We start from the raw sequence: 135,062 nt of genomic DNA, 5'->3' as shown, positions 1-135,062 counted from the left end.
TTATGGTCCTAGAAGGTCGTCTACAGGGGTTTCTGATAGTCGTACTCACTGAGTGTCCCAGTATTACAGATGACCTTCCCTTGAACTATTTTTGGGCATGCGCTGTTGCTTCTTGTTACATAACTGCCAAAAAATCCCACTATATTCCTCATTATCTATTTATCCACTGGTTCCTGCCACATTTATCATCCTGTGCATACCTTTATATTTTTTTATCTTTTTTTTTCTTTTCTTTTTTCCTAGTTAGCCTTTAAGCTTTATGTCATACATGAAATCCCTATTTGTGCTTGGTCTTTGCATATTAAGTGCTTTAAGTAATTAATTTTGAGTTAATTATTTTTAAATTGAATGTTACAATTAACCCATCAGCCCAGGTACAAAAATCCAGTTCCATTATCAGTGTTTCCATTTGTTTAAAGTTTATTAATAGAGTTTCACCCTTCCCAGTTAAAATTTTCCCAGTTAAAAATCACAAACTTGCCCCTTTTCAAGCTACAAACCACTGGTACACCATAAGAGTTACCTTTCCTGTGTTTACTGTATACTTTTACAAGTGTTTTGAGGTGTGTTGGATGTATTTTAATACTTTTTGTAGGTGTTTCACTTGCATTTTGATTCCAAGGCCAAACCCCCCACCCAGTCTTAATAGCCAGCAGCTATTTTTAGCTACAGAGCCATTACTCTGCAGGCAAGTTCCATGGCAACCTGAATACCTGAATTTTAATGAAGGCATTGTATTCCCTTATCTCTAACTGATACCACCCCCCCTTGACAACGATGAGCCATTGGTGAACGGAGCTGATCCATCAAAGGGAAAGCACCAATTGCCTTGGACCGAAGGGGCGGGCTGTGGGCGGACTGGGGGCGGAGCAAAAACTATAAAAAGGACAAAGCCGAGAGGCGGGCCCTCTTCTCTCTTCCCCTCTTGCTCTCTCCAGACTAGCTGTGGGAGACGTCGGTGCTGGGCATTAAAAGCCTTACCCCTTTTAAGGGGCTTTTAGTAATTTTTTTAAGTCAACCCAGCACTGCAAGTTTTTTTTCTCTACCTGAGGTCTAGTGCTGTCTCAGCCAGAAGATCTCATATCCCTGCGCTCCTGGGGCATACCATCTACCAAGCCATAGGATCCCAAATTTTTATATATTTTTTAATTTCTGTAATTTTTCAATTTTTCTGTTTTCAATAAATTAATCTTTTTAAGAGTTGTCTCATTTCTCACACTTTATCTAGGAACTTCAGGAGAACTGAAAATGTCTATTCTCTGTGTTATCTCTCAGAGGCGAATCGCCCTCTCTGCCTTCTGTCTGCTGCTGTGCTGGCAAGCTAGAGCTGCCATCTAGACAAGGGCATACATAGCTGTTGCTATTCCCTGACACAGACACCCCCCTAGTTTTTAAAACGGGAGCATACTAGTTCAGCTCACTCAGACAGCATTTTGTTGGAACATAATACTCATGGCAAGAGATCAAACTTTTCATCCAAGCATTTGTAAAGACTTTTAAAGTTTAATATTTAGCATTGCTTGTCATAGCTGCCTGCATTTACCACTTACACTACATCTTTCTATAGTGAGTGAGCTAGGGGAAAAAGACTTTATAGAATTACAGAATAGTTTGGCTTAAAAGGGACCTTACAGATCATGTAGTTCCAAGGCCCCTGCCATGGGCAGGGACACCTGCTGCTAGACCAGGTTGTTTATGTTTTTCAGGAGATGCTTTCAATCACTTAGAGGCACAGAAGTTAAAGTAGTAACTGCTTACTGTGTTTTGCCACTCTATTACTGTTTGAGGTATGTAGCAATCATTCAGTATTTAGCAGACAGGACAGATGGTTGCACACAGTGTGTATTAGTTTGTGATTTTTTTCTATTCAGCTTATGGTGTTGGACTTTATTCACTGAATGCTGCTTACACTTCTAGTCTACCTGAAAATTACTCCAGCTTGCAATTTATCCAGTTGCTTTTTCACTGCTGTCTTCCTTGTAGTTTGTACATATTCCTCAGGGTGTCTCAGTTTTGGAGACAAAACTTCACGAGGAAACACTCCGGAATGAGTGTTTCTGCCAAAGGGAAAAGGGCCTCCCCTTTTCCTCCACCAATAAGACAAGTGGGTCAGAGCTAGTGAAAGTGAAAAAAACCAAACTGTTTATTAGCATACAAACAAAACAGGGTAGAACAAGGGGGAAAAAACCCCCTCAAAATACAACAAATTCCCAGAGAGGGAACAGACACTCGGGCTCGGACCAGCTGGGGCCACCCCACGGGCCCGCCAGGGCCACCCACAGGCTCCCTGCACTGGCGAGGAGGGAAGGGAAGCAGTGAGGCAAGGGAAGGGAAAAAGAACAAGAGAAAAAAAACCCCAACAGAACCTTTCTCCTGCTAGCCGGAACACAAAAGAAACCCAAAGAGCAGCACAGCGCTCCCGGCGCACTCCCTCCCGAGCCCTGCCAAGCCCCACAGCCCCCGAGCCGTTGGGCTGAGCCATTGAACCGACCCGCACCCCACGTCCCATGGCCCCACCCCCCGGGTCCATCTTAAAGGCACAGCGTCCTTGGGCATTGAGCAGACGGTTAAGGAATAAAGCGGCCTCACAATGTCACCCCAGGACATTCCACCCCTTATTCCATACCGTCTGCTCAATGCCCAAATGAATGCATTTCAACTATAAACACACACGTTTACACATAGATACATAGTTATATACAAACAGTGGCAGCAACATTCAACAAACATATACAGACATTCAAACATTACAAGCAGTTCTCGCCCAACATCAAATCTCCCTGTGGTACATAACGTGTTTCTCCATTCTTCTACATTATCCACCATGTGCAACCTGGCCCCTGAGCAAAAACAATCCCATGGATGGGTTTGTCTTTACTCGATGCAGGAGTAATCCAAACAGATTTTCCAAAGAGACCCCTGACATGCACTGCTGGGGCTTTGTCTCCATCTACTGTATGCAGGGGTTCGGATTGGACAGGCCCTGCTCGGTTGGTGGAGCCTTGGGCATTCACCAACCATGTGACCTTAGCTAAATGCAGCTCCCAGGTTTTAAAAGTTCCCCCACCCAGTGCCTTCAAGGTGGTTTTGAGCAGGCCATTGCACTGCTCCACTTTCCCAGCCACTGGTGCATGATAAGGGATGTGGTACACCCACTCAATGCCATGTTCTCTAGCCCAGGTGTTTATAAGGCTGTTCTTGAAATTAGTCCCATTGCCAGACTCAATTCTCTCAGGGGTACCATGCCTCCAAAGGATCTGCTTTTCTAGGCCCAGGATGGTGTTCCAGGCAGTAGCATGAGGCACAGGGTAGGTCTCCAGCCATCCTGTGGTGGCCTCTACCATTGTGAGCACATAGCGCTTGCCTTGGTGGGTTTGAGGCAGTGTGATGTAATCAATCTGCCAGGCCTCCCCATACTTGTATTTGGACCATCGCCCACCATACCATAGAAGTTTCACCCGCTTGGCCTGCTTGATTGCAGCGCATGTCTCACAGTCATGGATAACCTGGGAGATGCTGTCCACGGTTAGATCCACCCCTTGGTCTCGTGCCCACTTATAGGTGGCATCTCTGCCTTGATGGCCTGAGGCATCATGGGCCCATCAAGCTAGGAACAACTCTCCCTTGTGCTGCCAATCCAAATTTATCTTTGACACCTCTATCTTCACAGCCTGATCTACCTGTTCGTTGTTTCAGTGTTCCTCATCAGCCCGACTCTTGGGGACATGGGCATCTACGTGGTGGACTCTCATGGGTAGCTTCTCTACCCAAGTGGCAATATCTTTCCACTCCTCAGCAGCCCAGATTGGTTTTCCCCTACACTGCCAACTGGCCTTTTTCCAGCTTTCCAGCCACCCCCACAGAGCATTGGCTACCATCCACAAATCAGTGTAAAAGTAGAGCTTTGGCCACTTCTCTCTCAGCTATGTCTAGAGCCAACTGGATGGCTTAGAGTTCAGCAAGTTGGCTTGATCCACCTTCTCCCTCAGTGGCTTCTGCAACCTGTCATGTGGGGCTCCATATGGCTGCTTTCCAATTCCAGTTCATCCCTATGATGCAATAAGAACCGTCAGTGAAAAGAGTGTAGCGTGTGTCTTCTGATGGCAATTGGTTGTATGGTGGAGCTTCCTCAGCACGTGTCACTTGTTCCTCTTCATCAGTGAGACCAAAGCTTTCACCTTCAGGCCAATTCATGATTATTTCTAAGATCCCAGGGCGATTCAGGTTTCCAATATGGGCGTGCTGCGTGATGAGGGCAATCCACTTGCTCCATGTAGCATCGGTGGCATGGTGGGTAGAGGGAACCTTTCCTTTAAACATCCACCCCAGCACCGGTAGTCAGGGTGCCAGGAGGAGTTGTGCTTCAGTGCCAATGACCTCTGAGGCAGCTTGAATTCCTTCATAGGCTGCCAGGATTTCCTTCTCTGTGGAAGTGTAGTTGGCTTCAGACCCTCTGTAGCTTCAGCTCCAGAATCCCAGTGGCCAACCCCAAGTCTCACCAGGCACCTTCTGCCAAAGGCTCCAGGACAGACCATTGTTCCCGGCTGCAGAGTAGAGCACATTCTTCACCTCTGGTCCTGTCCTGACTGGGCCAAGGGCCACAGCATGAGCAATTTCCTGCTTGATCTGGGTGAAGGCTTGTTGCTCTTCAGGGTCCCAATGGAAATCGTTCTTCTTGCGGATAACCAGGTAGAGAGGGCTCACGATCTGGCTGTACTTGGGAATGTGCATTCTCCAAAAGCCTATGGCGCCTAGGAAAGCTTGTGTTTCTTTTTTGTTGGTCAGTAGAGATATTGCTGTGATTTTATTGATGACCTCAGTGGGAATCTGACGTCGTCCATCTTGCCACTTTACTCCCAGGAACTGGATCTCTCGGGCAGGTCCCTTGACTTCGTTCTTTTTGATGGCAAAGCCAGCTTCCAGGAGAATCTGGATGATTTTCTCTCCTTTCCCAAATACCTCCGTTGATGTGTTCCCCCACACAATGATGTCATCAATGTACTGGAGATGTTCTGGAGCCTCACCCTCTTCCAGTGCAATCTGGATTAGTCCATGACAAATGGTGGGACTGTGCTTCCATCCCTGGGACAGTCAGTTCCAGATGTACTGCATGCCCCTCCAGGTGAAAGCAAACTGAGGCCTGCACTCTGGTGCCAGAGGAATGGAGAAAAACACATTTGCGATGTCAATGGTGGTGTACCACTTTGCTGCTTTGGACTCCAGCTCATATTGGAGCTCCAACATGTCTGGCACAGCAGTGCTTAGCAGTGGAGTTACTTCATTCAAGCCACAGTAGTCCACTGTCAATCTCCATTCCCCTTCTGACTTGCGTACAGGCCAAATGGGGCTGTTGAAGGGTGAGTGGGTCTTGCTGACTTGGCTCTCTAGCTCACGAATCATTGTGTGGATGGGAATCACAGCATCTCTATTTGTCTGCTACTGCCAGCGATGCACTGTCGAGGTGGCAATTGGCACTCGCTGCTCTCCTACCTTCAGAAGCCCAACTGCAGAAGGATTTTTGGTCAGCCCAGGCAAGGTGTTCAATTGCCGAATGCCCTCTGCCTCCATAGCAGCTATTCCAGAGGCCCACCTGAGTCCCTTTGGGTCTTTGAAATACGTGCTCCGGAGGAAGTCTATGCCCAGAATACACAGGGCCTCTGGGCTAGTCACAATAGGATGTTTCTTCCACTGTTTTCCAGTTAGGCTCACATCAGCTTCAAGCAGTGTCAACTGCTGCGATCCCCCTGTTACTCCAGAAATAGAAAACAGTTCTGCCCCCACGTGTCTCGAGGGAATCAAGCTGCACTGTGCGCCCGTGTCAACCAAGGCTTCATATTTCTGTGGTTCTGATGTGCCAGGCCATCGGAACCACACTGTCCAAAAGACACAATTTTCCCTGGCCTCTCCCTGGCTAGAGGCAGGGCCCCTCTAGTCCTGGTTATCATTCAAAACTCGAGCTACTTCCCTTCTGGTGGAACTCCCTCTCTCAGCATTACCATCCTTCAATTCACGCACCCGTGCTGCCAAGACAGAAGTTGGTTTTCCATCCCACCTCCTCATGTCTTCCCCACTGTCACACAGGAAGACCCACAGTTCAGCTCTTGGGGTGTACCCTCTCTCCCTAGCTGGGGGACATCTGCTTCTAATAACAGAGCGTCTGGTCTGTACTGACGAGATTTGGAGGAGGCCCTCTTTCAGCTCCTTCCTGAGTTTCTGATGAGTCTTGTCCATCCTATCTTCCATCCATACAGAAGTATGGTCTCCGACAGACTCTTTTCCACAGCTGCAATTCTTGCTTGTGTTGGGCTGTGCACAGTGTCTGCATACTCCCGGAGCCTCCTCCCCATAGTACACTGTCTCATCCCCGTCATTCCATGTCATCACTGCTAAAGCAGGGGCATATTCTGGTGGTGTGTGTCATGCAAGTTTCAGCCACATCACTGGTGTACATTTTACCATGTCAGGGCTCCTAATTGCTTGGTCATCTGAGAATATGATCTCTATCACTGCCAGTTCTCTCAGGCATTGAATCCCTTGTTCCATGGTTTTCCAGGGGTTTAGCTGCAGTTGGAGATCTTCCCAGCACAGGTATCTTTCCTTCACGCTTCTTAAGAGCCGTGTCGAGAGACTGAGAGATTCAGGGTCCCTTGTCATCCCTTGGTCAATACTTAAATCATGTAACAGGGATCCCAAATGCCTTGCTTCAGTGCCATCCAGAATTGTACCATCACCTGCAGCATCCCAGATTCAGACCATCCAACTTAATATAGTTTCATCAGGCCGTCGGGTGTAATCTTTCCTCAGGGAACAAAGGCTTTCTATGGACAGGGACTCAGTAACGATTTCAGGTTCCAATTCCTCTGCTGGCTGTGAAGGTCCTGGCTGCCCATCATCATCCACTGAGCGAATGGATTTGGCTTTGTGTTTCTCTCTCTGGACAGGGGCAATTGTTATTGGTTTAGGCTCCCCATCTCCTTTAGCTGCAGCTGGAGTATTGGGGTGTATGCTGGTTTATTCTCCTGCTCCTCTGGCTGTATCTTCTGCCATACAGTATCCAGCAGCATGTGGTAAGCGTTAGCCAGGACCCAGCACATGGCAATGAGCTTTTTCTTTTCATCAGCATTGTTATTGCAGTTTTCCTTCAGATACTTCCCCACCTCAGCTGGATTCTGAATTTATTCAGGGGCAAAGTTCCAGGCTACTGGGTCACAAAACTGCTTCAGGGTCTGGCCTATGTCCTCCCATACCCCACACCACTTAGGATATTCCACAACTGGGGCAGGTGTCTGGGCAACCCCTTTGGAAATCTCAGCCCTTATTTTAGACAAGCTGGAGACTACATAGAGGAACCCTGCTAGATAACATAACAAGAAGGTATCTTTGACATCCAGGGAAAACTGGACACTTTCAAAAGGTGATGTGCCAGATCTGAAGGGGAAGAAGGAGATGAAGGGCTGGGAATTATCATCCCCTGCTTTTCCCCTAACAAACTGGGTGTCATTACTAATACATTCCAAAAGAAAACTACCAAGGCTAGAATGGAAAAACAGCATAACATACACATTCTCAACGGTTTCCATTACTTAGCCAAACTTCGATAAATCACTAATACCAGGCATATCAAAATGGCAGTCCTGATTCTTATTCCTGACTTATAAAAAGTGTAAGCCAGGGATCCGACTGCCTATAGCTGTGGACGTGTACTTATGGCTAGGTTCCACAGAAGAATTATTAAATCAAATAGCATGGTCTTATTGCTGTAGTTCAATACAAAGTGATTCAAAGCAAAATGTTGGTTTGGTTTTTTTTTCCACTTTCACGTGTCACACAAGTTGGGCACCAAATTTATGTCTCGGTTTTGGAGACAAAACTTCACGAGGAAACACTCCGGAATGAGTGTCTCCGCCAAAGGGAAAAGGGCCTCCCCTTTTCCTCCACCAATAAGACAAGTGGGTCAGAGCTAGTGAAAGTGAAAAAAACCAAACTGTTTATTAGCACACAAACAAAACAGGGTAGAACAGGGGGGAAAAAAACCCTCAAAATACAACAAATTCCCAGAGAGGGAACAGACACTCGGGCTCGGACCAGCCAGGGCCACCCACGGGCCCGCCAGGGCCACCAGCAGGCTCCACGGACCGGCGAGGAGGGAAGGGAGGCAGTGAGGCAAGGGAAGGGAAAAAGAACAAGAGAAAAAAAACCCCAACAGAACCTTTCTCCTGCTAGCCGGAACACAAAAGAAACCCAAAGAGCAGCACAGCACTCCCGGCGCACTCCCTCCCAAGCCCTGCCAAGCCCCACAGCCCCCGAGCCGTTGGGCTGAGCCATTGAACTGACCCGCACTCCGCGTCCCACGGCCCCACCCCCCGGGTCCATCTTAAAGGCACAGCATCCTTGGGCATTATTGGGGTTTTAGGAGATCTCCTGGGTTTTTTTCTGTTAAAGGAATTTCCCCTATACGTGTTGCTAGGGGGACAAATTGCTGGGTATTAAAGAAAAACAAAAGACCTAGCCATTGGGGGTGGGGTGCACCTGGCTACTCTTTTGTTTCACCTGGGTGTGTGGACAGTCAGTTTCCGGTGTTTGGACGGAGAGGGAGGCTGCTTCTTCAGCTGCTTTTCCTTCTGCCAGAGAAACTCTGGGATCTCAAACCTGCCTTCCCTGCCCCGCTGGGAGCCGGGCTGTGGCTGCCCTGCCCCCACCGTTGCTTTAAGCCTTCGCTGCGTTGTAGCTAAGTTCACTCTGCCTGCCCAGACCTCCAGGGGGTTCCCACCACAGCTCCGCAGTTTGGATACATCTCGTCTGCCATCGGGATTTGTGCTCGTCCCTGCCATTCCAGCCTGCTGTTCCAGCCTGCCGCTCCAGCCTGCTGTTCCTGAGGGTCTGGCCGGACACCGGGATTGGCTGCCCAGGGGGTCTGTGAAGCCTTTGTCCCATCCCTTCCCCAGGATCCCAGGCCACCAGTGCCACGTTCTCCCCGAGCTCGCTCCGGAGCGCCCCCTGCAGCCGCGGGGGAACCATCGCACCTGCCCTGCTCACTGGGAGCCGCCAGCGCCCCTGCCGGCTGCGAGCAGAACTGCACCCGAGGGGAAAGGGTCTGACTGTCAAGAAGGCTGGGACTGGGTTTGTGATTGTTTGCTGTTACTGCCATAGTTATTGTTGTTTGTTTGACTTGTTATACACATATAGATATATAATAGTAAAGAACTGTTATTCCTATTTTCCACATCTTTGCCTAAAAGCCCCTTGATTTCAAAATTATAATAACTCAGAGGGAAGGGGGGTCGCATCTGCCATTCCAAGGGAGGCTCCTGCCTTCCTTAGCAGACACCTGTCTTTCAAACCAAGAGAGGCATTAAGCAGACGGTTAAGGAATAAAGCAGCCTCATAACATCACCCCAGGACACAGGGGAATCAATATTCATTTCTAATTCTGCAGACCATATTAAATCTTCCTTCTGATGAACAATAATGGCTACAGCTGCATGGTTACCTGGAGCTTGATGAAGACATTTGTCAGAGGCTGAAAATAGTTTCATGACTCAAACATAAAGTTTTGCTCATTATAAAGAAGCTCCAACTAAAGAAGCCTCTCTGAAGACTGGGACTTTGAACTGAAAGTCAAACTGCTGACTAGATAAAGGGAAACCCATTGTTCAATCATCCCCAACTGAGTTTGGGGTGGGGGGACAGCACAGCTCACAGAAGCCAGGTTTACACAGACACCCCCCCCCCCCCCAGCTGAGGTGGGGGGAGGGAGGAGGTTTCAAGTACGTGGCATAACCTCTGGTTAGAGGCACTGAACACCCATCCTCTGTTACACAAACCAGCCCAGCTGTGGAACCCCCAACCCCACAGGCCACATTCATGGGACTTTCACGTGAGAGGCTTTGCACCACAGGACTGCATGTGATGCAACAGATCCAGAGTCTGTTGTGAGAGACTGCCCCCCCTCCCCCAGAGGGACATGCCTAGACATTGCTACCCGGCTCAAGGGTATATAAACCCATCGGATTCTATGCTTTTTGGGGGAACCTTCACCACCAAGAAGACCGGCTGGAGAGGATCAATGGAAGATCGTTGGGATCCATGGAGTGGTGATATTTTCCTTATTCTGTCCCTGTCACTCTTTCTGTCCCTCCCCCACTTATTTTCTACTTCTTTCTTTCTTTCTCTCTCTCTCTCTCTCTCTCTTTTATATTTATCATCAAATAAAACCCTTACTGTTGTCACTGGCATATGGTCTAGTTTGCACCTCTAATTTGGGCAGAGGCATTTCTAAGAGCCTTAAAACTGAATCCTAACAACATTGAAACTTGTAACTCCTGTGTAAGTGCTCTGATGAAACACAGTATTTCAGGCTTTCTCAATCTTTCTACATTGAGAGCCTTACAACAGTATAATAAAATACCCTTTAGAATAGCAGTAGAGTTTAAGTGTCAGTGTCACTGGAATGAATTTACCCTCTGTGTTTAGTAAGTTTCCCGTGTGAAGTGTCCTTCTGAGGGAATGGACCTGAGTACTACCCGTTTTAGATTTGAGAATTTGGGGTTGTAGTCAGGTCAGGTAACAAGGCACTATATTAGGTGAGTTACTTAAGGACAAGGTTCTGCAAAAAGAAACCACGCTGTATCGGAAAGAAATTAATAGATAAGATTAATTAATTAATAGATAAGATGTTTTCAGAAGAATTCAATGTTTCTTGTAACTATTCATGCTTAAAGTGAAAATGTTACCAAAATTTTGTTTTAACGTTAAAGATGTCCGAATTTTCTAGTTGTTTAGGCTTCAAAGAATCATAGAATCATTTAAGTTGGAAAAGACCTCCAAGATCATCAAGTCCAATTTTTACTGATCTCCACCTTGTCAACTAAGCCATGGCATTAAGTGCCACTTCCAGTCATTTCTTGAACACCTCCAAGGACAGTGACACTACTGTCTCCCTGGGCAGCCCATTCTAATCCTTAACAACTGTTTCCATGAAGAAATTCTTCCTATGTCAAATCTAATCCTCCCCTGGCACAGCTTGAGACTTTGTCCTCTTGTCCTGTCGCTAGTTGCCTAGAAAAGAGGCTGACCCCCACCTTGCTACAACCTCCTTTCAGGCAGTTGTACAGAGCAATAAAGGTCCCCCTGACCCTTTCTCCAGGCTAAACAACCCAGCTCCCTCAGCTGCTCCTCCATGGACTAGTGCTCTAAACCCTTCACCATCTTTGTTGCTCTTCTCTGACACACTCCAACACCTCAATGTCTTTCTTGAATTGAGGTGCTCAGAACTGGACACAGTACACAAGGTACAGCCTCACCAGTGCCAAGTTCAGGATCGCGATCACTTCTCTAGTCCTGCTGTTCACACTATTGCTGATGCAGGTCAGAATGCCATTGGTCTTCTTCTTGACCACCTGGTCACACTGATGAATGCATGTTCAGCTACCTGCTGACCAGCATCTCCCCATCCTTTTCTCCTAGGCAGGTTTCCAGCCACTCTTCCCCCAGCCTGTAGAGCTCCATGGGGTTGCTGTGACCCAAGTGCAGGACCTGGTACTTTGCCTTGCTGAACCTCATACAGTCGGCCTTGGCCCATTAATCCAGCCTGTCCACATCTCTCTGCGGAGCCTTTCTACTCTCCAGCAGATCATACACTCCTGTCCAACTTAGTGTTGTCCATAAACTTACTGAGGGTGCACTTTATTCACTCATCAATAAAGATACTAAACAGGGCTGGGCCCAATACTAAGCCTCAGGGAAGCCCACTAGTGACCAGCCACCAACTGGATGTAGCACCACTCACCACATCTCTCTTGGCCCAGCCATCCAGCCAGTTCTTAACCCAGCAAAGAGTGCACCTGTCCAAGTTGTGGGCTGCCAGCTTCTCCAGGAGAATGCTGAGGGAAACAGTGTCAAAGACTTTGCTGAAGTCCAGGTAGACACATCCACAGCCTTTCCCCCATCCACTAGGTGAGCTACCTGGTCATAAAAAGATATGAGTTTGGTCAAGCATGACCTGCCTTTCCTAAACTCATACTGGCTGGGCCTGAGCCCTTGGTTGTCCTGTATGTGCCATGTGATTGTACTGAAGATGATCTGTTCCATAACCTTCCTGGACACCAAGGTCAGGCTGACAGGCCTGTAGTTTCCTGGATCCTCCTGACACTTCTCGTGGATGGGCCATTGGCCAGCCTCCAGTCATCTGGGACCTCCCTGGTTAATCAGGTCCAAGTATAAATGATGGAGAGCAGCTTTGCAAGCTTTTTTGCCAGCTCCATCAGAACCCTTTCATGAATTCCATCCAAACTCATAGACTTGTGAGTGTGTACATGGCTCAGCAGATCACTAACTGCTTCCTCCTGGATTATGTGACATATAGGTAAAACCTTAGAAAATGAAGGCCTTGTTGCCCTTGTAAAATCATGGCTCAGGCCTGTTACTTCGGCTAGAGAAGGATCGTGGGAAAGAGGCATAGCTGAAGTAGAGGTAGAAAAACATGCTGCGTGACTATCATGTGTTAAATAGTCGTGTATGGTGATTGGTTGAATCAAGTTTGTTGTGCTTTAAAACTATGTAAACAGCTAAGAAACTGTATAACGGAGGCAACATTGTATTAAAGATAAGCTTTTGCCCAGAGCAGTTGGTGTGTCTGTATGTGTCATGACTGCCTCAACAGCAACAGATTACAGGGGGGCTATTCTGCTCCCCGTTCCTGTCTACCACCTCAGGGGGCTGGTTGCCTTGAGGCTAACTGGTCTTACTGTTAAAGACTGAAGCAAAGAAGGCCTTAAGTACCTCAGCCTTTACCTCGTTCTTGGTTACAATGTTCGCCCCCATGTTCAATGAAAGATAGAGATCTTCCTTGGCCTTCCTTTTGTTTTTGATGTATTCATAAAAAACATTTTTTATTATCTTTCACAGCAGTGGCCAGACTGAATTCTAGCTGAACTTTCACCTTTCTAATTTTCTCTCTACATAATCTAATTACATCTTTTTACTCTTCCTGAGTTGCCTGCCCTTTCTTCCAAAGGTCATAAACTTTTTTTTCCCTGAGTTCCTGTGAAAACTGTGTTCAGCCAGGCCCTTTTTTTTTTCCTGTCAGCTTGTCTTTTGGCATATAAGGACAGCTTGCTCCTGGTCCTTTAAGATTTCCTTCTTAAAATACATCCAGCCTCCCTGGACCCCTTTGTTGTTAAGGATTGTTTCCCACGTGGCTCTCTGAACCAGTGTCCTGAACAGGCCAAAGTCCACCCTGTGGAATTCTAAGGTAGAGGTTTTGCTTACCCACTTCCTTACTTCACCAAGAATTTAAAAATCATATAATTTTGTGGTCACTGTGCCCAAGACAGCCTCCAACCACCACATTTCCCACCAGCCCTTCTCTGTTTGTAAACAGCGGGCCTAGAGGGGCACCAGCCCTGACAGGATTGCTTACCAGCTGTGTCAGGAATTTTTCTTTCACACACCCCAGGAAACTCCTAGAAAGCCTTCTCTCTGCTGTGTTGAGTTTCCAACAGATATTTGGCAAGTTAAAGTCTCTCACAAGAACAAGGTCTAGGGATCATGAAACATCAGCAAGCCTTTTATAGAACACTTCATCCACCTCTTCATCCTGGTTGGGTAGTCTGTAACAGACTTCCATCAGGATGTCTGCCTTGTTGGCCTTCTGCCTGATTCTTACCCCTATGTGTCACTGTCGGGGTGGTCACAACACACACAGACAGTGCCTCTTTCAAGGGCCAAAAAGCCGTTTATTAAACAAAGCAGCCTCTTTTATACACCTTTTGTATATTGTCATTTGTGTTACAGATTCATTGGCTGCTAAACTACACGATAGACTCATTGGCTATTATTAAGTTCAATATACTACCATTGGCTACCTATAGCATAAGCATTCAAGCATTCAGAAAAATAACAGGTGCAGATATGTTGCTGGTTTTCTCCTTCTACTGTTTAACTTTCTTGCTTCTGTTGATACTACATTGTCATGGGTAAAAACGAATTGTTTTTCTTCTCACGGACTTTTCTCACAGTCCTTCTCTATCTGAAGTACCTGGCCTGAGCCATAATTGTACAAAGGCAACAAGGCCTTAATTTTATAAGCTTTTACTTAAATGCCACATCTCCCCCTTTTTTGTTTTTAAGCAAAGGGCTCATGTATTCTAATGTTAAAACAGTCTGCCCCTATAAATCCACCACCCCACTAAGACCACCACTGGACAACTGCCGGCCACAGGACAAAACACATGGAATACAGATAACAACTAACAAAAACCACCAAGAACAAACATGCCACCGACAAAGAGATTTATAACATAGGAAAATAAAAAGATGATAGTGTGCAATGTTCCCAGAGAGAGAACTGCTTCTTCTCCTGCACTTGGCAGTAAATGGATACTGTTCCAAAGCTCATATGGCTGGAGCTCACAGGCTGTGCTGTTTAGGCAGGAGAGAGTCCATTAGCTGGAAGTGCTGACTTTGACATTACTCAATGTCTCTCTGGAGGCATGGAACAGGGAACAACTGAAGAAGGTCAGCAGGAACACAACAACATGATGGTAGATGCAGTAGGACACAAGGCAGTTAGCAGGTTGCCTCAGCAAGCCCTCACAGCCATGTTCCTGGCAGTCCTACTCCTGCTCCTGCCTTGGCCATGAGGGCTGGATGGTGGTTGGGTCATTTTTCCTCTCGCTGGGCTTCATTTTCTCAGAGGCGATTGATGTTTGTCAGGTCAGGCAGGCAACCACTTTAGACCTGTTGGCAATAAAACACAAACGTACCTTCTCCTCTAGGTTAGTAGATCAGCTAGGCCTTGCCATTGCACATACAATTGTGGATCCTTACATAAAACCTTATAGAAATTGGTTACCCACATGCAAATCTTCAGACCAGTATCATTCTGCTCAGATTCTGCCTGCAAAAACTTTAGTGTAAATATTGCATTATCTAGATATTACTGAGAGGTCATTGTAGGGTATGCCCAGCCACTGCCCTGGAGGGATGTCTGCTGAGATAAGGAGATTGCTCAATCTCCCAGCAGGACCCCCTCTGGGAAGGCAGCTACTCTTCAGTCATGTCGAGAAGAAGACAGACCCAGAATCCTCTGGGAGACCCTATGCAGATCTTTTGTAAGCCATTGGCCTTTACCTTCTGACATCCACCCCCTGTATCCGCCTGCGAGGGAGAGCGCTTGTCCCTAGCCTCCCCTTTGCCGCAGTACGGACCAACAATAAAGCGACTTCATGTGGAACCAGCTACACGAGCCTCTCGTCTCTCCGTGGTCTGGCCTGGAGACTGCCCTGCAGAGCTGAGCTGAAATCACGAGCTGATAATCACTAAAGAGCTGACAGCTTCTGCACGGGCCCTCCTGCCAGCAGCTGAAGGAAGACACCAGGCCTCGGGAAGGCGATTCCTTTTGGGACCATCTCTCCGGACTGGTCACCTCTTCCTCGGTCAGAGCTACTGACCCCTCACCAGCTGTCATAGGTCATATTCCCCCTTTTTTTTTTTTATGATAACATGTGTGTTTGTCACTATGAACGTGAAGGCAACATAAAAGCAAGGAAATACATGTAATGAAACAATAAACCTACACCCTGCAAAAAAGCAAAGTAAGACGTGTAATCAGTATCACATGACAAAAGGATAGTGCCTTAGAACAATACACTTCCAATTGCCTAAACACTGGACCATCACCCAGAGTCTGCCGTAGCTGGTGAACCCTGTTTCACAACGAGGACCTGGAGGACCTTTCCAGACAAGGCCTCCAAGTGTACCTCAAAAGGGGGTCCAGCTTCTATACATCTAAATGAGCAAGTCAAAGTGACTCAAATACATTTTTAGTGCAGGAGATTATAGGGTATGGAATTACAGATTCTGCTTCATTATATCTCAAGTGATGAGCACCTCAGAGTTCAGAGAAGATGCACGGGGATGCATGGGTGTCTCGGTTTTGAAAGACAGGTGTCTGCTAAGGAAGGCAGAAGCCCCCCTTGAAGTGGCAGATATAACCCCTTTTCCCTCCAAGTTATTATATTTTGAAATCAAGGGCCTTTAGGCAAAGATGTGGGAAATAGGAATAACAGTTCTTTACTATGTATATGTATATGTATATGTATATGTATATGTATATGTATATGTATATGACCAGTCAAACAAAACAACAACAACTATGGCAGTAACAGCAATCACAAACCCAGTCCCAGCCTTCTCGGCTGTCAGGCCCTTTCCCTCGGGTGCAGTTCTGCTTGCAGCCGGCAGGGGCGCTGGCGGCTCCCGGTGATCAGGGCAGGTGCGATGGTTCCCCCGCGGCTGCAGGGGGCGCTCCGGAGCGAGCTCGGGAAACACGCGGCACCCGTGCCCTGGGATCCCGGGAAGGGAAGGAACAAAGGCTTCACAAACCCCTGGGCAGCCGATCCCGGACTCTCAGGAACAGCAGGCTGGAGCGGCAGGCGCGAACAGCAGGCTGGAACGGCAGGCTAGAGCAGCAGGGATGAACGCAAATCCCGGGTGGCAGGCGAGATGTATCCAGAGGGGAGAACCCCCACGGATGCCCAGGCAGGCAGAGCGAGCAGGGCTACAGCGTAGCGAAAACTCGAAGCAGCAGCAGCGGGGCAGGGGCAGGGCAGCCACAGCTCGGCCTCCAGCAGGGCAGGAAAAGCGGCTTTTGGGGTCCCGGCGTTGTTTCCAGCAGGAAGAGAAGAACGGCCAAAAAGAAAGAAACAGCAGCTCCTTTCTCTGCAGCTTCTCTCTCCGGACGCTCAGAGCGAACTGACCCCACACCCAGGTGTAGACAAAGGAGTAGCCAGGCCCGCCCCACTCCCTTTTTTGTCTTTCGTAAGTACAGCTATTTGTCCCCTAGCAACATGCATATGGGAGAAAATTCCTTTAACAGAAAAAAAAACTAAGACTAAACTAAAACCCCAACAATGGGAAAGGGCAAACATGACCTAAAAGAGGAGGGTTATAAATCTGGAATTTAAAAAGTCTTGTGAGTTTGACTTATACAGGGCTAAGATGTGTGTGGCATGAAGTCCAAGTCACAGAGACTTTGGTCTCTTGTTGATGATAAAACAGAAAATTAGCCACTTCTTTAGCTGTCAATCTCCTCATTACTGAATGGGGCCATTTAAAAAGAATGAAATTATGCTTGCAGTGTTATTGTGTTTATTTAGCAGAACTGAAATAGCCAGCAGCACGTAAACATGGTTTCTTTACTGTTCCTTATAGAGACAACATAAAATGTCCTTCCTGGTTTTCATGAATGGTAAACAGAAAGGTGTTGATGTTCCCAAAGAATTTCTGCACAAAATAAGACTCAGGTGGTCATTCATAGCATTCAAAAGTGTCATAATTTCACCACCAGTAACTGAAGGCAGTATTGGTGATAGGTGAAATTAGAGAGACTGAAGACAAAATGAAGATGCCTAACCATCTTCACAGCTTGTCAACATGACAGCATCATGGTCTTTGGCACTCTCAGCTTTATAGCAGAAAAGTTTATTAACTATAGTAAGTATGAAAGAAATCTAGCACGTTTAGATTAGGTATTAGTTCACCAGAAAAGGGTTGTCGAGCATTGGAACAGGATGCCCAGGGAAGTTTTTGAGTCACCATTCCTGGAGGTATTTAAAGGCCATGTGGATCTGCCACTTACGGATATGGTTTAGTGGGGGAACTTGGAAGTGATAAGTTAACAGTTGAACATGATTATCCTGATAGGGAAGATGTAATAGCGTCTTTACAAATAATTCGATGGGTGAAGGTATGGGTGTTAACGTCTTTGAAATGGGTCTTAATGTCTCTACTGACTTTGAGCAGCAGGTTTATTACAGAGCCCAGACAGCTTGGCTCCTGAAACAGACAAGTGGGTCTGCACAAGCTTGAGTTTCTGTACAGGTTCAAGGGGGGAATATGTGGTAGGCGGTTCAGGAAGGCTGTACCTTCCTAGTACCTCAGCCAATGGGGAAAGGAAGAGGGCAACATGTGGCCAGGAGTTCAGGATAAAAGGGGGCTGTGCCCTCCAAAACCAAGACAGAGAAAACCCTGTGGGCATGTGCTCCAGTGGACTCTCTCCCTTTATTCAAATAAAGTTGCAGGACTTTTGTGTCTCCTTTATGGACACTGGCTTTTCATAGCATGATTTTCCATACAGTACTAAAGGTCTTTTTCAACCTAAATGATTCTATAATTCTATTATTTCAATATTACTTCATGAAGATGTGCCACTTCCACCTATCTCAGCTGTAATTATATGCAGAGTGACTTCCTATGCAAAACTTCTATGCAGTCTTTCAGCGGAATCTCTTGTTTTAGCAGCTCTTGCCGACTTCAGATTCTTGTCAATTCTCTTGACAGTCTAATGTACAAGATCTCTGAAATACTTTACACCTCTAGCATGGAAACACAGACATATAGAATCCCCCTCTTTTCCCTAAAAGGACAACAGATCAGGATGGAATTACAAGCTTCACTTTTTCTTATTTCCTATCCATAGTACTCTGGGATGCAATAATGGTAAGGAAGCAACTCATTTAAGATAGACTTGAAGCAGCTATTTTATTTAGACAAGCATAGTAGCAGACAAGCATATTATAATTTTGGTATTTTAAATATTACAGCACCATAGGAAAAAAAGTAGCAAGGGACCTGTGAACGTCCATAGTCCGACCTGCTCAAAGTGAATTTAACTACAAGTTAGATAAGGTTGCACAAGGATCTGTCCAGGTGATTTTTTTACATCTTCAAGGGTGTAGATCCTACCATCTCTCTGGCTGTCTTAAGACAATTTAAAGGGCAGACACTCCAAAGTGAGGTATCTCTCTTTTTAGTTTTAACTACTCCCCTTTTCACCGATAGGAGAGACAAATGTAAGAAGATATAAGTGAAAAAATAAATTTAAAAAATGAAGCAGCAACAGGCAAAAATAACCGTGATAATCACTAGATACAAAGTTGCTGAATCCCATGGACTCCCCAGGGACAAAGAAAAAGGCAGAGAAACCTCTGCCCCCCCGATGGCGCCCTCCAAAAACAACCTTGTGGTCTGAGAGACAAAGGTAGAAATGGTGGACAAACCCTCCCCCCAAGATGGTGCTCTCTGCAGACAACCATGCACTCTGAGAGACAAACATGATGTACAAACCCTACTCAGGTAAACCTTCCCCCGGAACAAAAAACGGGAAGGTAGGAGCTTATGAAGCAGTTCTAGTGGCAGATGAGGTGTGCTGGCATTGCCTGCAGCCTCCGGCCCTATGGTGTCAGCTCCCCTGCTTCCTTTCGGTGACTGTGGCACTGTGTGTGAGGTCAGTGCAGCTGCTCGCTGCCTCCTCCTGCCACCTGCTGCACTCAACCAGTGTCAGTGCTGCTGTCACGGGTTGCTGTCCCAAAGGGGAGGAGGGGGAAGGAGCAGACCCGTCAAGCACCAAAGAATGGCGGCCCAGTTGCTACTCGCAGACCTGCCTGAAGCAACCTGTTATAAATGACTCAGATCCTGAGTGGAAATTAATTATAAAAATTTTATTGATAACTATAAAAATCAGCAAAGCAAAAGGGGACAGTGCTGGGAGCGTGGCCAAATGCCAGAGGCTCGCCCACAAAATGGTGGTTCTGCCTTTTATACCCCTGAAATTGCATCAGCCTTATGCATATTTACTTTCAGTTTTACATAGTCTCACCCCATGACACTCCTTTTGGCACCAGTGCAGTTCCATCGCTGTGGTTGTCGGGGTCTTCATTGGATGAAATCATTCTCCTTTTATGGTCACATCTTAGAAGTTTGTCTAGCAACAGCTCATCCAATGCAAACTCACAAAACTAACATTACAGCACACGAATCACACAACCCTTGTGAAAGCCAACCTCACAACCATGCTACTGCAACAACATTAATCAATTTTAACACATGCTATTATCTTAACATTTCCCAAAGCCGACATTATAATATTTAATATCAATCCACATAATACTCTGCGAAAGCCAATTCCCACTAACTTGCTTTTCACAAACCTCCTCAGGAGCCCAGAGAGAGACAAAAATGGCTTCTGCCTTGCACCATTCCAGCTTCCCTGCAAGAATGAAAGAGGAAGGCCATAGAGCTTCTGCCTGAGTGCCCCTGACCTTAAGAAGACCTTGACATCTGCTGACCTCTTGTCTTGGGGTGATTTATGATGATAGTCTATTCCCTGATCCTCTGCTTTATGCCCAAAAATGGTTTCTGTAACTTTAAGGTCCAGGAGACGGGGGGAGCCTTAGGCTTGTTGGCGGGCTTTTTCAAAGCCTCACTACTCAGGTGTCTGGGGGTGTGGTGTGGTCTGGATTTTTTGGGGCTTTTTGCTTGGCTAGCTTGGTTTTTGTTAGCCCAGGCAAGAAGTTTTTTTCCTTCCTAGCCCTCAGAGAAGCTGCAGCAACAATCCTTCAGCAGCTTTTCAAAGTCAACTGGACAGCTTGTTTAGTACGAGACCAGAGAAAACGGGACCTGCAGGAGAGGGGTTGGTTGGGATCGGTGGGAGAGAGGGGCTGCTCCATTTTTGGCCCCAGACCTTGGGAAAGCCAAGCCGGGGAGAGAATGCACACTGAGAGGCTCTAGCCCACCTGCTTCATCTGCTGTGGAGAGTGGATCAATGCCAGAGAGTCATCTGTTTGCCCGAACTACAGCATGAAGCTCCAAACAGGCTTCTTCTCCTGAGAGAGAATCCAGTGCACTCTTTTACCATGTGGCGTGAGCCACTATTTTTTCCCTGGCATTTTGGGTTTTTGTTCTAGTGTGTATGAGGGGTGTGGAGGGAAGTAGGGGTAAGGTCTGACAGTTTAATACCTAGCATTTATTTACTTTATTTTCCATGCCTTCTGGGCATTGTTTGTTAATAAACTGTTTGGTTTTTTGTTTTTTCACTTTCATCCACCAGTATTCATTCCCAATTTGTCAGGAAAATTAATCCACAATGTCAGAGGTTTATGTCCAAAAAGGAGACAGAGGAGTCCTGTAACTTTATTTGAATAAAGGAAGAGGCCAGGGGGCATTTCCCATGGGGTCTCTCAAATTGCTAGAAGATGCAGCCTCCTTTTTATCCTAATTCCCCAGCTGCATTTCCCTCTCTCTTTCCCCATTGGCTGAGGCACTTGAGAGGTACAGACTTCCTGAATTGCCTAATACAGATCCCCTCCTAGTGTGCATCCACCCTGTTCTTTTTCTTTGTGTCTCTGTTCTTTTTCTCTAATTCCTGGAATTTAGCACGGCCTTGGGTGAGCAACAGTCTGTGTCAATTAGTGGAATTCCTATGGAATTTATGGCTCCTCCCATTGCTTCTTTCACCTGTCAGTATCCGGCTTTATCAACCAGCAGGCCCACAGTTTGTTTGTAAAGACACCTCTGTCGCATTCCTTTAATACTGGTGGAAAGGGATTCTTTGAACTCTTTTAGAGGAGATGACTCATTCCAGAGTGTGTTCTCCTAAATTTGTCTCTAAACTAAGACACCACTGTGGTTCTGTTTCTGGACACCAGCTCTTACAGAGACAGTAACAATTTTGGACAGATGACACAGCACAGATAGATATAGAATATAGTAACATTTTGGGTTATGCAGGACACTGGCCAACCTGCTTAACTGTTCTAAGAGTGAAGAATCTTTTATTGTCTCCAGTCAGAATTTCTGTTGTTTCAGTTTGAGTCTGTTGCTTCTCGTGCATCTCAGAGAATGGCTTGGCTCATTCTTCTCTATAAACCAACTTAGATAGTTGATGACAGCAATCAGATTTAGTCTTCTCTTCTCTTGGCTGGATAAATGCAGTTAGATCAGCCTCTCCCTGTATATATTATAAGGCCCCTAGTGGACCATTCCTCCTGCTTTCCAAGGTCAATTTGAATGACAGGCATGCCTTTGCATATCATGCGCTCCCTGCGGTTTCGTGTCATATGTCAACTTGCTCAGGGTCCTTCTGTCCCCTTTTCCAGGTCATTGGTGATGATGTTAAACAGAGCCAGCCTCAGTGTTGACCCTTAAGAAATCCTGTTTAACTGGGCTGCCAGCTGTCACTTGCAGTTAGTCATAGTGGAGTCATTTAACTTTGGCTATCTGATATAACCAAACATTTTCCTATTTTACTTCTCTCTCTCTCTTACTCCCTCCCTCTTTATACAGATACACACATACACACACGCACACACACTCTGCAGTATTATGAGTTTCTGTTACATAAATTGACAGTAAAGGAATTTGACACAGAATATGCTAATTTTTGCTTTTCTGTTCAATTTTCACCTGCTCTTTTGGATTTTTCCTTTAGTATAAGACAAACCCAGACACACCATTTGAACTCATCTACTGGGTTATCACTGCATAGTATTCAGAGTGCTGAAAAGAAATAAATAGGAGTTTTTCCACACAAGTGTACTACAGGACACAAAAAGCTTCTGTTTCATATAGTCGCATGGACATTGTGTAGAAATCTGGGTGAGTCAACACCTAGTTCAGGGTAAAAATGAGATGTCGTATTTTTATCTCCCTTCTCAAACTTTATCCTTCTTTACCATATTTTCTGAGTGTTCTGTGCATATTTCTTCAATTCTGCAATACCACTTTTTTAGGTCTTCTTTTCTTTTTCTCTCTGATATGTCAGATATTGGAAAGCAGCACTGTTGCCACCCATCTTTGCTAATTTAGAGGTACATTTTCTTTTGATTATGAAAATAACTCTGAGAGGGGCTTTGGTTCTTCATTCTGTTACCATGACATCCAAGATTTTTTAATGTGTAATTCCTGAAGTATCATTCTTAGTGCCTCTTCTCAGTATTGCGAGAACATCCAAGTGGTAAATTATCTGGCATGGTCCTCCTGTATAGTTTTACTGCATGCAGTAAATTCTTTTACTTGGTTTACATGATAAAGGAAGTAGAGAGTACTGGTTACAACTATCTATTTAAAATCCTTCATTATTAAACTTTTAAGATCTTTCTTGAAAAGAAGTTCAAACATTGTAGTAAATTCTGTGACACAACATTGGCAGAATCCTCTTGTATTTTTTACCTTGAAATTACATAAAGTAGGAAAAGTTGACTAGAAATCACAGGGATGTGACTACTCTTTGCTAGATCCACTACCTGTCAGCTGTACATGTGACAGATGCAATGGACCAAGTGCCTTGTGTGCTGGTTAGAAGTGTAGTTCTGAAAAAAATATACATGGTACACCCAATATGTTGGATTTTGCATGGACACTGGAGATACTTTGTGTTCATACTGGGGATCTCAGCAGCACATAATACTACTCATCTAGATTTTCCAGGCAGAACTACAGATGCTCAGAAACTTTGAGGCTTTATAGTTTATAGCTAAATTTTCCACCCAATTTGCTGCAAGCAAATCAGAAGTTGTGACAGACTGAAATGTTATGGTTAATGGCTTAAACGTTGTTATGAAGGACTTTTTGTCCATTATGGCAAAACTGTATAAAGGAGCTGCCACCACCGAAGCCCACCCCTCCCTGAATATTCTTCTTGACTGGAACTTTGGGCTGTGAATTAAGCCATCTAAAGGGAACGCAAGATAAGATAAAGGTGACACTATTATCCAATTATCTCACGTCTAGGCAGAAGTGAACAAAGCTGAGGGAGAAGAATGTATCTACAAAGAAAGACAAACCCAGCATCTGTCCTGAAAATCAGCTCTGGCTGGGTTTTGGATGGGGAGGCCATAGCCCACAGACTCATTTCCTGAGGCCAGGTTTGCATACGCTCCACCCCAACCAAGGGGAGAGGAGGAGAGTTCTGGGTGTGTGGCATAACCTCTAGCCAGAGAGTTAACATCCATCCTCCCTTACACAAACTGGCTTATTTGTAAACTCCCCCACACCTTGGGAAGGCCACACCCACATGGGACATTCATATGGGAGGGAGCTGAGGAGGTGTCATAAACCATTAGACCCCGAAAGTGGCCCCCAGACTCATTCATGAGGCCTTGCACCAGAGGACTGCACGTTACGCAAACTGACGCAACAGATACAGAGTCTGTTGCAGGAGACAGTGTCAAACTTGCCCCCCATTCCCAGGGGAGGTACCTGGGCATTCCCACCTGGCCCAAAGGTATATTAATCCATTGAACTCAGTTTTGCAGGACCCTCGCCACCAAGAAGACCATAAGAAGAGGATCAATGGGACACCATTGGGATCCATGGAGTGGTGATATTTTCTACTTAATCTGCCTTCTCTGTCACTCTCTTTCTCTCCCCCACCCTTTTCCTATTTCTTTCTCTCTCTCTCTCTCTCTCTCTCCCCCTCACATTCACTGTCAAATAAAATCCATACTATTGACTTCAGCATATGGTCTCGTTTGCACCTTAATTCAAGCAGAGGCATCTCTCTAATAATTTTAGTAACTGGATCGTAACAGAAGTCAGTTGCCAGGAGTCCTTTAGATGCCATGCACATCTCCCTTTCCTTATCTCCCTATGGATGCCACACTAAAATGATACTCTGTACCTGCAGACTGGTGATCTATGCTAAGTTCCTGGTAACACAACGTGCTGTCTCTGGGTGCTGCACATTTCTACCTCATTTGCTGCTTTCCAAACTGTTGAGGAATACATCTGGTCCAGGTAGCCCAGCTTGCAAGCTGCAAATTGAGATGCAGATTGAGCTCTGGGCAGGAGCCTGAGACAAGAGGCTGTGAAATGCTAAGCTTTTGGATAACACATTTCTGTATTACTGTGCCTTGAATAAATTGCTTTTTGGGACTCGACATCTGAGACTTGGTTATGGAAAACCTGGGGTCGAACTGGGAAGGAAACCTGGTCTGACAGCATGTGAGTGGGTTCTGTCATGTGGGGCCACCTTCAGCTCACTGGAGCCACTTGCTGTGAAGGGGCTTCAGTCCTAGGAGTTAAGGTCTCTGGCACTGGGAGTGTGACTGCCAGAGAATCTCATAAATGAGAAGACTGGGGAGTTTTCTTAACACAAACCAGACAGCTTTCATCACCTACTGAGGCCTGTGGGGGGACCTGCTTATTTCTTTCTCCTCGCACAGCAGAGGTGGTGCTTGCTGAAGGCTTCAAACCAAGGTGGAAGCTCTTGGGAGCCATGTGGGACTGGTCTGGTATCTCAGCAATGTGTAGAAAGGAACAGTTGCTGTAGGCCACCTATTTTTGTCTGGGTAAAAGGGCTATGTGGGGACTTCAGCACTTGTCTTCCATAAGCAGGAAAAATGCAGTTAGAACCTAGGACACCAGGACCAAAGGCAGGATCAGCTTGCGCTATGCACCTCAGAAATCAGAAGTGGGCACAGAATTTCAACATCTGAAAAGCCATGTCTGAGACTCCCATCTAGACTACTGCCTTTTTACTGACACTCAGATTTCTCAAACCAGACTGGCCATTCTGTCACTAGTACCACATTATTAGTACCCTACCATTACGGTTTTCAGCTTCAAACTTGTTTGGTAGTTTAAGCACAGTTCAACTTCTTTTATTTTTACATTTTACTCCCTGCCACTGCTTCCTGGCCAGGACTCTAAATGATCTTTAATTCCATGTCACCTCTCAAAGTCCTTTCTCCATTCCTTTGTCCTCTGAGAATGAGGACCCAGGTTTGTGTATAATATTTATCAATTTATACACTGTCTTGGTGTTATCTCTACTTATTCTTTACTCCTTTCTTAGCAAAGTTTAATAATTTTGCTTTTTTTCACACTACTGAGCATAGATAAGACATTTTCATACAACTACCTGTCTTGTAACAGCTCAGGGCTCTTCCTTTTAAATATGAAGGTAGGATGGTTTCTTCCCACATGCCCTGCTTTACACTGAGCTTCCCTAAATCCCATCTTTATGCTCATGTACCCAGTATTCAAAGACTCTTCTGCTTACAGTTCTTCTCAGTCTGCTATTGCCTATATTTCCCTAAATAACACTGTACTGTCAGCAGACTCTGACACTGCCATTTCCAGATCCTTGAGAAATATGTTACACAGATCAGGTTCCAAAACACTTCCTTGTGAGACTCTGTTGATGACCGCCTTTTCCTGTGAAAAAGGACTATTGACTGTCTTATTTCCTTTTATTCAGTTATTTATCCCTGCAATTATTTATTTCCTGGCAGTGTAAATTTTAAGATCTTTTCATGACTGACCTCTCCAAATTCCTTCCAGAAATCCATGGTCAGTATTCCAGGATATATCTCCCTTAGCCATAAGGGATTAATAAATATTTCAGTAGGATTGTGAGGCAGTTCTTCCCTTTACAGAAGTCCTTATGACTCATCCCTATTACAACATCTTTATGCATATGCTCACCAATTTTAATCTATTTTACAGTTTCCACTAAATTGCCTGCTATGGACATCAGGACTGTACTTTTCAAGATATCTTATGGCATTCTTTTAAAATCAGCTTTCATGAGTCAGCTGTAGCTGATACAACCCCGTCTTCTGCTACCAAATCAGTTTTATACTAGAGGTTTCTCAGGACAGTTTGTAGTTCACTCTTGAATTCTTTTAGAATTGCTGTTTATATACTGTCTGGTACTTGTGCTTTGTTATTAATAATTTTGCCTACATGTTCCATAACCTATATGTTACATATGGAATCTTTCAAGACATAACCCCTAGTGAGTCCCCTCATAAAAAAAGAAGAGCTGGCTTGGGAATCTCATCCATCTCTGCTGTAGTGAACACAGATGTAAAGAATTAATTTAGATTTTCTGTTATTTTCTTTGTATGCTCTTTTAAATTTCTTTCAATTTTCCTGGTGCTGCAGTCTGTCGGGCAGACAGCCAGTCTGAGCCCCTTCAGAGCCTGAAGTGTTTGAAAGGCGATTTATTATTAGATTTTATTCTTTAAGCAAGTTGTTCCTCAAATCCTTTTAAACTGTCTCATGGTACGGTTTACTTTTTATCTGTCACAAGTTTGGATTCTACTTTCAATTTTATGCCCAAATTTAGCTTTTGGAAGGATGCTTCTAAAAAGCTGACCCCAGCAACAGGCATTTTTTTTAAATGAAAGCACATATTGGTGGATGACTTTTTTGTTTTTTTCCCCTTGTCCATAAGGGCTTTATGTAAGGAAGGAAAGAACAAAAGAGTGAGAGCATCACTGTGTGCTGCAATTGACTGTGCCTACAGCACCTTATAACCCCTCGCTTGCCTTCTGGAAGTGTACACAGTATTGTATTAAACTACTGCTCCTGGCTGCAGGGATTGTAAGCCCAATGGCATTTGGAAATACCTAGGACCAGCTTGTTTAAAAATCAGGAAGTCCAGGAAATACTTTGCACAAAAGGGTATTGTGTGTATGCAGGAGACTCATGCTGAACACCTAGACTTGCAGTTTATTGGCTGTAGTCCATTTCATCTTCCTCACCAGAATCTCCACATCATGACAACCTTGCTGTCTTCATGTCAAGGCATGTCCTGAGCAGTGACTGACCCCACCATGGGCTGACTGGTTCTTAGAAATGACTATACCATGATGCCAGTTCAGGAGTGAATGTGTTTCTATTAGAGATTTGTCCTCCTTGGCATGCATGCTGAAACAGACCTAGTCTAGGATTTCCCTTCCTTCTGCTTCCCTGCCTCATCTCCCCCTCTCCCTTGGAAGGCAAGGCTATTTACTGTCATCCCTGCTGCATATAGGAGAGACAACTGTAAGAGCCCTGAGTACATCTCTCCCATGTCCCTTCCCCCCACACCCTGGGTGTTTGTCTGGATGAGCTCACACCAACTTCAAAGGGTGCCTGCCCCTTGTTCTTTCCCCCACTGCTTTAGAACACCTGCTCTTTTTCTTTCTGCCTGAACTATGTTGCACGTATGCTTGTGCTCTCTGATTTTTACCCACTGACTTTACTTTTGTCTTGAGCTGCACTGTCACTACAGGCTTGTATGGCAACCTGGCCTGCTGCCTGGACTGTTGGTGAACCTGCTTTGCTCTTCTTGCTCAAGCATTATAGAATTTGCTGACTCTTAGCTCCCAGCTCTACCTTCCACATGGAGCAGTCTGTCCCTGCTACATCCTGACAGTCATATTGTTCAGATGAAAAGAAGCAGCCACTGAGCAAAGAAATGAGTCATAAATAGCAAAAGGATGGGAAGATAAATATCCAAGCGTGACAAAGTAGAAACAAAATAGATGTTTTACGAGATGGTGTAGGATACAGTGGGGAGATCCCTTCCACTATCCCTGAACAGAAAAGAAGAAATTATGAGAAAAGATAAAAAGGCTGTTTCGGCCAAAATAAAGAAGAAAAATAAAGTCACATGCCTGTAGAGAAATGCTGGGCAATTAAGTTAGGTTATCGGGAGTGGTTGGAATTGACCCAATGCAAATTTAAGACAGGAAAGGGAAAAAAAAAAAAAGCAGAACTGTTCAGATAAAAAGGGAAAAGGGAGAACAAAGGAAAACCTGTAGAGACCTGATCATTAGCAATTATGCCACAGAACATACATGAAAATCTCCTTAGTGCTTTCCAGGCAGTGACTGGTTTCTTGGTGATAACAAAAAAAGAGTGTGGATACTGAAGTGGTAGTGGTGTGGTATTCATGAAAAGTGGTGTTGAAATTTTGTAGTAATCCTATGTGAATATTATGGTCACATCTTTACAGTAGTGACAGAGAAGTCTGTGGGAACTAGAGAACTAAAGCAAGTTTCTTCACAGCAGCAGGAAAACCATACATCATCTCTGAAAGGATGCCACTGACACATACCTTTCTTTGCAACCTTAGACAATCACCATGTTCATATACAGCAAAGCACTTCAAACACACTCAAAATGCATGGCAAAACATGTACCATCTTCATAAGGCTGTTGCCATGCTGGTTTGCAAGCTTCCTTCGCAGCAATGGCAGGAGTCTGGGAGGCATTTCAGTAGCTGGTGTTTCTGCTATAAACCCACTTCTTCAAGGACTTTAAAGCCATGAACTTTGCCCACTATGAACAGTAGCACTATGAAGCAAGTGGAAATTTCACTAGGAGGGTGGGGTGTGGAGGTCAAAATGCAGACAGGCTGTGTGCAGCGGTGCTCCTGAGGTGCCATTCTTCAGAGTTGCTGATGTTACAGAATTATGAACTTTCTCTGCAGTCTCTGTAAAGATCACCAGCTCTGTAAGGCCTCTGAGCTGTTCAGCAGATGTACCGTAACCATGGCACTACAAACCTCTGCCGGAAGGTGTGAATCATAAAATGGTTAAACACTGGTGCTGAAACCCGCAGTATGACGAATCATGCAGTTCTAAGGAGTATTTGTAGCTGGAGCATAAGATTTTTCTGCAGTACCAGCTGTAGTATGGAATTCTTGTGTGGGCTTTTTGTATGTCTCTGCCACCTCCTTCAAGCAGTGCTTGCAGGATGCAATAGATAGCCTGATGACACAACCCTGCTTTCTATCCTGTGCCTAGAGAAAGCACCTCTTTTATACATTGAGCCAGAGGGACGAGCTGTCCTGTACCCACCCTCTTCCTGCTCTTGGCCCGCTCAGCCTGGCTCTGAAATACTGGAGGCAAGCCGATTACCAAAAAGGTCAATTTATTGGCATTTCTTTCTCGCTGTTAGCTTTTCTTTCTTCCAACTTTACAGCATCAAACAAGGCTCCCGATGTCCAGCTCCTTCCGGCGGCTGGAGAAGCAGCGCTACTAGAGACGCAGCGCTACACAACCCAACACTCCGGCTGTGCTCAGGAACCCGCGCCCTTGCTCTCCCCCGCCCCCGGCTCCGCCCCTCCCGCCTCCTGTTGGGTTGCGCTCTCCCGCTTGCGGCTGCGGTGCGGCTGCGTGCGGAGAGACAGGCTCAATTGGTGGCGCGTGCGCGAGTCTTGCGCGTGCGTGGCAGCTGGGACGCCGGACAGCGGAGTGTGGCTGGTGCTGGCATGGCGGAGGCGCGGCCCGGCGCAGGTGAGCGTGGCTGCCGCGCTGGGGGAGGGAGACTGAGGACGGGGAGCTGCAGGATGGGGTGGGCGCAGTGAAGGGGAGGCGCAGTCATCACTCCCCAGCGATACTAGGAGGCAGAAAGTCGCACCGTGGCGGTCGCCGCCGAACGCTGGCTCGTCGTTGCGCGGGCTGCGGCACACCTGTTGCGGCTGCCCGGCCCCCGCCCGCCGCGACGTGGCGGCGCCTATGGCGCTCAAAATGGCTGGGCTCGCCTCTGCCGCAGGGCCCGCTAGGAAGAACTTTGCCCGAGGAGGAACGTGCGAGCTCCTGGTATGTGACAAACGAATGGTAACGCCAGAGAAAATAAATAGTATCTTGGTTTCTGGAAAATCTGACCGCTCTCTGCCCACCCATGCCCTTAAAACCCAGGTTTCAGGCTGCCTGCACAGAGCAGTGACAATGACAACGTCTCAGGCCCACGAGCTGCTGTAAAACCGTGGCTTTTTGAGGGGTCTCAGAGGGATCTCTGACTAGAAGTCTTGGACATGCAGGAGGTTACTGCTTAGAGCAGGTACTACCTGCAGAGGGATCTAGGCAGGGGCTCACGGATGGAGAGCATCTTAGGTATACGACCTGGACAGGGATTGAGAGCAACATGCAAGAAAACACTTTTTCTTTTGTTTGTTTTGCCCTGCTTACTTGTATGATGCCGGTTCAGGTTAACTTTAGTGTTATTGGTTGTTGTTGCTGAGGAGTGGGGAGGAAACCTTTCAAGATAGGTATTTCAGCCTTGCGTTTAATGATTTGTCCTGTATTCCGGGTACTTAACAATAGAAGAACACTTACGTAATTATGGCATGAGTATGTGTCTAGAAATAACAGTGTTGCTGAGAGTAATTAATGACACTTAGTTTTTTCATCAGGCCTCTTAATTGTATTGTAGTATAGGTAGACCTTCTCTGGTAATCAATGTCTTCATATTATTGAGGTCAACTGATGAGCTAACTAATTTCATTGTTCATAGAGTTGTTGGATTTCTGTCAGGGAGAATCCTGGACTTTTGTGTTTTGGGTAAAGAAGAAGGGATCATTGTCTACTTTTGCAGCATCCTGATGTTAATTCAGATTAAGAATATCAGCAGCCAATGTCCTTACTAGCATCCCCTGTTCTTGGCAGCCTGGCTATCATGATGGAAAAGTTATTTGACTTCATTTTTTGGTGGTATGAGAATGGGTCCACAAACTGCCTTGTCAGAAGTGAAATGGCCTGAGACATAGCTTCAGTAAAGCTGGTGCAGTCAAATTTCTTCTTGTCTGTTTATCTTTCATGCTGTCAGGCTGCAGGTCAACTCTGATTGTGAAATCTTTTATATAGTACATGTGTATTGGAATAAAGAGTCTTAGGTGTACTGGGCTAAAAATTGCTTTACTGTAAAGCAGAAGATTAGTCTGGATGGGCAGCATTTCTACACTTGCCTTACAATACTTAACACAGATATTGTTACTTGGCATTAAATTCTGGAGTTCATTCATTTCTGTGGTAACACTTACTGTTCTTTCAAGAAGAATCTCATAGGTAAGTTTTGAATTGTACCTGTGCAGTATTAGAATAGAAGCTGGGTTTTGCTCTGCAACTTCATGGACAGAGCAAGTGTCTGATTTTGAAAGCTTAAAATTGAAAGATGTTTCTGCTCTCAGAGTAGAACAGGGGGTCAAAGAGTGGCAGTTTTGGGTCACCGCAAATGTGCTGCCCATCCAGGATATTTTGTCAATAGTGAACAATTATTGTGACCCAGGAAATGATTATAAAAGGGGAAAACTATAAGCAGCAAGACAATTGTATAATAATTGTTCACATTGATGTATCTTTCTACTTTCTATCCCTGTGCACCTAGAAGGGACACGTGTATTATATTTAATAGCTCTTAATGGATTTTTTCCCATCTGTTGCTGTAATTGCTGTTGAATGTAGTTTTGGTTTTTTGCCATCACAATGACAGCTGCGTGTTATACATGGTGCAATGTATCATTAAGCTGAAGATAATCAGGGAATTGCTATAAAGTATTGAGTAGCCCACTGTAAGGGGGAAGAGGAAAGTGAAAACTTAAAATATATTTGTTTTTCTTATGCAAAATCCATTCTGTAGTAGGTCCTTTTGTTAGGATGATGTAACTATCTATGACAAAATCCTACTTCCAGAATCTCTCCCATGTTGTCTTGAAATGGGATGATTAAAACTTCATGTTCCATTTAAAGTAGGGATGCACTGAATTGGACATAAAACTGGATAATAGCATAAAAAGACAATAACATAGCACTGTGCACCAATATATACAGAGGACTAATTAGCTGGAAAATAGCTTTGCAGAAAAGGTGAGATGAGGCCACCCCTGGAGCACTGTGTCCAGTTCTGGGCTCCATGCATACAAGAAAGACATGTACATACTGGACCGAGTCCAGGAAAGGGCCACAAAGACAATAAAGGAGTTGGAGCATCCCTCACATGAGGAGAGGTAGAGAGAGCTGGAACTGTTTAGTCGTAAGAGGTCTCAGAGTGATTTTAGTGCTGTGTACAAATACGAAAGGGTGGGAATAAAAAATACTGAACCAGATTCTTCTTAGTGGTATTAAATTAAAGGACAAGTGGCTACAGGTATGTTCCAGCTGAACACAAGGAAAAGCCTTCTTACTGTGAGAATGGTAATATACCAGAACAGGTTGCTCAGAGAGGTCATGGCCTCTTTGTCCTTGGAGATACTCAAAACGCAGCTGGACACAGTTATGGGCAACTGACCTTTTTTGGGAAGGATTTTTGAACTAGATGATCTCTAGAAGCCTCAAAATGAGCCATTCTGTGATTCTATGGTAATGCTGATTTTGCGTGTTATTCTCTAATTTAAATTTCTGGCAAGAGTTGTAGGAAGGGCGCATATCTTTTATTAGGTGAGCTAATACAGTTGAAATTAACAATGAGTTTTGGGTATGCAGATTGTTTCACCTGGAAATGGGTTGCACTGCTTGAGTTTTTAAGCCTGAAACAATGTAACTCCTGTTTAGGAAGAAATTCCAACATTTTGTAAATCTGTGTCATTTTGAAAATGATAAAATGCTGTAGGTGATGTATAAAGTGATCAGAGAAGACAAAAAATACAAACTTGGTAGTCTGGTTTAAAGCTTCCAGTGCTTTGCAGAAAGCCTCAGATTTCCATAATGCACCATTCCTTTTTGGTTTGTTTTTGTTTCTTTGTGGGTTTTTTCTTCTGGTTTTTTGGGTTGTTCTTCTTGTTGTACTGTTTAATACAGGCATTTTAAGACCTGCAAGGAGTGTCTTCCATGTAATTGCACTTTGTGTACAGCTGACTGAATCATCTCTTGTCTCGATATATGTAATGCTGACACAAGGAGATGGGTGTGTGCACATTCTACTGTCATCTATCTTTAGGTGAAGTAACAGGTTATTTGAATTGCTTTAAAACTGAAGATATCCATCCTGAAATTAGCTTTGTCTTATAGTGAGAGACAGTATATAAATAGAACATCTATTCATAGGCTATTCTGAGTTGAAAGGGACTCACAAGAGTCATTGAGTCAAATGCTTGACATCACACAGGGGAATCTAAAAGTTAAATCAGATATATAAGCACATTATTAAAACACTTCTTGAATACTGAAAAGCTTGGGGTCATGACCACTTCCCTTTAAAGCTGTTTCCAGTACTTGACCACCCTTTAATTGAAGGTTTTCCTGGTACAATCCAATCTGACTTCTCTGTGACCAAGCTGTAAGCCATTCCATCGTGTCCTATCACTGGCCACTCCGGGGAAGAAATCAGCAACTCCCTCTCCACTTCCTCTCATGAGAAAACTGTAGGCAGCAAGAAGGTCACCCTTCATTCTCCTCCAAGCTCAACAAAGCTTGTATTTTCAGCTGCTCCTCATTATCCTTCAGTCCTTTCACCATCTTTGTTGCTCTCCTCTGGACACCTGATATTTTTATATCCTTCTTTCATTGTGGAGCCAAATACACAGTATTCAAGACACTGCTTTTGCACACAGTCCAAGCAGTACTCAAGACACTATTTTTGCCTGGATATATGGATATCTCATTAAAAGCAGTCAGTTAAAAGATATCTGAAGTCCATTCAGAAAGGTTGGTAATAATCAGTGTTGTTTGTTTCATTCCAGTTTTTTATTGATATGAAACTTCAGAAGGAAATCAGTTCTTCCTGTCTGGGAGATAAAGCTGAATTAATTTAAGAATAAAGAAGTACTAACTCTGATACCTAAGGGGCTATTCTATGGACTGTGTTATATTTTTTCTGATTGACTTTGTAAAGATATTTTTTTCTCTCTTATATTTAATTACGAACTTCACTCTAATTAAAGTACATTATTTAATCTAATAAAAATCTAATTGAATGTAGCTTCCTGAAACTGTGAAACTGTTCTAAAATAAGTCACTTAGGCATAATGTCTTTAAGTGGCACCTTCAAATGTCATCCCTAAATGTATTCATAAAAAAAGTCACAGTTAGGTCACTTTGGAGTCTCTGCTCCAGGTTGAACAAATCCAAATCTCTTAGCCTTTCCTCACAGGTGATATGCTCCATCCTTCCATCCATCTTGGTGGCCTCTTCCAGACTCGCTTCAACAGGTCAGTGTCCTTCATGTGCTGGGGACCTCATAGCTGGATGCAGCACTCCAGGTGTGGAGTACTCAGAGCAGAGTAGAGGGGATGAATCAACTCATTTGACCTGCTGGCCTTACTACTTTTAATGCAGCCCAGGATACAGTTGGGCTGTGAACACATGTTGGCAGGTCATGTCCAGCCTCTCATTCACCAGCACCCCCAAGTCCTTCTCAGCAGGGCTGCTCTTGATCTGTTCATTCCCCAGCCTTTACTGATAACTGGGGATTGCCCTGACCCAGGTGCAGCACTTTGCGCTTTTGTCTTGTTGAACCTCACGAGATTCCTGTGGGCCCACTTCTCAAGCTTGTCCAGGTCGCTTGGGATGTGTCCTGGGTTGCAGTGTATTCTATTACCATCCTCATGAGCTGTTGAAATCAGGTGGGGCAGTGTTTCCTTGCCTCCTCCCCCCAGACTATCTTGCTGTTAATGGCCCAGCATTGTCCTGCCGCATGACTCAGGGATAACTCCCTCCGGACTATCTTCTGTTAATGAGCCTAATCAACACTTGGCCTCATGACTCATCACCCCGTTGTGAGATGCTCCACCCAGAGGGAGGAACCAAGCATCCCACTGTGGATATAATCTGAAACTCTGAACACCAGAGACAACTCCTTTTCCACTGGCTTTCCAGAGGACAGGAGCTACACAGCCACCAGTGGACCTTCGGAGGAAGAGCAGACCCTTTTTCTACAGGATCACTGCTTCAGAGGACTGCAGCCACCATTCTACCAGACTGCTACCACCACCCTGCCTAACAGGGACTCAGGTTGTATCTTGACTCTGTCAGTTTGAACCAGTGTTTTCTTTTAGTTTGGGTTTTTTTTTTCCTTTTCTTTAATTTCCCCATTAAATTGTTATTCCAACTTGGTGCCTCCCACTGGTTTGTTTTTCAAACTAGTACATATTTTGGCATCCTGTCCTTCAGGGGTGTAAATTGCGTCACTCACCTTGGTGGCATTTGCAAATTTGCTGAGGGTACAATGTATCCCTTTGACTGTATAATTAATGAAGGTATTAAATAACAGTGGTTGCAATACAGACCCCCTGAGGGACACCACTTGTCACTGATGTCCATCAGGACTCTGAGCCTTTGGCCACTACTTTTTGGATATGACTTTTCAACCAATTTCTTATCTGCCTAACAGTACACCCAGCTCTCTGATTTAGAGAGCAGGATGTTGAGGGTGACCATGTCAAAGTCTTTACCGAAGTCCAGGTAAATAATATCTGCAGCCTTTCCCTTGTCCACTTATGTAGTCACTCCATCATAGAAAGCCACTAGGTTGGTCAGGTGGGACTTGTCCTTGGTGAAGCTGTGCTGGCTGTCCCACATCACCTCCTTGTCCTCCATGTGCCTTAGCATAACTTCTAGAAGGGTCCGTTTCATGATGTTCTCAGACACAGAGGTGGGACAATATAGAAGTTGTTTCTAAAGGTACTATGGTTTTCTATGTTTTTTTAATAGAAATACAGGCTGGAATTTAGCTTTGGAGGATCCCTTTTACTTTGAATTTTTGTATATGATTGTGTAAGCATGTCAGAGAAAATTTCAGCCGATGTTAGCTCCTTATTATTACACTTGGACTTTTATTTTGCGGTTTCTTGTCTTGGGAGACAGATCAGTTAGTAAAATTTACCACTCTGGAATTTTCTTCGTCATGTAGAAGCTGACAGCAAGAATAGGAATCTTATTGATGTAAGAAGTCCTGTTGAATTATTCATATTTTGGAGGTGCTCTTAAATATCCAAGTTCTGTTTTTTCTTTTTTTTCTTCAGACTTAATAGATTATTTGGAAAATGCTTTCAAAATATTACTTCCACAGTTACATCTCAAATCCTGGTTACACTTCTTGGAGGCCATATTCAAAGGGCAATCTGACTGTAATTCATCCATTCATTTTATGTACCACATCTTATAACCAAAGAAACAGTGGTCTTTAAAAATAGACTATACTTTTTAGAGGCAAGCTGTGTGAGTTTTGCAAAACCTGTTTTTACTAAATTTTAACTGTTCATCTGACTTCAAGTTTTAGAATATACAAAAGAAAACTTAAAACAGCTAATAAAATGGGTTGTTTCAAATAAGGTTTACGTGTAATTATAGGATTGCATTCTGTTTTCTAATCAAAATGTGTGAAACTTAAGTAGTCTATATTGAATGACTGCTGTTTATGTTATTGTGTAAAATTATGGTTTATGATTGTACTGCTCTTTATTAGTGATAGAAAATAAACTGGCAAAATGCTGGGAAAACTGAAAGTGTTGTAGAAAGTAAAATGGACAACTTTACATTTGCAGTTCTTTGCACAGGGATACATATGCTGAAAAAAATAGAATGTTTGCAGTCCAGATTCTTTCATATGGATAAGTCTAATGTTGGTACTTACTAGGGTCTGCACTCCTAATGATAGAATAGTTCAACTGGAAGGGACCTACAATGGTCATTGAATCCAGACCTGACCACTTCAAGGCTGACCACAAATTGAAGCATATTAAGAGTGTTGTCCAATTGCCTCTTGGACACTGGCAGACATGGGGTATTGACCACCTGTCTGAAAAGCCTGTTCCAGGTTTTGACCACACTCTCAGCAAAGAAATACCTCCTTCACCTTGTGTCTGAACACCTCCCCACCCCCCCTGTGCCCCCCCTCCTTGGGGGACACAGCTTTGAGCCATTCCCACATGTCCTGGTACTGGGAGGAAGAGATCAGCACCTGCCTCTCTACTTCTTTTCCTCCTGAGTTAAGATTGATTCTTAACTCAGTCTTGCGCTGTTTTGAAGAGCAGACTTCTGTCTGGTCTTCTCATTCTGTTGTCTCAAAATCAGGTTAGTATTTCAGTTTAAAAAAACAAACTATTTGTATTTGCCATTTGTATCTAGTTTATTTATAGCATATAATACTGTATAGAGTAGCACATAATATATAATATACTGTATTAATATATATGATCTTGTAATGTAACATTGTAATAATATATATGATATAGCAAATATAGATAATAGTAAATTATATACTATATAGATAATAGTAAATTATGTATATTGTATAGATAATATATAATATAGTTTTTGCAAAGACAAAAAACCCCAAAGTGATTTCAACTGCTCTTTAAAAGCTGAAGTATGAATTAGGTTATGTGGTTAAAACATCCTTAAATGTAATTTTAAATTCTTAATTTTTATTAAGGTTCAAGCTTCACTTCCACAAAGTCATGTATTTTTTTCTTTGGCCAGCAACTTTCACATAGCAGCTGTGACCATTCCTAGAGGTTTAAAAAACACATCTTTCATTTGAAAGCAAATTTAATTCGCTGGGGAAAAAAGTATGTTAATGCCTTGAAATGTTCTGGTTTCTTCTTCCCTTGAAAATGTTAATTTCCAATCTTTATTGAAAAAATAGTTGGTAGTTTGGGGACCTAGATAACATTAGTCTTTTGAGAGTCTCTTGGCCTATGTACTAGTTTGAAAACAAACCAGTGGGAGGCACCAAGTCAGAATAACAATTTAATGGAAATTAAAGAAAAGGGAAAAAAAAGTAAAAGAAAACACTGGTTCAAACTGACAGAGTCAAGATACAACCTGAGTCCCTGTTAGGCAGGGTGGTGGTAGCAGTCTGGTAGAATGGTGGCTGCAGTCTTCTGAAGCAGTGATCCTGTAGAAAAAGGGTCTGCTCTTCCTCCGAAGGTCCACTGGTGGCTGTGTAGCTCCTGTCCTCTGGAAAGCCAGTGGAAAAGGAGTTGTCTCTGGTGTTCAGAGTCTCGAATTATATCCACAATGGGATGCTTGGTTCCTCCCTCTGGGTGGAGCATCTCACAATGGGGTAATGAGTCATGAGGCCAAGTGTTGATTGGGCTCATTAACAGAAGATAGTCCGGAGGGAGTTATTTCTGAGTCATGCGGCAGGACAATGCTGGGCCATTAACAGCAAGATAGTCTGGGGGGAGGAGGCAAGGAAACACTGCCCCACCTGATTTCAACAGCTCATGAGGATGGTAATAGAATACACTGCAACCCAGGACAGCCTATGTCACGGCCTAAGTGCTTGATTATTGTTTTAAATTGTTGTGAACCAGGAATAAACTGCACTCGGCCCTACCATGTGAGGTAACCTACCCAACCAGTAAAATGGGAACTACTTAAATGAGATTTTAGAAACTACTTTTTTACATTATTGCGTAAGACTTCACCAATCTGCCACTGCCAATTAAACTATTCCTGATATTCACATAATAATTTCTGTTGCAGGCAGGCACTACTGGCACAATTTTACAGGAAACTGAGCAACACAGGATTTCTCTTTCTTTTGTCTGGAGACATAGAAATTACAGAAGACCTCTGATGTAGAAGCATGGTTCATGTTGATGGCCTCAGAAAAATAATTCTGCACCGCTGCCCTGGGCAGTCCCTGTATCATTTAATATGTCTATATGTAGAACAGTGTAATCAGAGTTGAGGCGAGTATTTACTACTGCTACTTTTAATTTATATTCAAAGTTTTGTATAATACTAAAATCTCAGATATAGACGTATTTAAAGGACCCCTTTTATTCAGGTTCTTGTATGTGTGTAAACATGCTAGGAAAAACTTCAGATATTAAACACGGATTATCACACTTCTGTCTCTTGTACTGCTTCAAAAGTTTTTCTTCTCCTTTTATTTTTGTATTCTTAGCTGTGGGTCATCACAGTCCTTCCGTAAAGATGACTTCTACAAAGCACTGTATGATTCAGTTCTAGTTTCTGGACACTTGTTTGCAGTTGTTCTGTCAAGTGTGGGATTGATTGAACTTCTGGACCTTTGCATGCATGGTAATTTGGTCGAAAAGAAATATTTACTATTTTAAGTTTTATGAATTTTTTTGTTTTTTAGGTACACTGAATTTCAGTCCTGATGCTGCTGATTCCATTCCTGGAGAAAGACAACTTACAGATGTAAACTGGGTAAATAAAGATAGGAAAGACCTTAGCAGTAATCAGAATAGAAGTAATATACCAATTCCTAGTCTGTCTTCTGAAAGAGGTACAGATTATGAACGCTCTTCCACAAAGCATCATGGCTTTTGTAATCCAGAAAGTCAGTATGGGAATTCTGAAGACTTCCATCAATATTTTGGTATGAGTAAAAGTTTGAAGAATCGCAGCTTGCAAAGCCAGAGGTTGCACAGAATGAGAAATGATAGCACATGTGCTAGAAATAAGATAAGGCAAAGTACTACTGATGCTGCTGCAGGTCCAGGAATTTCAGATGCTGCAGTAGTACCTGGTAGAAGAGCACCTGCTAGAGGATATAGTGATTTTCTCTCCTCAGAGAGTGACAGGGAGGTACCTAATGCAGATAGCAGAGGGGCAAAGCCAAAGAAAACACATCTGATGCATACGTCTGGGAGAGGTTTCAGGGAAAAGGGAAAGCAGGCACATGACCGTGAAAAGAGAGTGAGTTCTAAACAGAAAGTAGAGCTGTTTGAAAATGTTCCGTCTTTGGATTTGACACAGTCTGACTCTTCAGAATCATCTGTTGGAAAGGCATTCTGTGATGCACCTTTTGGAAGTGGGGATGAGCAAAAAGGCTACAATAATGTAAACAAAAGATATGCCCGGAAGCCTGTGTGGAATAAACCTCCAGTAGAAAAGGAGTGTCAGAAAAGACATGATTCTCACCGTAGTAAAAATACAAAAGTAGGTAAGAAGTCTTCTGTTGCATATACTCCAAAAGATAAAAATGAAAGGAAGAAAGAACTCGCTGCTCACAAAAATGATGAAAACTTGACCAGTGAAATCAGACATCAGTTGTCTGAGTCTCTCAGGTTCAATGGAAGAAAGTTCCTGCTAAAGGGGGATCAAGTACCTTCACTTCATTTCAGCTGGACCCAGTACTGGAAAAAGCAAAGTGATGTACCAAAAAACAAAGAAACTCATACAGGTAAGTTTTGTAGACTTGTCCTGGACTCCTATATTAAAGATACGATCTCGAATAATTTAAACAGTCTTCATTTCAGCTACTGCCTTGAGTAGCTGAAGAGGCTTATTATTTCCTATTAAATTGGTACTGGTTTCAGAGGGTAGAATTAAATGTAAATGCATGATTTCTCAGTGGGAACATATTCTGTAAGTTTACTAGGGGAGGACAGATTTTGTTTAAAAGTTTTTCTGTTTCACTACCAAACTACAAATGATGACGTAGTCGGGTACCATGTTAAAACATGTATGTTGTGGGAGTAAAATTCTGAGCATTCTGAACAATGCGACTTGAGAAGGACAGTGCTAAAACTGATTTTTGCAGAATAAGTCTTCTCATGTTTTATGTAGAAATAGGAAAATGCCAGACAGGGAAACAGTATTCTACTCATAACTGAATTTTATGTGCTTTTTTCTGCACCTTTGATACTTTAAAGAACCTTTGAATGAAACAACACACATTTTCAAGATAATATTAGGAGGTAATATAAAAGCTGGTCTTTATTGGAGGCCTCCATGGGCAAATATGGAAAATGTCCACAAAAGCCCCTCCCCCCCCCCCCCCCCCGGGGTGCATACAGTTTTATAAGTTTAGTAAACTAGCATAATTGACAAAAATCACCAATTAGGAGCACAAGTGGTGATACAATTCCTCCCCCCAGTTCAAGCCCCTGCTAAATTATCCCACTTCAGATGGGACTGAACCTTGGTGAAAATGTGGCTACATTCAGCTCTCTACAGAGCTCCAAATATGTGTATAAAGAATACAGAGAATTATATAAAAGAAAAAAGACAAAAATCATCAGGCATCACCTTCTCAGCAGGTAATTAGAAATAGAGGCAATATCTGGATACTGGTTTTGGACGTTTAAGAATAGAAATGTGTACTGTTGGCAATGTAAATCAGACCCATGGTTTTTGGCTGAGTGAATTTTCTGCTGACTCATACCATTAGTGACTGAAAATATTAAATGGAAATCAGCTGAATCTCTTCAGTGCTATGATACTGGTTTTTGTTTCAACAACTTAGGTAGCTTATTCTTCCTGTTTTGCATAGGCTTAAGCACTTAAGTGTTAAGAGGCTTAAGTGTTCAGAAGCAATAAGGAGAAACACCAAGAATTATATTTATTTGGTTTTTTACAAAGCATCTGAACCTTATCTTCTGCAGCACAGTGATAGAGATGGGTAGACTAGTTCCAGTTTTCTTAACTGTGATATCAAATCTGTTGAAGACTTTGTTTCTCAGCATCTCCTCTTTCACAGCTGAGAAAGTAATAGCGTAATCATGAATCACAAGATGCCTCTAGTTGGAAACCTTCTTTTCTTAGGAGGATCAAGATCTTCCTTGATCCTCTCTAACCTAAATAAATAAACTGTCATGCTCCTGGGTTCTATTTGAATCATGAAATTGAAGATACCTCAGTCTTTTTCCCAGCATTATTTTTAAATGCAAAACATCACATGGAATAAGCAGGAAGATACGTAACAGTCTTTCACAGGGAACTTAGGGAACTTCCCCCTCCAAAATGGTAGTCTTTGCATGCCTTATTTGGAAGCTCTTTTGACAACACTGTCTGCCACTGTTTCCAGGGAACTGGGATTGTGGGTTTTTAACTACTTCTGGGACAGCTACAGTTTCTGAGTATGGTATAGCTTTAATCTTCTGGAGAAAATAATTATATTTTGCATGAGAATCTTCCTTTACAACAGATAATAATTATGGGATAACAAGTAGAAATTACTGTTAATTCTAAATGTTGTGAGGCTTGATGCAGGAGGTCTAGAAAACAAACCTGAAAATCATATTGAGGAGGGCAAACAATGTTAACACTTGTAAGTTTCCAGGCAGCCATGGGCTTGCTTGCAGTCACATGTGGTACAAGCACATTTTGAATTGACAGTAATTTTTTTCTATAATTTTCATTTTGTATTTCCTTCATTATGAATTTGAACTTTCCCTGTTGTTGCGATCCAGTCTAATCACAGAGGAGCAAAGAGAACTCTCTGGGAATAAAGCCAAATGGACTTGGGTTCAAATGTTCCCAAAAACGAGATTAAAACATGAACAAGGTTAGATGTTGATACCAAAAAATTGATATATTTTATTGAATAGTAAAAGAGGCAAAGAGAAAGGAAAAGAAAGAAAGAAATAGAACAAGGTGGGGGGAGGGCTGGGGGAGTGATAGAGACAGATTAAGTAGAAACATATCACCCCTCCATGGGTCCCAATGATGTCTTCTTGTTCCCCTCCCTCTGGTCTTCTTGGTGGTCAGGGTCCCCTGCTGAAAAGTATAGAACCCAATGGATTAATAATGGGCCAGGTGGGAACACCCAGGTGCCTCCCCTGAGGGGGGCAGGTTTAGCATTGTCCCCTGCAAAACTGAATCTGTTGCATCATGTTGCATCACGTGCAGTGCTCTCTGGTGCAGGGTCTGGGGACCCCTTGATGGGGGGCCTTTCATGGGTCATGACGTCCCCTCTGCTGTGTCTCACATGGGTGTCCTGTAGAAGTGGCTTTCCTGGGGTACTGGGCCCCGCAGCTGGGCAAGTCTGCGCAGCAGAGGATGGGTGTTCACTGCTTCTGACTAGAGGCTATGCCACACATCCAAAACCTCTCCTCCTCTCCCCTTTGGTGTAGGGTCTGTGCAAGCCTGGCAGCAGATAAACCCGGGACTATAACCTCCACCCTGAAGCTTCTGGACATCCCTGCTATGGATGCATGCTCTTCCAGTCTTATCCGTCATTTCCCAGATGTTTTGAACAGTAGTGCACTTTTCTTATCTCTATCCGTTAGGTGGTTTAACTCACAGTTGAGGGCCTCAGCCCAGGGGCCCCATTCAGGGTACAATGGTCTTCCATGCAGTTTTTGTTATACAATTTTACTATAATAGGCAAAAGTCCTTCATAAAAATGTTTGAGCCATAAACCATAACATTTCAGTCTCTGGCATTTGTATTGATATTTGTATTGTAATCTTAAAATGGTACATTTTTACACTTCACACTTGTAGTTAATATATTTTAAAATCTGTGAACATTTTTAAGGTGTATTTGGTAGCCTTACCTTGGTGGATGAGAGTTAATCTGACAGAAATGAAGCTATGTGGTGCCTTTCTTATGGCTGCACATCTGTTTTCAGGCTGTTCTGACTTTAATGTGGGGTTCTTGCTTTATTTTCGAAGTACTTTTTTGGGTTCTTTCATATGGCTCAAAAGACCCTGTACTTTTGACTGTCATTCCCAGTAATCCTGCTCCTAAAATACTCACTTTATAAAGGGCTTATTCCCATAATCCAGGTCCTTTGCTGTTAATACTTGTGTCATCTCCTTGGAATACTTAAGGATAGGAATTAAATGTAATCTTGGGAGAGATTTCTCTATTTAAGAGCTTTCATCTTTTTTGATTAAAGTGTATGCAAAGATAAATTTCCCATATAAAGTGGTGAGTAAAATCTCAAACTTCTGCCAATCTTAAAACTATTTAATTTAACTAACTAATTAATTCATAAGATCAGAATAGTTGCTATTTGTCAAAGTGGAGTTTACATTGCCACGTTAATAGGAATCTCATACTCCTTCCTGCTCTGAAGCTAAAGAAATGCCTAGCAAGTATCAAACTGGAATCTTCCAGGAGCAAACTAACAACTTATTTATAGCCACTGAGGTAAAGTAAGGTCCGTTATAATTTAAATAAAATCTTGGAATTTAATTTGAGTTTTGTTTCTCGGCTAGCTGTTCTTTTATGCACAGGTAATATATTTTATTTGCAGGGTCATTGATTGAACAGCTGACCACAGAGAAGTATGAGTGCATGGTTTGCTGTGAGGTGGTCCGAATAGTAGCCCCAGTGTGGAGCTGTCAGAATTGTTACCATGTATTCCACCTGAATTGCATTAAGAAGTGGGCGCGATCACCAGCTTCACAAGCTGAAGGTTGGTATTGTCTCAAATTTTATTTTATATATATATTCTATATTATGTATATGTATTGTATATATAATGTATATTATATATTCTTAAATATATATAATATCCAAATTCATGTGTTTCTTATGCAGTGAAAACTATTTAGAAGTCTTGTTTAAGATAACAATGTGATCCACTTCTGAGGCAAGGCAACAAAGTGTGTTGTTAAAGGGACCCCTGGGGGTGGATTAAAGCAAAACAACCCTAAATAACTGATACAACAGCAAATTTTGTTGGAGCTGCTTTGAAACCTTACATGGAAAAACACTTAATGGTTCGAGAAGGGGTATTGTAGCCATTCTGAAGTGTGTGATCACCCTAAGAGAGGAAAATTGAAAAGACAAAAACACAGAAGAAAAGAGAGATCTGTCACCACTCATGGTCATGAGGAGGGGTCAGGGTCCATCAGAGATGGGGGTGTGCATATGCATCAAAAATTGGGGGGTTTATAACCCTGATTCTTCTAGTAAACACCCCAGTACCTGCTCCAGGAGGAGTTCTGGGTATGCACAGTCTTCTTTCTGGAAGGTTCTAGAAGTCAGGCAATGTCCAACAGGGGGCTTGAGCGTATGTGTCTGGGCGTGCCTGGAAAAATTTTCTGCAATAAGGTTCTGAGTTCAGAGTTTTGTGGCTGCATGGTGATGGCTTGTGGTGCAGGAGGGAAATAGGCATTAAAAACCCCACTACTCTGCATCTGTAGTATCTGTTGCTTAACAGCGATTTCTCCTTTAGTTCAAAGTTTCTCTTTTAGTTAAACAAGCTTGTTTAAGACAGAATTTAGCCATAAGGTGCAAATGGTTCACTACAAGCAGTAAGCTGTAAACAAGTTTTAAATCAATTTTTTTGGGGGGTTCTGTGTATGCCTTATATAATCCTCATAACTCAATCCTTTCCAGTGTTCTAGCTGAAACTAATTTCCAGATTTGGATACATAAGATCATTCAATGAAATCAGTGCCTCAAGATGCAAAGCTCTGTGGCTGTGTTTTTACACACCAAGAAATGTCTCATCTCTCATCTGTGCTTTGCTGAGCAGTCAAGCAGAAGACATACTTTATGTGTTAGTTGTCTGCTTTTACTCAACCACTTCTTAGTTTGTTTCTCAGATAAAGTACTCCTGGAATCCATCCCTAATGCCATGCAATGAAAGGAAGTTTGGAGAAGATAGAAAGCTTCAGCCTTTGTCATCAGCTTAAACTGTTTCAGATTCCTTGTATTATACCACTTTTTAAAATTCTTAAACCAGTACATTATGCCCTTTGAGTGCTCTGATGTAAGCTAAGGCTGAATTGCAGCCACTGCTCAGTTCAGTTGTGTGGTGTAGACACACTCTGAAGACGATTATCCTGAAGTAGACTTTATTTTTTTCTGTACCCTGCTTGTTCAGCATTTGCCATTCTCAGTCTCTGGGCAGACTGAGGAAATACAATGTCACCTACTTCCAAATGTTTGACAGAAGCTCGTACAGACTGTAAATCTCCCGCAGAAAGGTTTGGTTGCAAAGTTCTTTTTGCAGAAGATGCATAGTCTTCTATTCTGGGTAGGGCTGGTGGTGAGCCCCAGTTCTCACTTGGCGAGTTTATTTCAAAGGGGCTTGAGGTACTACTTTACCATGAGGTGGGCACATGGGAGAAGTGCAACAACATTCTCAGGAGGTTAAAAACCGAACTTTTTTGGAAAACTTTATAAGATCGTAAAATTGGCAAGATTTAAAGCAACTCATTCAATCAAAATAAAGCAGTTTACTGAGCATCAACTTAGCAAATTACCCATCTGTCACGATCCGCTAATACAAGCAAGGGTCGTGATGGTTCGTTTATGGATCTGAGAGTGCAAAAGGACACAAGGGATTTCAATGTTAATCAGAACCGTGCACCTTTATTAAGTGCCCACAACACAGTAATGCGATGGAGGAGAGAAAGAGAGGGAGAGATAAAGAAAACAAAGCAAAAGAGTAGAGAGGAAGAAGGGGGGTGGGAATAGCTACTAACAGATGAGACAAAGTCCTTGTGGTCTTCTGCCAATAGATTCACCTTCTTTCTGTGGGGAGATCTCATCTCAGTTATTTTAGGAAGTCCCTTTGTAGTCCTTTTCAGAAGCGAGGGGCAACTGGCCAAGAGGTGGGGCAAATCTACAGCTGTTGTTCTGGGGCCCGTTGCTTTGGGAAATAGGTACAGGACAAGTGTACAGGACAGGTCATTCCTTTCCGCTTGAGCGCAGTCCTTCCCGCCTGGGCAGCAAGGATGGCACAGTCCACCGTGACCTGCACTAATTTCCTCAGGAATGCGTACCAGTTCCCAGTGGGCACACCTGCAGGCAACACTTGGCAGACATCCCACCTCAGCCAGGCCAAGACTCCTGTGTTCAGTCTCTGTCCTTGGCGATGATCGTGAGGCAGATGAGGGATCTTCGAACCATCTCTTACACCACCCCATGACTCACGATTGTCATCAAGAGAGCTCCATCAGCACAATTTCGTAGTGTTGTTGCGAAGTCTTCAGGACTCACCAATGTTGGTAGCATATGCCGGAAAAGGGTAGAAAAAAATAAGAAAAGAAGGAAAAGAAAAGGAAAAAGAAGGAAAAAGAAGGAAAAAGCTATTTTTAATTAAAATACACATGTAATTTTTTAATCAAAATACACGTCTAACTTCTTACCACATCTTATCTTGTTTTGATACTCGTGTAGTTCGTCTCGTGTCAATAACCTTAGGGGTGTTCACAGTGGATGGGATATTGACCAAATCGTGTACATCTATTATAGATGTCAATTGTGTTAACCCTTTCATCATTCTACAATTCATGATGTATAAGATTACTGATAAAACCAATCAAAACTGAAATCAAGAGAACAATGATGGGATGACACAATTTGTTCGGGACACCTGTAGCAGTAGGTGACCACCCAAAAAGAGTATCCTACCACCCATGTTCAGCATCTTATCTTTACTCTTTCTAGAGCATGATGTATTTCTTTCACATTGTGATGATGAACAGTTACCAAGATTTTCTGTCTGTTTTTCTTGATGTTTTCCAAAATTTCAATTAAATCTTGGTGAAGCAACAATTGCTTTACCAAAGTAAGGTTCATCCCAATGGGGGTAGGCAATAATTAGTGGATCAGTGTGTAATTGGACTGTAAAAGGTGATAAGAAGTAAGTGGGGCTAAATATGAAAAATCACATCCTATGATTTTAGTAAAGTTACAAACACAAAAATTTGAATGATTTTTAGTATCTACTACTAAATTTTCTCTAACTACCTTATCACATGCAGTTCTTAAGCATGCACATCCACTGCCTATATACACAAGCATTGTTTCAGGAATCTTGTTAGGATGAATTTCAAAAGGACAGATTATTTTGTTCTGTATCCAAACAAATGTCTTGAGCTCTAACTGCATTACTTTCACAGATGAATGCTTGTTGTTCTCGGACAATACAAGTTTCCAAATTAGCAGTTTGCCACTTCTTACCAATTTGACGGGCCCATTCTCTATGCTGGAAAGGGTAGAGAATAGCTGCATCATGGTTCAGCCCTAATGCAATGATAGGGAATATCAAATGCACTGAAGCATTACGTATGGTTAGTACAAAGGCTGTGGCTGTGTTTGTGATGGGATTGTAGGTAAAATTCACTAAATTCCATCAGGATTGGAATTCTCTTTCAAAATCAGTGGCACCGTCCCAGATTATTTTCCGAATTTCAGTAGGAAGAGTGCCTTCTTCGCCTTCTCTTATAATTGAGGCAGCAACTGACTGCATCTACAACTGAGCCTGGATGCAGCTGAGAGCCAAAGAAACGTCGTTTTGTGTAGCATCGAGCGTGTCAATTATCAATTTGTGGTCATTCACATTTATCTTTTCCCAATTTGATAATATGTTTGATAACAACCACTGATGAGTTCCCAAGGCTAATAAGGATGACTGCAGTGGTTGTAATTTAGTCAGATCTCTAGTTGTAGCAGCCAATTTATTCATTAGTACTTCTGAATCACTACTATTTAAAATTCCCAGTCCTGTTCCCACAACACTGGTTATGTCTCTTTGCGTTCATTTCTTAGAAGGGTTCCACTTTCGCAACCAGGTTGTCCACCCCTTGAAGGAAGTTTGCAGAAAAGGTGAACAAGCTGGCTGAATTTCTGAGACATTGTTTTGCATCAGCAATTCGGCTTGTTTAAGGGACCATGCTGGATTAAACAATATTTGTTGTTGGCCTGATTTCCTAATTATATATGGTCCAATTTCAAAAATTCTTGGGTTTAGCATAACCGGTGGTTGGGTGGTATGTATTGCAACATCGACTTTGAGTTCCCCCCAGTATTTTGTGTTGTTTTTACCACACATGACTTTATGGGAAAATTGTACAGCACTTAAGTTTAGCCAACAATCTTGATTTTGAATTTCACAAAACAAAACACGGCCGTGAGGTCCAATGCTATAACTGTGTATAGGTTCGGAAAAAAATCAGCAATTAATCTACATCGTATTGTAACATCATCACCTCGGGTTACCATAAAGGGAGGGAAAACATTATTCTTCTCATCTAACACAAGGGGGGTATTTATAACATGGTATGTGACTACTACACTCAGTATGGGCTTTGCTACTGCGTTTATTTTGAATTTATAAGTCAAACCTTTCAGACTTGGTGATCTGCTGGGTTATTTCGCCAATTGCATGTTACATAGGTTGGTTTGGTTAAAGTAAAGTTGTACCAGCAGTCAGTTAGTTCGTTTTTGCAAAGCTTCGTGCTTTCAGCATTGTTGGTACTGGGGTCTAAGGTGTAGTTACCAACATTCTTCTGACAACAACATAGGGTGAAGGGGGTTTGCTTGTCACACATCCACTGTCGCTGTTATCCCCCCCAGAGAACGGCGAACTCACGACATAGGCAGGTCAGATGATATGGCCAAAGCAGAGCTAAGACCTCATTTAATGAATTTCTCCTCTTTTATAGTGTAGTTCGCAATAAAGAAATTACATGATTGCCTTATTCACTCACCACCTCTCAAGGTGATAGGCTGAGCAGTAAGACACCCATTTCCAAATATTATTCTCACAAGACTGAAAACAATTCTACAGTTTCCACAACAACTTGCAAGTGCAAAAACGGTTTACATTCTTACAAACGGTTATCCATCCCGTTCTCATGAGAACGAAAGCTTCTCACAGAGAAGCTGTGAGATGCTGGATTTCTCTGTTTCTCAGCTAAAGCATGAGAAAGGAAAAACTTCACAAACTACAGAGCTGGAAAGTTTCTCTGCTCCTGCCTTTTAGCATCCACACATCTGCTCTGTTGTAGGGCAGAGTTTGTCCATAGTGTTGGGGTGCAAATCGCTTTTCCCATCTGGTTTTAGAAAATTTCTGCCGATTGCAGTGGTGGAAGCTTTCTCGTAAAGAGATCCTTCTACTTTTCTGCATCCTACCTTAATTTCTTTACCAATTGTTCCTTTTAGGATTCTAGTCCAATCCTTCAAGTCCCATCCCCATTCACTTGGATGGTATACCTCAGAGTCGTGCAGTACTACAGTGGCTAGGTTCAGGCAATGATCTCTGGGACAGGATCCTAGAGCACTAGTGTACCTAATGGTAGCTTCAGACCATGGCCACTCAGCTGGTTTTTGGCCATGGTGTTGTGGTCAGATGCAGAAAATTATTACTAGTTTTATCATGGTTTTTGTGGTCTTCATATCCCTTGGAGTTCTTCTGTGAGAAGTAAACACAAGAGTCTGCCACCAAAAGGCAGAAAATTAGATTGATGGAATTATCCAGCATATATGTATCCGATGCTCTCTCCCTAGGGCATCAGAGGCTACCCATGCATATTTATTCAAAGGGTTTTTTAGCACTAGTGGTACTTCTCCTACAGTAGGGAGGTCTACCAAAACAGATTGTCCAGGGTAGTGTGCAGGATTCTTAGGATCATTTGGTCCCTGTAGTGAGGGAATTATGCTTGGAGCTGTTGGGCAAAAGGCAGTGATTTTGGGACACCTGTTTACCCCCCATCTATCATTCACACCTTTCACAGCTTCCCATAGCCAAACATCCCAGTTTCCTTCCTGTGGTTTTAAAAGTCATTTCAAAAGACCATTGGTCCTTTCTACAATCCTGTTAGCTTGAGGGTAATAAGGGGTGTGAAAAGTCCACTTAATCCCCTCACTTTTTGCCCAATCCTGTACAACTTTGGCAGTAAAGTGAGACCCATTATCAGATTGAATTTCTTGTGGTTTTGGGAAAGTTCCAAACCATCCCTGCAATGTTTTAACAGTATTATCTCTTGTAGCTCTTTTAAAGGCATCGGCCTGGACTAACCCAGCTATTATCTCTACTCTTACCAGTGCAAAGTGTTTACCTCCTGACTTTTTAAAGGGGCTGATATAATCTACCTGCCAAGCATCCCATAAGCCTTTACCCTTTCTTAAATGCAGAGGGTCATCTTCCAAAGGGTGTCTTTCTAGCCATCTGCGGCATTGTTCACAGGCTGATATGCATGTTTTACACATTTCTCTGGTAACAGACCAACCGCGAGCAAGGGCTTCTTTGTACAAATCTTTTGCACCTGTGTGTTGTCTTTTTACATGCAGCCATTCTAATAAGTGCTCCTAGTCCTCTGTAATTTGATCTTTTTTCACAGGACTTAGTCTTGCTAATTCATCAGTGTTATTGTTCCACTCTCCTGCTGGATTTCCATCTGTCTGGTGAGAGGCTACCCACCCCACAGCAAAATTCCCTTGATTTGCAGTATTTAGAATTTCTTGCCACTTTTGCCATACTGGGATTCTGTTAACTTCCCAGTCATTTTGCTGCCAAAAAGGAAGCCACTCAGTGCATCCCTTAAACACAGCATAGGAATCAGTGTAGATACAGACAAGAGGAGTATTCTGTGCCTCACGTTGGAAAACACTCCAAACAGCTATCAGCTCACCAACTTCGGCACTGCCTTCCCTCCTCTGTGATAATTCGTTCACCTGAGGAAGTGTGGAGGGCTACAGCCTTCTATTTCCACACCTTTCCTTGTCACTTGGCAAAAGCATCTGTAAACCAAGAATTTGCTGACTGTTTGGGGGAAAAAGGAGGGGCTACTTTAATGGCTGAGGCAGGTTTGTCTTGGCTGCTACCCAAATTTTCAGTTTCTTGGATTGCCAGATTTTTTGCAGCTCCTTCAGTTACTGAGAAGATGCTACAATAATGTTCAATCTGAGCATACCACTTTCTTACTGAGGCCCTCTGGGCCACCCCGTCAGGTGGCGGGATCCCAGTAGAGATTAATAACTTTGAAAGGGCCTCTCAAAACAATTGGTTGTTGTCATGCAATCTTCTCCACTTCTAGGAGAGCTAAGCTAACCACAAACAATCCTTTTTCCCAGGTAGTGTATCTTTTTCCAGCATCTTTGAAGCCACGGGAGTAAAAACCAACAGGTCTCATCGGACCCTCAGGACCCCGCTGCCATATGTGTACTTGTTGCAGTGGGGATTCTTGCAACACGTGTATCAGACAATGAGGCCCGTGGAAAAAAATACATGGACCGATTCTTGGTAGATATTTTCAGAGATGTTTATTTTTCCATCCGCCTGGTCAGCAACCCTCCCAAGAACTGTAGCAATCATGGGACCAGAGGGTCCTTCCCGGGCAGGGGAACACAAAACAACCAATGGAGAACGAGGTTGACCAGGGAGTAGGGAAACCCCATAGGCCCTGCCTCTACCCCAGGGCCCCTCTCCCAGGACCACATGGCAGGGGGGAGGAACCCCAACACTTCATCTGTTTATTTTTAACAAAAAGAGATTTAAAACTTAACACTGAAAACAACTGGATAAACATCAGATAACAAGAACAGTTTCAAAACAAAACAAGCCATCCTCCTGAGTCTTTAAATGTCCAAATGGATATTTTTCTGGAATATCTTAAGGCTGACAGAAGGGAGACAGGACTCTCTGAGCATGCTTTGTGGGGAAACTGAGGCAGGAGGAGGTTTCTTCCATAAGTACCTGTTGGAATGCTTAACAACAATAGTTAAATTCTTTCCCCACCCTCGTCATCCTCCACTCGGCATTGGAAAGGGATTTTTGGGGAAACAATTGGCAAAGGCATGGTCTTCTGAGGGAAACCATGGGTGAAAAAATGGATTGGGAATACACTGGGGATAATAGGATATAGGATAAAGGGGAAGGGTAGGATTAGGAAAGGGCAGCTGTATGGACTGCTTATAATGGGAATATAGTCTAACATGACTACAATTTTTAGGATGTATACTGCCTTTCACAGAAATACCACAAGGCCCAGTGACATCTGCTGCTTGTAAACCTTTCCTTCCTTGGACAATCTTAAACTCTACTACTTCTCTATCTCCTAAGATTGGGATATGGTTTTTGGGGTTATTTTTTGTAATGGCAGTATGACACACGAATATGTCTTCCTGGTTGTCATATCTCATTATAAAACCATAATTTTGTTTAACATTATACCATTTTATTATTCCTAAACCTTAGCTACGGTGATTTTTTCCCTTTTCCGAGTGGCTGCTGTTTTCTGTCTCGCTGTGTTTTTACTTTCGCTTGCTCCTGTGTTGGAACTGCCAGGGCTGCCGGGGCCATCAGGGCTGCTCGTGCCTGCGTGCTCTCACTGCGGGGTTTCGGCTTCCCGGGGTTGCATTCGAGGCAGTGCGAGCTGGGCTGGGCTGCACCGCTCAGCCCCCCGCGCGCCACCGCTGCTGCCGCCTCTGTTTGCAGCTGTGCTGCCACTGCCTGGTGCTGTGCCCACGTCTTGGCCGGGCCTCTGAGCAATGGCCCCCCCACGCCTTGCAAACGGCTCCATCCTGGCGCGTGCCTGGGCTTCACGCAGCTCCGCTCCGCTGCCATCGCCACCGGCTGCCACCCATGCACTGCCCCTCTCGTTCAGGCATTCACGGGGCTCGCTCCACCACACACTGCGCGGGGCCAGGCAGGCACCACCGGGTCGCGCCGCTTCCACTGCGCCTCGCTCTGCTGCCAACAGTGCATCTCACGCCACTGCACCCGTGCACAGGAACTGCCTCGCTGCTGCTCGGAGAGCGCTCGGCACACATGGCCTGGGTCGAATGGTCCCTGAGGCACGCTTCCCTTCGCGAGGACACAGCTGACATTGTTCAACAGTCTTGGTAATTAAATAATATTCATGAAAATATTCGTCCATCAGCATATATTCTGACTCAGGAATTAACTGTGTCCAAACAGTCTTCCAAAAGTCTTTGGTGAGAATCAAATCCTAAGAAACATAGAAAAAGTTCTTAAACAACCATGCCAGGAAGTGTTTCAGTTCCTTTTGAGCTTGAATTAAGCTAAAATTTATAAATCATTGTTCAAGAATCTTTTCAAGTTTAAGATAAATGTCCATATGCAGCTCTGAGAGCCATGAGTCTTTCCACGGTTCCTCCATAGTTTAGAGATGGAACTGCAAAACGAGAACAAGAAGAGAAATCCAGAGTTTACTCACAAATTACAGTCGCTGTCCCAAGGGATCGATGTCTTGCCAGCATTCTCCAACCATTTGTTGTAGTTGGGGATTCTTGCAACACGTGTATGTACTGACAACCCTGAGGAGGCAAATCCCCATTCCACCTGGAAAGGATCTGTAGGATGAATAGGGCCCAGGGCTTGGTGAGCTGTTGCTTCAAAAGCAGCAATTGCAGTGCTTCTTCCTGAGAAGCAGTCCATTCCCATTTTATCCCTTTTCTCAACAAGTTATAAAGAGGTCTGGCAATTATGGGAAAATCTGGGATGTGTTTCTTCCAGAACACTAAAGCATGTTGGAGATCTTTTTTGGATTCAGGCATTTTAATCTGATCTAAAGAGGTTAGGGTATCAGGTGGGATACATGTCATACCTCCTTTCCACCAGATTCCCAAAAATTTCACTTCATGTGAAGGGTTTTGGGTTTTTTTCTGAGGGAATTTGCAAATCAAGGCTTTCCAAGTGGGATATTATATTCTGTTGGGTGTCTCTCACTTCTTCTATTTCATCTCCTCCCACAAGGATATCATCAGTGTATTGATAAACAGCTACATTGTCAGCTTTGGGTATTTTTTCTAACTCTTGGGCTAAAGTGTGATGAGCCAGGGTGGGGGAATGTTTGTACCCTTGGGGAAGCCTTGTGAAAGTGTATTGCGTCCTTCCCATGTGAAAGCAAAACGGTCCATATCTTCTGGCTGTAAAGATATCATATAAAACATGTCTTTGACATCTGTAGTTGCCATGATTGAATGAGCCTTTTCTTGAATCAATGTTACTAATTCTGCTAGATTTGGGACTGCTGCTGTAAGAGGGTCTGTGTTGGCATTCAGCCTGCAAAAATCTATTGTCAGCCTCCACTTCCCATTAGGCTTTCGCACTGGCCACACTGGAGAATTGAAAGGAGAATGAGTATTAACTATTACTCCTTGTTCTTGCAGCTCCTGTATCACTGGCTTGATACCCTCTTTGGCACCCAGGGGGAGGGAGTATTGTTTCACATTAGTTACTTTGCTGAATGGTAGGGAGGCTGCGGCTTGGAGCAGTCTGATGTTAAAACATGGCGTGCCAAAAGACCACAGAAGACCCTCTGAGTCCTCCCATTGCCTCCCAGCAAGGGCATTCATCCCTAATAAATTGGTTGGAATATCTCCAGTCACCATATTAATAGAGAGTTGGTTTTCCTCTCCAGGCCAAGTGAGCTTGACTAAGGCCACATTCATAGATTCTGTTGTTCCCAAGGCATTTAAAACACAGTATCGGTTCTTGGAACAATTCCACACCTCTGGGCATCTTTCTTTGTCAGAGCAGAAATTTGTGCCCTAGTGTCAATCAGAAAAGTTACAGGTGCCCGTTTAGGGCCTATAATAGCTGTGATCATTATATCTCCTGTTTTATTTTTAGTGAGCATTCTCAGGTATACCCATGCTCCGTTTCTTTGCTCACTTAAAAGAAACGGAGGGTCTAGTTTCCCTGGTTTTGAGGAAGAAGCTGTTTTGGCTCATTGCCTGGACTTTCAGGGAGAGGTGGCTTTGACTCACTGCCCAGATTCTGAGGGAGGAGGGGTGCACTGGGTTGAACTGACAGATTCGGTAGAATGGTTTGGGGACTTGCGTGTGAAGAGCTAGCCAGAGTAACGATCCATGCACCAATACGATTTGAGCATCGTTCTCCCCTTTATTGTTTAACTATACAAGCTTATATCTACTTTGCAAAGATTCACGCCCAGTCCCTCTAGACGGCCCCTAATCCACGGGGGAGCCAACCAGTGTATAACTTTGCCAAGGACTTTACAGGCTTACCTGCAGCCAGGTGTCTTCCAGGCTTGCCTGCAGCCAGGGGCCAGTTCAGTGGTTTTTCCTCAGCAACCCTGGGTTGTCCAATTTTTCCAGTGGTATCGTATGCCCCTGTTCCACAAGGAATCCCTCTACACATCCCCCATTTTCTTTTTGGGCAACCCAGGCCTGGTCGATGATCTTTCGCAGCCCCACTTTAAGGCAAGAAAAAATGTACCCAAATACTGTTAAGCCTATTATAACTACAAATAGCAATCAGCAGCCTTCTACTACCAAGGTACGCAGCCATCCAGTGATACCCAGACCCTTAAGCCAATCTCCAGTAGGATTGTGTACTATTTTGAAAACAAACCAGTGGGAGGCACCAAGTCAGAATAACAATCTAATGGAAAATTAAAGAAAAGGAAAAAAAAACTGAAAGAAAACACTGGTTCAAACTGACAGAGTCAAGATACAACCTGAGTCCCTGTTAGGCAGGGTGGTGGTAGCAGTCTGGTAGAATGGTGGCTGCAGTCCTCTGAAGCAGTGATCCTGTAGTAAAGGTGTCTGCTCTTCCTCAGAAAGTCCAGTGGTGGCTGTGTAGCTCCTGTCCTCTGGAAATCCAGTGGAAAAGGAGTTGTCTCTGGTGTTCAGAGTCTCAGATTATATCCACAATGGGATGCTTGGTTCCTCCCTCTGGGTGGAGCATCTCACAATGGGGTGATGAGTCATGAGGCCAAGTGTTGATTAGGCTCATTAACAGAAGATAGTCCGGAGGGAGTTATCCCTGAGTCATGCGGCAGGACAATGCTGGGCCATTAACAGCAAGATAGTCTGGGGGGAGGAGGCAAGGAAACACTGCCCCACCTGATTTCAACAGCTCATGAGGATGGTAATAGAATACACTGCAACCCAGGACATTATCCACCCATTATTCTATTACCGTCTACATCATCCCAAATCAATACCTTCCTTAAACTCTACACACACCCCCCCTATATGTACAATGAAACCCTACACACAGTTCTCACCTAAGATTAGGCCTCCTTGTGGTACACAATGGGTTTCTCCATCTTTCTGCATTGCCACCAAGTGCAACCAGGTCCTTGAGCAAAGACAATCCCACAGATGGGTTTGCCTTTGCCTGAGGTGGGATTAATCCAAACAGTCTTTCCTAAAATAGCTCTCATGTGTACCGCAGGGACTCTATCTCCATCCACTGTGTGCAAGGGCTCAGACTCGGCGGGACCAGCTCAATTGATGGACCCTCGGGTATTGACCATCCAGGTGGCCTTTGCTAAGTTCACTTCCCAATTTGTGAAGGTCCCCCCACCAAGTGCCTTAAGGGTGGTTTTAAGTAGTCCATTGCAGCGTTCAACTTTTCCGGCAGCTGGTGCATGATAAGGAATATGATATATCCATTCGATACCGTGTTCTCTGGCCCAGGCGTTGATGAGGCTGTTCTTAAAATGAGTCCCGTTGTCCGACTCGATCCTGTCAGGGGTGCCATGTCTCCACAGGACTTGCTTTTCCAGGCCCAGGATGGTGTTCCGAGCAGTAGCATGAGGCACAGGGTAGGTCTCCAGCCATCCAGTTGTCACTTCAACCATGGTCAACACGTAGCGCTTGCCTTGGCGGGTTTGGGGAAGCTGATGTAATCAACCTGCCAGGCTTCCCCATACCTCTACTTTGACCATTGTCCACCATACCACAGAGGCTTCACCTGCTTGGCCTGTTTGATTGCAGCACAGGTCTCACAACTGTGGATGACCTGTGAGATGCTGTCCATGGAAAGGTCTACCCCTCGGTCCCGGGCCCATCGGTGTGTTGCATGTCTCCCCTGATGACCAGAGGCATCATGGGCCCAACGAGCTAGAAATAATTCTCCCTTGTGCTGCCAGTCCAGATCCACCTGCGATACTTTCACCTTGGCAGCTCGGTCCACCTGCTCGTCGTTGCGATGTTCTTCATTAGCCCGACTCTTGGGTACGTGCGCATCCACGTGTCGAACCTTCACAGTCAGCTTCTCTACTCGGGCGGCGATGTCCTGCCAAATGTCAGCGGCCCAGATGGGTTTCCCTCTGCACTGCCAGTTGGCCTTTCTTCAGCGAATCAGCCATCCCTACAGAGCATTAGCTACCATTCACGAGTCGGTGTAGAGATAGAGCCTCGGCCACTTCTCGCGTTCAGCAATATCCAAAGCCAGCTGGATGGCTTTAAGCTCTGCAACCTGATTCGATCCACGTTGTCCCTCGATAGCTTGTGCAGCTCATCCTGTGGGGCTCCATACTGCAGCTTTCCACTTCCGGTTAGTGCTTACAATTCGGCAGGAACCATCAGTGAAGAGGGCATAACGTCTTTCAGTCTCTGGTAGCTCATTATATGGTGGGGCTTCCTCAGCACGAGTCACTTGCTCTTCCTCTTCTTCAGAAGATAATCCAAAAGTCTCACCTTCAGGCCAGTTTGTTATAATTTCCAGAATCCCAGGGCGATTCGGGTTTCCAATACAGGCATGCTGTGTGATGAGAACAATCCATTTGCTCCATGTGGTGTCGGTGGCGAGATGCGTGGAAGGAACCTTTCCCTTGAACATCCACCCCAGCACCGGTAGTCGGGGTGCCAGAAGCAACTGTGCTTCAGTGCCGATTACCTCTGAGGCAGCTTGCACTCCTTCATAGGCGGCCAAGATTTCCTTCTCTGTGGGAGTGTAGTTGGCTTCAGACCCTCTGTAGCTTCAGCTCCAGAATCCCAGTGGCCAACCCCAAGTCTCACCAGGCACCTTCTGCCAGAGTCTCCAGGACAGACCATTGTTCCCGGCTGCAGAGTAGAGCGCATTCTTCACCTCTGGTCCTGTCCTGACTGGGCCAAGGGCTACAGCATGAGCGATTTCCTGCTTGATCTGGGTGAAGGCTTGCTGCTGTTCGGGGCCCCAGTGGAAATCATTGTTCTTGCGGGTAACCAGGTAGAGAGGACTCACAATCTGGCTGTACTTGGGAATGTGCATCCTCCTAAAACCTATGGCGCCTAGGAAAGCTTGTGTTTCCTTCTTGCTGGTCAGTGGAGACATTGCAGTGATCTTATTGATGACCTCAGTGGGAATCTGACGTCATCCATCTTGCCACTTTACTCCCAGGAACTGGATCTCTCGGGCAGGTCCCTTGACTTTGCGCCTTTTGATTTCAAAGCCGGCTTCCAGGAGAATCTGGATGATTTTATCTCCTTTCTCAAATACTTCCTTTGTTGTGTTTCCCCACACGATGATGTCATCGATGTATTGCAGATATTCTGGAGCCTCACCCTTTTCCAATGCAGTCTGGATCAGTCCATGACAAATGGTGGGACTGTGCTTCCACCCCTGGGGCAGTCGGTTCCAGGTGTATTGCACACCCTTCCAGGTGAAAGCAAACTGAGGCCTGCACTTTGCTGCCAAAGGAATGGAGAAGGCTGTCGCGATAGAGGGGAAACCCAGACGCTCAGTATGAGTGATCAGCAGGAATCCAATTTATTGATTGTACCAGAACTCCTTATATACTAACAATAATAGGCTTTATGCATATTCGTAATGGCACATTCTAAGTGGTTCACGTCGACTAAGCTGATTCTAAACCCCTCCTTAGACCCCCTCTCGTGGTCAGCAGTTCTGCCATTTTCCCTGGCCTTCTAACCACAGATGTCCATTGTTTTGCTGCCAAAACCTAACCTTGCTGGCTCTGCAAATAAACCCATAGTTCAGCAGTAAGGCTCAATGGTGGTTCAGTTACTGAGCAAGATACATGTAATATTCTGTAACTTCAGTTGTTACACAGGATGTGTGGTGCATTGTCTTATGAGACCTTGCTCAGCTAGCTGCAAGGGTCTATGTGCCCCTTCTCACGTAGCCAGCTTCTCAGATCAGTAAGCTGCAAAGAATCTGTATATCCCGAATCTATATGTCCCTTTTCACGTAACCAATCTCTCACAATTCCCCCGTTTATATTAGTTTGAGCAAGCAAAGCTCCCTGAGTTAGTTGATCTACACGTTTGGCTAAACAAGAAAATATAATGCGTGCTCCAAGCAATAGCAAAAGTATGATGCCGACCCATCTAAGACCTTCTTTTATGAGACTTACGGCCCAAACTCCAAGTCCTCCAAAGGTCCCTTGAAACCATCTATCGAAAGGACTGTCTTGAACAGTGAGCTTTTTGGTACGTTCAGTGAGCCATTGAAGCTGAGAGTGGATTGATTTACTGTGATCTGATAAGTTAAAGCAGCACATTCCTTCTATGTCTTTGCATCCATGTCCATGTGCTAACAGTAGGAAATCAATGGCTGCACGATTTTACAGTAAGGCGTGGCGTAAGCTATCCACATCTGCAACAAGCTCACCTATCAGGTGTGAGGTGTCATTTGCTTGCTTGCCTGTCCAACATGCCAACCTTCTAAGCTGAGTGAGGGCACGTGCTGATGCAGCTCCCGGGGCTAAAAGAGAAGCAAAAAAGACAGCAGGAGCTTTCCATAACTGCACATCATCTCTGCAGTTAGGATCTAATGGAAGAGCGCTTCGTCATGATCGCTTGTGTGCAATATTTAACAGTTGTTGAATGCTAGGGGCAAACATTGTTAGTTTCCCAAAATAGCATGGTCCTCCCACTGGTTTAGAAGGCACTCCTGGCCATGCCCTGTCCCCACAAATGAGGAAAGTTCCTGAGGGCAAAGCCCTAGGTTCTTGTGGAGGATTATCAACTGGCCATACTGAGCCATTGCAGTACACTGTGATGTTAAAGTACCATGGGGTGGTAGGGCTCAGCCATGTGCTATCTTTGTTTGGCCTTTGGGGGCTGACATTGCTGTCAAAGTGACTGCCTTTAAACATAAGACAATAGGGACTAGGCTGAGAGACTTAAGAGATCTAGCTCTTGTGGCTCAAACATAGATGTATTAAGGCCTAAGGCAATTGCTCGTGCTTGGGCAGCTAAAGGGTTTTTCTTTATTTTAAGGTCATTGCAGATGTTAAAAGTAGAGAGGTGAGTATCAAGATAGTTATCAGTGAGGGTAGAATAGCTTGCATTACAAAAGGTTGAGAGTGCAATTTCTGGCTCTGAGTAGTTGAGGGTGTATTTTTTAAGGCTACCAGTTTCTGCTAACGGAACCCCAATAAGGCAAGTGCGGAAAGGGTCAGAAGGGGTTGCTAAGGATAAGCAAAAAGAATCTTGGCCTGTTTGGTTAGCCCAGGTAATCCACATGTTTTTTCGGTGGTCTATAGCGCTAACGTGGTGTGGATCGGTAGCGTGCACGATTATCAGCAATGTTGCAAGCACTAAAGCGATGGCACATGCGTTCCCACTCATGGGTACACACCATCCATTGGCGTGGTATCTTAATGCCATCTCCGCAAACTCTATGCACTTCTGCGGATTTAAGCTGTAAGCGAATGCTCGTGATTAATTCGATAACGAAACTCAGCAATAGCTCGTTGTTCTACTGACTCATTAAGAGTAAGACCCTGAAAAATTGGTAAACCAGTTTCCCGTTCTAAAGCTCTCTGTAACGTGTCACGTCGCCAAGTTCCCTCACAAATAATACACCATGCTCCCCCTAACAGAAGTGTCTGATGAACCCACCACTCTTTGTTACAACCCCCACATCGGAGAAGAAACCATGCAAAATGCCCTGGCTTCCCGCAGACACCACAGGTTCGACAATTAAGTTTCCCTGGATAATACTGTTCAAGGGTGTCCAGTAGCTGTTCTGCTTCCTCCCAGGATTCAAAGTGCCTAAGTCGGGTAGGCACGATGTTTGCAAGAGGTGCGATCACCGGATCGGCTACTAGATGTAGCCGAAGCAGGCTCAGCTCTGGAAGGTGGTATTGTGGAGGCTCCAGGCTTGAGCGGTGTTGGTTTGACCCAGCGGCTGGGTATCCACTGTGGACCTGTAGGAGTAAGCACACAAACATAGCCACGACCAAAATACAACACTTCTGCAGGGCCTTTCCATTCCCCAGTAGCCATGTCCTTAAAGTGAACATAGCTTCCAGTTCCCCTTTGAGCTGGTGGAGCCCCTTCTTTATGTTTTATTGCAGGGGGCTCCTTTTCATCACCAAAAATACAAAGGTGGTTTAATACAAACAAAGCTTTTGCTACTCTTTCTTTTGGGTCTGTAATATCTTAAAACTTCTCTAAATATCTCTTTACAGTCCCATTAGCTCTTTCTACAATAGCTTGCCCAGTAGGTGAGTGTGGGATTTCTGTGGTGTGACTGATGTTCCATGTTTGCAGGAACGTTTGAATGGTCTTGCTAACATAAGCAGGGCCATTGTCCGTCTTAATGGCTTTCGGGACTCCCATCACTGCAAAGCAACTAGTTAAATGTCTGCGCACGTCTCTAGCCTTTTCGCCTGGCTGTGGTGTAGCCCAAAGGAAGTGGCTATAGGTATCAATAGAGACGTGGAGATATTTCAGGCGGCCTAATGCTGGAACATGCATAACATCCATCTGCCAAAGTTCATTGGCTTTAAGTCCTCTGGGATTAACTCCACAGCCTATTCCAATTCCACTATTATGGAAACTGCACACCGGACAGGCCTTAACGATTGCTTGCGCTTCGGCTATGGAAATGCCGTAGCTTCGTGCAAGTCCTTTAGCATTCTGATGGAAGGTGGCATGAGCCTCTCTCGCCTGTTGATAACCGGTAGTGGGGGCTGGACGATTCCTGCCACTAGGTGATCAGCCCGGTCATTTCCTTCCCCTAGGCCATCTGTGCTCATGTGGCTTCTAATATGTAGCACTGCATATGCTTCAGTTCGTTTAGCAATTACTATTTGCATGCTGATAAGGAGTGCTACTAGTACCTGGTTTTTGATGTCACGCAGTGCTGCATCCTCAATGCGATTCGCAGCCCCTACTACATATAAAGAATCTGAAACGATATTGAGGCGAATGTCCTTCCATCACACCAAGGCCCAAGCAACAGCATAAAGTTCTAATGTTTGTAATGAATCCTCTGGTGTTGCTTTTAGAATCCGGTGCCTCCAAGTGTTATCATCTTTCCACGTGACCGCTGCTTTCCGTGACTTTCTTCCAGCATCAGTGAACACAGTAAGCGCATTATCCAGCGGTTCTTGAGCTCTTTTTGGTTTAGAAATCCACCCATGGTTAGTCATCCAGGCTAACACCGGTGTTGGTAGTGGCTTTGCTACCAAATTAGGTCCTTCACTCAAGAGGGCTCGCTGTAGCTCCGGTGAGTTAAGCAGAAACCATTCTAGATCCATGGGCGATATAGGTATCCAGATCGTCCCTGGATCTGTTCCATCCACCTGCAAAATTCTGATGCGCGCCTTTTGAATTAAGTCTGCTAAAGTTGCCACTTTCTCTTGAATTGTCCTTCTAGGCTGCAACGGTGGTGCAATCCATTCTAGGACCCTGATATCCTTGGGTGGCTCCCCCGTTTCTGTTAATTTGCATTGGGTGATTGCAGCAAGCAGATATATTGGGCCACAAATGATTGTAATGTCCAGAGGTAATGCAGGATCACGTCTTGAAGTGAGGCCTGTAGTGATCTGCTCTGCAATAGTCTGTAGCACAGCCTTCTGTTCAGGTGTCAGTGTAACTGACTGTGCAGGGTTGGTGCCTTTCAAAAGTGGACGAAGCTCATTTAGCAGTTCATTAGGAATGCCAACTACGGGGCGAAGCCACTGCAGATCTCCCATAAGTTTCTGCGCATCATGCAGGTTATGGATGTCTGTATGAATGGTGAGCTTTTGAGGCTGGATAGTGCTGTCAGTGATTTTCCAACCTAGATAAATCCACGGAGCTGAAGTTTGAATTTTCTCGGGAGCTATGTGCAGGCCCCGATCATTCAAAGTCCTGTGCAGTATATCCTTTTGCTGCGTGGTGAACGGATTTTCTTGCGCTAGCAAGATGTCATCCATGTAGTGATAAATGATGGTATCTGGAAACATTTTCCGAATGGGCTGCAGTGCTGAATCAACATAAAGTTGACAAAGGGTAGGTGAGTTGCGCATACCCTGAAGAAGCACTGTCCATTCAAAGCGTTGAGCAGGTGCTTCTCTGTTACTGGCTGGCAGAGTAAAAGCAAATCTCGGCTTGTCATCTTCATGCAGGGAAATGGTGAAAAAACAGTCCTTGAGGTCGACTATTAGCAGCGACCACCCTGCTGGTAGCACTGAAGGATTTGGTAGGCCTGGTTGAAGGGCCCCCATATCATGCATTTGTCAATTAACAGCTTGTAAATCATGCAACAGTCTATATTTCCCTGATTTCTTTTGAATGACAAAAATTGGAGTATTCCAGGGACTTGTAGAAAGTCGTAAATGTCCTTGAGTAAATTGCTCTTGAACCAGAATATGTGCTTGTTCAGGACTTTCCCTCTTTAGGGACCATTGCTCAACCCAAATCGGCTGTTCTGTCTTCCACCGAATAGGGATGGGGAAAGTCCAAGCAATGGCCACTCCTAAAAATTTTGGTCTGTGGTAAGAACCATGCCCATTTGAGCGAGTATGTCTCGTCCCACCAGAGCAGCAACACCAAGTGGCAGTGGGATGATGGACACACTGCAATTTATCACTTGATCAGCTATAGTCCATTGCAATGGGGGGGACTTGCGAGTGAGGGTAAGTCCTCCCACTCCAGTGACTGTAGCGTCAGATTCAAAGGTGGGCCAATGCTGAGGCCAGTGGTGACTGCTGATGATGGATACATCAGCGCCAGTGTCCAAGAGTGCTGTCAGGGTAACAGTCTCTTCCTGGTATGTTAACTGTCACCTGGCGGCGTGGCCGATTTTTCAAGCTCACAGTGAGCATGGCTGCCGGCCCTGTGGATCCGAAGGCTCCCTCACCCCTGGGGTCGGAGTGTATGGGTGACAGTCCTTCAGTGAGAACCGGCAAAGGCACCAATTGGGCCAGTCGAGTGCCCTTTTCTATAAACATTGGTGGAAAAAGAGTCTGTACCATGATTTGAATTTCTCCAGTATAGTCCGCATCAATTAGTCCTGTAAGTATTTGTAATCCTTCCATGGTTGCTGATGAGCGTCCGATTAAAAGTGCTCCGATCACTTTCCCATTTATAATTATAGGTCCTTTGATCCCGGTGGGGACACGCTGCGGTCGATTGTCCATAAGAGTACAGTTTATTGAGATTGCCAAGTCCAATCCGAGGCTCTCCTGGGTTGTGGGCTGGAGACGAAAGTGCTGGTCAGAGTCGGTAGAGGCATGCAGGTGTTGATTTCCTGGGTCGCTGGGTATGCTGCTGCTTTTGGTGTCATCACGGGGCGGGCCTTCCCACTCGACTTCCCGTTTCCCGACCTCCGGCAGGCAGTGCTGGCATGGGTGTCCGATCAGCAATGCTGACACCAGACGTTACCGGCGTTGCAATCCCGTCTCATGTGACCGGAGACTCCACAGCGAAAACATCACAGTCGGGTGGTCTGTCGTCGAGACCCGCTCCGGTGATTTTGCAAAGGTGCAAGGGCAGCTAAAACCTGACTCTGATTTGCCTCAATCTGCCTCTGAGCTACCTCAGCCTGCTGTTTCATCCCCATTCCCAGTTCCTTTCCAATTTCCTTTATTGCATTAACAATCATAGCTTGGGGACCTACAGGGACCTGTGACATTCTCTCTAGTGCCTCCTCAATAGTCCAAGTAGCAGGCAGAGTAACTAACACACTACGTGCAGTGGGGTTACAATTCTGAATAGCACATTGTTTAAGCAAAATGCCATGTATATAGTCTGGAAGCCCAGTTGCTACAATAGCGTTTGCTACGCGATCTATAAAGGTACCAAATGGCTCATCTCTTCCCTGTTTGATACTCATATATGATGGTAATCCCCCTGGTTGCTTAATCTGATCTATTGCTCGTCGTGCTAAATTCATGCTTTCCCGAACATTATCAGGACCTATGAGAGCCTGTGCTTCTGTCCGGGTGTAATTTCCCAGACCCATTAATTCCTCTAAAGTTACCCCATGTAAAGGATCTCCTGCTCCCCGCTGCGTTGCTACCAATTGCTGGCATAAAGTCTGCCAGTAAGCTCCAAACAGCATACGCTGGTGCTGTGTTAGTATTAACTTAGTGATATTTTTAATATCATTCGGTAGCAAGAGCATAGAGCCCCATAAATAATCAAGCATTTGACGAGTTGGTTCCCCTTTTAACCCAGATTCATTAACAGTGGCTCTCAGTTGGGTAAGCACTTTCCAATCTAAAGGTCTGATATTAACAGTGATCTGTCCTTGAGCATTAGGAGGTGAAAATTCAACTGGAAAAGCCTGTACAAACTCTCTGGCAGAATCTATGTCTCCCTCAGCAGCAATATTCTTAGCAACCTCCCTCCAAAATTCCTCTCGTTCCTTAGCTATCTCTTGAATTCTTGAGTCTGTGTTTGCACTAAGCGAACTATTAGCTTGCTCAGAAGGGAGTGAAAGTGCTGCCAACCGGTTCTCAGGTGGCGGCGGCTGAGGGGGGGCTGTGGGGGATTGTTCAAAAGGTGGGGCTGTAGGCAGTAACTCATACTCTAATGATGCAGAGGGGTCACTAACAGCTTGGGGAGATGCAGGAGGCGAAAACACAGAATCTGAAACTACTTTTCCTGTCTGCATAGTAAAAGTATTCATTGTGGGAGGTAACAGGCAGCTATCACCCATGTCCTTCTCCCGAGTAAGCGGCGTTCCTAAGCGCTGCGCAGCGGCTGCTGCAGCCTTCTGCTCTGCCTCATACTGTGCCAAAGCATTACTCACTGCCCACCACGGCTTCATCAACTTTTTAGCCACTTTATCATCCTGCGTAGCTGCATCAAATATCTTATCCCCAAACACTTTCCACTGCTCCCTCTCAAAAACTTCATTCGGATCAATAAAACAACCCTTAGCAACCCCATAATCTAAAAGTCCAGGGAGATCCTTTTTACAGTCTATCCCTGGTGTGCTCCGCTTTTCTAAAAAGCATTTGAGCAAATCATACACCGCTTGTCTATTAGCCATACCTAAACGTCAGCGTGCTGTTGCAGCCTTTGCAAGACCCCGGCGGTGCGTGGCCAGCAGGACTCCTCTGTAGGTGCTCCTGAGCTCGGAGGTGTGGACTTTTCACCACCTCTGCAGCCTCCCGCGCTGCTTACGGGACCGACGCAGACTCTCTATCGTGCCGTGGCTGCAAGTTGTCCATCTCTATGGTCCCTTATTCCCCGCAGGCTGACGGACGTAGGCTATCCGTCTCTACGGTCCCTTTTTCCGTCCTCTGTTCGGGCGCCAGAATGTCGCAATAGAGGGGAAACCCAGACGCTCAATATGAGTGATCAGCAGGAATCCGATTTATTGATTGTACCAGAACTCCTTATATACTAACAATAATAGGCTTTATGCATATTCGTAACGGCGCATTCTAAGTGGTTCACGTCGACTAAGCTGATTCTAAACCCCTCCTTAGACCCCCTCTCGTGGTCAGCAGTTCTGCCATTTTCCCTGGCCTTCTAACCACAGATGTCCATTGTTTTGCTGCCAAAACCTAACCTTGCTGGCTCTGCAAATAAACCCATAGTTCAGCAGTAAGGCTCAATGGTGGTTCAGTTACTGAGCAAGATATATGTAATATTCTGTAACTTCAGTTGTTACACAGGATGTGTGGTGCATTGTCTTATGAGACCTTGCTCAGCTAGCTGCAAGGGTCTATGTGCCCCTTCTCACGTAGCCAGCTTCTCAGATCAGTAAGCTGCAAAGAATCTGTATATCCCGAATCTATATGTCCCTTTTCACGTAACCAATCTCTCACAGAAGGCGGCATTGGCAATGTCAATAGTGGAGTACCACTTCGCTGCTTTGGACTCCAGCTCGTACTGAAGTTCCAACATATCCGGCACAGTGGCACTCAATGGTGGCGTGACCTCATTCAGGCCACAGTAATCCACCATCAGCCTCCATTCTCTGCTGGACTTACGCACTGGCCATATAGGGCTGTTGAAAGGTGAATGGGCCTTGCTGACCACCCCTTGGCTCTCCAGTTTACGAATCATCTCATGGATGGGAACCAGAGTCTCTGTCGGTGCGGTATTGCCGACGGTGCACTGTTGCTGTGGCGATGGTACCTGTTGTTCTTCAACTCTTAGCAGTCCCACAGCAGAGGGGTCATCTGTGAGGCCAGGCAATGTACTCAGTTGTCTGATATCTTCTGTCTCAATAGCAACTATCCCAAAAGCCCAACAGTGTCCTTTTGGGTCCTTGAAATATCCATTTCTGAGATAGTCTATGCCGAGAATGCACAGGGCCTCCGGGCCAGTCATGATGGGGTGTTTCTGCCACTCGTTCCCAGTTAAACTCACTTCAGCTTCCAGTACAGTCAGCTGCTGGGATCCTCCTGTCACCCCAGAAATAAAAATGGGTTCTGCTCCCACATACCTTGATGGCATCAGAGTACATTGAGCGCCAGTGTCAACCAATGCCGTGTATTTTTGTGGGTCAGATGTGCCAGGCCATCAGACCCACACAGTCCAAAAGACCCGATTCTCCCTTTCCTCTAACTGGCTAGAAGCAGGGCCCCTCTATTCCTGGTCCTGGTGCATGTTGCTCCCTTCCGGTGAATACGTTCCTGAGGTCCCTTCAAGAGGATCGGTCATATTATCATTCCTATACCGTCTGGAGTTCTGTGTGCTGGAGACCGGAGCAATGTTGACTCTAGATGCGCTTCTTGTGGTAGTTGTCCCTCTTTTTAGTTCACGTACCCTGGCTGCTAAGGAGGAGGTGGGTTTTCCATGCCACTTAGTCATGTCTTCTCCGTTTTCCAGAAGGAAAAACCAGAGATTATCCTCTCTCCCTGGTTGGGGGATGCCGGCTCCTAATGGCAGAGACGCTTGTTGGTTCTAGCGAGATGTGGTAAATCTCCTCCTTAAGTTCCTTTTTCAATTTCTGATGGCCTTCTTCAATCAAGCTCTGGACTTGCTCAGCCAAAAGACTTGTTTCCACAGATGAGACATGGGTACGAAACGGGGCTGTGACAGTGTCCTCGTAAATGCTCAGTTTGTTCACCAAGATGCCCACCCTGTCCTCGCCTTCCCACCATTGCAGCGTTGCCAGGTAACGGGAGTATATCTCTGGTCCAAGGTGTGCGAACCTCAACCACATCTGTGACGTGCACTGGACACCATCTGGGTTCTTAGGAAATCTCTCATCTTCTGAGAACATGATCTCCAGCACAGCCAATTCCCTCAGGCACCTGATACCTTGTTCCATTGGGCTCCATTTTCCTTGGTGCCCCTGGAGGTCTTCTTTACAAAGGTACCTGTCCCTTACACTTGTAAGCAGTCGCCGCCAGAGGCTGAGAGTTTCTTGGGTTCTCCCGATCCCCTGGTCAATGACCACATCCCGGGACAGAGATCCCAGCTGCCTGGCCTCACTTCCGTCCAGAATGGTGTCATTGGCTGCAGTGTCCCAGATGCGGAGCAGCCAGGTCAGGATAGACTCGTTTGTCTGGCGGGTGAATTCCCTCCGCAGGTCACGCAGCTCACCCAGGGATAGCGACCGAGTGATGATCTCTGGCTCTGTCTCTTCTGCTGGGTGCAAAGGTCCTGCTGCATCCTCATCAGTCACTATGCGGACTGATTTGCTTTTTGATTTCTTCTTCTGAACAGGGGCAACTGCAATCGGTTTGGGCTGTTCTGGTTCAGTGATGGTTTGCGTGGGGACGCTGACAGTGCGTTTGGTTCCTTTCTCCTCTGTGTCAGTCTGCGTAGACGTGGATGCTGTTGCTTTGCTCCTTTTTACCTCCTCCTCAAGCAGACGTTGCACCGCACTAAATAGTGTTTTGTGTCTAAGTATGGTGTACACAATGCAGACCATGGAGAAAAAAGAGAATACAACTGACAAGAAGATTATACCATCCTTCACATCCAGAGGGAACTCAATATTTTCAAAAACTGCTGTGCCTGGCCTGAAAGGCTGGAAGAAACCACTCTCTACTCCTCCCACCAGGGGCTGGGTGTGATTGTTGAAGAGATCCTGGACATAGGAGCCCAGACTAGGACAGCCAAACAAAATGGAGTATATATTCCGAATGGTATTCATTGCCTCGTAGGCTATTATGCTATAGACATAATAAACCATTAAAACAATTCTCATACCATTCCCTGGTTTTAACAGGAGTAATACAACAGGCAGGTAGTTCCCCATGTGAGGAAAAATATAGAGAGCAAGATACAGTACCCACATAGACAAGCTGAGCACCATGGTGAATAGGTTTCTGTTTATACAAAATTGCAATTCTGACTTTCTCTCAGAGCCAGCCTCATGTTGGGCACCAATTTATGTACTAGTTTGAAAAACAAACCAGTGGGAGGCACCAAGTTGGAATAACAATTTAATGGGGAAATTAAAGAAAAGGAAAAAAAAAAGAAAACTAGAAGAATACAATGGTTCAAACTGACAGAGTCAAGATACAACCTGAGTCCCTGTTAGGCAGGGTGGTGGTAGCAGTCTGGTAGAATGGTGGCTGCAGTCCTCTGAAGCAGTGATCCTGTAGTAAAGGTGTCTGCTCTTCCTCAGAAAGTCCAGTGGTGGCTGTGTAGCTCCTGTCCTCTGGAAATCCAGTGGAAAAGGAGTTGTCTCTGGTGTTCAGAGTCTCAGATTATATCCACAATGGGATGCTTGGTTCCTCCCTCTGGGTGGAGCATCTCACAATGGGGTGATGAGTCATGAGGCCAAGTGTTGATTAGGCTCATTAACAGAAGATAGTCCGGAGGGAGTTATTTCTGAGTCATGCGGCAGGACAATGCTGAGCCAATAACAGCAAGATAGTCTGGGGGGAGGAGGCAAGGAAACACTGCCCCACCTGATTTCAACAGCTCATGAGGATGGTAATAGAATACACTCCAACCCTGTCTGGGGTTGTCTGTCTCCTGAAGGTTGTGCAGGCCCCTCTGGAGGTCAGAGAGGTGCTTGTGAATTGAGACAGAGTGGTCAGAAAAATTCATGCAGCACATACCTTGGAAATCTTCACAGCCGTGGCCGTGGGCTAATAGTAGAAAATCAGTGGCTGCCCGATTTTGTAATACTGCATGCCTAACAGGAGTAACATCTGCACTTAGCTCGTCAAGCATCTGCGAAGTTATGTTTAGTTCATCCCTCGCCCAGCAAGCAAGTTTGTGTAATGTTGTGTGCACCCTAGCTGTTGAAGCACCAGATAAAAACATAGATGCTAGCCAAATTCTACTATGACTCCAGAAGATGGGCTCTTCAGTCCTTTCACATTTGAGCTCATGGACTGAATGCCGCACCCTGGTTTCAGTGCGGTGGGTGATATTTAAGAGTTGATGCGGGTTTGGATGGAACAAGGTGAGTTTCCCTAAGTAGCACAGTCCCCATGTGGGCTGGCGGGAACCCCATTCCACGCGCAGTCTCCACATATTAAGAATGTACCACTGGGGAGGTGTTTCGGGGCTTGACCCATGAGGTTGATTTGGTAGTAAATTGCTTCGGACTCGTAATTTCTCAGAAACCAGTCTGCAAGAGGGTCAACAGTGGCCCAAAGGCGCCTATTTAACATTTAATTGGCTGGTAGTCGGCGGTTCGAATGTCATGTAACCATCCCCAGTTTGGTTTGTGGAACCCAGTAGATCTAACTCTTCTGGTGTCCCCATAGTGACATTGATGCTTTTCAAGAATGCAGCTTGCTAGCAGGCAGGCTGCTGCGCAGGCTTGAGTTCGATCAGCCCTGAACAATTGCCATTGCCTGTGGTGTTCCCTATCAGTGAGCTGTTGTCTAGCATTCCTCGGAAGGCTTGCGGGTTAAAATATGGGACCCCAATTAAGCAGGTGCGAAATGGGTCCCCTGGCATGGCCAGGCTCAGACACAGAGTCTTGCCCCATTAAATTAGCTAGGGTGACCCACATGTTTTGTCTCTTTTGGATTGTTGTCAACATTGCGTGGGACCCGGTTAGGATGCTTACGAGAAGCAAACCTCTCAGAATGTTTGCGGGCCCAGCGCTGCTTTGTCGCTTCCCAGCGTTTGGGGGCCACCACATGCTGCCATGGGACATGAATGTGTGTGCTACACTCTCGCCCTAACACTGCCACACTCCGTACTGCCTTCACTCGGTCTAAATGGGCGGACAGCCGATCGAAGATGTCCACCAATGCCCTTGTCTCAAGACAGTCAAAAACAATTCCGCACTCTACCTCTGTGTCTGGTGCTATACCCAAGAATTTACGCAACTCCCCTTCTTGGTTCTGCCTTCAATCACAGTCCGCACAAGGTGGGCATGTTTACCACCTGCTTTCTAAAGTTAGCTTGTGTATCCAGAGGGTCCGCTGACAACCACCGCAAGTCACTAGCAACCACCCAGGACAGCCGCTACATTCGTCACAGGGTCTTGCTATTTCCCCCGCTACAGAGAGTGGTGGACCTGGCAAGTTCTCAGCCCCCTCACTCAGCCACGTCTGCAGCCTCTCCCAAGGCTTCTCGGGACAGGGGTCCCAGAGTTCCAGCTGTTGTAGTAGTGGCATTACTTTCCTCAGGAGCCGACGCTGACTGTGCCTTCCCGCTTTGGGGTCCTGCATGCGTAGCACGGCACCACTTGCTGGGCACCCACAGCGGTCCCTCTGGGGAGGAAACACACATATATCCTTGGCCATTAAATAGCACTGGGCTGGGACCTTCCCACAAACCCATTCGAGGGTTACGGTATAAAACACTTATTCCTGGAAGAGCTTTCTTGATTCCCTTACAAACCGTCTGACGATGGATTGCCACGGGAGGCTCCTCCCTATCCCTGGCCAGAGAGAGGAAGTTCAATGTAAACAGCACTTTGCTTAGCTGTTTACTTGGTTCCATCTCTTCCCCTTTCTGTCGGCCCAGATATTCTTTTAGTGTATGATGGGCTCTCTCTACCACTGCCTGACGGGTGGGCGAGTGTGGGATCCCCATGATATGTTCTACCCCCCACTGCTGCATAAATCTGGCTAGGCAACCTGGTTTTACTGGCCCATTGTCCGTTTTGATCTTTTTGGGTACCCCCATTACTGCAAAGCAAGAGAGCAGATGCCACTCCACGTGCAATGCCTTCTCTCCTGTCTGAGCAGTAGCCCACAGGAAGTGTGAAAAAGTGTCAATTGTTACATGGACATAGCGCTGTAGGCTGAACTCAGGGATGTGAGTGACATCCATTTTCAAACCCTTGGGGTTAACTCCCACACCCAACCCCGGGCCGTGATGGCTACAGCAGGGACAAGCCCGCACTATGCCTTTCGCTTCCATCAGCAGGATCCTAAACTGTCTCTGCAGGGATTTTGCGTTTTGGTGGAACAAATCATGGCTACATCTGGCTTGCTCAAAAATGCTCACAGGCGGGAGATGCACTGTGGGGGCACAGGTCACCACCTCGTCTGCACAGGCATTGCCCTCTCCCAACCTGATGTTCCACTGGTGGCTCTGAATGTGCAGGATACAGTAGGGGTGTGTCCGTTGTCACAGGGTATGCTTCAATGTGATAAGCAGTCTGCCCAAATGTTCATTGTTAGTATGCTGGATTTCTGCATCATGGATCCGTTGGGCTACTCCAACGACATATAGGGAATCGCTGACTACATTCACCAGTTCCTTCAACCACTGTTGTAAGGCCCATATCATGGCGTGCAGTTCAAGTGTTTTGCAGGCTGTCGGCCAGTTCTCCTGCTATGACATGAGTCTTCCAGTGGTTGTTCTCTTTCCACACACAGGCAGCCTGCTTTGTCTTCCTCCCCACATCCATGAACACTGTGCGCCCTAGTACCAGTTGTTCTACATTCAGCGGGCAGTCCAGCCACTCATAGCGCCCCAGCAGCTGTGCCAGCCTTCCCTGTGGGCGCTTGTTATGGACCACACTGGTGAATCCGAGCAGAGCTTCTTGCAGTGCCTCCACATGGCATAGCATCCACTCCAGGTCCCCTGTCAGGACCGGTATACTGATGTCCTCTGCCTCCCTGCTGTCCAACTCCACCAGTCGGTTGCGACTCTTTTGGATTAAAAGCGCTACCATCTCTACCCTGGACTGCAGTCTGAAGCATGGCTGAGTCGGCGGGAAGATCCATTTGAGAATCCGGATGTCCACCCCCTTTTTCTTTTGCCATTGGTGAATGATGGCATGTGAGCCTGCTGTGCCGATCAGAGTGATGAGGATGGCAAGTGGGACTCCTTCTTCTCTGCGTGACACCCATGCGTGCTGCAGCTTATCTGCGACCTTGGCAAGAGCTGCTGCTTGATCCAGGGAGCATTCTCGAGGTTCGGCAGCGTTCGTCCTGTGCAGCCATGGCAGGAAGGGGGCAAGGTCGGCGTTCATGATTCCCACGACTCCGCAGACCCATGGCAGATCTCCTAGCAGATCTCCTAGCAGCCATTGTGCATCATGGAGCGTGGAGATTTCTGTGTTTAGCTCGATCTTTTGGGGCCTAATTTGCGATTCTGATAAGAGCCAGCCTAGATACTTCCATGGTGCAGTCCGCCGGATCTTCTGGGGGGTGATCTCTAATCCATCTCATGCAGTTGCTCTCTGACCCATTGCATCTCTTTATCTGGGAACTCTTTAGCAGTAGCTATCAGGATGTCGTCATCCATGTCCTGGTAGATGAGTGCTTCTGCGTAGCATCGTCAAATGGACATAGCGCCCAGTCAACATATAGCTGACACAGCGTGGGGGAATTTTTCATCCCCTGGGGTAGGACAACCCACTCGTAGCACTTAGTAGGCTCACTGCAATTCTTTGTGGGCACTGTAAAGGCAAAACGTTCTGTGTCCTTTGGATGCAGTGGGATTGTGAAAAAGCAGTCTTTTAAGTCAATTACAGTGATTTGCCATCCCGCTGGAATCACTGTAGGAGCCAGTAGCCCAGGTTGCAGTGCCCCCATAGTTTGCATGCGTGCATTCACTTGTCGAAGGTCATGAAGGAGGAGCCATTTTCCTGACTTCTTTGGGATCACAAAGATGGGGGAGTTCTATGGGCTAACCAAAGGCTTGATGTGTCCTGCCGCTAGCAGTTCTGTAACAAGCTGTTCTACTATCTTCAGCCTTTTGTCCGTTACCGGCCACTGCTCAACCCAGACAGGATCATGTGTTAACCAGGTGAGAGCCCGTATGGGTGGCTGATCGGCAGTGGCCGTCAGCATAAATGCTGGTCTGTGGTGAGCATGAGGCCTAGCTGCGCAAGGATGTCACGTCCGATCAGGCCTTGCAGGGTCTGAGGCAGCTTCATAACATAGGGGCAACACACAATGGTTTGATCATCCTCAAACTCTAGGGTAATTGGGTTTGCACTTACTTGGGGGATTTGTGTTCCCCCCACCTCTACCAGCGTGGCTGCTGGTTTTTCCAGTCCCCAACCAGGTGGCCATACCGCCTGGTTAATTATGGTAACGTCGGCCCCTGTGTTGAAAAGCAGCTGTATTTTGATGGCTCTGCCCCCCTTCACAGGATCACTTCCTGATGAGGTCTGTGGGCCAGGTTCATTGTCCAAAACATGTCGAACCCAGAGGACCCAAAAGCGTGGTCTCCACAGACTCTGTTGTTGCTGGTTCCCCTGTTGGTCATTAGGGGAATGGGGACGATTTGGGCAATGTGACTGCCCTGAGGGATAGTCACGGGTGGTTGCATCACGTAAGCCATGATCTTAATTTCACCAGTGTAGTCGGCGTCGATAACTCCAGGGAGCACCACTACTCCCTGCCGGCTGGTTGATGACCGCCCCACGAGTAGGCCACCCAAACAAGGGCTGTCTGATGACAGGGGGGCCTTAGCTGTGGTTGGGATCAGGGTGACCCGGCGGTTCATCAGCGTGACTTCTGTTGAGGTTGCCACGTCCATGCCAAGGCTCCCTCGGGTGGCTGGCTGGTTCTTTTGAAGGAAACCACTGGGGTTGCACTTGACTCGTGGATCTTTGGGGTGCTCACTTGTGTCCTGACGCATGGCCCCACCGTGCTGCGTTGGCCATTTCCCACACGGTGGCATGCTATGGTGGCATGGGTGCTGGAATTGCAGTTGTGGCACCACACTGTTTTCCAGCAAGTGCGCCTCAGGTGCCCCTCTTCACCGCATCAGAAACAGGCTACTCTGCCTGTCTGGGGACCAGGAGGTGGGCCAGCGGCCTTTGCCCCCTTTTTTCTTTCCTCCCCTCCGGTCAGTGCTGCGGCGATGACTTGTCCCTGTTTTTGTGGGACATTCTGCAGCATTGCAGTAAAGGCAGCTGTTTGAGACGACTGCTCCGCATGGCTAGCACACATAAGCATCTCGTCTACTCCTGCTCCCTGGGGCAGTGTGGCAAGAATTGTCTTAGTTTGCCTATTAGCATTTTCAAAGGCAAGGGTCCGGAACATTTGTTCTTGGAACTCTTCAGAGAGCTCAGTTCCGTCCTTCAAGGCTGCTGACAGACGGTCAATGAACTGACCATATGGCTCTGACAGCCCCTGTCGGACTGCTGTGTATGGAGGAGACTTCTTTTCAGGTACTGACCACAAGGCTTTGTGGGCAAGAGTCTGTGACAACTGATGAATTATTGTGGGCATGGTCAGTTGCATCACCGTCTCTCCAAAAGCCCCACTCCCAGTTAGCGTGTCAGCTTGGATCACATACAGTGGGTCTTGTGTATCACTTTGGTGTTTGCTAGCTTCTTCTTGTGCTAGCCGCTTCCACATTCGCTCCCAGAGCAGGAACTGAGAAGGGGTTAACAACAATTGTGCGATGCTGATGCAATCATTCGGACACAGGACATCTGCTGTAAATATAAAGTGCAGGATGCTCCGTGTAGCTTCGGACCGTAAGCCGTGCATGGTGACCGTTTGCTTCGCTTGCTGCAAGATCTTCCAGTCATGGGGTTCCCACTTTGCGGTGTCCCCCTGTATCAGTACAGGGCAGGCTAGCCCTTCAATAATCTCCTTCGATAATTGCGTTATGGACATCTCCATTCCATCTCCTTCGCAATGGATCAGTCCTCACTGTCGGGGCTGATGGAGGCGATGGCTGCACCTCCTCTTGCGGGAAGGGAGAGGCCATAGGCACTGCGCCCGGTTGTCCTGACGGGAACGGAGGAGTTCTGGTGGCTGTCTTGACCGGTGGGTCCACGGGACACCACAGTGCTGATGGTGTGGTTTCGCAGACCTTAGACTCCAGCGCGTCCTGACGTGTAGACAATTCAGCGAGCTTCTTCATTAATTCATGCATCATCTCTTGGTGCTTCTCTTCCTCTTGGGGCTGACCCGTGGCAGCCCTGGCTGGGTCTGGCTCTGTGGGTGACAAAGTTGCAGAGGCTGCTTCGCAGTCAGACAATGATCCACTGTCCAGCAGAGGGGAGTGGCGTGCTGCCATTTTTGGCCGGGAGATGGGACCGCTCGCTTCCCGTATGCTCGTCTACGCCCCGCCCCCAGAGTCGGGAGCCTGAACTTTCGTCTTTGCGACCATTTCTCCCTCAGACTTCTTAGGGGTAACTTCCTTCCCGTCGCATCCAGCAGCTCCCACAGCGAGCGTACGGGTGCTGTTGTTCCCTTCGCCGGTCAACCCGCAGTCAGCCCAAAGAATTGCGCAATCCTGGACTCCGCCCTGGCCTCCGTCTGCTGCTCCATGAGACCCTCACCTCTTTCCTTCCCGGAGCTGCCACCCCCCAGGGCTTCCATGGCTGCTGTGGCCACCTTCCTCTCTGCTTTCATTTCTGTGAGAGTATTAGTCACAGCTCTCCATGTTAATCCCAGAGCTTTTACTTCTTTACCTTCCTTTCCACCCTCAATTGTGGACAGCCACAGTCTGTTTGCAACTTCCCACCACTCTTCTGTCGAGAACAAAGGCCAAGTGCATTTCAAAAACCCATTGGAGTCATGTGAAAAATGACAGCTGGTTTGGCCAAGGCAAGTGAAGAAGTCTCCTGATTATCTCTGGGGAGTCATAAGGCATTGCTCTCTTCTTGGTCTGCTTGCTTTGTGGTGTGTTAAGGAACCGTCCCAGTCCTCCCATTCGTGAGACCCTCTAGCAGTCATACTCTCAGCACCAGAGAGTTTCTCAGCTGGACCAAAGCCCCTTCTGTGCAGAAAATCACGCTGTGAAAAGCCAGTGTCCATAAAGATGGAGTCCTGCAAATTTATTCGAATGAAGGGAGAGAGTCCACTAGGCCATACCCCCATGGGGTCTCTTGAGTTTTTAGAGGTTGCAGCCTCCTTTTAAACTCCCAGCTGCATGTTGCCCTCCTCCATTCCCCGTTTGGTTGAGGGACTAGGAAGGTACAGACCTCCCAAACTGCCTACTAAATATTCCCCCTTGAACATGTATCCTCCCCTGCACTCCCATCACGCATTGTATGACCATTAAAACTAGCTGTAAGCCCATCCTGGGTGGAGAAGCTAACATTCGTAAGTCTATTAAGCCTGTGCGTTTTTTCCCAAAATTCAGAAGTTCAAGCTGTGCTTGGCTCTGCAACAAACTTGGGCGGCTTGATGTTTGTAATGACCCCCACACCCGTTCTTCCAGAACATGATTGGTCCTTTCAGATTGAGTCACATGTGAAGAAGTTAATACCTGTTTCTTATATCATTAGTGAAGACCCCCACACCCATTCTTCGAGATCGAGTCATTTGTGAAGACATTAACACACATTTTCCCCATCATTATTTCTACAATTGTAGGTTGTCTGCAGCACTCAGAACTAGAGAATGGATTTTTATTGTATCTTGGAGATGTCCTGGTCAGGAGGAGGAGCTATGCTGGGTATCACTTTGCCATCTTGTGGAAAGATTCTTTCTTATAAGGAAGAAAGCATTTTACTAAAATTTTGAATTATGTCTTGAAGGAATGTGACCTTAAGGTATCACATACCTAAGGTCAATCTGACAAAAATACCTACACTGCACACAAGATCTTTGCTTATAAAGGGGAAATTGTTATCGCTTGCCCCCTTCCTTTTTTTACTTCTTTTAAAAACTGGTGGTTAAGTGGTGTTTAACTTGTGCCCTTAAATTGATAGAACAAAAATTTAAGTAATTTTGTCCCTTCTTTGTAGAGAAGATAGTTTTACTGGTATTTCCATTTTGACTGGAAGGATTGGAGATATTTGAGTTATTACAGCTGTCTCTTTCTATTCTGCCCTTGGTCTCCACTTCCAAGTGGGCTAGTGATCTGTACCAGTCAAATGCTGGCCTCTAACACAGCACTCTAAACTTCTGAGTTTCAGTGGTCAGAATAGAAATTACCAAAAATTTTGAAAAATAGTTTCAAGTAAGGAATCTTTTTATCCAAGAAGGAAGGAGAGGATAGCAATTGCGAAAACAATCTCTAGTAAAAGGGAATGAGGTGTGTTGATTCTGCTTAGATGACTGTCCTTTTGGTGTCTTTGGAATTCTGCCTACTTCACTCCTGTTCATGAGAAGACTCATGAAAGTGGATTGTTCTTTCTGTAGGATCATCCTCATTCTCACTTTCTTTAGTAATCAGGATTTGTAAGGAGTGCTTACAGGACCACTTCTTACAAATGTCAGGCGTCATTCTACTACCATTCTGTGCTACTGTAATTGCACCTGAATCCTGGAATAAAACTTCTATTGCTTCTAATTTTGGAGGAAGGCAACCATGCTTATCCCTTGGGGGTGAACATATATTAAAGCAAAGATAATTAATGATGATGAAGAAGAAAATGTGTCTTGCAGGAGGTTCCTATTTTATGGCGACCTTCACTATACTCTAGAGAAACTGCTTCTTGTAGAGGACTAGGCATCCAGCTCGAGGGGAGTTGTTGATAGGAGAGGTCTTCTGCTGGCCTCCTGAAGCTTTCAGGGTAGACTTATCTTCACAGCTTTTGAAAACATAACATGGAATAAGAATGAAAGAAATTGTCAATGCAGTACTTAAGTATAATGTACTGTACTATACTGTAATCCCACAAGGAATCCCGTAGTATTTAGTATGCTGGCTTTAGGAGGAGCCACATAAGGTGTTTCCAGTTTTGTCAGCAAATACGCCTTTTAGTTGTCTGCTGCCAGTTTTTGCCTGTAGCTTTCAATACTTCTCTCTGAGATGCTTCTTCTGAGATCCTTCAGTTTCTAGCAGTCAAAACAAAAAAGTCTTAGGAAATACAGATTGGTCTTGACCATAAATGGGAAAGTATATGCCTTGTGCCACTGTCCTACAGCTGCTCAGCCCATAATAGTAGAGATCTCTGCAGCACTCTTGGTGGCACAGTAATATGAGCTGGGATAAAGAGGGCTTGTCGGGGTTTGACACTGACTAGAAGCCAGGCACCCATGAAAAGCTATTCACTCATTTTCCTCTGCTATAGCTAAGCAGGGGAGGGGAAAAAATGAAGGCCTCATGGCTGAGGTAAGGTTTAGGGGAAAAACACTCTAAGGCAAAACTGGTTCACAACTTAAACAGTATAAAGAAGATTTATTATTAACCAAATTAAAAGTAAAAAAGGTAATGAGAGCTAAAATAAACCTTTAGAACACTTACTTTCTTCCCAGCCCCTCCCTCTTTCCCGCTGACTGTGCAAGGAGACAAAACTTGAGGTTTTTGGTCAGTTGTTCACTTCCTAGAAATCTGTCCTCAGTATGCTTAGGGAAAAGAGTTTCTTTCTTCTGCTGTGCCATGGGATCCTTCCCACGGGAGAGAGTTCTCTGCAAATTTTCTAGCATGGTCTTAATTTTCAGGAATAGCAGCCCTGCCCGACCTGCTGTAACATGAGTCCCTCCACTGAATGGTGCAGCCATCCCAAAACTGAACATCATGAGTCGTTTTAGTTCATGGGGTTTAGTCTTTTAAGGAGAAGCTGTTCTAGTTCGGAAGCAAGGGCTCTCTCTGTCTCTGGAAGAAAGGGTCTGCTCTCTTTCTTCGAGTTCCTCACTAGATTACAGCTTTTCAGCATCCACGTGCTCCAGCGCGGGCACTGTTCCTCATGGGCTGCAAGTGGATCTCTGCATCCCCCCATGCACTTCATGAATTACAGGGAAGCAATTTGTTGTATCATAGTCCTTGCCACGGCTTGCAGAAGAATCTCAGTTCCAACGCCTGAAGCACTTCTCCCTCCTTCTTTTGCACTGACCTTAGTGTCCCCATGTTGTTCTCCTCACCTTTGACTTTTCTCTGACTCGGGAGAGAATTGGCATCCGTTCTCAAGTTCTATCAATTGAAAAGTTTTTACAGAGTTCTACAACGCTGAAAGGTTGATCCTGTCTGGGCTTCACATTGGGGAACTGCTTGCCATGCCCCTTGCTGCTGGCCACATGGTCCCCGCCGGCACCATGCGGGCCATGCCGGCCACCAGCTCCACTCAGCACCTCTCCTCATGGGGGGCACCAAAAAATGAAAAGTTGCTGCTGCCCCTGCTCTTCTGTCCACAGCATGGCTGGTTACAAGTGGCTAAGCAAGTAAAGTTCATTGCAAGCTATGCTGAGATGGCAGCGGCCGTGCCGCCCTGGCCGTGCAGTTTTGGCCGCGACCCCGCCCCCGGCCACATGGGCGCTCCTGGCACTGATCCTGGCCACATGGTCTTGGCTGCATGGCTTCTCGTGTTGCCGGGATGACCCCCCGGTGACGCGGCCCCAACCACCATACCGGGAAGGGCCCCGGCAGCCGCTTCTCCACCCCTTGGAGGGGAGGAAGAAGAAGAGCTTCCTGCGTTTTTTGGGGTTTTTTTCTTTCTTAAATATGTCGTCAGAGAGCCGTTGCCAACTTCTCTAATTGGGCTAGCAACTTGCCCATTGTCAGAGCCTTCAGCAATTGGCTCTGTGCTGGACATAGTAGAAGCTTCAAGCAGCTTCTGCCCCCACCAAAAACCAGGCTGTTAAACCAACACAGGGGTATGAATAGGCATTAAATACTGAAAAGAATAGACATGCATTAGGTTTGCATTTCTAAACTGTCAAGACAGTCTGTAATTTGGGTCATTTCAGTTTGTGAAAATTCTTTTAATTGTGCATTATGATGGTTAACATAAGAAGTGTTCAACCCAATTGAAGGTGAACTGAGGTGTGCCTGTCATTGCGCTGCAATTGTCTTGTCATAGGTATAGTTTCCTGTTTGCAATCCCTTCTGCTTCCATAACATGAAATTATCATGAATCTTGGTCAGATTTCTTAATAGTGAAGAATAGTTCTAAAATCACAGTTTTATTAATTTACCAGCACTGAATTGATTGAGAGAAAGTGTTAATCAGGGGGGTTTTTTTAATATCTATATATCAATATAAAAATATATATCTCTTCTCTAGGACCCCTTTTGTGTTCAGTAGTGCTCTCAGACTCATACTCTTAATAGCAAGATGTGTACTGAATTGGGGAAAAATGTTCATTAATGTTACTTTTCTTACACTTTACTGTTCTTCCTTTACTGCTAACCAGGACCCTCCTGAAACACAGAAACAAGAGAACTACTATATATAAAATAACAGCTTGAAGAATAATGTCCTGATATCTAGGTATTATCAACTTTAAATAAATAAATTAGATTATTCTGGTTTATATAACACTGGTTTATTCTGGATGTGAGGCAACACTAAATTGGTCTTCTACAAAACACGTAAACTCAGGAGAGGATAGTGAAAAGGAAAGTACAGGTGGTGCTTTTGTGTGAGGTAATTATGTTTTCCTCACCAATTTCCCTCTCTTAACACTTTTCTCAGTTTAGATATGGTGCAGACTGTCTATACTCTAGCTGTATGTCTTATAACAGGGCATATGATAATAGAAAAATTGGAATTTTAACATTTGGCTTTGCTTCAATAAAAAGTTGGAGCCTTTTCAAATGAAATACCATGGCTGTGTTGATGTTGATACTGTATAAAATGTATTTTTATTAACCTGTTTTTTCACTGCCTCTGAGTAAGTAGAAAACTTAATTTATTTGCAGCTGTGGTAAGAAACAGAGCAGAAGAATTTATTCTAGGCTTGCAGATTAGGTCTTTTATTTATTTCAAGTCTTTTTAATATTTTTTTAATCTACAGATGGCAATAGCGGTTGGAGATGTCCAGCTTGTCAGAATGCTTCTGTGCAAGTTCCTAAAACTTACACTTGTTTCTGTGGTGAGTTTCTCACTTGCTTTTGCAAAGAAAAACAGTTTTGTCATTATGATTCTATTTTGTTAATATGAATTTCAATATTGGTGCTTGTTTGCTTACATACCTGGAACTCCATTTTTTTTTAGTTTTATTGACACTGGAAGGTGGCTGCACAGAGAATCACACATATGCCACTTGAAAAATAAAAAGAAAGAAATACTAAGTCCCACATGGTAAATATTTTCATATCATTATGTAAAAATAGTGGCTTTTATGAAATGATGATAGATTTTGGCTGGTATCTTCAAAGCTTTCTTTCTGTAGAAGGAATGGAATAACCTGAATGTGTTATGTCTTTCTTTGTGGCAAGATACACCAAAATAATATACAACTTAAGGATACAGCTGCCTAAACCTTTAAATTGATACAGCAATTTTGTGATTTATGTTGTTCAGGGACACATAGAGCTTAAATAGGAAATAATATTCAGGCTTTTCAGACTTCTATGTAGATAAGTGTTTAATAAAAAAGGTAAATGGCATGAGTACAGCATTCACCAAGCCATAAATATAAAACAAAAAGGAGATATTAATTATTTTACTTAATTGCATTGATGTCAATAACTTTTGTTTGGAATCTACACTTCTGTAATCTGTATTGTTTAAATCAGAGTCACTGGAAACTTTCACCTCACTTTCTAGAAAATAGAATGTTCTGAAGTTGAGACAGAAACTTTGTCAGTAAACTTGCCATAAAAGAGATAGATTTGCTAAAATAGGAGAGTTTTATCATTTTACCTAAATGTGTCAGTGAATCAGTTAGAAACAGTGCAATGCAGTTAAGACAGAGTTTTTGTATGACAGTTGTGAAATCTTATGAGTAGAGGGATAATAATTCCGTTAGAATGAACTGACCATGAATGTAAATTACACCAAATGAAAATTAGACTTTTTAAGACAAGACATCTGTCTGTTAAACAGAAAGAAATTCTCCTGAGCCTAAAGACCGTTTCATGGTTTAGGAGATCTATGGTAAGAACCTTAAATTGTCTGCAGAATTATTACTTATGGAGCACCATGGAGTAACATAAGAGTTTAATCTTCTGTAGATAATTTTACATTAATGATGCTTAATTTGGACATCATCAGTTGCTTATGCAAAGCTATCTTATATTTGATGCAAGGTGCTAATTATGTACTGAATTTGGTTAAGTGTGATTTTTTTTTTCACACTTTCATGAGGAAATTCTGAGCTTATTTTTCTTCTGAAGCTTCTGATTTTTGGGACTTCCCTGGGTATTCAATTAGTTTAATTGAAACTCAGGTGAATAAGTGCTATCTGTAGCATTTATTCATATTTTCCTAACTTAATACTTGTAGCATATACATAGGTATATTAAAGAGTTAAAATTATGTAATTATGTCACCAAAAATGTATTTTCTTGCTGCTTTTGATTGTCACAACTCAAATTTGTAACACTGGCTCAGTTGCTTGACTGTTAATTTAATTCCTCGCTTGCCAAGAGAGTGTTAATGATGGCAGCTAACCTTAACCCTGATGATCATCTCATGCACTTAGAGCTGTGAGATTTGACGGTAGCATCTCAGATTAGTTAGAATATGGTTTAGTACTTATCTGAAATACAGAATACTTGAAACTAACATACCTCTTGTTTAAGACTTCTGCTTCATTCATGAAAATTCATCAACTTTTAATATTTAGATTAGTGTAGAGTCTGCTTCTTTTTATAGAAGTGACTTTCATAATTTGCCCACTCATTTAATTCCCTATTCCCCATTACCATACCAGGTAGATCTTACTTTCTGGGAGTCGTATCTTTTTACTTTTTCCTTTTTTTTTCTCTCTGCTGCGTTGAGACAGCAAGGGAGTTTCACCCTTCAGTTTTCGTAGGTACTGTGCAGCCTGACCAACTATAGGGGGCTTTTAGTTTTCATGTATTTTATCAGTTTAATTTAATGTAAAGTATCAGCTACCTGCATGTCTGCTGATTGAGAGTACAGAAGGAAAGACTCTTCTGGAGCTTGATCTTCCAATGGTACATTCTTTTAAAGAAGTTGAGTATATATCAGTACAGAAAAATGTAAACATTTGTGTAATTTTTTTGTCAAAGAAGACTACTTGCCAGTATTTAAAATACCACTTTTTCTCTTTGGTATGATATTTTTCACAAGTGCAGTCTGGTACTCAAAGCAATAAATATCTTTTTGTCTTTGACGTGGTTTAGGTAAGGTGCATAATCCTGAATGGAATAGAAATGAAATCCCACATAGCTGTGGGGAACTTTGTGGAAAGAAGAGGCAGTGTTTGGACTGCCCGCATCTTTGTAACATGTAAGTAAATGTCTATCATATAAGCATTGAAACGATTTAGAGAAAATTTCTAAAGACTGTATTTGCTTATTTTTTTGACTCCAGGATATGCTTAGAGATTTAGAACCTATAGAGGTTTATAGTTGAGTTGAAGGAAATGGAGGCTATTTGTGTTTGTATGTGTAAAGTGAGTTCATATGAGAGCATGAACAGGAGGTCTACAAGAGTTGTAGCAATATTTCTGTCATATTTTAGGAACTGAACCAGCTGTCTGACTTGGTTTCAAGAATTTTCATTGAAGTAGAGAAATAATAGTGTCTGAAAGTAACTCTGAGCAAGTTCAATGGTCCACCAGATGTTTTAGGTGCTGCTATTCATGTAATAATGTGTGAGTATCTTAATTTGAGATCAGTGGTACTTGGTTAAACTGAAAGACGACTTCTTTCCTTTATTTCTTTTTCTTGTTTTTCGCTTGTAAACTATTGAGGGTAAAAGGGTATTTGCATTTCTTTATTTGTTGAGACCATCAGATAGTTTATCCAGAATCCCTCATGGAGATTTTAATCAGTATATATAACTCAGATTGGTTTTGCTAACATTTAGTGGTATAATTCAGTGAAGAGAGGCAAAGGAGAGCACCTCTGTTTCCAATTTTGGATGTTTTACATTAGATTTTTTTTAGTAGTGTAGTAGCATTGCTAAGATTAACACCATTACATGATCTTTTTCAATGTATAAATATGCTTGCTAGTCAGAAACGTAACTTATATTTTGTTACATAGCTTCAATTTCCATGTATAGAAGTTGGTCCTTAATATCTGTTCATGTTTCTGGTTTTGGAAATTTTTAATAGAAGCAGTTGTTTCTGTTCTTGGTACACAGTCAAAAACTTCAGTCATTCCAACAAATATATTGTCATCTGGCACTTATTCCAAGATTTGCTAAAGCTCGGAACTTTACTAGAACTTTACTCTGAACTTTTTATTTAATAATTTCAAATATATTGTAACATTTTACTGAATGTCAGAATAATTCTTTAATACTTCTTTCCCGTACATGAAAATGTTGTATTAGATTTCTTTTCTGTACTAGATCTGATTTATATTTATGTATTATGTATTTATGCACAAAGATTTGTATTATATTTCATATAAGTGTCATAGGTGTTTTCTTAATTTATAGAATGATGCTAGATCAGATCAACTTTTCAGACTATACTTGATGTAGCTGATACCCTGAACAGAACTGTGATTCTCTTGGAGACCAGCTGCAGGCCTTCATCTTGGGAGGCATATGTTCATGGACATATTTTTTGCCCAATCAGAAATAAGCAGACTTCTTAACCACTTTGAGAACTTCCTGACTGCAAACTTCTGTGTGTGTCTCTGTGCTGAATGAAATTTGAATTTCAGTCTTAACTGCTGTTGTATGGATCAAGTATATCCTAGAACTGTAGCCATACTGTAGCTTCTGCCTAAACTAAATTGTACCAGAGATTTTAGCACGTGTATAGGTAGGGATGCATAGAGAATACTTAGTTCTAAAGTCAGAAGTTTGATTTCAAAGCATTAGTTTTTGCATTACTACAATTTTTCTGTTCATATTAACAAGAGGTCAGAAAACTGCCTCAGAAACACACATTGTCAAAACTTTGAGAAGTCTGGAAATTAATTGTGCGATACTGTTCTAACAAAAGGCATCTTGCATAAGACTCTAGTCTACTATTACCGTTATTTACAACTTTAAAATATTTGTGATCAGTATAAATTGCTGTTGTGTGATACAGTATCATCAGAAAGTGTGCCAGGAATGGGGTTATGGAAGAAACCTTAACATTGCTTGAATATGAGAGTGTTGAGAGAAATAATAGACCAGGTAAAAAACTTAACATGACAAGACTTCTGAAGATGGTGGGCCTTCTCACTTTTCCAAATTATGACCTAGATCATAGTATTTTGAATTTATATCTACTTTAATCTGATTGCTAAATTTATAAGTTGGCATCCAGCCTTTAGAATCCTACATGGATTCCTGAGAATTAAAGTCAAGGTAGTGAAATATATAGTGCAGTCCTTTTACAAGAGGTTTTCTTGTAAGATTGGTTATCTTGTATGTTGCAGAAAGCATGTTAATTCTCATTGTCTGAAGTTCCACAATACAGTTTTAATTAATTCCATAGTTTTGCTTTCTTGCTGCTTTCCTGTGTACCCATCCAGTTCTGCTTTTTTCCCTCCATTTCTTTGTGCCTGCTCTGGTGCTTTTCCAACTCTTCACTGTGTCATAAAACTGACCTATCAAAAGATGGAGGGTTGTAGTGGTTTTGGTAATTTGTTTTTTGGATTTGCTTTATGTGATGGGGGGGTTTTCATTGTTTTGAATTCATTTATTGTGCAATTGCTTGGCTTTACTGTTAGAGCTGGCATAGGCTGAGTGATAGATTAGGCCTTATTGTCAGCTGGGAGGAGCAGTAGAGGAAGAAAGGAAGACAGACCACTGTTGACGAACTGAGGCATGACTCAACTATATAGCGTATGACTGTAGTAACTGGTGTACTAATTAGTACTTGTAGTTACTGTCCTTGAGGAATTTAGTAGTTACCATGTAACTGGGTAGTCTGTGTTTATGGGCTTTTCTGGTGTTTCTGGGTTTTTTCTTTTTCTTTGGCTAGGATGTCTATGCTGGTCAGTCCTGGCCAATAATAATTGCTCCAAATCAGAGCTGCTGTTTTTACAAATGAAAGGAACTGGGAGCTGGCTGAGCAAGAGTGCACATAAAATAGTTAAGTATAATTTCACAGACCTGGGCTTGTCTGTACCCAACTAAGGTCTTACATGCAGATAGGGAATATCTCGTGTTTCTTGAAGTAGGAGGTAAGATATGGTAATCATGTAATGGACTGGAATTGATGACACTCACAGGAAACTTCTCTTGATGGTAAGAAAAAAAACTGAGGCAGACTTGCTGTGTCTCCCATGTGTTACCTTACAGGAAGAGGAGCAACACCTCTTACTGGTGGCACTAGAAGTGCTGAGTTCAAAGATAAAACCACCAGCTCAAAGGAAGAAATTAACAGAGAAGGTTTTCTCTTTAATGTGTTTAAGATCACCAAGGAAATAAATACATTAATAGTTTGGACATAAGATGATTGTTTTGGTTATTATCAGTGATGAGCACAGTTGAGTTGATGCATGTTTGCTGGTGAAATGGTGAAATGCAAAATATCAAATGTGTCAGTAGCATAGTTGATTTGTTAATAGTACAGTTAATTTGACAGCAGCAGGAGTACAGTTTTTCCTTCAACATTAGTGATCTTTGAGACTGATACAACTGTCATAATCAAATAATTTTTTCTTGTGTTAAGACTGCTTTCATACCCTGCAGGAGTGAGTGTAGGAGTCCTGTAGGAGTTCTGATAATGCACTTAGGGTTGGGTTATGCTGGATTGTGTCTCTGGGAGTGTAATAAAGCTAAATTTAACTTTGCTTTTTTGACTTACTTTTAAGTCTGTGCCACCCAGGACCTTGCCCTTCGTGCCCAGCCTTTGTGACAAAAACTTGTGAATGTGGACAAACAAGGTGAGAGTGCTTCCACTATGCAAACAAATTTTAGTTATTATAAACAAACAAAAGAACAGTTTAAAATTTTATATATTAATTTTTTTCTTTCTTGCAGTTTATTCAAAATATGCTGAACAAAGTTCAATCTGAGCATTAACTTTTATTTGTGGTTAAAATAATTTGGAGAATTCTATATTTTGAAAAAATGCAGTTACTTTGAATTTATCAAGAAAGAAAGTCAAAATAACAAACAAAGACTTGTCAGTTTATGATACATGTAGCTGAATTGTCTGAGCAGTCTGTGAACTGGTTCGATTTTGAAATCCTGTACTAGTATTTATTCATTTTATTTGCTAGAAGACTCAGAAAAAGTACTAGAAAAAGGTTCACATCTTTTCTGTCTGAGTAGAATGAGGTCTTGAATTACTTAATTCCAGAAATAATTTCAAAAATAACACATGCTTTTCTCAGAAACTGTACAGAGAAGTCTGTAGTGTATTCCAGACTTGAAGGCTATCTCTTCCTTGCATGTTTGGTGCATATAGTGTCATTGCCAATAGCAATATGGGGTACTACCTATACTATGTGTGATCTCTTATAATCAGTTGGCCTGAATCTTTAGAATCCCTTTTTCTAGTTACCTAGAACTGATTCTGTGTAATAAATTGTTTGCCTAAGCTTGTTTACAGAACCAAAACAGACATAAACCAATTTCAGTGTTAGCATTCTTGCTCTGGAAAAAAGATTTTTCAGACTTTCACAATTATTTGTCAGTTTGAATCTAGTAGTACACAATTTTTCAGAAGAAGGTACTGCAATTTCTGTGGCAGTATTTGTAGGTAAAAGCACTTCGTCTTCAGCAGAAAAACGGATTGGTTGTATATTACTGAATTATATCTTCCGTAGTAATATCACCTCTTTATTGTTTTGGGGGGTTGTTTTTTTGTTTGGGTTTTGTTTGTTTTGTTGTTGTTTTTCTGACTCCTTCTTTCATTTAAAAGTTTAATAGATGCAAAACCCTTCGTTTTATTATTTTTTCCAGATGTTACCTACTTCACCAGATTACTGGTTTTTGTGATACTACACTTGATACTTAAAACTTGCTTCAAAATAGCATTATTTCATATGTACTGTATAAGCATCCAGGGTATATGGCATGGCATCACTGATGTTAGGATGTTTTAAAATTACTATTTCAAATAGACCTTTTACAGCCATTGTATGAGCCATCCAGAGTTGAAAAAATAGGAGAATTGATTTTGTCCCATTTTTTGACAATTTAATTAAAAACTCAGTTATTTTCATAGACTGCTGACCCACTGTTAAGGCCCATATCCCTATCTTCATTGTGCTCAATGGATTTAGGATTGTTTAAGTCTTCAGAAAGATGTCTGGATTAGAAATATCTGCTTTTCTGACAATGCATACATGAGTTTATACATTAGGTTCCAAGTTTTAGTGTCACTTTGGGTTGTTTTCCCCTATTTTCATCCCAGGAAAAATTCTGTAGACTAACTGCTGTGATAGGTGTTTTACTTTAGTGAGGTGGAAGAGGGGAAGCAAGGGGAAAACTAGTGTTATTTCCTGAAGACTTTCATTAGTAAATTATGGTGCCTTTCGAAGACTTTGGCATTTTACTGAAAATGTATTTCCCTTTTTATTAAATACTGTGTAGATGTCAAGGTAGCTGACAGGCTATGGTGTCATTTCTCTGCAGTCATTCAGTTCGCTGTGGCCAATCAACAAAAATTCATTGTTCTAATGTATGTGGAAATACTTTAAACTGTGGAAAGCACAGCTGTACTCAAGTGTGCCATGCAGGAAAATGTTCACCTTGCCAGTTAACAGTACAACAAGGTAAGTACTGAAATGCTTTACGGATATCCACCCTATACAATTAAAACAAGACGGTGAAAAAAACCAGTACCAAGAGGCAAGTGCCAGTTTTTACTTAACACAACCAAAATCTATCGTTGGAATCCTGCCGTGATGATTAGGCTGTTGGAGCATGTGCCTTATTAGGACAGGCTGGTGATACTGGACTTAGTTAGCTTGAGAAGGCTGAGTAGTGGCATTTCAGTAGCTAATAGGTAATTTAAGAAGGCAGAGATAGGCTATGCATATGTGCAGGATGAAAGACAATGGGCTTAAATTCCTTGTAACTAGCTGTAAGGAAAACATCTTTTCTTGGGGGTTTTCAAGACCCAACTGACTAAAACACTGAGTAATGTGGTCTGATCTCATTGCTTTTAGGTAAGGGCTTGGACTAACTAATCTTTCTTACCTGAATTGTCCTCTGATCCTACTGATCATAGTATACTACACTGATCCTACTATAATTATAAGAATTAATTAGACAGTACATGGAAGAAGAATAGAAAAAAGGTATAGGAAAACACATTACAACAAGCTTCTCTTGATTTCTGTTAAAATTTTCTAAATCTGATCTTGAATGGAAATTAAATTAACTATGTATGCCAGTATATAAATAATTTTATAGAACAGTTTATACAGAAAATGGCAAGTTAATTTTCTCAACTTTTAAGGTAATAATTAACTTATATATACTGCTTTAATAAATAAACTTTTTGTGCACATAGTATTGCTTTATCAAAACAAATAATGCTGGAATTCCAACTTACGTAGGACAAAAACCCTTCATTGATGAAGTAAATCTAAAGAGGAGCAACTTCTTTATTCTTCTAAAAATTGAATTTAAAACTTTTTCACTTTTTATCTTTTTATATTTGCTGGAGGTGTTTTGTCACTGATACTCTCTTGTGTTGTTTTCTATGGGATATTGCTTTCTTTCAGTGTGTTACTGTGGAAGCAACTTTAAAGAAGTATTGTGTGGATCAAAGGAAGAATTCTCTGACGGTTTTGGGAGTTTCTCATGTCAGAATATATGTGGCAAGTAAGGTCACTATAACTTACGCTTTTAAAAAGAAAAAGGTCGTTCTATTCGCAATGATTTATTGTAGTACTCTTGGGATAATTCCCCTTTTAATTTTTTTCTTGTTTTCTCTTTTGTTTCTTCTACATTTTTTTCCAGAAAATTAAATTGTGGGAGGCACAACTGTAAGCAAGTATGCCATCCTCAGCCTTGCCAGCTCTGTCCACGACTTCCACAAGTTGTGTATCGTTGTCCCTGTGGTCAGACTCCTCTCAGCAAGTTACTCGAACTAGGATGTGTTGAACGTAAAATTTGCACAGATCCTATCCCATCATGTGGAAAAACATGTGGCAAACCTCTTTCCTGTGGTAGCTATGGTAATTAGAAATTTCTGTATCAGAGTATTTGAAGTATCTCATAGTGTCGCTGAAATTCACCGGAAGTCAGGTGAATAGAACTCCTTTACATCAACCTAGCATTGAGAAGCGGGCATTCTTTATTGCGGCGCTAGATGCGGGGGGATAGCTCCACCTAGCGTGCATTCTGATTCTCTGCAAGTGCGTTTCTTACATACCTTAATTACATACATCTGCATCACAATTTGCAGAAATCTCGTACATATTATAATTGCTCATTACCATAAAACCCTCCTCCTGGCTCAGGCTTTTTATGGTCTTATTTTGGCTGTGGTTGCATTCCTAAGCCAAATGTACTACCCTCCCCCCCCCCCCCCACCTCCAAAGTCCCTTTATCTTCCTTCTGTCTCTGCTCGGTAAGCAGATCCTGCCCACCCTGTTCCTTTTGTTAAAAGTACACAGACACAGTCCTTGTTCTTAGATTAACCCTTCAATACCAATAGTTTTAAAAACAAAACAAAAAAAACATGGTCTTTAAATGTTTAATTTCAAGAAATAAATATTTTATTAGCTATTTTGAGTTTTAACCAAAATGAGTGTAAAAACCACTGCAAGTTGTGCAGTCTGGCTGTTTGTTCATAATAATGAAATCAGAAATAAAAATCAGGAAATAAAACTGCACATAAGCTTAGTATCTTTGACCAGTGATGTTCCTGATAAATATGAAGTTCCAGGTCATAGACTTTTTTTATTCTTAATATTTGTATTTTCATTTTGCTAGAGTTCATTCATACATGTGAAAGCCTTTGCCATGAAGGAGACTGTAGACCATGTTCTCACACATCAAATATTTACTGTAGGTGTGGCTTCAAAAAAAAGGTGAGTGTGTAACCATGGAAACAGGTAATCCTTACTGCTTTTTAAAGCTGTGGAGAAAAAGGAGCTGAAGAAGCATAAGAAGTGCTGTGCTCCTCAGTTGCAAGAACCACATTGTATACTAACTGATAGATGGTAACTAGATTATACTGTGAAGTGGTAACATGCTATTTACTATGAAAGCAATTTTAAAAGTATTATGGCAGAGCTTGCACTGAGTTCTATTAGTGTAAATGGTCTGCAAAATCCTGTATTACTCTGGAGTATTTATATAGCACAAGGAATGGTAGTTTGCCAAGAGTAAACTGAGAGAAGAAAGGCAGCCTAATGAAAACTTTATAGCAATAGCTTGTAGACTCCTGTAGAAGTTTTCGTAGAGACTATGTTGTTACTGATTTCCATTTTTTGTACATTTATATAATGTTTTGTTATTTAGTAATTATTGTATTTTTCTATTATATCAGCTATTGTTATTTAGTAATTATTATATTTTTGAACTATGCTACTTTCTGTAATCATAGCTTTGAAATTTTTGGCTACTATCACAGTTATATTTTTCTGACCTGTTATATATCATCTGCAAGTAGAGATGGCTTCTGAGTATATGAGTCTGTAGGTGCATAGAAATGACTGAGAGTTTACTAGAAGTTGGAACAGTTTTCTCCTACAAGTTTGCTCAAAGTAGTTATGGGGTAGAAGGCTTTACATTGCATTTTGAGTCCTGAAATAAAGTAGTGAGGTTTTGGGTTTAGTTCATGAAGTTTCTCACACACTTGAAAGATGCTTCTTAAAAAAGAGTGAACTACACCGATAACTTAAATCAGTCATGAAAAATGTGATAGTCAGAAATGTCAGCTTAGAATATAAAGGTGTGGTGAAGGGTTAAAATGTCAACAATATTATTTTCATCCATCACATTTTATTTTCATATTGAGGTCTTTAGGTATAACTTTGTATAGCGTAACATTTGGCTTCTTCTTTATTCTTTTCTTCCATTCTTCTGTCAGACTTGCAATTCTGACAGTTGGTCAAAGCGCAAATTTATGCACTCTTGTCAGTATCCTTTGGGAAAGCTCTCTTGGTTTCTATTATGCAAATTTCTGGTTTCTTGGGACAAGCCTGATTCTCTCAGTTTACAGTGACAGTTTACAGTGGAGAATACAAAACTACATTTTTAAAAAATTTTTATTGAATCTTTGAGGAACAAATGTTGTGTTAAAAGATTTGAGGATATTTTTTTCCAGTTTTTATTTCACTTTTGAATACAGATGTGTTATACACATGGAAACTGAGTGTGCTTCTTTCATGTGACCAAGTGTTTTCTAGATAAGTATGTTTCAGTTGTTTCATCTATTTTAATCTAATGGCTCCCTGTTTGCTTCCTAGGAAATCCCATGTGCTCTTCTCAGAAATAAAGGTACAAGGTTATGATACATATATAATGTAAAACTGTTTTTAAAACTATACACAGTTCATAGTAATTTGGGGTTTGATTGACAAAGTTGGCAAACAGCTGATCTGTGCTGCATCTTTTATCCATACTTCCATGCCAAATTGGTTATTTCTGCTGTTCCTTCGTGGTGCTGGTCATGCTGCTATGTTTGGGAAAAGGTTTGAAATAAACATCTTTAGTTTTCATTCATCTTCTGTGTAAGGAAAGACTTCTTCACATTTGATCTGAAAGATTTCAGACAATGTCTATTTTATTTTGAAAGTTTCTTATGCCACCTGCCATATTCAAAAGGTTGTCCTTCCCCTCCTGCTCCCCCCATCATCCTATATAACTTTGGTCAACTTGCACAGCTCAGATTCAGTGTAATAGTTTTAATCTGCTCTTGCCTGTGTTTCTGGGGAAATACAAGCTTTAATTCTGCTTCACATTGTATGGTGCTGATCTTTGCAGCTGGTCATTGCATCTGACCTTGGCAGAGTTCCCATTTGATGCTTCTTGGTATTTTGGATGTAACATCTCAAAATTCCCCTCAGTGAAATCTTTACTTGATTGACCCCTATCATACTGAGGTGTTTATTTACAAGATATATAAGGAAGTAATATGCATATTTCCTAATTTGATCTTTTGTCTATGAAGACTTTGCTCTTATGGAGTCCAGAAGTGATTCCTTTTGTTAGCTGTGTATGGTAATAAAGATGTTCTTTGTTAGCAGTAGTTTTATGAGCATACAGCAATAGTTGTTTTTAGCTGACTTTTACTGCCCCACCAGTTCAAGCAGTCTTAAATTGGATGTTTGTGGTACTTCAGTGTATCAGAATATCCTGTTTTCTTTGTTCTATTGTGTGAAAATAAACTTGCTTCATGTATTCTGCTTTCCAAGATCCTTTTGAACAAGGGTTTCTTTAGAGAAAGGCAAGTGCCCACATGGGGAATTAGTGAGGGCAAACCAGTAATTTAAGTTTGCTTGCTGGCTTACCCTGTGTTAGTCTCTCCTAGACCATGCCCTGCAACAGCCTTAGCATAATACTGTGATTGCAGCTTTTGTTCTGAGCATAAGCAAAGACCTAAAAGTTAGGACTTTTGGGATGCTTTTTTTTTTATGTTTTTAATAGCTGCTATTACATTCATGTGTGACAAGCGGTGCAACAAGAAAAGATCATGTGGACGACACAAGTGTAATGAAGTTTGCTGTGTGGTAAGTGTACATGTGGTTTTTAAAAGTTGATGTGATGTGTGTTTGATTTTGGTTGTGATGTTAATGGTCTTTTTTTCTTTTGTATCTTTCCATTTTTGTGCATCTTCATTCTCTATTTGCAGTATTGGTCATGCTCAAAAAGTTTGTGTGTGCATTTATTTTGCAAGTTTTGCTTTGTAGTTGTCATTATAAATGTAAAACTGCGTTTCAGCCTAAATGCAGTTCAATCAGTGTAAAGGTGCTTTTTGTCAATGCAGTGATTCCAGGGAGAATGGAGAGGGAAAGCATATTACTTAACAGAAGAAGCATAAACTATGTAGCTGTGTCTGTAACAGAAGTCTTAACAGAATCTGCTTTAAAAATTGTGTATCCATACAGTGATGGAAAAACTGTATAGATCTGGCCTAAGCTGTTGTTTGCACTATACAGTTTTGTCAGTCTATTATTAGAAGTAGATTGTGACCTCAAAGAGAAAAAAATAACCAATAGCGTTTATAGTTCAATTCTGCTTTTTCTTTTTTTGCCTTCTCTTAGGACACAGAACATAAGTGTTCTTTGGTTTGTGGTCGTAAACTCAACTGTGGGCTTCATAGATGTGAAGAACCCTGCCATCGGGGCAGTTGTCAAACATGCTGGCAAACAAGTGAGTTATGTGCAAAAGTACATAATTGTTATTTATTATAGAAATACATTTATATCTCTGTCTGACTCTGACCAGTTAATGTGATCTATTTCACATTGGTGAAAAGGAGAAAGACAAGGTGGTGTAGATTGTAAGGATACTGTTTACAGCTCAAAGTGTCTTAGCTGCAGTAGTACATGTGTCTCTCCTATATTGTATGTATATGGATATAGTCAAAGACCTCCACTTCATGGAGACCAACTTTTCATGGAAACATCCTGGAAAAGAGAAGGTGCTGGAGCCTCTGAAGCTCACTGTACTTGAAACAGCATTGTAGTCTGTCTTAATAGCCTATGAGTATGATTTGCATGTTGACTGTACCTCTCATTAGAAAAATAAATATTTGTCTGTCCAAACATTTCTCTTTACAAAGCAAAATAGTCATCTTAATGTCTCAGGGGTCCTGGTAGTAACTTCTGGTCTAGTTGAGTCAGAATGCAGAGATTTTTCTGAGCAGTTGTTTTTCTTCACTGAATTCCATGGGTTTAATAATTAAGGTAATTAAAATTCTCCACATTGCTGCAATATTTTTGAGGATTGTATTTCACTCTCAGATTAAAGGAGACCTAAGGATTGCCTTCATTGTTGAATGTGATACAATCTAGTGGTTAATGTTCCCTGCTGAAATTTTTCTGAATACAGGAAAAGCAGCTACCTACTTCAGGAACTAGATTATTATGGTAGTTTAGCTTAAATCTCTGTGTCCATGAAGTTTCCAATTCTGAATCTGTCCAGAGATAAATCAATTAAGCAGTATCTTTAAAGATGTCTCACTTGCTTTCTCTGGATGCTGCTAGTTGAGATTTCAGATGCATGCATTGTATGATTCTATATGATTCTGACCCTGTAGTTGATGTGAGTCCTTCTCAGCACTCAGAAGGCCATTCTTGACTCTGATTCAGCTGTCTAGCCAGCACTTTGCAGTTGGCTTATATTAGCCATGGTATCAAATGCCATGGCATGGTCAGCTGTAAGTCATTTCCCTACTCATTAGATTGGATTTCTTGCCCCTGCTTTCATCTCCACTACTGTTTTTGCTAGGAATGGTGAGGACTGACATCAAGATATAATACTGGAGTGCATCTACACCTCTGTGTGCTTCCCAGCTACTTTACTTTTCCAGTGTATTTCCTCAGTGCTGATAAGTGTGGTCCCTTTCTGTGCCAGGGTCTCTTTATGCATACCCCATCTACTTCAAGACAGGAATACATCTCTTGGGGAAAATAAAAAATGTCAGCATTAGAGACAGTGCATTTAAAAAAAAAAGTTTTCAGATACTGTATTGCTGCCCTTTGGATCAGACGTTTCTGCACTCTGTCCCCATTATCCTGATTAGTGCAAGTAAGGGACTTCTCATTATAATATTCTTCACCTATAACTTCTCATCAATATAAAGCAACTAGTGTGGCTGTCTAACATTCAGGTCTTCCAGAGACCTTGGTGCCTGGTCTTTCGTCTTCTTGGACTAAGGAAGATTTGTAGCTTTGAAGCATAGAGTATTATAGGTTGTTTCAAGACCTGTAGTGAGGGACAATAAAGCCCTACTCTTTCCCATGCTTCCTTTCCACAGAAAGTCCATGGACATTCAGAATCTTTTCAGCTTTTGCTTTCTGCTTCTTCCTTCTAACCCATAACATTTTGTTCTCCCTAGCATTCTTATTTGCTGGAATTTATTGTAATTTAGTCTCCTTAGACAAAAATTGCAATTCTTTTACTAACTGCTGTACTTCAAAATACATGGGCAAATGAGTAGGATCTGGCCTGAGATTTAACTGATGAAACAGATCATAAAAAATAACCAGACTTGAGAAGTTTCTGAACACAGCAAAAACATTGAAAAGCTGAAAAAAGTTTCGAATAGGAAATTTCACATCTATTCCTCACCCATAAGGGTGAGAGATGTGTGAGCTTCACAAGTAATTGGAGATGGGAGGTACAGGGAATCTTTTAGGGGGCGGAATTTCTCAAGGCCAACAGAACTCTGGTAGTTGTGTGATGCTGGTATAACCACACTAATGATAGCAGAAATAGCAGATTTGGGTACAGATGTAGCTGAACTTGGGACCAGTGAGTGTAGTGGGTTTGCATCCAGGTTTTGGAAGCAAGGGACTGCAGGATTGGCTTCTGTGAGAAGCTGCTAGAAGCTTCCCCCATGTCCAGCAGAGTCAATGCTGGCTGGTTCCAAGATGAATCCACCACTGGCCAAGGCCAAGCCAGTAAGGAATGACAGTATCTTAAATATGTGATAACATATTTAAACAGTAAGAAAGGTTATTGAACAGATATAATTGCAGCCAGAGAGAAGAGGAGGCAACTATGCAGACACTTAAGGTCAATGAAAAAGGAGGGGAAGAAGGTGCTCAGGTACTGAAGCATAGCAACTATTGGGGAAGACCATGGTGAAGCAGCTGTGCCCCTGCACCCCATGGAGGTAAACAGGGATACAGAGATCTACCTGCAGCGTACAGAGGAACCCCCATGCTGGAGCAGGTGGATGCCTGAAAGAGGCTGTGAACTGGTGGGAGTCCTGTGCTGGAGCAGGCTCCTGGGAGGGACCTGCAGACCTGTGGAGAGAGGACCTTGCACTAGAGCAGGTTCCCTGATAGAACCTGTGACTCTCTGGGGGGACCACATTGGAGCAGGCTTTGCCTGAAGGACAGCACCCTATGGAACAGTGACTCACACTGGAGCAGTTTGTGGAGAACTGTTGCATGTGGGACTGACTCATGTTGGAGAAATTAATGGAGTGCTCCCCATGGGAGGACCCAGCTCTGGAGCAGGGAGGGACTCTTCTCCCTGATCAAATGCCAGAACAATGTGTGATCAACTGCCCCATTCCCTGACCCCTGCGCCGCTGGCAGGCAGGAGGTAGAACCTGGGAAAGAGGGAAGGGTGGGGGAAAGGTGTTTTTAAGATTTATTTTACTTCTCAATATCCTGCTCTGATTTTATTAGAAATAAATTCAGTTAGTATCCCCAAGTTGAGTCTGTTTTGCCTGTGATTATATTTGATGAGTGACCTCTCCTGGTCCTTATCTCAAGTCATGAACTGTTCGTTATATTTTCTTTCCTCTGTCTGTGGAAAGGAGTGATAGAGCAGCTTTGGTGAGTGCAGGGCATCCAGCCAGTTCAAGTGACTTTAATGGGGAAAAAAATACTTTGTTAGGTTATTTGGGAGGAATCAAGGTGGATGCATGGACAAACGAGTGAAGATAAAAAATAAAAAGACGCCATTTGGACAAATGAAGCTGTTGGTCAACTTATGTGATAGAGATCTGTGCACTTCGTGTCCACTGTCTATCCTGTCATAGTTAAGATTTAATATCTTTCCACGTAGTCCCATTCTCTGTTCAGTGTGTGAGAGTTCTTGAGTGCCAGCAGCTGGAAGCTTGGCTGCATATCATGAGAGCCCATAGTCTTTATGCTAGCAACTGAGAGACCAGGTTGATGTATCCTATGTGCGAGCAGCTGGGAATGGGATCGTAAATTATAGCGACCCCTTGATCTGGGTGCCAGCACATGGAAAGATGAGAGTTTGCACGCAGTTTTCTAACAAGCTTGCTTCAAAGCTGGATTAAATAGCTAGTAGGAGGAGATCTGCCTCTGGAAATACCCAAGGTTTTCAGCCAGTGACTGGGAAAGGAGTCTGTCCAGGCATGGATATTAGACAGAGCCTTTGCTAGTATTTCAGATTCGTGAATGTGGTGCACATGTGAATTTGGAATGAATTGTGTATACGTGTGTGTGTGTGTGTGTCTTGTGTGTGTGTGTGTCTTCACTAATAAGCTTCCGTCCTGATGAGCTTAAGAGAAAGAAGAGGACTTAGCTATTGGTATTCCTCTTTACATGAATGTTGTTACTCAGCTGGCTTTGTGTTACTCTGTTATCTGTCATCTTATTGCCATGTATTTATTGTGTGTCTCGTCTCTCTGGAATGTGTGTTGAGTCTTGCTCTAGCCTGGACCTGCATGTTGATCTAGCAGCCTTCAATATCTATAGAAGTGGGACAGTAGGAATATTTGGGTGTTTAGAGTTCAACAGGTTTTGCTTTGGTAGACGAGGAAGGAAGAATCTGGTGATTCCTGAGTTAGAGAACTTGATGAATTCAGAAGCTTCCTTAACACTCATCTTCCCTTCAGGTTAGAATTGTTGGTTTGTATTTTTGTTGCCCCTTTATTCTCTTACCTCCTCCACCATTTGCTGTTGTTCTCCCTGATCCACTACCTCTTTATTCTTTTATCGACCAATCATATTCTCTTTTTGTTCTCAGATCTCTTTCTGTATGATGTCAAATGTTTTCTTAGTGTTCTGTTTTTCTAAACATTTATCTGTTCGAACTGTAGTTTGCGTTGCAATCAGTCTGCCAGTTTCTTTATAGTCTGAAAAAAATTATATTATTTTTTGTGCAGTTTTCATTGGGGTGGTGTATGTCAGTTGTTCTATTACTTTGTTTATCACTGAGATTTGGATCTTTTAAGAGTTTAAAACTTGTTTCCCAAAAACAGAAGATAAAAAAAGCACTCAGAATAAAATGGGTACTGCCTAAGACAGAGAACTTCCAAAACATACAAAGTTGGATTTGAAGTATTTGGACAGGTTCATAAGATGCTTATGAGGATCCATGTTATGCTAAATACCATAAAAAAGACTTGCTGTCTTTTGATAATTTTCTTTGGAATCTTTATGGTACTATATTCAGGGCTTGGCAAAATGACAGAATCTAAACACTGGTCTGAAAAAGTGATGTCGGGAAGTTTGGAACACAAAATTTCAGTGATGGGCCTTCTGGAAGGGAATTCAACCTCTCCTTTTTTAAATCAAAGGTAGAACAGCAAAGCTTTCAACTTGATATGAGCATTTTGCTGGCTCTGGTTCAAAATGTTGATGTGAAAGAACCACTCTAAAAGCAAAGCATAATTCCTAATGAAGTCATCAGAGTCTAGTTTTCTTGTAGGAGCCATGAAAGCTAATAAATTCACTAATTTCAAATACTAGTGCTTAATATAAAAAAAAGCTGAAGTAAAACATTTGCATGTTGTGTAAAGATTTCTCATAGAGGAAACATGCAAATACATGCAGCCACTAGGATATATTTGACTTTTTTTTTCAGGTTTTGATGAGTTAACTTGTTATTGTGGTGAATCTGTGATTTACCCCCCTGTTCCCTGTGGCACTCAGCCACCAGAGTGTAAAAAGACATGCACCAGGCCACATGACTGTGATCATCCAGGTGAGTTAAGCCATTGCATTTTGAGTGGGTTTTTTGGCGTTTTGTTATTGTTGTTTGTTCGGGTTTTTTGGTTGGTTGGTTTTGTTGTGTGGTTGTTTTTAGTTCTTTTTATTTTAATTTGGGGTTCTTCTAATCAAAATGTAGAAAAGTATGCATACGTCTATTTGAAAATAGATTTCCAAGGGTCTACACTAAAAAGCCAACCAGCTAAAAACTTACAATGAGTACTACTAGTGGTACTTCTCACTGGTAAAAAACACTGGCGTTTTTTCTTATTGTTATTAATAGTCGCAACACATTAAATGCTGTATTCCAAAGATCAAGTGCTCTATTGAAACAGTAGGATAAACTAGTGAACAGTTAGTTTCTATGTTCCTTGGAATTACACTGGCTGATCACAAAATAAATAGCGTGGGTCCAACAGTTTCTGACAAATTTTGCCAGAGTATATAACCCTACTCACAAGTTAGAAAATTACGTACTATTTAATTTAGAAATTATAGAGAATATTCACCTTAACACTTGGCATCATAATTTTTTAAGAATATATTATTCTTGTGTGAAGCATCATCCTTCCCATAAATTGTGTAGTTTTGAAATGTAAACTCATGTTTAATAGTCTTTACTGTCTCCTTTAAGGCATTCAACTGAAGTATGCTAATAAAACTGTTACGACTTTTATATTTCTGTGACTGCAGTGTACCATTCATGTCACAGTGAGGAGAAATGTCCCCCCTGTACCTATCTCACTCAGAAATGGTGTATGGGCAAGCATGAAGTAAGTCTGGAGAACTAATATTTTTGAATACTAAACAGTTTTTTAGGACTGTAGGCTTAGATTTTTGTGGCTTCTTTGGAATGGAATATTTTACTGGAGTTGGAGTTTAATGTGATTAAATTGGAGAAGTAAATCTTTTATTCCAAATGCATTCAAACCAACTGCTGTATTGGGCTATAGTATAAAGCAAAACTCATTCTTTGACCTAAGACCTTTTAGTATTAAGATGCTTATGTGGGCAGTGCCAAATGAAGGTGTGAACAGTAAAAGCACTTTGAGACTTCCATTGATAATTTTTACTGTTAGTTGTCATCTTTTTCCTTTCCTCTTTCAGCTGCGAAGTAATATTCCTTGTCATCTCACTGACATTTCCTGTGGACTTCGCTGCAATCAAATGTTAAAATGTGGAATGCACAAATGTAAACGAATCTGTCATAAAGGAGAATGTCTTATAGATGAAGAGTGTAAACAGCCATGTATTATTCCAAGGCTATATTGTAATCATCCATGTATGGCTCCATGTCATCCTTCTTCACCCTGCCCGTCAATATCCTGCTGTGCAAAGGTTAGATACCCAAAGAAAATTCACTGCAAAGTCACAGGTGAATTGTATGGTTTAATTATCAGCCAGTAACAGTTGTGACATGTTTGTATATTGATAGCATGACATTTTTTCTGTAAACTTAAAATACGGATTTTTTAAAAATAAAACTATTCATCAGTTTTAGTTAGCCATTATTCCACTAAAATGGGACTTTTAAAATTAATAAATTTATATCCTTCACACCCCTCCATGGCCATAAAAAGACAAAACTTTTAAAAAGCTGCTCACTTGTGTGATATGGCAGGTTGATCTTCAATGTGAATGTGGAAGAAGAAAGGAGAGTATGATTTGCTCAGAAGCATCCAATACATATCAAAGGTTGGTACAGTAATAATTTTTTCAATTCCTTACTGGACTTAACTGCTTCGCAGTTTGATTAAATTGCAGACTTGACTAAATATATTTAGTTCACAAGCTTTTTCATGTTTTTCGTACTTTGACATATGGTGGTTTTGGGGGGTTTTTGGTACTTCCTTGAGCTTTCATACCAGCCATGCTGCATTAGAACACATTTCTCTTTTTTCTGTTGTTAATCTAACTATGGTGGTGTGTCAAAGCTTGACTCTCCTGTATGTGGAACTCTATTCTACCCACACTGAGCAATTAGGTACAGATGAATTTGTCAAGTCCAGATTCAGGCTCCTGAATGTATTTGATTGCAGTCCATGTGTGACTTGCTCTCTGAGTTTCCAATCATGTGTGTTGGAACCTAGTCAGTAGAGATGGTGGATGCTAAAGAGTGATTTAAAGTAATTCTGAAATAGATAAATTTAGGCAGGAGAGCTTTGGCGTCTAAATCTTGGGGTTTAATATGCAAACTGAGCCCTACCCAAATCTACTGCAATAGTCTCCAGACCCTATTTCTAGACTTACTTCTCTTTCTCATATGCAAGAGAGCAAGGAATGGACAAGGAAAAGAAGAAAAGTGGGGCTTTGGAACTTTTGAAATTAATATAACAAAACAGTAATAATAATCATTTTAAAAAATCTTATTCTGAGACTATGATTGAAAGGGAGTGAAAAAAGTTAATCTGGAGAGTTCTGCTTTGTATCCTAGTTGTGAGGTGACTAACAAAAGTCAGAGATTCTTCCTGTTGTTCAAAGAAAGCTACTTAATGATGGTTTTATTTGGAACTGGTATCTGTGGGCCTTTTTTTTTATCCTAGTCCAACTTAGGGTATGCTGTTTTGTTTCTGCTGTATGCTGTCCATATTCAAGTTCTGACAGAAGATAGCTTAGCTTAGGTACTTAATATTACCTAATGAAAACAAGGAGAAAAATATGCTAATTAGAAACAATTATGAACAGTTGTAGTCAATACTAAGATGAATGCAAGATACATGTACAGAAGTTTGGTATTTTGATATTTTCATCACTATGAATGCAAATCAGAAGACTGACTCAACTCTGAAATACCAGTTTAAATTGAGAAATGCTTGTCATTAATTATAAGTTCAAAAGATAACATAGTCCAGATTTTTGAATACTCCAGATACAAGTCCAGATTTTTGAAGGCTGTTAATTCTCTGCTGTTTTATAGCTCAGGCACTGCAATAATATTCATTCAAGGAAAATGGTTCTTCGAAGCCAATGAGTGTTCTTGCACGCGTAAGGTGATAATTTCTCTAATCAGAGCCCAAATCAAGAGGAAGGGAAAGAAACTGTTCTGTTTAAAGCAAGTGTTTGTATCAGTTAAAATGTGTTCATATGTGCAGACAAATTACTCTTGCCTTGTGATAGTAACAGAACCAGCATTTAGTGCCAGCTAAGTTTGAAAACTCCTGCAGTTCAGGTACCTGAAAGATTAACATATTCTGATTTTGTGGATATAAGTTTGGCTTTTTTTCCTACCTATCACAACACCAAAACAACAGCAACAAAAACCATATTTTAAAAAAAGCAACAAAATAAAGGTTAGCAAATTAATCAAGTATCCAGGTTTTCTCAGAAAGGTTAGAGAAGTGATGAAACAGCTTTGGGCTTTGTCAGTGAATGTTGGAGAAAGAATGCCCAAGGGAACAGGAAATATATGTGCTTTATCTACTGCCATATCTGTACATATGGTGCAAATGATGATGTGCTATCATCTCATGTCCCATTACCTAGACTTTGGCATCACCTGATAAATATGATGGTGCCTCTCAGTGATTTTTTTGTTTTATGTAATATGATTAGTCTTCTTCCTGATAGGTGGTAGGTTCTTTGAATGTGATGCAAAACATACGGAGATAAACATATAGAACAAAACGTATCATTTTATCTGCATGTAACAGAAAAATATAGTTCAAGAGGATACAATATTTCATTTTTAGGAGTTTGTGGGATATTTCCCTGAAAAATTCCTGTGTGTTTTAGTTATACAAATCTTAGCAAGCAAAGGAGACCGGAAAGACTTGTTATTGAAGGGAATTAGGAAGAATCTTTATGAAGAAAATAGTAATGATCTCAGTAGGCATTTTGTCCTTTCCTTGTGGATTGTGTTAACTGTATTTTGTAAGCAAATTTCTAAGTACTTTATAAATTCACTTTACAGATTTTAGTTGCACAGAGTTAAGGAAGAATAAGATAAAAGGATAGTTAAAGCTGTTTTGTCAGCTGTAGTTTGTATATTAAGCAAGTGAGGAGAAAAAGTATTTGGCTTGCATAATTTCAACTTGCATAAGAAGCATGTCCATTTGTTAGTGTTACTCCCAGCTGAGGGAGATGAGAATGAACTCTTGATTTATATAACTAGATTAGACTCTTAAAACTCAGTGATGTAGAACTCGAGTTCCATTCTGTAATCTGATGAGAAAATGATCGGTCTGTCTTACTTCTTCCGCCTAGAGGTTAAATCTGCACCCTTATATACCTTTTCAGAAGTTTATGTGTTGCCTCAAATGAAGTCTAATGCTCTTCTTTTTCAGAATAGCTGCTATATCTATAGCAACTAAGTTAACAGATCTACAGCTTGGGGATTCAGTGGAAATCAGTAGGCTTATTACGAAAAAAGAAATGAAGCAGGCCAGGTAAGGAGATACATGTAGTAAAGTATTTGAAGCCCTTGTGTGTACCTGAAGCATAGGTGACATGCATAATACATAATATGGTGATAAAAAAGTCAGCTGTAGTACTAGGAAGACTTACAGTCTTCCTATGCAGCCTGACTACTTCAGCAAAACTGCTAAAAAAGTATTTTGCAGTTCCGTGGTGGTTTGTGGTTTTGCTTTCATGTAGGATGAGTTCTCTCTCATTGTCTGGTTGTTATTATAATTAAGTGTGGAACAATACAACTGTGGTTTCAGAGTTTTTTTCTACTCAGCCAACTTGTTGGAGTTCCTCTGGATTTTTTTTCAGTTCTAGACAGGACAATAGCTATTATCTTCTGTTTCACCATCAAGTGTTCCTTTCTGGATTATTGATATGCTATATTTTCTCCTAGTCATCATCTTACTATTTACAATATTTTTGTATTACCCTTTTTAGAATTTTTTACGTTTGCATTTCAGTTTGATTGCTGCTTTGGTGTTCTGATCCTGGCTGGCACCACAAACCTGATTTTAATTTTGTGGCATAAGATAGGTGATTTTCTTTTTGTGATGTTCCTCAGGATTGAAATAAGCTTGTCCTTTTACTTTTGGTGTCATTTCTTTATGGACTTGTCAATTTTCTCCAACATCCTTCTGTCAGAAAACTTACTGAAATCTTTGCCCTTAGAGTTCCTGATCACTGGTTTTAGTTTATTTCTATTACCATGTCTTCTTTTTTATATTGAATTTTATTGTTTCAGAGTATGTCTATTACTTGTGTTAAAATCTAATGTTCCTTTATATTGTGTAAAGTCAAAATAGTGACATTTCCCATATAGTTGCTTCATGACTTCTGTATCAAAAGCTAATGCCAGCATACTTCAAGAAATTTTGCTACTGTGTTGTAGTCACTAACACATCCCTTTCTGTGTGGACAGACACTGTCCTTTCTTTGAACAGTTGAAATTAGCGGAGATGACTTTTCTTTGTACAAGTCTTTCCTAATATGATATCTAAACTGTGGTAGGTAGCCTTTATTCAAGGACTGTCAGAGGAAGTATTCTCCCTTCTCTCTTTTTGTCTACCGAATACTGGGGCAGGGGGAAAAGAGGCAGTGGTACATAGAATATTTAGTCTAAAATTTCTAGTTTATTGTCAAACTCCTGTATTTTTAAAGTAGTGTACAAATCTACTTCATTCATTTACAATAAAAGAATGTTTTCTGCAAGCTGCAGGGATTTTCTTTTTGTTTCACTCTCTTGTCCTGTCTGTAGACATTTTATACTTTAGCTTAGATTTCTTATTAGGGCTTGGGATTTTTCTTGTGACAAATTTGATCAGACCTAGAGTAGCTTCTCTAAATTGCTACGTTCCTCTTTTAGAGGATAATTCTTCAAGCAAATGATTTTTAAACAGTACTGGGTCGATCTTAAGAGTGCAAGTATGTTCATTTTCTTCTGTCTCCTTCAAGAAAGTCATCAGAAGTTCTGGATCCTGGAACTATTTGTCTCCAAAGATAATACATGCCACTGAATAAACCAGTTTGAACCTGTTTCCCCTGTAGAATTTCTTTTTTTTAATGTAAGTAACTATTATCAAGAGAATTAATTAACTTCAACAGTCTAACGTGAAGAAGTTTGTAACTGCCACTGAAATTCTGGGGAACTCCTGATTCTTCTCAACATTTTAATCCCTCAAAATAAAATTATGAAATACCTTTCAAAGACAAGACAGAAAACTGAAATTCATAACTCTGCTGACACTAGAAATTAGGAATTCAGTGGAAATACTGATGTTTGTGGTTCATCACAATCCTCCATATACGTCTAACTTTCCTCTTTTTCCTGACTGTTAATTTTTTCTGATTCATACAAGTAAGTGACATCTTCCATTGCTGATTCCCAGTCCTTCCTAGCATCCCTTCAGTGCTCCTATCAACTTCATTCTTCTCTCAAATGATAAAATTTGCCAATAAACATCTAGTTCAGAAGCTTTTTTCCTCAGTTCCTGTACGGCTTTGGTAATTGCTATTCCTGTTCAAGACCAGGAGAAGGGATTGGCTGCTCAAAGATCTTTGTTGCTTCTTTATTTTTAGCTCTACTATTTGTTCTAATACAATAAACTATTCGCACACACTCTTGTTACTTCTTTAGACTTGATAATATGACACCAGCAAGCTACACCTTGAAAAGTATGAGTAGCAGCAGTGATTCCAATTGTATTTTTCTTTCATAATTCAGGTTGCAGTGCGATGAGGAATGCTTAGCTCTTCAGAGGAACAGGTGGGCAATTAACTTGCTTGCTTTTTTTTATTTTTTTTTTTTTAACGGAAGTAGTCTAGATTTGGAAAGTTAATGCCATGTGGATAAGAAATTATTTTCTGCATGACCTAGAGAACAGATAAGTGTGGAGATGATTCCTGTTACGAAGATCTATATTGAGTGATCAGAAATCTTGCTAGAATATTCTAGTTCTAAATGAGTAGTTTGAAATGTGCAGACCATATCTTTTGCAAGCTATTTATTTGTATTAGTAACCTGTAACTTTATTCTTTGATGACATGTATGGAAGGTTGGGATTTATATGGGGTTTGGGGTTTTTTTTTTTGTTGTTTGCTTATGTTTTTGTTTATATTTTGGGGTTTTTTCCTCCTACCGTCAAATTTAGGCGCCTTGCTGAAGCTCTTGAAATAGATGATAATTCTGATCCTTTTAATATCCGTTCTTCTGGACCAAAGTACAGTGACCTTTTAAAAGAAGATGCAAGGTATGTGTTCTAATGATGGCAGGTGTCATAAGTCAACAGTGTTGAGAGCAAGATGGGAAATGCAGAACAGTTCTATTTACTCTTCTAAAAATAACTGCCTTGGCAGTAGATGGCCAAGGAGGCAAAGGAATTTATGTGCACTTCTCAAGACCTCCAAAATGGTATGTAAATGAAAAGTATAATATAATGAAAAGTATATATAAAGTATATAAAGTATATATAATGAAAAGTAAAAAGTGCCTGACAGATTGCTTTTTTCTGTAACCAGAAAAGGACCAGATTTAGAATGGGAACATCATTTTACACCATTGTAACTATGAATCAGTACCTGTACTTCTCACATCTCTACTGCTTTTACGCAGAATCAGCTTTCACCTCAGTGTTCCTTATAAACATTTCAAAACAAAGAAAAAAATGATGGCAAAATAATGAAATATGCTCTCATAGACTGCTGTTCTTTCCACCAGTCTCATTTACTTTTTTGCCTTACTGCTTTTATTTTAAAAATAAAGAAATGGAATTAATAAAACATTGGATGCAGAGCAAAGCCTATGCCAGTGTGACTGCATAGAGCATTGCTAGACTGAGGCACCCTAAAATGAGACAATGTGAAATCAAGGTAATACCAAAATCATCACATCAATAAATACTTTGCAATCTGGAATGACAGGGAGGGATCAGACAAATTTTTAAAAAGATGTTTAGATTATATGTCATCTAAGAGTTTTTACTCCTGTATGAGTTTGTAGGCATGACGTTGGTTTTTACCAGGTCTAAGTTTTTTAGAACAGCTTAATATGTTTTGTTCTTGCTCCAGTACTCTAATGCTGCGTAAATATCATGGTTTTGTAAGGATGTTTGCTGCTTGAAAATCCTTTATTTAATTTGTTGATATGTTGAGATAAGTGAAAATTTTACATAAGCAACCACTCAGAATTTAAAAGTTACATCTTCTTTACTTCCAACTGATGAGGCTACTGTAAAATAGGAGCTGAATGTTTTCATTGTGGAGCTACTGGTTTTTTTATTAGTATTTGCGCTTAAAAGTGCTATTTTATAAGGACTGTTATCTTAGTTGTGTATAGAGTATGTTTTCCTTTACCTTTTTCAGAAAACACTGCACACACTTTCAGTACAATAAGTGAAAATTTTGCATTGTGTGTGTAGTCTACTGTGGTTTTTTGGATTACAATTCTATCTTGTCTTTCTGCCAGCCACTACCCATAGTGCAGTGTTCATCTTTCATGAACAGAACTGACCATGGTCATGCACTATATTGCCGATGGTCAAACAGATACCTTAAAAAGTAGCCTTAATGCTTCCACACTCCTCCTCATTCTAGCAGTGATTTTAATTGTGTTTCCTTTGTAGCCACTTTACACTGGTAATTTACAATAAACTAATACACCAGTGCTATTCTTACTGATTCATAGCTAAAGCAAAAGTTTTTGTTAGTCCTCAAGTCAATTACTTTGTGCATTGAATTGCTGGATTTCATTTATCTAGTTTTAAAGATAAATGAGTTTCTCCTTATAGTAACGTATAGTAGCTCTTCACAGGAACAGCAGTCTGCGATTTGTGAATCTATGGCTTTATGAATTTACTTCCTTGACTACTCCTGATGATCTTTTATCTCAGTAGTCTAGCAGAAGATTTGTCTTTCCATTATGATGGCAGGATCGAGAAATTGTGTTGTTGCCTTACCCTGGTCTTAAAATTAAGAACCAAACATGGTTTAAGGGAAAAGGGGTTTTTAACTTCGGTATTTATTTAAGGATCGTTAAGGTGCACCACTTCGTCCAGGTGGAACGTGCCAAAATGCACACACATGATAGATTGTGTATACAATTTATAGGCCTTGCAAATTAGCTGATCTATCAAAGATTACCTAATGAGAGGCTCAAATGAACCCCCCATCCTGAGGAATCCCCCCCTGGATGGACCTATCTTAGTTTACAGGATGTTCTAGGGAAGACCTTGGTTTCTCAGGATGGCATAGGGCTTTCTGGCCTCCAACTGCAAGGCCTCCAGGATGTTTGGTCTCCTGGCTTAACGGAATATTGGGTCTAAGCTGTTATCAGACTTAAGGAATTACAAGTTTTAGTTGGGGGGGGGGGGGGGTTGTGTCCCGGGTGCAGGGGAACCAGCCAGAGTCACGACATGAACACTGATACGATTTGAGCATCGTACTCCCGTTTTATTGTTTACTTACACCAAGTTATACTTTGCAAAGTTCACGCCCCTTTCCCATGAGAAAGCCACTAAGCAGCGGGGGAGCTGACCAGTGTATACCTTTTCCCAAGGCTGTTCAAGGCTGCCGGCTAGCAGGTGCCTTGCAAACCTGAGGCCCCGTCAGGGGTACTTCTGCAACAGCCCTGGGGTGCCCAAGCTCTCCTGGGGTATCGTATGTCCCCGTTCCACAAGGAATTCCTCTACAACAAGTATGCATGCTAAAAGCACTGGGGATACAAAAAAGCTATGTAAAAGGGTATATAAAAGGTATATATAAAAAAAGAAAAAAAATCATCATGGCATCAGTATCTGTTACAGTATGGTTTTCAGATGGTTCAACATTCTGAATAATTTCTGACAGATTAATTTATTCTTGCTTGAGTGCATCACTCCACTAATGCAGGAGTTCAGGGCTTGTGGCTTTCTGCAGAGCATAAGTTACATACAGGATCTTAGAATGATTGAAAAACTCAACAGTTGCCTCCCTGTACATTCAGAGTCACTGCCTCAAGAAGGCAGCAGCTGCCAAAGTCATTACTAGAATGCCATGTTACCTTCTTTAGGCAATTAATTGGTCTGTGTAGCTGATATATTGTCAAGAGCTGAAAGAAATGCATACGTAAAAATGAAGAAAACTTGAGAAAGCTGTAAGAACTCCTGAGGATTTTGAGGTGTAGTCTTTAATGACAGAACCCTGAAGCTCCCAAAATGCAGTGCAACTCCAGGTAACAGGAAGAAGATAAGCGAGTGTAAGCATGCCAAGATAATATGTCTCCTTTGTAGGACAGTGACAGGAGAAGGGGGCACCAGGAATAGTGTGGTAGTGCTGCTGCATGCTGATCTTGCTGATGCGTTTGTCAGGATCTGATAAGGAGTCAAAAGAAGTCTCTCCACCATATAGCTTTACATGAGGAGATACTCTGCTGCCAAGGGGTATCCATCTTGTAGCATGGAGATGACTACCAACTGAGCACAGATCAGGGGGTACAGATCCACTGGCTGGACACCTCAGCACTGACCTTTTAAGAAGCTCCAGAAATATATACACATAGAGTAAACAAATGCTCAGGTTGATCTGTTCACATGAAGTTGGAGAACAGACTGGCACAAGTATCAGTGTCCAACTGGACATGGATGATGTTGAGGCTGTTATTTGATGAATTAAAGACTACTGGAGTAAGAGAGAATATCTGATGTATCTACCCACCTGGAGCTACACAGAAAATAATTTTCTTGTTTTGTCACTGGCTGTGCAAGACCCCACTGTATGCACTATGAATATCTGTGGTTTTATAGGCTCCTGAGGGGCTTTTTTTATTTTTATGTATCCCTCAGTGTGTTAGCTGGTTCCTTAGTACGCTTTTAAATATTATACATCAGATCCTTGTGGACCCTCTCACTGGATAGTTGATACATTTTTTTCTTAACTGCCATGATCACTTCACCTTGAAATTTGGGTGTTCATGGTTGGTATTCTGTGTAGTTCATGCTTTCTAACCCTCTAAATCCTGAAGGTGTTGGTGGTTTTGGTTGGGTTTTTTGTTGTTGGATTGGGGTTTTTTTTGTTTGTGGATTGGGGTTTTTTTGAACTTGAAATTATTTCTGCAATATTCTTTCCAAAGCCTCATACTACATGAGCTGACTCTGTGTTTCACACTGTAGGTGTCTGGAGGCCCCTTTCTTTTTAGCTCTACCAGTTCATGTCCTTTTTCCAATTCTCCCAGTGTTAAACTCTACTGAAGACCCAGGAATTCTCATAGCTACATGCAGTGTCCATGTACTGTTGCTAGACCTTGAAGGTTTACCAGTGATGGGCTAAGTCCATTTTATCTGATCAAGTGATGTTGGTAGCTGAGCTATTCAATGTTGTTGTTTTGCACATTTGTTTGAGACCCCTTGGTCTTTTGATGATACATTCACTTCAGCATCCAGAACTTTGGTAGGTCATCTGCCAGAGATAGTTATGCTTGCTTTGGCAGGCACTTCTTGACTGGCTAAATTCTGACATCATTCACAAAGTGGTACTGTGTTGATACGGAATAGTGCCTGGTTTTTGAAGAATTATTTACTCCTAACCAGCTTTGAGATATGAAATCTTCAGGTAGCCTTTTTTCGCCATGGGGATGGTAGCCTAAAAAATAGCAGCCTTCCTTTTAAAGCTGGTTTACCTGCTTATTTAAGAACAGAGCACAAAGTTTGCCCATAAGTGAAAGACTTGAAGTACTGTGATGAAGCTAGTTACAAAAAAATACTTCAAACAAATCCTTAGTATCTCACATCAAGAATGTTTTGTTTGCTTGCGAGTAGCTTTATGCTGCTTCATGCATTCTTAATAATTTGTTGTGCTAGGCAAGCTGAAGACCAAAATCAGTGAACTTTTCCTCTGTCTTGGAAAAGAGCTCCACTCTGTTTACCCTGTTCCCATTTTTGTGTCTCATCATATATTGTAATTAAGTAAATTAATGACAAGTAACTTAAAAACACCAAAATGGCAACTTTAACATCTACATTATTCATTTGAAAATGTAGAATTGGATTGTCAGACAGTAGAGCCATGTCACAGCATTTTATTCTGGGTTCCAGTTGTTGAAGGGGAAATAATTATTTTTGTAAATAGTGATGACATTCTAACAGTCTTTTAATGTGAATGAAGCGTCTGCTTCCGTCAATTGTGTTCTTTAATTTTGTTCTTGTTGAAAAATACTACAAAATATGAAGATACTTTATCTTTGTACGCTCTCTTGCCTTGTTAACCTAGAATGCTGTTTTTGCAGGAAGGATATAAAATTTGTCAGTGACATTGAGAAGGAAATGAGAATGCTTGTGGAAGCTGTGAATAAGGTCAGTATTCAGATACTCTGTATAGATTCTTAGAATTAGTTTCGTTTGGGGGGAGTTTGATATTACTAAACTTTATTAATACTCATAGTTATGAGTTGACACCAGATCTGTTTGCGCTCCAATATAATGCACAGTTTAATTGTAAAAAGAAAAAAATTTTTAGGAGACCTAGTAGTTCAGGATCACTTTGGTGCCAAACCTTGCTTAAGGATTAAAGCAGTGCTAGGTGTTAATGCACCAATGGATGATCATCAATTTTTGGTTCTCCATTAATAAAATATTGTCAAAGATGATGTTTAAACATTCAGACTTTGAGGAGGAAAGCCTAGGTACTTCTTATCCCTGCAGTGGAACTTGCTCACGAATTTTTTCATACCTTCCTATATTTGCCAGTGTATGAGGTTGTCCTCCTTCTATAAAAAAACCTGGATTCAGTCACAGTGTTTGAGAGACTCCAGTATACTTAGAGAGGCTGATACCACAGACATAATCATATGTTTTTCAGTGATACCACCTTCAGGTCTGCCAGGTTAGCTTGCTGCTGCTCCATGAAAGACCCAGTATATGTGGTTCAAAGGACCATGTAAACTATACTATTCTCAGTTGCCTTTAGCTCAAGAAGGACCTAATCTACTGTAGAAAGCATAGTTTTGATCCCCCTAGGCCCTAAGGACAGTTATTTAACATTATTCCTTAAAAAAATTATGGAGGATATTTCTTAAACAATGTTGGTGATTGTCCATCTGTCTAGTGTTCTTGCCCGTTGTTTTCATCATTAGAATGAAAGACTAAAAATAAGTCAATCTGTGTCTAGTTACTAAAGAACAGGTAAAGTTGGAAGGGACCCAGTTGGGTCATCCAGTCCAACCTCCCAGCTCAAGAAGGGTCATCCTAGAGCATATTGCATGGGATTGCATCCAGACAGTTCTGTAGTATCTCCAGTGAGGGAGGCTCCACAACCTCTCTGGACAATCTGTTTCAGTGCTCAGTCACCTGCACAGTAAAGAAGTTCTTTCTCATATTCACGTGGAACTTCCTGTGCATCAGTTTCTGCCTGATGCCTCTTTTCCTGTTGGCTGGCACTATTAAGAAGAGCCTGGCTCCATCCTCCTGACACTCCATCTTCAGATACTTATTGACAAAAAAACCTAATAATAAATAGAATCTTATCTGTCATCTCATCTTGAGGTACAATAGGCCCAACTCTCTCAGCCTATCCTCATGAGATGGTCCAGTCCCCTATCATCTTTGTAGCCCTCTGCTGGACTTGCTTCAGGACCTCCATTTCTCTCTTGTACTGAGCAGCCCGGTACTGGACATTCCAGCATTCCAGGTGAGGCCTCATGAGGGCTGAGTAGAGGGGCAGGATCACCTCTCATGACCTCCTGATCACACTCTTCCTAGTGCACCATGTCATTGGCTTTGTGCCACAAGGGCACAATGCTGTCTCATGGACAGCTTGCTGCCTATCAGCATCTCCAGATCCTTGTCTGAAGATCTGCTTTCCACCAGCCTATACTGGTGCATGAGGTTCTTCCTCCCTGAGTGCAGGTCTCTGTACTTGCCCTTAAAGAATTTCTGAAAATTCCTCTCTGCCCATCCCTCCAGCCTGTTGAGATCCTTCTGAAGGGCTGCGCACTGCTCTGGGATGTTGGCCACGCCTCACAGCTTTGGGTCGTCAGTGAATTTGCTGGGGAGGCATCTGCTCTTTTATCCAAGTCGCTGATGTGTAAGTTAAAACAATATTAAAGCCAGTACTGATCACTGGGCAACACCGCTAGTTACAGGCCTCCAACTCGACTCTCTGCCACTGATCACAACCCTCTGAGATCTGCTGTTCAGACAGTTCTCAATACGCCTCACTGTCCACTCATCCACATGGCACTTCTTGAGTTAAACTATGAGGATGTCACAAGACACAGTGTCAAAAATCTTCCTAAAAGCCAGGTAGACAATATTCAGTGCTCTTGCCTTATCTAGCCAGGGGATAAACAGTTGTTTTATCATACAGTTAGATTGGTTAAGCATGATTTTCCTTTGGTGAATCCATACTGACTAATCCTGATCACCTTCTTGTCATCCCACGACGATGACCTTGAGGGTGAACCATTCCCCATCACCTCTCCAGAGACTGTGAGACTGTGCATTGGTTTTGCAATGCCTGGTTTTTGGTAGTGGGGGGGCCACAGAGGTGGCTTCTGTGAGAAGCTGCAAGAATCTTCCACCATGTCTGGCAGAGCCAGTCCCTGATGGCTCTGAAGAGGGACATGCCACTGGCCAAAGCTGGACCAATTGGAAATGATACTAATGCCTCTGTGATAACATATTTAAGAAGAAATCAAAACAAAGGTGGTGGCGCAGTTTTAATTCCAGCTGGAGAAGAGGAGGAGGTGAGAGTATGTGAGGGAAACAACATGGAGACACCAAGGTCAGTGGAGAAGGAGGGGCAGGATCCAGGCACCAGAGCTGAGATTCCTCTACAGGCCATGGTGATGACCATGATGAAGTAGGCAGCCCTGCAGCCCATGGAGTTCCATAGGGGATGCAGAGATCCATCCACAGCCCATGGGGGAGGTGCCCACACCAGAGCAGGTGGATGCCTGGAAGAGGCTGTGGTCCTGTGGGAGACCTGGTGGAGAGAGGGGGCCGCTGCATCCAAGGTGGAGCAGCCTGTCCTTGGAGGACTGCAACCTGTGGAAGAGTGACCCACGCCTCAGTTTTGGGAGGATTGTTTGCCTGTGGGAGGAATTCACATTGCAGCAGTTTTGGGAGGACCACTGCTTGTGAGATTGGAACCATGCGGAGTTCGTGGAGAACTGTCTCCTGTGGGAAGGGACTCCACAGTCTCACAGGTGAATGACTTTTCTTCCTGAGCCAAGTGGAAGAAGAGCTTGGGTGATGAACTGACCAAAACCCCCACTCCCTATGCTGTCAGTGGGAAGGAGGGAGCGGTTGGGGAAAAAAGCCTTTAAAAAGACCTATCTTCTCATTATCCTGCTCTGATTTTGTTAGTAATAAATTGACTTTCTAAGTCGAGCCTGGTTTGCCCTTGGAGTGCTTTCTCCCAGTCCTTATCTCAGCTCATGAGCCTTTGTTAAATTTTCACTCCTCTACCCAGCTGTAGCAGGGGAGGGTAAGTGAGTGACTTTCATGGGTGCCTGGCATTTAGCCAGTGTCAAACCATGACAGACTGGCTGGCCCATAGTTCCTCAGAGTCCTTCTTGCCCTTTAAGAAAGACTGGGGTGATGTTTGCTTTCTTTAAGTTTTCGTGCACCTCTCCTAACCGCCATGACCTTTCAAAGATGATTGTAAGGAGCCTCACTGTAATGTCCACCAGCTCTCTCAGCACTCAGGGATGCATCCCATCAGAGCCCATGGACTTCAGATATCAAGTTTGCCTAGGTGTTCTCTAACCCCAGTCCTAGACCAACAGAAACTTCCTTCCAACATTCTTTTACCCTGGTTTCCTGAGTCAGAGATTCTTGAGGGTTTGTCAGTGAGACTGATGCAAAGATGTTCACATACTCCATCTTCTCTGTGTCCTCTCTTACTAGGTTCCCCCCTCTGTTTGGTAATAGGCCCACATTATCCTTACTTTTCCTTTTGTTTTTGATGTATTTGAAGCCTTTCTTTCTGTCCGTGACATCCTTGGCCAGATGTAATTCCAGATGGCCCTTGGCCTTCGTTGTCTCATTTCTACTTACTCTTACAACTTATTTATGTTCATTTCAAGTGGCCTGACACTGCTTCAGTCTCCTGTGTATTTCCTGTTTCAGTATTAACAGGAGTTCCCAGTTCATTTGTGTACCGGTTTGGCCAAATTTAGAAACATATCCTCTGAGAGAAGGCACAACCACCCCTCCCCCACCAGGTTCAGGAAAAAATAAATTTTCCTCAAAGGAAAGTGAAAGAGATAAAAGCTATTTATTTAACAAACACATGGGAAAAGGATAATAATGCTAAGTAATAAAATCTCTCCCTGTGGAGAAGAAACCTGGGAAAGTGTTAGAGTCCTCCCTTTGGTCTCCTCGGAGCTGGGGCTTGGCCCAGGGCCAGGCCCTCTGTGCCCGGTGGAAAGTCCTCCCAATGTGCTCTGAGGTTGAAAGCAGTCCAGTAGGAAAGGGAGAAAATCCGGAATTCCAGAGAAGGAAAAGCAAAGTCCAACTCTCAGTCTCTCTCCGGAGAACGAGAAACTGACAACAATTGGCCAAAAGCTGACTGGAAAACAGCAAGCCGGGTGCTTCCTCGCTCCCCTGCCGCAGCTGGGGGGAAAAAAACCTGCTATTTTTATATGACCTTGAATGAGCTGCAAACTGCTTTGAGAAAGTTTTGCTCAGTTTTTTTCCTCTTCCCCCTCTCAGGCTCAGTTTGGAGGCATAGAAAGGCACAAAAATTAATTTCTGGGCATAGGCAGCGATATGGGATACACATCATAAGGTCACCCCAAGACATTCCACCCCTTATCCCATATTGTTGGCTCAATTTCTTGTTCATTGGGGTGCAGATTATGCTAATTATACTCAGGTCCCTCCAACCTCAGACACTTGGAAGCAGGTGCATAGAATAATTGTTTGTTATCTGTATGTTTTACCTAAGAATAATTCGCCTAGTGTTGTGTTACCTGTGGTTATCCTATTTTGCATATTCCTTTATACATTACCTTTATCATACATACTTATATATACAAGTATGTACACATATGTCTTTCTATATATAATTGCATATACCAAATATATGCTTATACTAATATCAAACCAAGATATGTAATTACTTTTAAAAAGAGGCAACCACAGGTCTTACATTTGCGATTAGTGACATCAAACATGCCAGAACAAGAATACCAGAGAGCTCAAGAACATCTCCAGTGCTTTAGTTCCCAGTGCAAACGATTTGTTGAATAGTGATTGTGCAAAGCAGAGAAATGGTGTCTGTTAAGGAGCATCTGCATTGGAGAAGAGAAGGAAAATATGAAAAGAAAGCACATCTCAGTCATTTCCTTGTCTGACCTAAGGGGAGAATTACCCAGTGTACCCAGCTTTTATCATGATTAGGATGAACCATGTAGGGTCACATGACGGTTCAGTATCTCAAGGATCAGTTCTGTACCATCCTACCCATCAGGCTGTAGGGAATTGCTATTCCATAAAGGTATGAGAAGCTCCCAGAAAGCTCCCCAAAATCAAGTTAGATTTCAAAAGGGAGGAGGTTTCCCAGGGATTGAGGTGAAGCTGACCAGCCTGTAGTTCCATGTGTCCTCCTGGCCTGTCCTGAAGCTAGAAGTGACAGCATGTGTGGAGGCCATGCTCCGACTCTCCTTTCCTTCAAAATCGTGGTATGTATGGTTTAAAAGGGAATATTTCCCATGCACTATAAAGTTAATTTGCACTTGTACTCAGTTTTTCTTGCATAGCTTTTCTTTCTATTTCTGTTAAAGTCTCAGATGCTTTCTTTTCTCTCTTGTGAGAGTCGTGTTTCATCTTGCAACCCACAGGTTTATGTAGCTAAAGATTGAATTAATATGTGTGACATGGTGTTATGCAGAGACTGGTTTTAGTTGTTCTTCTGCCATAATCCTCAAGTCCTCTTTATGCTTGAGTCTGTGTTTGGTTGTTTGTTTATTAATGATCCCTAAATACTCTCTGACTAAATATGTGTCTTGTTTTCTTTGTTTCCAGACGTGAAACTTTACTTGTATTAAAAGTATTTTGCATGCTAATCTATCAAGCATTCATGTAGCTCTGCCTGCATCAGTACTATGTCTTTGATACTGATTACTGTTACTTAGGCTTACTCATTTTACATCTACTTTTTTATTTTTTTGCATTGTCCCTTTGGAGATGCCCACTTCAGTTTAACTGGAGAAATGAGTAATAAAAAGGATTTTGATACTTAAAAGTTTTAACATTAACATGATTCAACTCTCTCTGTTGTATATGACTTTCCTTTCCTCATAAACATCTCTGGCCTACACTAATCAATATATACTCTGTCTAGCACAGCAGAGTTTTCATGGTTGATATATGTAAGCAGAAAAGACAGAGAACATGTATATCCAGCTCTGCCTTCACAGGGACAAGAATTGTGATGTTTTTCAGAGCATGGAACCATCACCACTTTTTTAAACCAAGCATACTAGTCATCATAAATAGGTACAGAATCTGTAGAGTTCTTCAAATTCTTTTGTCTATGCTGGAAGTGTTGTAATAGCTGGGAGGTTTATTACTGTTAATTGCAAAGGAAAGATAATATTCTGTCAGCATGTGATTATCCTGAAGACTTCCGGAAATGGTTGACCACAGTTTCTGGTCCAGTTTCTATTTGTAATTTAGCAATTTTATAATCTAGGAGGAGATAGATACTAACGCACTATTTTCAGGATAGCTGCAACGTACCTCTGGTGACATGTGGTGGTTTTTACATTAATTTTGGTGGCTGACCTTTTGTAAATCCACACTGATTGTTCCCAGGTATTTTTCTCCTCCATGTACCTAAAAACAGATTTGAATTTTAGCTAATCAGCCAGTAGTTCTTGGGTTCTTTTTGTTTGTTTGTATATAGTTGCAACAATTACCTTTCTCTAGTCACTGGGTTCCTACCCCATTCTTACAATCTTTCAGAGGTGATGGAGAAGTGGGATATCATTCTGGTTTCTCAGTGACCTTAAATGCACTGCCTACAGTCCTAGGAACTTCTGTAGGTTGGGATTTCTCCAGAAGTCCCTGACTCGAACTTATTCTACTACAGGTAGTTAGTTTTTCCCTTTGAATCTTTTCTGTTGACCCAGAAACCTAGAAGACTTCACTGGTGATAATGAAGGCAAAATCTGAAGCAGTGTCCTGAATCTGTGAAAGCAGACCAAAGCACTGAGTGACTCATCCTTATATGCATTTGTTGTCACAAATTGATCCAACCCATTAAGGATATGGGCTCATAGGGCCTTGATTTTTTGTTTGTTCTTTTACTGTTGATTTAATAATCAGTGTTGAATCAACATTACCAGTCTCGTTAACTGATTAAAACTAGAACTTTGGGGTTTTATTGAATAAAGAATCTACTGATGCCATTACATGAGGAACTTGCAGATAAATAGCTTCTTTGGTAGAGGGAAGTGATTGATAAATTTGACATCTTTGTAGCTATCTGCAATATGTACATTGTGAAGCCAGTCTGCAAAATAAAATTAGATCTGATGTGAACTTGGCAGATCATTTTGAAAGATACAAATTCAGATAAAAATAATTTTGTATTGTTTTTTGGGATCTAAGTAGAATGAATGTAATCAGGATTTGTATTTCCAACTTAAAAGATATCCCTGTGTGGATGTGTGTATACTTTGAGGTGCTGGACACAATAGAGAACATACAATTTAAGTTTGGGAAATTAAATTAATATTTTCAGATGAGCTTTCTGTCAATACTGAGGTCTTAGCAATTTGTGGTATTGATTTTGTCATAGCAGCAAAATTTTAGAGGTAGAAACACTTTTTTTTTGCTGTTTCCTTCCCCTTGGCTCCTCTAAAGGAAAACTTCACCTTTTTTTTTTCTTCTTTCTTAACCTCTTCTGTTGAATTCAGGGCAAGCATACAAAGAAGAGTCACTGTTACCCACCAATGAACAGAGATCACCGCAGAATCATCCATGAATTAGCTCAGGTTTATGGCATTGAAAGTGTGAGCTATGACAACGAACCAAAGCGCAATGTTGTTATCACTGCAGTGAAGTATGTAATTTATTTTTCTTTTCAAATCTTTACAGTATAGTTTAAATAATTGGATGGTTTTTTATCACTTACCAGAATGAGTTTATTTACAATGCAATTTGCAAAATGCAGTAATTTCCAGTAGAAATTTTTTTTTAAAGCAGTTTTTGAATTGATAGTTTCATGGGTTCATTTCCACTACTTAAGTAAATCTTCAGAGAAGAAAACACAATTAGAAATAAAAAAAGCTAAGAAAATATTTTGCAAGATTGTTTTCCATTCATCATAGCAGTAACTTTTTGTCATCAGCTAAATTTGATAGAGGTGTCAGAAATAAAATACATAATAAAATTTTGTGAAAACTAATTACTGGTTTGAGAAATCATACTTTAAATTTACACTACCTTTGAAAAAATATGGTTATTGTAACATATTTCTCCATCTATCTGAAGCTGTCACAGTGTATACTCCCTCTTCAGTTAATGGACAAAGAGGGAGCTAGAATTACTTCAAATTGAAGAGATTTCGTAGCAAAAATGAAAATTTTTGGAGAACACTCACAAAAGGCAGTTATAGTAGAGAAGAAAATGAAGGGAATATAGCTAGGGGAAAAGCAAGCTGACTGCACTAGAGACATAGTATGGGAAGGCCTCAGGTATCAGGGCTTCATTGACCATGCTCCTTACTCAGCAGCATATTTAGTTTTGTGCTGTCAAATTGTGATTATTTGACAACCAGTTGTTTTAAACTGTAAATATTGACTGCAGTTGTAAGAAATCTGTCATCTTCCGTGCTATTAGAGTGCCATGAGCTACTCCTTAACTTGTTCATCAGTTGGTAGCTTAGCTACAATCTTGATTTCTTCCAAGAGAGATGGAACATTACTTTGATCTTACAACGTATGATACTTTTTGTTTCAAGTAAAGGAAGATGAACAAAGAGTTCATATTTGAAAAAGCTTATTTTAAAAAAAAAGGAAGAAATTAGGGGGCAGGATGAGAAATTAGTGAAGAGAATAAAAGGAGCAGGTCAGATGATTATGCTTCAAAAGCAAAGGCAAGTCCTGCAGCTTGAGAATGGGAGGCCTTCCTCTATGGTTTTAGGAGAGATTGCACACTTGCTTCTACTCTTGCTCCTTGTGTTCTTCAGGGAATAGCATACTGTGCAGAATGCACATGCTTCTTTTTCATCACTGCCGCTCTTAAAAGACACTTGAGTGGTGTACTGAGACTATTCTTCAGCTGCACACCAATATTTCTTAAATTAATGGATTCACCCAGAACTTCTTTTAATTTTCTTTTTATCTGCCACTTCTTCAAGATATAAAAAACATTGTAGCCTCAGATGAGGAATAGCTCAAGTTGCAGAATGATATTTTTGTGTATTTCACAATGGCTTCTTCAACTCCCAGAGCTTGTAATCACCAGAAAGTCAAAATGGTTTTGTTTCATTCTGTCTCAGCAATGCCTTCGGATTTCTATCATGGGCTCCTCCATGTATAAATAAATGAAAATCATTCAGACAAGAAGACCATTCCTTCTCTTCACACTCCACCATTGTGTCATTCAAATGGTAGCATCGCTGTTACAGGTAGGTTAGAAGAGTGAGAAAGTCCCCTTGCTAAGAAAGCTTCTATCAACCAGGCTTCGTCCTCTTCCAGAGATCTAGGGGCACACTTCATAAACCTGCTTTGCTCTCAGCCTCTGCCTCCATCACCATCAGTAAAAGTTGATCATATTAGCTGCATTAGTGTCGCTCATGTACGGCATTACCCATATATAACCACAGAGATCATTCCCAGTATTGACTGTTAACCTTGATCTGAATTACAGTTCTGGTGTCATTTGAAGTGTAAGACCCGTAGTGAATCCTTGTAAGTGCCTTTCTCTGTGCTTACCTGTTGGTCATCTTTGTAGTCACCATCTTTTCAACAGTTGCAATACCAGATTCTTTCTGAACTATGTTCAGAGGTAATGGATAATATCCAGACTGTTATGATGAAAAGAGTAAAGCTTCCTTTCCAAGTAGACACTTGTGTTTCGCTGTACCTGTCAATGGTTTTTTGAAGTTTTTTACTCAGATGAGTAAAACTTTTCTCCTTCTCTAAATAACTCTGGATTCCAGAGCCTGTTAAAGGGGTGTCTGCTTGTTTTTATGTAGTGACCACTGTGTAAGCAGCTTGTATGGACTTGAGACATCCTGGAAGTGATTTTGAGGGCAGTCATCCCTGTAAGACCCATCCTCTTCCTGTTACTTCCAGGAAGAACGTTAGGGTCAGTTTCTCCTCATGAACAAGGGGACTTCTCAAGAAGGTGACAAGGTCCTGCATGGTTCTCAATGAGAAAGCCACATGCTGCCACAGTCTCATTGACATGTCCTTTGTTTTGTTGGGTTTTTTTACCCAGGGTTTTATTTCCTTTCGATGAGGTCAGTCTGGAAATGGCTCAGAAATGGTTACATAGATGTAGGTTATACAAGATCCGCAGGATCAAAGACCTAAAGAAATTAAAACCCCTGTAACCACATGGAACGCCCTTATCATTATAGTTGCATCGCAGAAAGAAAAAACTGCACATCCCAGTGGCAGGGTTGAGAGGAAAGTATATGTTCTGAGGAAATAACATTATCCTTTGACTTCTTTAAGTTTTTCTGGGCATGTTTCAGTACTTGAACTCTAGGTACAAATTCATTTTACTTAACTATCTCTGCAGCCTTTCTGGTATCTAAAATTCAGATTCAATTTGACAGAAATTATGATGACTACATGAAGGTACTCTTGTTTATTTAAGAGCTTTTTTTCCACCCTTCACTGTCTAAGAATTTTATATTCTGCCATGAGGCAAAAGCTAACTTTCTCTGTACCCACTTTTGCAATCACAAAGGCCTATTGTAAGGCAATGTCTCTCGACATCTGCAACTTCTAAGAATGTTAAAGCAATTTAAGTACAAATAATGCTATAAGGTCACCAGCCAAGGTGGTTTTAACAGCAGTCCTGCTTCAGAAAAAAAGCTGCATCTTTTTCTTATTGTTTTTTTCTTAAACGTTGACATTGTTTGCCCTGAGAATAGTGTATGTTCCTTCTGGAAAGCTTAGGCATAGACTATATGAAGTTTAAACAATATGGGGATTATTTAAGAGCCATTTGCTTCATTATTCCACCTCAACTGTTATCAGTTTTTGGAGACATTTTTCACAAAAATCTGCTCTGTCTGAAATATGATGGCACATTATTGCAAGACTACATGGAATTAGTCTGGACAGATTAGTGGACAAGGAATTTTGTAGTATTTCATACCAAAACAGATCAATGCTGATCCATCCTATAGTTACAAAAATTGAGCTTGCAGTCTTGAAGAAGATAAATTGAGTAATGATTTCCACATTCCGGTTTTATACAACAGGCCATCCTGTCAGCACTAGCACTGCCTTAAAATCAGCAGATAATTTATGTTCAAGCTTCTCCCTGTACTGCTGTTAAAAATGTGTCATCTCAACTTTTTTGCTTGAGGCAGGCACTTGGCTTTTTTTTTCCTTACTTTGAGAATAAGTTAATGAAACAAAGAATAGCAACTTTCATATCAAAATGTCCAAAATACTTGCAGAGCTTTTTGTGTTCATATCAACAGTTCTTTTACAACTGATGATAGATAACCATGGCTGGTTAGGTAGGGTCTGCTTTCTTTCTTATTTCCAGTAATTAATTAATCAAAGTTTTTTCTTTTTTTCCCATTGTACATCTCTTCAGTTGAATTCAATTGTTTGGGGTTTTTCCACATGGAGTAAATGTGGGCTGTTTCATCTCTTTTTTGCTCTTTAACCAATCAGTGTGCCACCAAGGTATACAGAAAGTGGTGATCATTTTGCTGGAATGTAAGTTTATAGATTTTTGTCTCTAAATCTCCTGTGGTTTCATGACATACCAATTTGCTGTTTATCTCTTCTGCTTTTTTTTGAGGAATACTAAATTTTGTCAAAGCTATAACAGGTCTAGGCCTTGATGTAACCAAAGTAGATTTTGTTCCAGGATCATCTCTAATTGTTCACAAGGCTTTGATCCCTCCTAATTTTTAAAGGTATGCTAGATTAACCCTCTACATCCTGGGAACATTTAACTTCAGAGCAGAACTGCTGATTTACATTCTTGAAATGCAGGACCATTCTCTTTTTTCAGTAAGATTTCTTTTTTTTTAGCTAATTAGTAGAAATCAGTGCACATGTATTCTTCAAAGTGTTGTGTTTCTGACATTTCAGAGCTCTCATTTATTTTCTTCTTTTTTTACTGTACAAGCAAGATTTAGTCTGATGTTCTAGAGTAAGGGCAGACACTTTAGTTGTTGAAGGCCTTTCTAGCCTTTCTTTTTTTTTCTTAATTACCTCCAGGCAATTTGCTTTCCATGTTTTTGCGCGTCACAGTTGATAAAAATGAAAGAGGACAACAGAATACCCTCCCATCTACCACTGTTGTCTTTTTCCAGTTAGAACTCTACCGTTGAGATGTAAGTGAAATGGCAGTGGGAGCATTTGGCTTTATATGGCAGGCTTAGAGCTAAAGGACTTCTTAACCGTTTTAGACAAGAGAGGAAAGTTAGCTGTTCTCAACTGATAGGACTGTAATATACTTGTTGTTAGAGTGTACATGTAAACGTAATATAACCTTGAAAAAATTATGGTCATTGGCAAGTGACTTCTTTTCCAGATAATGAAAACTTTCACTGTTGGGGAGATGGGGGTGCTTTTTAAATTGGTGACCTATGTTTGTAAGATTTTGTAGTTCATTTGAATAGACTGTCAGTACTCAGTTTAAAACAATACTGAAAGGAGATCAGGGATCACCACGTAATATTTTAGTGGACTTTTGACTTACCTTGAAAGTGTTGTGGAGTTTTTCATCTGTGTTGCCACAATATCACAAAAATTTGCCCTTAAATACAAACTGATAGAAACAAGACATTATGAAATAAAAAAGATAAATATGATGGAAATAAGACAAATACATAATTTTTGTAAGCTCTGAAATAGAACTGGCATTTATCTGTGTACTGTTGTGAGATTTCAACTGCTTAAAGCTCTCAGGGAAATTGGGAGAAAGTATGAATTACCAAGAATGTGACAAAGCATGGAACTCAACATGTGCACATTTCTGGAATTATAACAATGCACAACACATTGCTTTGCAGCATTTCTGCTATTCAGTGTGTAATTTTGAAAGAAACAAGATGCATGTGTTGGTATTCATTGAGTAGAAATTTAATTAGCAAACACAGAGAATCTCGTGATCTAGAGGAGTTTATTTAGAAATGCATAAATAAAGTAATTAAGGAGGAAATATTATTTAGTATTTGACATAGAATCATGTAGGTTGGGAAAAGACCCTTAAGATCATCGAGTCCAATTGTACTACCAAGTCTACCCTTAAACCAAGTCCCCAAACACCATATCTACACATCTTTTAAATACCTCCAGGGATGGTGAAAGCCACTTCCCTGGGCAGCCTGTTCCAATGCTTGGCAGTTCTCTCAGTGAAGAACTTTTTGCTAATACCCGATAAAAACCATTCAGGAATGCAGTGTGATTAGTGTACAAGAAGTAGTTTGGTCTGAAAATGTCAGTAGCATGGGTTTAGAAGAAGGTGCAGGAAGGGTAAGAAATTGACCTTGATGAGGTTTAAGAATTTTAATTTATTCATCTTATCTGCTCCCAGATAAGATGAAAAAGCAACTGTAAATGGGAAAGCTCTTTCAGTCTTGCAGTTAAATCATCCAAGTGAAATAGGACAAACTCGTTCTTGAAAGTAGCTCATTAATTTAGAGGAAATTTTAAGACATCTCCACAATCTATTAGAGATACAGTGTGTTTGGTAATTATTTGGATTGGTTTTTTTAGTTAGATGCCTTTTTGGAACAATCTTTCTAGGACTTTTTTTTTCCTGGGTGTTGGGGGTTTGTTTCAGACTTTTTTTTTTTTTTTTTCTAATATATCCTTCCTCTTTCTCCAGCCATTGCAGCCTTTGGGCATAGACTGCCAACTGAAGTTGAGTGTGATTCACAGCTTAGAACATATAAGTATACATGCTAAAGTACACTGTTCTCCTATACTGGAGAACATACTGCCCTGTGACTATAGCCATGGGGTGACCCTTACACTTCAGATGGGACAGGCACAAGTGTGATGCTTCATTGTGTGGTGGCAATCACATAATAGATTGTAATTAGTGTGGAGGACAGAAGCTGATTTTTTAATTTCCCCACTCTAATGCATAATGGTTTTTTTCTGATCTGATTCACCTGGAATTGCTTACAAGGAAGAGGCAGTTGTTGTTTGGGAGAGTGCTGCTTAGCAGGGTGCTGTGATCAACAAGTTTAACATGATTTACTGCCAGAGTTTGAGAAGGTGCTTCCAAAACTTTAGGTAATATGTTGTAGAGATTCAGTGAACCGTGTTCTCATGCTGCTGAGTTAAGCTATTAAGTTGTTCCTTCTGATTTATATCTTGTTCTTTAAAAGAACAGATATGTTGCCCTTGAGTATAAGTATTCCGGTTTTGGTATTTTAACAGTTGATCATTTAATGCACTTCATAGTAGAAAGGATTTGTGGACATGCAGAAAAGGAGTTTGGGTACCAATGCTCAAATCTAGTAAGCTGCTTCTGCATCTTTTATAGACAGAAGTGAAGAGACATTTAGAATACTGGATATCTTCTTGGTGATGAAAATGTATTTTTTGCAGTGTTGGTCTCCATGGTTGGAAAATTAAGTATTTGAATAGATGATTTAAGAATGCAAGTATGAACTCTGACACCAAAACTGCTACTTACAAATATTGCTCATTCCCAACTTCTTAATGAATATGATTTCCTATTGAATTAAGTAATCTTTCTTTTATTTCTTTAGAGGGAAATCGGTTTGTCCAAGCAATACCTTAACTTCTGTGCTAGATAAAGAAATGCAGAGCAGGCCTGCACCTCCTCTTCCTCATTACAAACAAACAGATAAGTAAGGAATTTGGATTTAAAACCGTATTCTTCAGTTTTGTTCTGAGTTCCCCAAGGACCATGTTCCTAAGCTTCAACTTTATACACTGTTTCTTCTTTTTTCTTAACCCACACACAGCTTTGGAGCTTGCAGCATGCACTGAGATGTTCTTTCCACAGAAGCAAGCCTGAAATTAAGTGATACAAAAACATAGGATTGACTGTGTGTTATAGGGGTAGTAGTATAACAAATATTGTGGGGTTTTAAAATTATTTTTTAATAAGTATTACATGATTGGGAAGAGAGTGCTGTTTTGGAGGTTTGGGGATTCCTTTTTTTTTTTACCTTTAACCAAGAGTAGTGTCTTACTGGCATAAAATTATTTATTTGGACAGATACTAAATGTATTTTTTTGTGTGGATATGACTACACAGTTGATTAAAAGTGAACTACCATTTTTATCAGATAGTGAGTATTACTGAAGGTGGGATATATAAGACATCTTGGTCAATAGTCCTAAAAGGACAGTCTTTACATTGTATGACCTGCCAGCTTCACATACCTGTAGTTATCTCATAGTTATGATTTTTTTTTTTTTTAATGGATGGCTTATTATTTTTTCAGGTTTACCTTTCAAAAGTGTTTTCTTCCCAAGTTTTTCCCAGATTAGCATCTGAAATCATGTTCAAGTACCTTTTACACAAGGGGACTGCTTAATGTTGCAGTAGCTACTGTTGGTAGATGCTGCTGGAATACAAAGTAGGCTGTTCTGAGAAAATTTAAATTGTTTCAGAGCTAAGCATCTAGAGCAAAATACATTTCCAAAAGGATTGCTTAAGGTGTAATTCAATGTCAGTTTTAAACAGGTTGTTACTCTTCGTTTCCACTTCTGTGGGATTGCTGTCTTCAGTGACCCTAATTAATGACAAGGAGTTATGTAGCAAAATTAAATAAAGGACTTTAGCCATTTATTTTTCATTTCTAGAAGTAAAGTTTCTTTAGAAGTTCTTAATTCTACAAAACCTTGTGAAAGATCTCATACTGTCTTACTGAAAAAAATCTTTAGTGTTTGAATTTGCTATTACCTTTTTTTTTTGTTATTCTTGCTTTTGAAATCAAGTGGATTTATCATCAGCTCAGTTCAACAGTATTTCTTTTGCTGTTTCTTTTAAGAGGGCATTTTGGACATTTAATCTTCACTACAGTATCATTTTTTAAATAAATATTACTGGTAAACTACATTTTCTAGTAAAACCCCAAAACAAATTCTGTCGATTCAGACACATGTCGATGTACATTAATTTAATCAAGCATATATTTTTGTCAAAATTCAGTTAACAAAGGCTTTCTGGAGCATTAAGGTACTCCAACTAAAACTTAATTTAGAAGCGCATGCTAGTGACCGATGCAGTGTGTATGTGCACATTGAGACATTACAGGAGTTTGTGATTCAGTTTACTTTGTATCTTGTTTTACATGCATGTGAGTAATATCTAATATTTTTATAATTTCAGGAGTAGTGGAAACAGTGGTTTATCCAAACCATTAAAGGAAGAGCCAGTAATTGACTACTTTGATGTCCAGGACTGAAGTGATTGATGGTGAATCATTCAGATGAATCAGAATCACATAGATTATGATACAGAAGCTTAGGGGTGAAAATGCTAAGTTATTGTGTGAGGTGCTTTTTGATTATCTGTCAAATGATCAGTTGTTCAATATATTCATAATTTGACATCTAAAGTTAGATTGATAAGCTAGTTTAAAAAGTTAAGCATTTCAACAGTTTATGTAACTGCATAATACCTAATAGTGGTATAGCTTTTTAAATCTGGATTTGGTGCAATTTTGTATCTAATGTGCTGTCAGAATAATGTAGATTTTCATTGATGACTTTGAAGCAAGAGAACTGGCGGTAAACAAATATATTTTTGGAATATTAAGAACAACAATAAATCTCATATATTTATTTTGACATATATTACACAAGTTAAAATGGACTAGAAATAATACGTGATAAAAACACTGGTTGGGATATTCTTAAGTATTTTCATGTTTTATTAATTCATTTTTGGTTTAATGTGGTAAATTTGAGAATTTGAGTTATACTTCTACATGGAAAGAAATACAAAATTTATGTGTGAATATATACATAAATGCCTATTAAGAGCAGAGACTTGCTTTGGAATCGGAAGAACCAGTATTTGGGGAAGGTGGGGAATTGAGACATACTCTAATTTATCTCAAATTTGGTATGTTAAAAAAAGAAAAGAAAAACAAGCAAAAACAAAGAAAAAAACCCAAAGCAAACAACAACAAAACCAACTCCACAACATGAGATTACTACTACTACTATGTTTTTATTCAAGACCTTGAACAAAATCAGACATTACATATTATTTTGGTGTTCTGTGCATGGTTTTATTGCGGGGTTTTTTTTTTTTTTTCTGTACTGTGCAAGCTTAAGATAAATGCGTGAAGTTTGGTTTAAGTATGTTATGTATTTGGAATAATACTTGTAACAGTTATAAGACCATCTGCCTGAACTATTTGGCAATTGAAGATCTTTGTTTTATGGGAAATACCATTAGCAAAATGGGAAGGCAGTTTAAACACTGAAAGACACCAGAGTGGTCTCATGATGGTGAATTGTTTCCAGATCTTGATTTAAGATAGCTGAGTAGCTCTCTGGGAGAGGAGATTGTAGGTCTGATCAGAAGAGGTGGTACAGCTCTGAATTTGAGTAATAGCTGTTCTCCTGAGGAGAAGGTCTTTTGTATTAATAGCTTTGGGAACTCTGACACTGAGGTACTCTGGTTCTTGTTGCTTGAGGCTGCAACAACGGAGCACTAGAGGTGAGTCCCCTGTACAGCATCAGAGGCTGATGCTAAAAAGGGGCTCACTATGTTGTAGTGTGAGATTCATTGCCAAAAAATGGAAGGCATTTACTCATGCTTAGATTCACTTAGAGTTATCATATGACCCTGAGCCTTAACTATGAAGCATTCCATGGCTACATTTCAATTGAGCAGCTCATGAAACATGGAACAAGTAGAAAACTCACAGACCATATCTGTCCCCCCAAATGTTTTGAAAATAAAATGCATGCTATTATTGTGTATTTTTATAGGAGTTTATTATTTCACATTTTAAAAGATGCAGTCTTAAATGTTACTAAACATTTGAAGTGTTTCAGGTAAAACAGGTACCTTCAAGAGTGTTCAGGCTTTTAATTTGTATGTAGTGATTTTAATTTGTTTTACTTTTTTGTCTAATACTTTGTGAACAGAAATGAAAAATAAATCAGTATGTCTTACATTGCCCTTAATTTCTTAAGCAAATTATGGTTTAATTCTACAAGGTGTACTGCTAAGATCAGCTGAAGAAATAAGTTACCAAAGTGGTTTAGTTGACAAGAAATGGAATAAAGGTGGAGCCTACTAACTTTTCACAGTTTCACATGAATATAGCCAAAACCATCACATTTGCACCTCTGATTTGAAATTTAAAACCTAAAAGGTTTTCATAGCATTATTTTCAGCTCTGTTTAGTGGAATTCTTATCAGATTATGGCATTAACATAAAAATGAGAGCTTTGGTGTGACGCACTTTAGCAGTCAAGTTGCCACTGCTTGTAATAAGAAAATGGGGGTAATCTCAGTTTCTCAGGCTAAGATTAATAATTATTACTGAATCTGTTCATACTGAGAAGTCATACTTCTTATCACTTGCCTCTTAACTACATGAATGTTAAAACATTTTTATAGATCTGTATGTTACACATCTCTAAATCATGGCTATTGGAGCATACCTGTAGTTACGAAGAAATTTGTAAGTACTGAATCTTTTTTTTAAATGCATTTTAATAATTTTGGTTAAAAATATGATACCGTATGTTTGCCATGAAAGTAATTTTCCCCTGGAACTCAGCTACATAGCCTTAAGAAAGAATTCAGCAAGGCTAACAGTGGTGCTGTTCTCTCTGTTTTTGTTTGCTTTTGCTGCAATCTTTGACTTTCATATGGTATAGTCATAAGGCTGGAGTTTTGATATATGTGATAACTTAGCTTCATATTGCACGTGTGCTTCGTGGAAATACTTTTCAAATAGCTATTTTTTAAATCTGAGCTGGCCTTTACACCTTTTATCTAATAGAAAAATAAGTAGGTAAAAGAAATCTTTGCATCCGTGAAGTCAGTGACAAAAATCATTTTGACATCACTGTAACTATGACTTCAGCTTTGATATGCTAGCAATTTTCCACAGCCCTAAGAATAATAGTTTCCTGTAAATACATTTACCTTTCAGTAAGCATCTTCTGAAATAAGTTACGTGATACCAGTTGGAATCCATGCAACTTCATCAAGTGCTTTTAAAACTGTGTTTAAAATAGGCAGGTAGTTTGGCATTTGGGCTGTGCTGTTGCCTTTCTGTATAGTTTAACATATTTAACGTGCTCTGAATATTCAGTATTTGGGTTTAACCTAAAATTGTATAAGATGCATAAGTAGACTTCAATATCACTGTTTCTGTGGCAGTTTTTACAGTATCTGCTTCATAATGAAATGAGCAAAATAAAATTTTTCTACAACGCTTGTTATTTGTTGAAAAATTCATATTTAACTTGATTTTTTCAAGTTACTGATGTAAAATTACTTTCTTTATAAACCCAAAATAAATCTTAATTTAAAGTTCAGTGCTTTGGAATTGTTTGCAAACTTCATCTTGGTGTTCAAGGGTTGGAAGACTGAGACATCACAGAGAAACAAGAGTAAAAACTTAAATGGACATTTGGGAAGACTTTTCCCTCAAATTTTTATATAAAAGGTGTGATTTCCTGGATCTGAAGTGATTTTTAAATGAATGCTGTGTGGAGAATGAAGCACGTAAAGAGGGCTCCCCAGGAAATGGAGAGTATGCTGCCTTCTCGGAATTCAGAACTACAGGAGAGATGATTCTGGATAGAAATGTACATTTTGGTTATATGAAAAACCCTTTATTATGTCAGCCTAAATGCTACTTGGCAATAAAATGTATGATTTTAACTTATGGTCCCTTTATTGTTGTTTGTTCACCATTCAGTTGTAACGGTGACCGTAAGGCAGATGGGGGGAGGGGAAGTGAGGACTAATGTAACTTTAAAGTCTCTGTGGGCTTTAGATACAACAAATTCAGGATGATAAATGGGGGGTGGAGAGGTGATGTAAAAATTTTGCCATCACAGTTCAGTAAGTGACAGGAAGATTCAAAGAACAAGCAGTCTGAAAATCAGAAGTTTGAAATAATTTGAACTGCCTGCTCCCGAAACTTTTAAACCTGGTCATACATTTTCAGCAAAAGCCTGACCTGGTATTTCAGATGAAGTGCAAGATGGCTCATAGAAATAGTGATCTGAGATTGAAGAATCTTGAAAGACAGATGAAAACCTTTTATCTTGCTATGTCAACTGTCTCTAAGTTTGGACGTCCATTTCATGTATTTTTGGAAGATGAGGATGGCATGTTGTGGGTATACAAGCATTGGAAAATGTGTTACCTGGAAATCTTTGTCTGAAAAAAAACACTTGCACTTCAGTTAGGTCTGTCATGGACTAGGGGGAGACCAAATAAGTCTTCCTTACCAGTGTGTGCAAATGGCAGCAGAAGAAACAATCAGTTTTGTTTTCTGAACCCTTTCCCATGTTTGGAAATAGGCTTAGATGGATACTATTGTTCAAATGTTGGGTTTCAAGTATTTTAGCCTTTGTAGATAGTGAATTCCCAGCAGAAGCTATTGTATTTAACAAATGTTGTTCTCATCCTTTACTAAAATGCTGAATTCCTAAGATGGTTGATGTGCAAATTTTTATGTCTATATACTTGTTACTTAACCATAAACCAGAATATTAGAGCCATTAGAAAGGGTATATATAGAGAGGCTGTATTTTGGATGCTCCCTGAGCTTTAGACCAGGTTTCTTAGTCTTTGTCATCTCAAGATTTTTGAAGGAGGTAGTGCAGTGTCTTGAGCAGATGGAGAGACCGTGTTGATACTGTCCTGCAAGAAGCAAGGTCCCAGAAGGATCCTGGGAATCTCTTGGTATTATCCATTGAAGTGCTGTTTCAAGCACTGTATTTTTATTATGTTTTTAAGTCAGGGTGTCTAATTTAAAGCTTCCATGGAAAATGCATGTCTCCTCCACAGCAGAAAATTATTTTTACCACTGAAAGAATCTTTTTAAGAGCACAGATCAAAGTATATCACCTTTCTGGTGTTTCGGGCAATCCTCTAAACATTTTAGGTGCCATTATGAACTACTGTTGCCTTCTTTGGAGTTCTTTTCAGTAAAAGGAAGTAGGAGCAAAATGTGGCTGTTATGTCGAGTTCTGCTATGCTTGGCCTTCCCAACTTCACTTTCTGTGGAATGTTCAGAATCTATCCCCTAGTAAATGGTTCGGTTTTCTAATGGATCTAATGTGTGCTTACTCCAGTATCCAATCATCTTGCTACATTCACATTTATTCCCTTAAAGTGTAGAAAATGTATTCTACTCAGAGAACTAGAGGACTTAATTTGTAAGGAGATGTAAGAAACTAAACTAAAAACATCAGCCTAGAGAAAAATTTATCTTAATAGAACACTTTTTATATGCTAGTCAAAAGGCTGTCTTTCAAAATGTGTTTGATAGAGTAAGCCAACATGTTTTACTAGGGAGTGTTACCAGAGACTGAACTAGTTCATGCCTCAAACATTGATATAAAAGAGTTTTGCCCATTATAGCAAAAACTGTATAAAGAAGACCACCCCCCTCCCCTCCCCAAAGGATGCCTGACTAGAACTTCGGACTGAAAGTCAAACTGCTGAGATTAGATAAAGGGAAAACCCATTCTTCAATCACCTGAAACAAACAAGTAAACAAGGAAAAGAATGTGAGCCAAACCCA

The 135,062-nt window shown here is 42.0% G+C and overlaps 1 protein-coding gene across 3 annotated transcripts; it reads left to right on the top strand.

The window, feature by feature from the left end:
* The first annotated feature begins 29,798 nt into the window (after positions 1-29,798).
* NFX1 (nuclear transcription factor, X-box binding 1) lies at positions 29,799-133,134 on the top strand. 3 transcript variants are annotated; one of them, XM_082291204.1, is made up of 25 exons: positions 29,799-29,855; positions 39,391-39,461; positions 40,014-40,440; positions 44,245-44,406; positions 82,616-82,693; positions 84,915-85,020; positions 88,503-88,574; positions 90,274-90,413; positions 91,371-91,470; positions 91,609-91,826; positions 92,587-92,684; positions 94,068-94,098; positions 95,248-95,330; positions 95,865-95,973; positions 101,122-101,241; positions 101,940-102,019; positions 102,354-102,584; positions 102,868-102,941; positions 105,530-105,631; positions 107,872-107,913; positions 108,299-108,397; positions 113,404-113,470; positions 121,045-121,190; positions 128,061-128,162; positions 129,656-133,134. In XM_082291204.1, exons 1-25 carry the CDS (start codon positions 29,831-29,833, stop codon positions 129,729-129,731), a joined length of 2,859 nt encoding a protein of 952 aa, XP_082147330.1. In that variant the 5' UTR covers positions 29,799-29,830; the 3' UTR covers positions 129,732-133,134. The 3 variants fall into 3 exon arrangements, with proteins under 3 accessions (XP_082147330.1, XP_082147328.1, XP_082147329.1); XM_082291202.1 differs by having other exon boundaries at positions 39,391-40,440; XM_082291203.1 differs by lacking the exon at positions 128,061-128,162 and having other exon boundaries at positions 39,391-40,440.
* Positions 133,135-135,062: the final 1,928 nt, after the last annotated feature.

Source organism: Coloeus monedula (genome assembly GCF_965178545.1).
Source record: "Coloeus monedula genome assembly, chromosome: 1".
In the NCBI taxonomy this organism is placed as follows: Eukaryota; Metazoa; Chordata; class Aves; order Passeriformes; family Corvidae; genus Coloeus; species Coloeus monedula.
This window is presented reverse-complemented; position numbering and strand designations above follow the sequence as displayed.

Bases quoted from the DNA above. Each gene is read 5' to 3' on its own strand.
- NFX1 (XM_082291202.1), top strand. From the start codon at position 29,831: ATGGCGGAGGCGCGGCCCGGCGCAG. The intron at 95,974-101,121 runs GTGAGTTATGTG...TTTTTTTTTCAG, and splicing joins TCAAACATGCTGGCAAACAA to GTTTTGATGAGTTAACTTGT. The intron at 108,398-113,403 runs GTATGTGTTCTA...CTGTTTTTGCAG, and splicing joins CTTTTAAAAGAAGATGCAAG to GAAGGATATAAAATTTGTCA.